This window comes from Xenopus tropicalis, chromosome 1, assembly GCF_000004195.4.
Source record: "Xenopus tropicalis strain Nigerian chromosome 1, UCB_Xtro_10.0, whole genome shotgun sequence".
Taxonomy (NCBI): domain Eukaryota; kingdom Metazoa; phylum Chordata; class Amphibia; order Anura; family Pipidae; genus Xenopus; species Xenopus tropicalis.
The window spans coordinates 88,468,494-88,591,550 of NC_030677.2; the positions used below are offsets into that span (position 1 = coordinate 88,468,494).

Here is a 123,057-nt window from a genome sequence, read left to right on the forward strand (position 1 = left end):
GCTTCCATTAAAAACATATTGCAAAAATTGAACTGAAACCCCCCAGCTTGACGCGTTTCATGGCTCAAGGCCACTTCATCAGAAGCTATAAGCGGGGTATCACACCCACCAGTTCCTTATATACCATTCAGTGACTCACACCCACACCTACTTTAACCCCATGTATGCCAAATAATTACATACCATATCTTATTCATTAAACCATGTATCCTAAAGGTATGGTCCAAGCCACACCCTCAGGATACAACCTAAGGTTCAAACATAGTTATATAGATGAATAAATAGGAAAGAAAAATAAGTAACAACAAAAAATAAGTAACAAAAATAGTTTTAGAAAAAGAGACAAATACAATTATGTGTGACATCACCCCCTTCAGTATTCATGAGGATGTCAATCCCGAACTGTGCCATATCCATATACAATGTTATAGTGCGCAACCCATAAAAATGTATGTATATAGATTTAAAAACAAATTGTATCCTAAACACATGCTGGAAAAGAGCCATATAGTGCATCAAACCAGGGTTTCTATCCATGTTATATAATATGCATACAAAAATGTCAGGGATAACTTGTAGTCAGTACTAATGTGATGCTAATGGACTAACAGTAACAGGAAACTTCCCATTCCCTGTTTAGACCACCATACAACTGGGTATGGGAAGGGAATGGGAAGTTTCCTGTTACTGTTAGTCCATTAGCATCACATTAGCATCACATTAGTACTGACTACAAGTTATCCCTGACATTATTGTATGCATATTATATAACATGGATAGAAACCCTGGTTTGATGCACTATATGGCTCTTTTCCAGCATGTGTTTAGGATACAATTTGTTTTTAAATCTATATACATACATTTTTATGGGTTGCGCACTATAACATTGTATATGGATATGGCACAGTTCGGGATTGACATCCTCATGAATACTGAAGGGGGTGATGTCACACATAATTGTATTTGTCTCTTTTTCTAAAAATATTTTTGTTACTTATTTTTTGTTGTTACTTATTTTTCTTTCCTATTTATTCATCTATATAACTATGTTTGAACCTTAGGTTGTATCCTGAGGGTGTGGCTTGGACCATACCTTTAGGATACATGGTTTAATGAATAAGATATGGTATGTAATTATTTGGCATACATGGGGTTAAAGTAGGTGTGGGTGTGAGTCACTGAATGGTATATAAGGAACTGGTGGGTGTGATACCCCGCTTATAGCTTCTGATGAAGTGGCCTTGAGCCATGAAACGCGTCAAGCTGGGGGGTTTCAGTTCAATTTTTGCAATATGTTTTTAATGGAAGCTAGAAATAAAAGATTTTATTTTTACTAAACATAGTTGTCTTGGCGTGCTCCATCCCACTATACCTTTTTGTTATCTTTTGTCAAGCCTGGATCGGGGGCGTTTTGGATGTGCCAGCACGGGACACTATGAACGCGGAATCTACCCGGTGAGTGCTCCCTGTTTTTGTGCTTGTAATTGTAGGTGACATACCTGCCCTGACCATGCTTGGAGGACCATGTGTCAGTAGTCATATGGACCTTTGCCCCAACACTAAATGACAGAGATGCAGTGACTTGGCTCTGCACATGCTGGTACAGGTGTGGTATTCCCTTCTGGGAAAAGAAATTGCGGCTGGGTACCTTCCACTGCGGTGTCCCAATTGCTACAAATTTGTGGAAGGCCTCAGAGTCCACCAGCTGGTATGGTAAAAGCTTTCGGGCTAAGAGTGTAGACAAGCCAGCTGTCAGACGCCGGGCAAGGGGGTGACTCGGAGCCATTGGTTTCTTACGCTCAAACATGGCCCTCACAGAAACTTGGCTGGGGGCAGATGAGCAGGAACTGGTGGTCAAGGTGGAAGGTGGAGTGGAGGGTGGTTGAGACGGGTCAAGAACAGCAGAGGTAGAGCAGTAAGATGCTGGACCAGAAGGAGGGTGGCTTTGAGTTTGGCTGCTGCCTTTGAGGTGTTGCTCCCATAGTGCTTTGTGTTTGGCGTTCATGTGCCTTCGCATAGCAGTTGTACCTATGTGGGTGTTGGGCTTCCCAAGACTCAGTTTCTGACTGCACTCATTGCAAACTACAGCGCTTTTGTCAGAGGCGCACACATTAAAAAAATGCCACACTGCTAAGCCTTTTGATGTGGGCTTTCTAGCGGTAACAGTAGAAGTTGGCGGGTGCGTTGGCTGGCTGACCACAGGTGCCGATTCATGTTGTTGCCCTACTGTTCCCTGCGAGCTGTCCCTGCTTCTTCTAAGTCTTATTCTCCTCCTGCCTCTCTGACTCTCCGTCTCTCCATCTGAACTATCCTCCTCTTGCTCTCTTCTTGTGGGCACCCACAAAATATCAATCTCCTCATCATCATTCTCCTCAGATGCATCAATTTCTTCTGACAGCTCACAGAAGGCAGCAGCAGCGGGGACCTCATCACACCTTATGTCCATCTCTGTTGTGTTGCCTGCCTGAATTATGATATCTGGTGTAATGGCCTCATCTCCTTCATCTTCTTCTGGCAATAATGGTTGCGCATCACTCAGTTCAACAAACTCATGTGAAAACAACTCCTCTGACTCATCCAGTGAAGAAGGGGAGGCGGTGGTGGAGGAAGTGGTACGTGAGGTGCCCATAGCAGAGGAGGATGAGGATGTTGTGGCAAAGTTAGAAACGGTAGAGGATGGGGTGTGCTGTGTAAGCCAGTCAACTACCTCTTCAGCATTTTTGGAGTTCAGGGTAAGTGCCTTCGGAACACTGGTCGATTTCCTAGGGCCACAGGATATCATAGCAGCACGGCCCCTAGTGCCTTTGCGTGGCGGCCTGCCTTTGCCTGGCATTTTTTTTATTTTTACAAAACAACAACAACTTGGGTGATGTTTCTGGACACGGAATTATTATTGTTATTTAGACAGGATGTGAAAAAGCTCACACAGCTAGGTGGCACTTGGTTGAAGAAGACACTGGCAACAAGGCCTGCAATGGCAACGTATACAGTAGTGGATATATTATTGCTGGTCGAAAAACGTCACTCAGGTGATGTTTCTGGACACGGAATTATTATTGTTATTTAGACAGAATGTGAAAAAGCTCACACAGCTAGGTGGCACTTGGTTGAAGAAGACACTGGCAACAAGGCCTGCAATGGCAACGTATACAGTAGTAGATATATTATTGCTGGTGGAAAAACGTCACTCAGGTGATGTTTCTGGACACGGAATTATTATTGTTATTTTTAGACAGAATGTCTAAATAAATATCTAAATCTAATATATATATATATATATATATATATATATATATATATATATATATATATAATATAGAAAATAATTATCTGTGGCCAGCACACCCTTCAATGTTTCATCAAAAAATTTTTTATTGTAGATATATTGTTAAAACCAACGTTTCGGTCCTTATTAGGACCTTTCTCAAGGATGGAGAAAGGTCCTTGAGAAAGGTCCTAATAAGGACCGAAACGTTGGTTTTAACAATATATCTACAATAAAAAAATTTTTGATGAAACATTGAAGGGTGTGCTGGCCACAGATAATTATTTTCTATACAGACATAATTTTGGCTATGCACCCCGCAGAATATTGAGCCTTGGAGTGCGGACACCATTTGGATTGATATATATATATCTAATATCTAATTATCTAAATATCTAAATAATAAGATAAATAAAAAAAAATAATAATAAAACAAAAGTGATCTCTGGTTGGTGCTGGTGGTGAACTACTAGGAGCAGCACACCAGTCCCCAACACAGCTAGCCATGAATATGGCTAGAGTAACAGTAATCAGAAAATAAAAGCAGTCCTTACAAGGACTATTGGGTTACAGCACTACAGCAGATGAGATCAGCAGGACAGCTGCCCACAGCAGCTACATACAGAGCAGTAGAAAGTAGATTACTAGTCAGCAAAGCTACCTAAACTGTCCCTCAAATCCCTGCACAGCTCTCTCCCTACGCTAACACACACAGGCAGAATGTAAAATGGGTGCTGGGCTTCGGTTTATATATGGAAGGGAGTGGTCCAAGGGGGGGGGTGGCCCAGGAGGGAGAGCTGCCTGATTGGCTGCCATGTATCTGCTGGCTCTGGGGTGAGAGGTCAAAATTTGGCGCCAGCTAAGGCGAACCTTATTATTTTGTTTCTCTGTAAGCATTCTATTTTCTTCATTTCTTATCTTTTTGAAGGACAAACTGTCAAATGTGACTATTGTTGTACAACCTATATTTAAATCATTTGTCATTATTCATCCTACATGTTTATTGCAAAACTTCAATATAATAAAGGTACAATGAAAAAAACTGTGAGAAAAAAAAATAAGCATTTCTTTAGTAAGTGTGCAATTATTTTCACTGTAAATAAAAACAGTATTGTTTGAGATGTTGTTTTGTGGTTCTTTTTTATGGCGTTAAAGATTGTAGGTACTTACAGGCAAAGTAATGGTTAACAATTTCTCCCCGTACTTGATTGCCTCTGTCATCAGCACACTGGACAGGATGTATAGGATTAGTTGGGTCATCCAGGTCCTTAGCCACAATCACAGGTAAGCCATGCCGGTTAGCTATATTGTGCAGTACAGCGCAGGCTACAACTATCTGGGCAACTTTAGTGGGGCTGTACATCAAACTTCCTCCCGACTTGTCCAGGCAGCAGAAGCAGCTTTTAAAAACCCCAAATGTTCTCTCAATCACAGACCGCGCTCTGACATATGCTTCATTAAAAGCACATTCGGCCCTTGTACGCAGCCTGGGAATGGGGGTCATCAGCCTGTAAATCCAAATGGGGTGACTTATGTTAATCATGTATAATCTCTGTAATGTGCTGTGGAATATGTTGATGCAATATAACTTAAACATAATAATAGCACTTTGCATCTGAATGTTAGATAAGATAGCAAAAATCAAACTGTTAAAAAAATATATTATTCAATATTATTATTCAAAATAACAGATGCCATACATGAATATATTCACACAAAAGCAATATATAGAGTTACAGAGTCAACACCACATAGTTATTACAGTTACTTTTAACTGGAGATGAAAACCTATGCCACAAGAAGGAGTGATACTTCATGGAAACAGATGTTCAGATAGATTTTTACTGACCTACTTTACCAAGTGCAATTTAATCTCACAGGAGGAATGCAGTCTGCAATTGCTGGGCATAGTCCAACTTAATAGCAGCACCTCTAGGTAACAGAGCTTCACCTGATCCTTGAGAAAAAAGTAATTTGCACATTCATTAAACTTTGATCCAGGCCACAAAAATCCTAGGCAATGCTAACACTTTGATCCAGGCTGCAGACTTTCAACCAAGTCTTTGCTGTGACAAGTTCATAGGTTTAGGCTCCACTTTAGCACACATGTATTCTGTCATTTTTGCATACTTGGTAGCATGAATTTAATTAATTTTATTTATAGACGGTGGTTTGAATTTGTGATTTATGTGCCAACTTATACTTAATCAGCATGGGTTCTTTGTGACTTAAGTTTAACAGATCTTTAACCAACCTTACCATTAAAGGAGAACTAAACCCTAAAAATGAATATGGCTAGAAATGCCATATTTATGTTGGGTTGAAAAACCCAACATAATGTTCTTCGACTTACTCTTCCATATTTTCTTATTCTTAACGCCCCCCCATTTTTGTAAATCACATAGTAATTAAAGTTAATTAGGTGTCAACTGTTTTCACAAATTAATTTAATTAAAAAGCATAATATGTTGGATTGCTGAAACTTTTAAGAATAGTATCCACCATAAGGCACATTATTTATACATTTTTCAGAGACAAAAAAAATATGTATAGAAAAATGGTATCCACCATTAGGCACATTGTTTTTAATATTTTTTAGTGAAAGAATATAATGGAATGGTATCCACCATTATGCACATTAAAGGTTCCAAAAAAGGTTCCATAGCAAGATACATCATATTCGTAATTCAAACCCCCTTGTTGTCTTGTGTGTAAATAAAAGATCCACTTTTATGAGGAGGTGAGCAGGAACCTTGATGCTGGAATGGCAGTTTTGCTAAAGCGTTTGATACAGTACCTCACAGAAGGTTAATGATCAAATTGAGGAATATTGGCCTAGAACATAATATTTGTAATTGGATAGAGAACTGGCTGAAGGATAGAGTACAAAGAGTGGTGGTAAATGGAACATTTTCTAATTGGGCCAGTGTGGTTAGTGGAGTACCGCAGGGGTCAGTCCTTGGTCCTTTGCTTTTTAACTTGTTTATTAATGACCTGGAGGTGGGCATAGAGAGTACTGTTTCTATTTTTGCTGATGACACTAAATTGTGCAAAACTATAAGTTCCATGCAGGATGCTGCCGCTTTGCAGAGCAATTTGACAAAATTGGAAAACTGGGCAGCAAACTGGAAAATGAGGTTCAATGTTGACAAGTGCAAGGTTATGCACTTTGGTAGAAATAATATAAACGCAAACTATCTACTGAATGGTAGTGTGTTGGGGGCATCCTTCATGGAAAAGGAGAAGGATCTAGGGGTTTTTGTAGATCACAAGTTGTCCAATTCCAGGCAGTGTCATTCTGTGACTACTACAGCAAATAAAGTGCTGTCTTGTATAAAAAAAGGGCATTGACTCAAGGGATGAGAACATATTTTTGCCTCTTTATAGGTCCCTGGTAAGGCCTCACCTTGAGTATGCAGTGCAGTTTTGGGCTCCAGTCCTTAAGAAGGATATTAATGAGCTGGAGAGAGTGCAGAGACGTGCAACTAAACTGGTAAAGGGGATGGAAGATTTAAGCTATGAGGTTAGACTGTCGAGGTTGGGGTTGTTTTCTCTGGAAAAGAGGCGCTTGCGAGGGGACATGATTATTTTGTACAAGTACATTAGAGGGGATTATAGGCAGTTGGGGGATGTTCTTTTTTCCCATAAAAACAATCAGCGCACTAGAGGTCACCCCTATAGATTAGAGGAACAGAGCTTCCATTTGAAGCAGCGTAAGTGGTTTTTCACGGTGAGGGCAGTGAGGCTGTGGAATGCCCTTCCTAGTGATGTGGTAATGGCAGACTCTGTTAATGCCTTTAAGAGGGGCCTGGATGAGTTTTTGAACAAGCAGAATATTCTGCTTTTGTGATTGTGATACTAATATCTACAGTTAGTATTACTGGTTGTATATATATAGTTTATGTATGTGAGTGTATAGATTGGTTAGTATAGGTTGTGTGCTGGGTTTACTCGGATGGGTTGAACTTGATGGACAATGGTCTTTTTTCAACCCTATGTAACTATGTAACTTAGTTTCTTTTTTTAAATGGGCATTGACAATATTACCTCCTCGGGGGTCTGGTATGATCATATCTATATCGGTAACTACTAAACATTCTAATAAATGTCTGGCCACTGTTGTTTTACAATATCTATGATGTTGAGAATATGTTCACAAATACTTTATTTTAATTTTCTACTGGTTTGACCTATATATATATTTTTTTTACAAGTTTTGTTAGTAACAAAACTTGAAGTAAATGTTTTTTTTTTTGGAGATAAAATTACAAGTAATACATTGTCTTGAACCACATCTATACAGTGGCTTGCAAAAGTATTCGTCTCCCTTGAACTTTTCCACATTTTGTCACATTACAGCCACAAACATGAATCAATTTTATTGGAATTCCACGTGAAAGACCAATACAAAGTGGTGTACACGTGAGAAGTGGAACGAAAATCATGATTCCAAACATTCTTTGCAAATAAAAAACTGCAAAGTGGGGTGTGCGTAATTATTCAGCCCCCTTTGGTCTGAGTGCAGTCAGTTGCCCATAGACATTGCCTGATGAGTGCTAATATTCTCTTAGACAACCTCTGAGGCTGTCACAGAGCAGCTTTATTTGTACTGACAATAGATTACACACAGGTGCACTCTATTTAGAGTGTACCTGTGTGTAATCTAATGTCAGTACAAATACAGCTCAGAGATTGTCTAATGTCAGTACAAATACAGTTCAGAGGTTGTCTAAGAGAATATTGGGAGCAACAACACCATGAAGTCCAAAGAACACACCAGACAGGTCAGGGATAAAGTTATTGAGAAATTTAAAGCAAGCTTAGGCTATAAAAAGATTTCCAAAGCCTTGAACATCCCACAGAGCACTGTTCAAGCGATCATTCAGAAATGGAAGGAGTATGGCACAACTGTAAACCTACCAACACAAGGCCGTCCACCTAAACTCACAGGCCGAACAAGGAGAGTGCTGATCAGAAATGCAGCCAAGAGGCCCATGGTAACTCTGGACGAGCTGCAGAGATCTACAGCTCAGGTGGGGGAATCTGTCCATAGGACAACTATTAGTCGTGCACTGCACAAAGTTGGCCTTTATGGAAGAGTGGCAAGAAGAAAGCCATTGTTAACAGAAAACCATAAGAAGCCCAGTTTGCAGTTTGCCACAAGCCATGTGGGGGACACAGCAAACATGTGGAAGAAGGTGCTCTGCTCAGATGAGACCAAAATGCAAAATGCTATGTGTGGCGGAAAACTAACACTGCACATCACTCTGAACACACCATCCCCACTGTCAAATATGGTGGTGGCAGCATCATGCTCTGGGGGTGCTTCTCTTCAGCAGGGACAGGGAAGCTGGTCAGAGTTGATGGGAAGATGGATGGAGCCAAATACAGGGCAATCTTGGAAGAAAACCTCTTGGAGTCTGCAAAAGACTTGAGACTGGGGCGGAGGTTCACCTTCCAGCAGGACAACGACCCTAAACATAAAGCCAGGGCAACAATGGAATGGTTTAAAACAAAACATATCCATGTGTTAGAATGGCCCAGTCAAAGTCCAGATCTAAATCCAATCGAGAATCTGTGGCAAGATCTGAAAACTGCTGTTCACAAATGCTGTCCATCTAATCTGACTGAGCTGGAGCTGTTTTGCAAAGAAGAATGGGAAAGGATTTCAGTCTCTAGATGTGCAAAGCTGGTAGAGACATACCCTAAAAGACTGGCAGCTGTAATTGCAGCAAAAGGTGGTTCTACAAAGTATTGACTCGGGGCTGAATAATTACGCACACCCCATTTTGCAGTTATTTATTTGTAAAAAATGTTTGGAATCATGTATGATTTTCGTTCCACTTCTCACGTGTACACCACTTTGTATTGGTCTTTCACGTGGAATTCCAATAAAATTGATTCATGTTTGTGGCTGTAATGTGACAAAATGTGGAATAGTTCAAGGGGGCCGAATACTTTTGCAAACCACTGTATATACCCTTTGTAGATAACCATGTCTTAGTTTCTTTGTTTGGATGAGGCTGGAAGACAATAAATTGCCTAAAGTTTCTTCTACTCACATATTTGTAACCTTTGTCCAAAATATTTCTAAAGATAGAATCTGTTTTTAGAATGGTTAAATTTTTATCAACAATTCTCTTTTTTTTAAAAAAAAAAATTCAGGTAGTTTTTATTGAGTGTACATCAAGTAATACAATAGTTGAGATAAACATTGTCAGACATGAAATATATAGCAAGTTTACATGGTCTATGAGAGCATTCCAAAAAATAAAATGATAAGTCCTGGAGTACAATATTACAGTTTCTGGTTGTATTTGCTTACAAGTGAGAACATATAGATATGTGTACTTACATAGTAACATAGTAACATAGTAACATAGTAAGTTGGGTTGAAAAAAGACATACGTCCATCAAGTTCAACCATAATGCCTATATATAACCTGCCTAACTACTGCCTATATATAACCTGCCTAACCAGAGGAAGGCAAAAAACCCCATCTGAAGCCTCTCTAATTTGCCACAGAGGGGAAAAAATTCCTTCCTGACTCCAAGATGGCAATCGGACCAGTCCCTGGATCAACTAGTACTAAGAGCTATCTCCCATAACCCTGTATTCCCTCACTTGCTAAGAATCCATCCAGCCCCTTCTTAAAGTTATATAATGTATCAGCCAGCACGACTGATTCGGGGAGGGAATTCCAGAACCTCACAGCTCTCACTGTAAAAAATCCTTTCCGAATGTTTAAATGGAACCTCCCTTCTTCTAAACGGAGTGGGTGCCCTCGTGTCCGTTGGAAGGACCTACTGGTAAATAAAACATTAGAAAGGTTATTATATGATCCCTTTATATATTTATACATAGTTATCATGTCACCTCTTAAGCGCCTCTTCTCCAGTGTAAACAGACCCAACTTGGCCAGTCTTTCTTCATAACTGAAACTTTCCATACCCTTTACCAGCTTAGTTGCCCTTCTCTGGACCCTCTCTAACTCAGTAATGTCCCGTTTGAGCACTGGAGACCAAAACTGAACAGCATATTCTAGATGGGGCCTTACCAGCGCTCTGTAAAGGGGAAGAATAACCCCCTCCTCCCGTGAATCTATACCCCTTTTAATACAGCTCAAAACCTTGTTTGCCCTTGCAGCTGCTGCCTGGCATTGCTTGCTACAGCCAAGTTTATTATCTACAAGGACTCCAAGGTCCTTCTCCATTATGGATTTGCCTAGTGCAGTCCCATTAAGGGTATACGGGGCTTGCATATTTTTACATCCCAGGTGCATGACCTTACATTTATCCACATTAAATCTCATCTGCCACTTAGCTGCCCAGATTGCCAGTTGGTCAAGATCCTGCTGCAGGGATGTCACATCCTGGATAGAATTGACTGGTCTGCAGAGTTTTGTGTCATCTGCAAACACTGATACATTACTCATAATACCCTCCCCTAAGTCATTTATGAACAAATTAAACAAAAGTGGACCCAGTACAGAACCCTGAGGGACCCCACTAAGGACCTTATTCCAAGTAGAGAATGTACCATTAACAACCACCCTCTGTACCCGATCCTGTAGCCAGTTTTCTATCCATGTGCAAACGGCTTCACTAAGACCAATAGACCTTAGCTTAGAAAGCAGTCGTTACTTTATTGGTTGATTAATGTAGTAGGGAGAGGATGCTTATCCAACATTGGTCCCAAATTTTATGAAATTTGTTTAGGATTCCTCTTTTGAGGTACAGTATATTAATTGTTATAATTTACAAGTCTCGGCCATTACATTTTCCCAGTTATGTACATCTGGGGGAACTCTTCTTTTCCAATGCTGTGTTATGATTTTTTTTGGCTAGGAAAAGTGCTTCATTGATATTGGTTGGTGACTGTTGTACCTAGAATATTTAATAAGCAGGCCTTTGGGGTCCTAGGGAGGGAAGTCTGCAGAGTGGAGTCGAGCTCATTTAATATGGCAGACCAGTATGGTTTAATGTGAACACATTGCCAAAGTATGTGTACCAATGAGCCATTCTCTATATTACATCTAGTGCAAGTATCCGGTATGGTTGGGTAAATGGAATGTAACCAGATTGGGGTGCAATATGCTTTATGTAAGACATAGGGGCACATTTACTAATCCATGAAAAAATCTGATATAGAATCTTCATAGACATTTATTTTGGAAGTTTTCTAATGGTTTTGCTCTACTTTCTTGGAGAAGTACTGCGTAGAGAGTGGAGATTAGTCCTTTGGTAGAGGGTTTATTAATATAGGATAGCAGGCGGTTCCTGCATATTACTATAGGATCTCTTTTATGGGCAAATTGCAGAAGTTTTTTAATACTAATATATTGTAACCATTGATTGTTTGCTATTTCCCTGGTTTGTCTTAGTACACTAAAAGGTACCATGCCATTGTCCATCCACACGTCATCTATGGTCTCGACTCCCTTGTCGAGCCATAGTTTCATATGTTCCATACCTGCTAGTGAAGGGTAATTTAAATTAAACCAGATGGGAGTATGTGGGTCTGTGCACTTATCTAGGACTATTTGTGAGGCTACCCTCCAGATGTAGCATATATTTGCTAAAACCAGATTAGCTGGGTTATTTTGGGGTTAAATGGGTTTGCACAGTAACCATCCTATGGGTAGAGATGTAGCGAACTGTTCGCCGGCGAACATCGGGTGTTCGCAAGTCCGCAAATTCGCAAACTTTTGGCGATGTTCGCCATTTGGGTTTGCCTTAGCTGGCGCCAAATTTTGACCTCTCACCCCAGAGTCAGCAGATACATGGCAGCCAATCAGGCAGCTCTCCCTCCTGGACCACCCCCCCCAACCCTGGACCACTCCCTTCCATATATAAACCGAAGCCCAGCAGCCATTTTACATTCTGCCTGTGTGTGTTTGAAGAGATAGTGTAGGGAGAGAAGCTGTGCAGGGATTTGAGGGAGAGTTTAGGTAGCTTTGCTGGGTCTGACTAGTGAATGTGATCTGCTTTCTACTGCTCTGTATTAGCAGCACATAGGGAGAGATTTGTGCAGGGATTTGAGGGAGAGTTTAGGTAGCTTTGCTGAGTCTGACTAGTGAATGTGATCTGCTTTCTACTGCTCTGTATTAGCAGCACATAGGGAGAGATTTGTGCAGGGATTTGAGGGAGAGTTTAGGTAGCTTTGCTGAGTCTGACTAGTGAATGTGATCTGCTTTCTACTGCTCTGTATTAGCAGCACATAGGGAGAGATTTGTGCAGGGATTTGAGGGAGAGTTTAGGTAGCTTTGCTGAGTCTGACTAGTGAATGTGATCTGCTTTCTACTGCTCTGTATTAGCAGCACATAGGGAGAGATTTGTGCAGGGATTTGAGGGAGAGTTTAGGTAGCTTTGCTGAGTCTGACTAGTGAATGTGATCTGCTTTCTACTGCTCTGTATTAGCAGCACATAGGGAGAGAGCTGTGTCCAAGTGTGCAGGGATTTGAGGGAGAGTTTAGGTAGCTATTAGTCTAGCTGTGTTGGGGACTGGTGTGCTGCTCCTAGTAGTTCACCACCAGCACCAACCAGAGATCACTTTTGTTTTATTATTATTTTTTTTTCATTTATCTTATTAGATATTAGATATATATTAGATATAGATATTTAGATATGTATTAAGACATTCTGTCTAAAAATAACAATAGTAATTCCGTGTCCAGAAACATCACGCGAGTGACGTTTTTCCACCGGCAATACTACATCCACTACTGTATACTTTGCCATTGCAGGCCTTGTTGTTGCCACTGTCTTTTTCAACCAAGTGCCACCTAGCTGTGTGAGCTTTTGCACATTCTGTCTAAAAATAACAATAGTAATTCCGTGTTCAGAAACATCACGCGAGTGACGTTTTTCCACCGGCAATACTACATCCACTACTGTATACTTTGCCATTGCAGGCCTTGTTGTTGCCACTGTCTTTTTCAACCAAGTGCCACCTAGCTGTGTGAGCTTTTGCACATTCTGTCTAAAAATAACAATAGTAATTCCGTGTCCAGAAACATCACCTGAGTGATGTTTTTCCACCGGCAATACTACATCCACTACTGTATACTTTGCCATTGCAGGCCTTGTTGTTGCCACTGTCTTTTTCAACCAAGTGCCACCTAGCTGTGTGAGCTTTTGCACATTCTGTCTAAAAATAACAATAGTAATTCTGTGTCCAGAAACATCACGCGAGTGACGTTTTTCCACCGGCAATACTACATCCACTACTGTATACTTTGCCATTGCAGGCCTTGTTGTTGCCACTGTCTTTTTCAACCAAGTGCCACCTAGCTGTGTGAGCTTTTGCACATTCTGTCTAAAAATAACAATAGTAATTCCGTGTCCAGAAACATCACCTGAGTGACGTTTTTCCACCGGCAATACTACATCCACTACTGTATACTTTGCCATTGCAGGCCTTGTTGTTGCCACTGTCTTTTTCAACCAAGTGCCACCTAGCTGTGTGAGCTTTTGCACATTCTGTCTAAAAATAACAATAGTAATTCCGTGTCCAGAAACATCACGCGAGTGACGTTTTTCCACCGGCAATACTACATCCACTACTGTATACTTTGCCATTGCAGGCCTTGTTGTTGCCACTGTCTTTTTCAACCAAGTGCCACCTAGCTTTCTACTGCTCTGTATTAGCAGCACATAGGGAGAGATTTGTGCAGGGATTTGAGGGAGAGTTTAGGTAGCTTTGCTGAGTCTGACTAGTGAATGTGATCTGCTTTCTACTGCTCTGTATTAGCAGCACATAGGGAGAGATTTGTGCAGGGATTTGAGGGAGAGTTTAGGTAGCTTTACTGAGTCTGACTAGTGAATGTGATCTGCTTTCTACTGCTCTGTATTAGCAGCACATAGGGAGAGATTTGTGCAGGGATTTGAGGGAGAGTTTAGGTAGCTTTGCTGAGTCTGACTAGTGAATGTGATCTGCTTTCTACTACTCTGTATTAGCAGCACATAGGGAGAGATTTGTGCAGGGATTTGAGGGAGAGTTTAGGTAGCTTTGCGGAGTCTGACTAGTGAATGTGATCTGCTTTCTACTGCTCTGTATTAGCAGCACATAGGGAGAGAGCTGTGTCCAAGTGTGCAGGGATTTGAGGGAGAGTTTAGGTAGCTATTAGTCTAGCTGTGTTGGGGACAGGTGTGCTGCTCCTAGTAGTTCACCACCAGCACCAACCAGAGATCACTTTTGTTTTATTATTATTTTTTTTTTATTTATCTTATTAGATATTAGATATATATATATTAGATATAGATATTTAGATATTTATTAAGACATTCTGTCTAAAAATAACAATAGTAATTCCGTGTCCAGAAACATCACGCGAGTGACGTTTTTCCACCGGCAATACTACATCCACTACTGTATACTTTGCCATTGCAGGCCTTGTTGTTGCCACTGTCTTTTTCAACCAAGTGCCACCTAGCTGTGTGAGCTTTTGCACATTCTGTCTAAAAATAACAATAGTAATTCCGTGTCCAGAAACATCACCCAAGTTGTTGTTGTTGTTTTGTAAAAATAAAAAAAATGCCAGGCAAAGGCAGGCCACCACGCAGAGGCACTAGGGGCCGTGCTGCTATGATATCCTGTGGCCCTAGGAAATTGCCCAGTTTTCCGAAGGCACTTACCCTGAACTCCCAAAATGCTGAAGAGGTAGTTGACTGGCTTACACAGCACACCCCATCCTCTACTGTTTCTAACTTTGCCACAACATCCTCATCCTCCTCTGCTATGGGCACCCCACGTACCACTTCCTCCACCACCGCCGCCCCTTCTTCACTGGAGTCAGAGGAGTTATTTACTCATGAGTTTGTTGAACTGAGTGATGCGCAACCATTATTGCCAGAAGAAGATGAAGGAGATGAGGACGTTACACCAGATATCATAATTCAGGCAGGCAACACAACAGAGATGGACATAAGGTGTGATGATGTCCCCGCTGCTGCTGTCTTCTGTGAGCTGTCAGAAGAAATTGATGCATCTGAGGAGAATGATGGATGAGGAGATTGATATTTTGTGGGTGCCCACAAGAAGAGAGCAAGAGGAGGATAGTTCAGATGGAGAGACGGAGAGTCAGAGAGGCAGGAGGAGAATAAGACTTAGAAGAAGCAGGGACAGCTCCCAGGGAACAGTAGGGCAACAACATGAATTGGCACCTGTGGTCAGCCAGCCAACACACCCGCCAACTTCTACTGTTACTGCTAGAAAGCCCACATCAAAAGGCTCAGCAGCCAAACGCTAAGCCACCCTCCTTCTGCTCCAGCATCTTACTGCTCTACCTCTGCTGTCCTTGACCCGTCTCAACCACCCTCCACTCCGCCTTCCACCTTGACCACCAGTTCCTGCTCATCTGCCCCCAGCCAAGTTTCTGTGAGGGCCATGTTTGAGCGTAAGAAACCAATGCCTCCGAGTCATCCCCTTGCCCGGCGTCTGACAGCTGGATTGTCTGCACTCTTAGCCCGCCAGCTTTTACCATACCAGCTGGTGGACTCTGAGGCTTTCCACCAATTTGTAGCAATTGGGACACCGCAGTGGAAGGTACCCAGCCGCAATTTTTTTTCACAGAAGGGAATACCACACCTGTACCAGCATGTGGAGAGCCAAGTCACCGCATCTCTGTCATTTAGTGTTGGGGCAAAGGTCCATATGACTACTGACACATGGTCCTCCAAGCATGGTCAGGGCAGGTATGTCACCTACACTGCCCACTGGGTGAACCTGGTGATGGCTGGGAAGCAGGGAATGCGTGGTTCAACAACAGTGGAGTTGGTGTCACCACCACGGGTTGCATGTGGGTCTGCCACCACCTCTACTCCTCCTTTGCTCTCTAACTCGTCTTCTAAGTCGTCTTCTAAGTCGTCTTCTAACTTGGCTTCTTCCTCGGCTTCTTCCTCCTCTGCTGCTGTGTCCTCCTCCATACCTGTGCACCCCCAGCTCCACATAGGCTATTCGACGTGCCAGGTACGCCATTGTCATGCTGTCTTGGGCATGACATGCCTGGAAAGCAGAAACCATACCAGGTCTGCACTCACAGGCCGATCGGTGGCTGACCCCACAACAACTGAAAATCGGAAAAGTGGTGTGTGACAACGGAAGCAATCTGTTGGCAGCACTGAGACTGGGCAATTTAACACATGTGCCCTGCATGGCACATGTTTTAAATTTGATAGTCCAACGGTTTGTCTCGAAGTACCCAGGATTGCAGGACATTCTCAGGCAGTCCAGGAAGGTGTCTGGCCATTTCAGACGTTCCTACACAGCCATGGCACGCCTTGCTGACATTCAGCGGCGGCACAAGTTGCCAGTTAGGCGTTTAATTTGCGACAGCCAGACTCGCTGGTATTCCACGCTAATGATGTTTGAACGTCTGCTGCAACAACAAAGAGCCGTCAATGAATACCTATTTGAACTGGGTGGTAGGACTGGATCTGCAGAGCTGGGGATTTTTTTCCCCCGTTACTGGGTGCTTATGCGCGACGCCTGCAGGCTGATGCGCCCTTTTGACGAGGTCACAAATATGGTTAGTCGCACTGAAGGCACCATCAGCGACCTAATACCCTTTGCTTTTTTTCTTGAGCGTGCCGTGCGATGAGTGACAGATGACGCTGTAGACCAGCGTGACCAAGAGCATGATTTCTGGGCGGAATCACCAGAATGTTCCCAGGCACCTGCTGCAACGCAGGGAGAGGTGTCAGAAGTGGAGTCAGAGGAGGAAGGTGGCTTTGTGGAGGCAGAAGACCAACAGGAGCAGGCTTCCCGGGGGGCTTGTGGTCACCTTTTGGAGAGCCCTGGTCTTGTACGTGGCTGGGGGGAGGAGACGGTGGTGGATGAGGACGTAGTCCTTGATAACGAGGAAGGGGAGATGGATACCTCTGCATCCCACCTTGTGAGAATGGGGTCTTTCATGCTGTCATGCCTGTTGAAGGACCCCCGTATCAAGAGGCTTAAGGAGAAGGACCTGTACTGGGTGGCAACGCTACTAGACCCTCGTTACAAGCATAAATTGGCAGAAATGTTACCAATGTACCACAAGTCCGAAAGGATGCTGCATTTCCAAACCAGCCTGCAAAACATGTTGTACAATGCTTTTAAGGGTGATGTCACTCCACATTCCAGGGGCAGAGGTGCCGGTAATCCTCCCACGAGCACACCTGCAAGGACAATGCACTTTGGCCACTCTGTAACATCAGACATGCAAAGTTTTTTCAGTCCAAGGCAGCGCCAGGACCCTTCTGGATCCACCCTCCGAGAACGCCTCGACCGGCAGGTAGAGGACTACCTTGCATTAACTGCAGATATTGACACTCTGAGGAGCGATGAACCCCTGGACTACTGGGTGCGCAGGCTTGATCTGTGGCCAGAGCTGTCACAATTTGCCATAAATCTCTTGTCTTGCCCTGCCTCAAGTGTCCTCTCAGAAAGGACCTTCAGTGCAGCAGGAGGGATTGTAACTGAGAAGAGAACTCGCCTAGGTCACAAAAGTGTTGATTACTTGACCTTTATTAAAATGAATGAGGCATGGATCTCGGAGGGTTACTGCACGCCGGAAGACTTGTTCTGATTGCCCATGCAGCTGTCCTTCTCTGCATGCCGCTTGACACCACACACAGCTGTCCTTTAGCGTCCTCCTCCACCACCGTACAAACTAGGGTGCAAATCCTACTGGCTTAATTTTAAGCCAAACTTTTTGGACAGGTAAATCCTGAATTTTTCTGTCTTCTGTGCTTGGCACTCTATCTTAGTTCTTTGAAAGGGTTTGCCTGGGGCATGGTTGTGATACCATTTATCTAACATATTTTCTCTGTCTTCTGTGCTTGGCACGCTATCTTCATTTTTTTAAAGGGTTTGCCTGGGGATTGGTTATGATACCATCTATCTTTGATGTTTTTTCTGTCTTCTGTGCTTGGCACGCTATCTTCATTTTTTTAAAGGGTTTGCCTGGGGATTGGTTATGATACCATCTATCTTTGATGTTTTTTCTGTCTTCTGTGCTTGGCACGCTATCTTCATTTTTTTAAAGGGTTTGCCTGGGGATTAGTTATGATACCATCTATCTTTGATGTTTTTTCTGTCTTCTGTGCTTGGCACGCTATCCTCATTTTTTTAAAGGGTTTGCCTGGGGATTGGTTATGATACCATCTATCTTTGATGTTTTTTCTGTCTTCTGTGCTTGGCACGCTATCTTCATTTTTTTAAAGGGTTTGCCTGGGGATTGGTTATGATACCATCTATTTTTGATGTTTTTTCTGTCTTCTGTGCTTGGCACCCTATCTTAGTTCTTTAAAAGGGTTTGCCTGGGGCATGGTTATGATACCATCTATCTAACATATTTTTTCTGTGCTTCAGTGGCTGCAACAAAAAAACCATAATTTTTCAGGAATGTTTTTCAGGGTTCTGCAACAGCGGCAAAATCGTATCTTTTATGGTCACCACAGGTGATCAAAAAGGTAGGACAAAACTGGGCCCACACTGCAGAATCAGTGTTTTTTGGTTCACGTCACTGTACATTGAATTACCTCTGCCTGACCGTGCACGTGCGCACAAGCACGGTGACTGCTAAACACACCACTACAGAAATATTCCCACCGACAGGACGAACGTCCTGGAGGTGACAAGCAACTAGTAAAAACTATTATTCGCTCACTTGACGGTATCATTAAAGCTTTTTGCGTTTTTTTTCGTTGCAGTAAACGCTGCGTTTTGTCTTTGCGTGTGAACCGGCCGTAACCTTTACACGACTTGATTGGCATGTAGACGCCGGACTTTTTAAAGCAGTTTATTACATAAGTTTAGGAATGTAGTGTGATTTCTGCCCTTTACAGCACAAAACGCAACGCTGTGTCAACAACGTAATTTTCAGAGAAATTTTTGCCCTTGATCCCCCTCCTGCATGCCACTGTCCAGGTCGTGGCACCCTTTAAACAACTTTAAAATCAGTTTTCTGGCCAGAAATGGCTTTTCTAGGTTTTAAAGTTCGCCTTCCCATTGAAGTCTATGGGGTTCGCAAAGTTCCCGAACGTAAGCACTTTTTGCCGAAAGTTCGCGAACGGGTTCGCGAACTTTTTTTGGCGAGGTTCGCTACATCTCTACCTATGGGGTGCGTTGGGAGACCTGTAAGTTGAGCCCAGATATTTTTTAGGGTGAGCTGGTTGGAGTGTTCCAGCCAGGCAACCAGGTGGGATAGCTGTGCAGCTATATAGTATAGATACATATCTGGGAAAGAAACCCCTACGTTTGACTTGGAGTGCATGAGGGTGTCTAGATTAAGCCTACATCTGGAGTCGGCCCAAATGAGTTGGCGAAATAAAGTATTCAATTTCAAAAAAGTTGGTTTCGGTATCCAGATTGGAGATTGTTGCAAAATGTAAAGCAGTTTTGGTAATATCAACATCTTTATCTGGTGTATTCTACCCATTGGGCCTAGCGGTAATGAGGACCATGATCTGATTTTCATTTGTAGCCAATCTATTATTGGGTTCAAGTTAAGTGATGTATAGTTAGTTATGGGTATTGCAATAGTCACTCCTAAGTATGTCAATTTCGGCACAAATTTGAAGGTGAAGGTAGAAAGGTCCTCACTAGATCCTGGCGGATCGATTAACAATGCCATAGACTTAGAGTTATTTGCGATTAGACCTGAGTTTCGCCTAAACCTATGAATGGTTTCCATAATGCTTTGGATTGTATCCCCTCTGTCTCCTATATATAGCAAAGTATCATCAGCATATAGTTGGATACGCTCTTAGATATGGACAATCTTTATGCCTATCATTGTTGGGTGGGATCGTATATGTTGAGCAAATGGCTCCATGGCCAAGGCAAATAGTAAGGGGGAGAGGGGACAGCCCTGCCTGGTGCTTCTTTCTAGTATGAATGGTAAAGTTAATTCTCCGTTGATGTGGATAGAGGCGTTAGGGGATTTGTATAGTAGTTTAACCAGATTAAAACATTTTAGAAAAATACCAAATTGTCTCATTACTGACCAGAGATAGGGCCATTCTACATTATCAAATGCCCTAGCTATGTCTAGTGCTACTACCATTCTTTGTCCTAAGTTAGAGTGTGTATGTGTTAGGTTAGTATACAGTGGCTTGCAAAAATATTCGGCCCCCTTGAACTTTTCCACATTTTGTCACATTACAGCCACAAACATGAATCAATTTTATTGGAATTCCACGTGAAAGACCAATACAAAGTGGTGTACACGTGAGAAGTGGAACGAAAATCATACATGATTCCAAACGTTTTTTACAAATAAATAACTGCAAAGTGGGGTGTGCATAATTATTCAGCCCCCTGAGTCAATACTTTGTAGAACCACCTTTAGCTGCAATTACAGCTGCCAGTCTTTTAGGGTATGTCTCTACCAGCTTTGCACATCTAGAGACTGAAATCCTTGCCCATTCTTCTTTGCAAAACACCTCCAGCTCAGTCAGATTAGATGGACAGCGTTTGCGAACAGCAGTTTTCAGATCTTGCCACAGATTCTCGATTGGATTTAGATCTGGACTTTGACTGGGCCATTCTAACACATGGATATGTTTTGTTTTAAACCATTCCATTGTTGCCCTGGCTTTATGTTTAGGGTCGTTGTCCTGCTGGAAGTTGAACCTCTGCCCCAGTTTCAAGTCTTTTGCAGATTCCAAGAGGTTTTCTTCCAAGATTGCCCTGTATTTGGCTCCATCCATCTTCCCATCAACTCTGACCAGCTTCCCTGTCCCTGCTGAAGAGAAGCACCCCCAGAGCATGATGCTGCCACCACCATATTAGACAGTGGGGATGGTGTGTGCAGTGTTAGTTTTCCGCCACACATAGCGTTTTGCATTTTGGCCAAAAAGTTCCATTTTGGTCTCATCTGACCAGAGCACCTTCTTCCACATGTTTGCTGTGTCCCCCACATCGCTTGTGGGACTTCTTATGGTTTTCTGTTAACAATGGCTTTCTTCTTGCCACTCTTCCATAAAGGCCAACTTTGTGCAGTGCACGACTAATAGTTGTCCTATGGACAGATTCCCCCACCTGAGCTGTAGATCTCTGCAGCTCGTCCAGAGTCACCATGGGCCTCTTGGCTGCATTTCTGATCAGCGCTCTCCTTGTTCTGCCTGTGAGTTTAGGTGAACGGCCTTGTGTTGGTAGGTTTACAGTTGTGCCATACTCCTTCCATTTCTGAATGATCGCTTGAACAGTGCTCCGTGGGATGTTCAAGGCTTTGGAAATCTTTTTGTAGCCTAAGCCTGCTTTAAATTTCTCAATAACTTTATCCCTGACCTGTCTGGTGTGTTCTTTGGACTTCATGGTGTTGTTGCTCCCAATATTCTCTTAAACAACCTCTGAGAGCAGCTGTATTTGTACTGACATTAGATTACACACAGGTGCATTCTATTTAGTAATTAGCACTCATCAGGCAATGTCTATGGGCAACTGACTGCACTCAGACCAAAGGGGGCTGAATAATTATGCACACCCCACTTTGCAGTTATTTATTTGTAAAAAATGTTTGGAATCATGTATGATTTTCATTCCACTTCTCACGTGTACACCACATTGTATTGGTCTTTCACGTGGAATTCCAATAAAATTGATTCATGTTTTGTTGCTGTAATGTGACAAAATGTGGAAAAGTTCAAGCGGGCCGAATACGTTTGCAAGCCACTGTATAAGTGCCTTATATTCAGTGCAGTGGTTTTACCTGTTTGATCTTTGTGTACTAGTTGTAGAACAACTTTTCCAAGTCTATTTGAGAGAACTTTTGCTAGAATTTCGATATCTGAGGTAAGCAATGAAATAGGTCTGTAGGCATCACTATGTTTAGGATCTTTTCCTGGTTTGGGGAGTAAAATTATTGTAGCATTGTATAAGGATGGAGGTAAGATACCTGTTGTGAGTGCTTTGTTGTATAGCTTAGTTAGGTGGGGCGTAAGTTCCTTGTGGAATCTTTGGTATATGTCTATGGGTAAGCCGTCTGAACCAGCTGCCTTATGTGGGGGAAATAACTTAATGGCTTCATATATTTCAGTCTCAGTTATATCCTGTATTAGTGTATTGTTGGGTAATGTCCTCTGTGGTGTTGTGTAGTTTTGAGGTGTAGTGAGTGCTATAGAAATTGTGGAGGATTTCTTGGATTTGGTCGGTTTGTGTAGTCAATTGTCCCTGTGCATTGTATAGTTCAGTTATTATGGGGGGGATTTGTGTGTTTTAGCTAGGTATGCTAACAATTTATCTGCTCTTTCACTCTGCTCAAAAAAGTTTGCTCTGTTGAATAAGAGGCCACGTCTAGCTTTTTGTTGTAAGAGATTGTTATATGCTGTTTCTAGCTGTCTTAGAGACTGCAGGTTATGTGGAGTGGGATTTAGTTGGATTTGTGTGGTCAAATCCTGAATTTGTTGTTCTATCTCGGCCTCTTCTCTTGTGGAAGCTTTCTCTTAATGGCTGTGATTTCTGAGTGCAATAAACCCCTGAGGTAAGCCTTAAAGGCTTCCCAAGTTATTTCAATATTATTGTCAGTCAGGTTGATTTATAAAAATTCTGTGATGCTAGACTGAGAGGCCTTTATCATTGTCTATAATATTTAACCAGACTGGATTGAAGGACCAGGGTTTGTTGTGTCTTTGTGAGGGGTGTCCATGTTTCCATAGTAGCTGTAGTGGAGCGTGATCTGAGATACCTCTTGCGAGATATGTGATTGGTTGAATGTTAAGAAGTAGTTCCTTAGATATAAATGCCATGTATATTCCATATGAGAGGTTGAGAAACTTGAAAAGCCCACCGGCTTATAAAGGGGTGGGTATGTCTCCAGACTTCAGTTAATCCTAGATTAGTCACGTGTGTGTAGAGATTGGAGGGCTTGATTTAGTGAGATACATTTTGTTTACGTAATCTGTCTAGTTGTTCATCTTGGATGGTGTTAAAATCTCCAGTGGCTATTACAAGTGCATGTGGGTGGGTTTGCAATGAATTTAGCCAACTGTATTATACAAGTGTCAATGTAGGGGGGTGGTATATAGATATTGGCCAATATTGTTTCTTTCATATTGAGGTAGCAGTGTATAAAAAGAAAATGCCCTTGGGGGTCTGATTGGAGGGTAAGCAGTTTGAAGTTTGTTGACTTTTTAATTAGGGTAGTTACACTTCCTGTGTATATAGAGAAGGAAGAGTGAAATGAACAACCTACCCAAGGTCTTTTAAGCGCTAGGGTTTTATTAACAACCGCAAAAAATCCTCTGCACTCACCCATTATCAATATGTAGAAATAGGACATTAGGATATTTCTGTGCATTCAGCTACTAAGAAATGCCTTCCCTCCCCACCCCAAAAAGAGGGATTGTTTGTCCGTACATTGCAATATACTTCAAGCTGGCCAACTACGTCAAAGTCATCCCTTCTGGCCAGTCCTACACTGACTGACCTATATAAGTAATTTAAGATTAGTACTGAGCAAAGGGACTAAGTTTTACCTGCAACATGCTTGCTTATAAGGTTAAAACTCCCAAATGGTTGCCCTTTTATTGGTTCCATTGGGATCACATATTGATAATGGGTGAGTGCAGAGGATTTTTTGCGGTTGTTTATATGTATTTTGTGGTCACAGCCTCATTGCACCCCCGCCTAATGGTTTACAATTTAGTGGTTGAGCACAACTTTCCCTTTTTCTTGTGTTATTGTTTATACAGGAGCAGTGGCCAGCTCCATGTTGTAGCCCCCACTATTCCCAGCTACAGTCAGGTGATCCCAATGGAGCCAATAAAAGGGCCACACCATATGGGAGTTTTAACCTTATAAGCAAGCATGTTGCAGGTAAAACTTAGTCCCTTTGCTCAGTACTAATCTTAAATTACTTATATAGGTCAGTCAGTGTAGGACTGGCCAGAAGGGATGACTTTGACGTAGTTGGCCAGCTTGAAGTATATTGCAATGTACGGACAAACAATCCCTCTTTTTGGGGTGGGGAGGGAAGGCATTTCTTAGTAGCTGAATGCACAGAAATGTCCTAATGTCCTATTTCTACATATTGATAATGGGTGAGTGCAGAGGATTTTTTGCGGTTGTTTATATGTATTTTGTGGTCACAGCCTCATTGCACCCCCGCCTAATGGTTTACAATTTAGTGGTTGAGCACAACTTTCCCTTTTTCTTGTGTTATTGCTAGGGTTTTATTGCCCACTAAGTGGGTTTCTTGGAGCATAATTACTCCTGGTGTCTGGTTTTTTAATGTAGTCTAGGACTAATTTTCTCTTAAACCGATCATGAAGTCCTCAAACATTCCATGATAGAATAGAGAGAGGTCTAGCCATCATCTGTAAAGGTGGTAATGAGTTTGCTTTTTGTACTAGGGATATATAGCTTCCAGCTCTTTGGGAAAATACAGCCTTTGATCAGTCGCGTCTACAGTAACAGTCATAGGTTGTCTGAGTCCCTTTACTGTCTGTTAAGTTGTCAATTGTTAACCCTTTCCCTGCCAAGCACGTAGGTACTACGATGTTTTAAAAAAGGCAGTTTCCTGCCGACACCGTAGTACCTACGTTTTCTTTCCCTATGTCATTCTCTCTGCATCGGCGGCAAAAGCCGCCGGTGCAGAGAGACAGATGTGACCCAAACCCCTTCGGCAACGAGCGGAGGGGGTTGGAGGGGATGGTCCTGCGATGCGATTGTCGCAGGACCATCCTACAAGCAGCAGATGCGATCGCATCGCATCTGCTGCTTGTACTGCTTCCCCTCAGAGCCGCCTCCCACCTACTTCCTTCTGACGAGTGCAGCATGGAGGAGCAGGGAACCGATCTGATCTTCAGGACAGGTAAGTGTGAGATTATTTTTGTTTATACACACTTTTACACACACTTACATACATTTATATACATTTATACACACATACAACACAATTTAGCACAGGTTGTTTTGGTTTTTTTTCCCCACTTTGCACACTTATATACACTTATATACACTCATATACACTCATATACACACTGTCACACAACTTTTACATGTGCACATGTATACACAAACTCACAAAAACTTTTTAAAAAATTTTTTATTTTTTTTTCATTTTACTTCTTTTTTTTTTTTTTTATTTCCCCCTGTTTATTCTGACAGCGTGACTATTGGATCAGATATTCTGACCACTAATTATGCTGTCGTGTGACTTATTTTGTTGTTTCATTGATTTGCACATTTTTATCCCTATATTAGTATTCCTGATCTGTTTTAGCATAGCTTTGCCATGTGTAACTTTGGTGTACAAAAATAACTTTTCTTATTTTGAATTCATAAGAATGTGTATTTTCCAAAAATATATGGTTTTCTGGGGGTCCCTGTGTAGTTTGGGGGTCTTACTGCATATAATAGGCTGTCAAGGGGCTCTGTGTGCAACAGCTGAGCTGGCAGGCGAGAAATCCTTATGCGCTATTTTCATTTTGCGGTCAGTACATACCACAGACTTTGGTATATCTATGCATATTGGGCATCAATCTGTTCAGTAGGCCTCTGGTGTTCCTATTTGGGGTGATCTGCCTTTGTACGCAAGAAATTGTGTGAGATAAATGCGGCAAACTGCAACATTTTTATGCGATTTTCTCAAATGTCATAAAAACCACTAACTTTAGGAAAGCTTTGCAGATGGGTACTTTGGTGTAGAAAGGACTCTTTACCCTTGTTGGATTTGTCAGAATGTGTACTTTCCAAAAATATATGGTTTTCTGGGGGTCCCTACGTAGTTTGGGGGTCTTACTGCATATAATGGGCTGTCAGGGGGCTCTGTGTGCAAAAGCTGAGCTGGCAGGCGAGAAATCCGCTATTTTCATTTTGGGGTCAGTACATACCGCAGACTTTGGTATATCTATCTATCTGTTCAGTAGACCTCTGGGGTTCATATTTAGGGTGTTTTGTCTTGGTACCTAATGTGTAACAAGAAAAGGGGGATACATATGCTCATAAGTAAGAGGGTATAAATCAAATCTCACCCATAGTATAGTTGGGCCCAGGTGCTCATGCCCCAGACCTTCAGCCAGAGGGAGCCATCATGGATACATCGAAAACAAAAATAGGCAGGCACTCCGGGATTTCAAGTATAAAGAATTTTTGCAGAAGTTCACAGGAAAAGTAGTAAAATCAAAGTATATTTATTTAAAGCTAACACATGTAACAGCAAGCCTTACGCGTTTCGTACCTTTCGGTACTTAATCATAGGCTGAATGAACAATTGCTCACAAAGAATATTTAAAGCATGAGAGGCCAATGATCATTTAGATGTAATTAGCCAATCACAACACAAGATTAATTAAGTAAAAACAATTGGCAACCATTTAAAGAAATAGCATGTGTTAGTAGCAGTATATATCCCTTTAGTATATAGTAGGATAAGTAATCTCAAAAAGTGTCTGTATGTTATTTATTTATCATTGTTTACTTTTTATATTATTATTTTGTTATATGTATATAGTTCAATTTATTTTATTATCCTACTTAGATCTTAATTTGACAGATAGTATATTTATGAAAAAGTTTATTTATAGGAAACATGCTGATTTTTGAGTTTCCTATATTTTTTCTAAGTAAAATGCATAACAGCAAATAAAGTTATATATATTAGAATGCAATTTAAACATAACACGATACATCATATTCAAAATTCAAGCCTTGCGGCTGTCTAGTATTGAGAAAGAAAGATTTTCTTTCTCAATACTAGACAGCCGCAAGGCTTGAATTTTGAATATGATGTATCGTGTTATGTTTAAATTGCATTCTAATATATATAACTTTATTTGCTGTTATGCATTTTACTTAGAAAAAATATAGGAAACTCAAAAATCAGCATGTTTCCTATAAATAAACTTTTTCATAAATATACTATCTGTCAAATTAAGATCTAAGTAGGATAATAAAATAAATTGAACTATATACATATAACAAAATAATAATATAAAAAGTAAACAATGATAAATAAATAACATACAGACACTTTTTGAGATTACTTATCCTACTATATACTAAAGGGATATATACTGCTACTAACACATGCTATTTCTTTAAATGGTTGCCAATTGTTTTTACTTAATTAATCTTGTGTTGTGATTGGCTAATTACATCTAAATGATCATTGGCCTCTCATGCTTTAAATATTCTTTGTGAGCAATTGTTCATTCAGCCTATGATTAAGTACCGAAAGGTACGAAACGCGTAAGGCTTGCTGTTACATGTGTTAGCTTTAAATAAATATACTTTGATTTTACTACTTTTCCTGTGAACTTCTGCAAAAATTCTTTATACTTGAAATCCCGGAGTGCCTGCCTATTTTTGTTTTCGATGTATCCATGGTACCTAATGTGTACTTTACAAAAATATATGACTTTCTGGGGTGAATGTACTTTTTACTAGCTTTATCCCACATGTAATGATGTAAATGACGGAAATGACAGTACATATGGGTATATGTTCACATTCGGGCCCCTACATGCCACATACTTAGGTAAACCTATACATATTGGGCATCAAACTGTTCAGTAGACCTCTGGGGTTCATATTTAGGGTGTTTTGTCTTGGTACCTAATGACCTGTAGAAAATAAGATGCTGCATAGTGGAAGTTTTGAGGTGATTTTTGGAAATGCCATAAAAATCGTCAAACTTAGGAAAGCTTTATGGCTTGGTACTGTGGAGTAGAAAGACATGGGTACCCATTTTAGATTCGGGGGAATGTGTACTTTCCAAAAATATATGACTTTCTGGGGTGAATGTACTTTTTACTAGCTTTATCCCACATATAATGATGTAAATGTATTGATTTTGCAAAAGCTGAAATGATAGATCATATGGGGGGTATGTTCTCATTGGGGCCCCTACATGCCACATACTTAGGTAAACCTATACATATTGGGCATCAAACTGTTCAGTGGGCCCCTGGCGTTCATATTTAGGGTGTTTTATCTTGGTACCTAATGCTATGTGGGAGATAAGATGCTTGAAACTGGAAGCTTTGGGTGGATTTTTGGAAATGTTATCAAAATTGCCAACTTTAGGAAAGCTTTGCGGCTTGGTACTGTGGAGTAGAAAGACATGGGTACCCATTTTAGATTCGGGGGAATGTGTACTTTCCAAAAATATATGGCTTTCTGGGGTGAATGTACTTTTTACTAGCATTATCCCACATGTAATGATGTAAATGTTGATTTTGCAGAAGCTGAAATGACAGAAATGACAGTACATATGGGTATATGTTCACATTGGGGCCCCTACATGCCACATACTTAGCTAAACCTATACATATTGGGCATCAAACTGTTCAGTTGACCCATGGCATTCATATTTAGGGTGTTTTATTTGGTTACTTTATGACCTTTAGGAGTTAAGATACTATAGACTGGAAGCTTTGAAGCGATTTAAAAAAAATTTCACAAATTTTGATAAAAACCAATAACTTTAGGAAAGCATTGCGACTTGATAGTTTGGAGTAGACAGACAGTTGTGCCTATTCTGGATTCCCCAGAATGTCTTCTTTCTAAAAATGTAAAATTTTCTGGGATAAACTTTCTGTTAGCGGATTTTTTGGCCTTAAAATCTAAAGTATGCAGCTTTCTGGAGCAGTGCTTTGGAAATTTGGTCGTGTACTGCTGGGAGTTTGTGACCTATACAAGTGAGAAATCTCCATAAAACTATATATATTTGGTATTGGCACGTTCAGGAGACATGGGACTTTCCAAATCAGGTGTATTTTCATGCATAAAATAATTTTTGTTTCTGGTATGTGTATTTATATTATGGAAAATATAATTTTTTTTCATTTTTTAGACATTTAGAAGCCTATATCTTGTTACAAAATTGGAATTACACAAAAATTCTACCATATTTTAAAAGCTTAGGTTGTCCTGAAAAAAACAATATATTGTTTTCCTGGGTAAACTAAAAGTTCCCCCAAGGAAAGGCCCCTAAAATGAAACAGTGCAAAATGTTCAAAAACTGTCTGGCAGTAGAAGTTCCGCTTTGTTCAAAACGTCTGGCAGTGAAAGGGTTAAAGGTTTCCATTAGGAAAAGTATATATAAATGATTGTATCCAAGCATATCCATGTATCTTGTCCGTGGCTCAAAAGGGTGAAGCTTAACTTGTTCAGCCCATTATGGTCCGTCTTCCACAGTATTCGTAGTAGTTGTTCCTTTGGGGGGGTCATATATGGCCTTTATCATCTTTTGTATGGTGAAGGAGAGGTAGACCTTAATACTTGGTCTTGTTATTGCAGGTTTGTGGTATCCAGCCAGACCGTGGCTTCTTGTGGCATGGTAAAAAAGTATGTGGTATAGCATAGAGCAGTGCTGTCCAACTTCTGTGGTACAGAGGGCTGGAATTTTTCCGACCTACGTGGTGGAGGGCCAATAATGGAAGCCAGTTTTGACCACTCCCCTTTTTAAAACCGCACCCACTTGAAACCAGAAGTCACATGACCATACCCATATTAATGGTTGTAATACAGCAAAAACCTGCCATACTCTGCCTGCCCTACCCTGCCTGTGTGTGCCATACTCTGCCTGCCCTATGCTGCCTGTGTGTGCCATACTCTGCTTGCCCTATGCTGCCTGTGTGTATGGCACACACAGGCAGCATACAGTGACACAATGCTGGCACTGCTCCTACAGCACAATAACTATATATTATTGGGATGCAATGGGCTCTTTTTATAGTAAAGGTATTAGAGAGATTCAATACCTGAAACGCGCCGCTTATCCACTTCTCCAAAAAGGCCTCTGGGTTGGAGCCCTCCACCTGTTCTGGAAAACCCACTAGACGGATATTGTTGCGTCTTAGCCGGTTTTCCAAATCATCAGCTTTTGTTTGCCATTGCGTGACTGCCTGTTGGAGGTTTTGTAGTTGTGGTGGGAGAGGGTTATAGAGATTTTTCTAGCGAGCTTATCCCTTGCTCTGCCTCCACCGTTCGCTCCCGCAGCTTTTGAATGTCTTGCTTCAGCATGGAGAATTCTACTTTCAATTCCTCTGTTTTGGCTGTAATAAGCGTGGTACATACATCTCTAGTAGCTTTGATTTCAACCAGCAGATCGGTTAAAGAAGTTTCCTCAACCCTGGCTGGACTACCGGGAATCGATGGGCCTGGTGAAGGCGAGTGTGGTGCGTCAGAGCCATTTGTGTAGGCCTATCTTCCCTGGCAAATCTCTCTAGTCGCACAGCTGCCTCTGTTGCTTTCTTTTGTGCTTTGTTTGGCCGCATTTTGTAGCGCTGAAGAAAAGGGGTCCGACTGTTCACATTAGCATCCATGATGTTTATGTTTGCGTGGCCCCAGGGATTTATATCAGGCCCGAGCAGCAGAGCCCTAGAAAGTTGCGACCGCTCACATCAAGCTGGTAGCCATGCCCACTATCAACAATTCTCTTTATTTCATAATATTGTGGACTATAGTTAAGTATACATGACAGGGCTGTGGGGCCACCTTTTCTTCCTTTACTTCACAAGGACTAATTTCAGTTGTATTTTCTTTTTCTATCTCAATTTTAGAGGTACTAAACAAAGCAGTATTGTCATGATTAGTTTTATATCTTTTAAAAAGATTTGTTCTCTTAGTAGCTGCTGCTTTCTGAAAAGCTTTCGAATGAACACTCCGAGCGTTTGTGTCTTGGTAAATTTCCCCCTAAGTCTAATAAATAGATCTTTAGATTTTAGTACGAAATCTTCCTCTTTAGAGCATATGCACCTTAACCGCAAGTATTAACTATACAGTACGTTGTGTATTAAGTGTTGAGGGTGACAAGATTTTGGCAGAACAGTCTTTACAGAATAGTAAACAGTGTTAAACAGTGTTAGTGATGTGTCCGTTTTCTGTGAATAAAGTGATGTCCAAATAATTAAGAACATTTTCATTAATTTCAAAGGTAAATTTCAAATTGTAATAATTTTAAAAGATTTAAAATTGATCATAACAATACTGCTTTGTCTAGTACCTCTAAAACTGAGAGAGAGAAAGAAAATACAACTGAAATTAGTCCTCATGAAGTAAAAGTAAGAAAAGATGGCCTACAGTCCTGTCATGTATACTTCCATACTTACATAGTAACATAGTAAGTTGGGTTGAAAATAGACATACGTCCATCACGTTCAACCATAATGCCTATATATAACTTGCCTAACTACTAGTTGATCCAGAGGAAGGCAAAAAAACCCCATCTGAAGCCTCTCTAATAGGAAAAAATTCCTTCCTGACTCCAAGATGGCAATCGGACCAGTCCCTGGATCAACTTGTACTAAGAGTCTCCCATAACCCTGTATTCCTTCACTTGCTAAGAATCCATCCAGCCCCTTCTTAAAGTTATATAATGTATCAGCCAGCACGACTGATTCGGGGAGGCAATTCCAGAACTTCACAGCTCTCACAGTAAAAAATCCTTTCCGAATATTTAAATGGAACCTCCCTTCTTCTAAACGGAGTGGGTGCCCTCATGTTCGTTGGAAGGACCTACTGGTAAATAAAACATTAGAAAGGTTATTATATTCTCCCCTTATATATTTATACATAGTTATCATGTTACCTCTTAAGCACCTCTTCTCCAGTGTAAACAGACCCAACTTGGCCAGTCTTTCTTCATAACTGAGACTTTCCATACCCTTTACCAACTTAGTTGCCCTTCTCTGGAGCCTCTCTAACTCGATAATGTCCCGTTTGAGCACTGGAGACCAAAACTGAACAGCATATTCTAGATGGGGCCTTACCAGTGCTCTGTAAAGGGGAAGAATAACTCCCTCCTCCCGTGAATCTATACCCCTTTTAACTCTTTTACTGCCAAGCACGTATGGCATACGTGCTGGCAGTAAAAGGGCTTAAACGCCAACGACGTGTCTCATACGTCGTTGGCGTTTAAGCGCTGCCCTCTGCAGCGGCGGCATGTGCCGCCGCTGCAGAGGGCTTCTAACAATGACAGCCCCCCTGGGCAATGTGCCAGGGGGGCTGTCATCAGGGTCCTGCGAGCCGATCGCTCGCAGGACCCTCCAGGAAGCAGCAGATGCGATCGCATCGCATCTGCTGCTTCCTGCTTCCTCCCTCTCCCCCAGCGCCGGCCCAAATGAGGAAGGAGGCGATCGGTCTTCAGGAACAGGTAAGGACTTTTTTTTTTATTGCATTTACACACTTTTACACACTTATACACACATTTACATACATTTATACACACTTACATACATTTACACACACTTACAGCACACATTTTAGCATTTTTTATTTTTTTTTTTTAATTTTTTTTTTTTTCATTTTTCACACTTTTATACACTTATTTACACTCATATACACACTTACACACTATCACACAACTTTTACACATGTACACACATGTATACACAAACACTTTGGTTTTTTTTTGTTTTGCTTTTTTTTTTTTTTTTTTTCATTTTACCACTTTGTTTTTATTTTCTTTTACCTAAAAACTGTTTATTTTGACAGCGTAACTATTGGATCAGATATTCTGGCCACTAATTACACTGTCATGTAACTTATTTTGTTGTTTCACTGATTTGCACAATTTTTGTGGTTTTATCACATTTTATCCCTATATAAGTGTTCCTGATCTGTTTTTAGCGTAGCTTTGCCAGGTGTAACTTTGGTGTACAAAAATAACTTTACCTATTTTGAATTCATCAGAATGTGTACTTTCCAAAAATATATGGTTTTCTGGGGGTCACTGTATAGTTAGGGGGGGTTACTGCACATAATACACTGACAGGGGGCTCTGTGTGCAAAAGCTGAGCTGGCAGGCGAGAAATCCTTATGCGCTATTTTCATTTTGGGTTCAGTACATACCGCAGACTTTGGTATATCTATGCATATTGGGCATCAATCTGTTCAGTAGACCTCTGGTGTTCCTATTTGGGGTGACTTGCCTTTGAACGCAAGAAATTGTGTGAGATAAATGCGGCAAATTGCAAAATTTTTAGGCGATTTTCTGAAATCTCATAAAAACCGATAACTTTAGGAAAGCTTTGCGGCTTGGTACTTTGGTGTAGAAAGGACTCTTTACCCTTGTTGGATTTGTCAGAATGTGTACTTTCCAAAAATATATGGTTTTGTGGGGGTCTCTGTATAGTTAGGGGAAGTTTTGGCACATAATACACTGACAGGGGGCTCTGTGTGCAAAAGCTGAGCTGGCAGGCGAGAAATCCTTATGCGCTATTTTCATTTAGGGTTCAGTACATACCGCAGACTTTGGTATATCTATGCATATTGGGCATCAAACTGTTCAGTAGGCCTCTGGTGTTCCTATTTGGGGTGACTTGCCTTTGTACGCAATAAATTGTGTGAGATAAATGCGACAAATTGCAACATTTTTAGGCGATTTTCTGAAATGTCATAAAAACCAATAACTTTAGGAAAGCTCTGCAGATTGGTACTTTGGTGTAGAAAGGACTCTTTACCCTTGTTGGATTTGTCAGAATGTGTACTTTCCAAAAATATATGGTTTTGTGGGGGTCACTGTATGGTTAGGGGAAGTTTTGGCACATAATACACTGACAGGGGGCTCTGTGTGCAAAAGCTGAGCTGGCAGGCGAGAAATCCTTATGCGCTATTTTCATTTAGGGTTCAGTACATACCGCAGACTTTGGTATATCTATGCATATTGGGCATCAAACTGTTCAGTAGACCTCTGGTGTTCCTTTTTGGGGTGATTTGTCTTTATCTGATCTTTATCAAGAAATTGTGAGAGATAAATGCGGCAAATTGCAACATTTTTATGCGATTTTCGAAAATGTCATATAAATCTGCAAACTTAGGAAAGCTTTACAGCTTGGTACTTTGTAGCAATAAGAAATATTTACCCATTATAGATTCGGGGGGATGTGTATTTTCCAAAAATATATGGCTTTCTGGGGTGAATGTACTTTTTTTGTAGCATTATCCCACATAAAGGATGTAAATGTGTTGATTTTGCAGGAGCTGAAATGATAGATCATATGGGGGTATGTTCCCATTGGGGCCCCTACATGCCACATACTTAGGTAAACCTATACATATTGGGCATCAAACTGTTCAGTGGACCCCTGGCGTTCAAATTTAGGGTGTTTTATCTTGGTACCTAACACTATGTGGGAGATAAGATGCTGCAAAGTGGAAGCTTTGAGGGGATTTTTGGAAATGTCATCAAAATTGCTAACTTTAGAAAAGCTGTGCGGCTTGGTACTTTGGAGTAGAAAGACATGGGTACCCATTTTAGATTCGGGGGAATGTGTACTTTCCAAAAATATATGGCTTTCTGGGGTGAGCGTACTTTTTTGTAGCTTTATCTCACATATAATGATGTAAATGTGTTGATTTTGCAGGAGCTGAAATGACAGAAATGACAGTATATATGGGGGTATGTTCACATTCGGGCCCCTACATGCCACATACTTGGGTAAACCTATACATATTGGGCATCAAACTGTTCAGTGGACCCCTGGTGTTCAAATTCAGGGTGTTTTATCTTGGTACCTAATGCTATGTGGGAGATAAGATGCTTCAAAGTGGAAGCTTTGAGGGGATTTTTGGAAATGTCATCAAAATTGCTAACTTTAGAAAAGCTGTGCGGCTTGGTACTTTGGAGTAGAAAGACATGGGTACCCATTTTAGATTCGGGGGAATGTGTACTTTCCAAAAATATATGACTTTCTGGGGTGAGCGTACTTTTTACTAGCTTCATCCCACATATAATGATGTAAATGTGTTGATTTTGCAGAAGCTGAAATGACAGAAATGACAGTTCATATGGGGTATGTTCACATTGGGGCCCCTACATGCCACATACTTAGGTAAACCTATACATATTGGGCATCAAACTGTTCAGTGGACCCCAGGCATTCATATTTAGGGTGTTTTATTTGGTTACTTTATGACCTGTAGGAGATAAGATACTATAGACTAGAAGCTTTGAAGCGATTTTTAAAAAAAATCACAAATTTTGATAAAAACCAATAACTTTAGGAAAGCATTGCGACTTGATAGTTTGGAGTAGACAGACAGTTGTGCCTATTCTGTATTCCCCAGAATCTGTTCTTTCCAAAAATGTACAATTTTCTGGGATAAACCTTCTGTTAGTGGAATTTTGGCCTTAAAATCCAAAGTATGCAGTTTTTTTGGAGCAGTGCTTTGGGAATTTGGTAGTGTACTGCTGGGAGTTTTTGACCTATACAAGTGAGAAATCTCCATAAAACTATATATATTTGGTATTGGCACGTTCAGGAGACATGGGACTTTCCAAATCAGTTGTATATTCGTGCATAAAATAATTTTTGTTTCTAGTATGTGTGATTATATTATGGAAAATTTGATTTTTTTTGCATTTTTAGACATTTAGAAGCCTATATCTTGTTACAGAATTGGAATTACACAAAAATTCTACCATATTTTGAAAGCTTAGGTTGTTCTGAAAAAAACGATATATTGTTTTCCTTGGTAAACTAAAAGTCCCCCCGAGGAAAGGCCCCTAAAGTGAAACAGTGCAAAATGTTCAAAAACTGTCTGGCAATACAAGTTCCGCTTTGACCAAAATGGCTGGCAGTAAAAGGGTTAATACAGCTCAAAACCTTGTTTGCCCTTGCAGCTGCTGCCTGGCATTGCTTGCTACAGCCAAGTTTATTATCTACAAGGACTCCAAGGTCCTTCTCCATTATGGATTTGCCTAGTGCAGTTCCATTAAAGGTTAACGGGTCTTGCATATTTTTACATGACCTTACATTTATCCACATTAAATCTCATCTGCCACTTAGCTGCCCAGATTGCCATTTGGTCAAGATCCTGCTGCAAGGATGCCACATCCTGGATAGAATTGACTGGTCTGCAGAGTTTTGTGTCATCTGCAAACACTGATACATTACTTATAATACCCTCCCCTAAGTCATTTATGAACAGATTAAACAAAAGTGGACCCAGTACAGAACCCTGAGGGACCCCACTGAGAACCTTACTCCAAGTAGAGAATGTACCATTAACAACCACCCTCTGTACCCGATCCTATAGCCAGTTTTCTATCCATGTGCAAACGACTTCACTAAGACCAATAGACCTTAGCTTAGTAAGCAGTTGTTTGTGGGGAACGGTATCAAATGCTTTGGCAAAATCCAAATAGATTATATCTACTGCATCCCCACTGTCCAGCTTCTTACTTACCTCATCATAAAAAGCAAATAAATTGGTCTGACAAGACCTGTCCTTCATAAAGCCATGCTGATTACTGCTCATAATGGCATTCTCCAGTACATAATTTTGTATGTGATCCCTTAACAAGCTTTCAAATAACTTGCCCACCACGGATGTCAGACTTACAGGCCTATAATTGCCAGGCTGAGATCTTACTCCCTTTTTAAATATAGGAATGACATTTGCCTTCTTCCAATCCCTAGGTACCATACCTGATGAAAGCGAGTCTGAGAATATCAGAAACAAGGGCCATTGTAATTCTGCCCCTAGCTCTCTCAGTACCCGAGGATGTATTCCATCTGGCCCAGGTGCCTTGTTTACATTTATCGTGTGTAACCCTTTAAGCACCATATCTTGTGCCAACCACTGTGTAGTTGGAGCTGAGGCAACAGTGCAGCTATTGGGTGGGACTTGGCCCACTGGCTCCTCTACTGTATACACAGAAGAAAAGAACTGGTTAAGCACATCTGCCTTTTCTGTATCCGCTGTAACCATATTGTTACTATAACTCAATGGGGCCACACCCTCAACCTGCATCTTTTTACTATTAATATACTTAAAAAACTTTTTGGGGTTAGTCTTGGCCTCGGCCGCGATGCGCTCCTCATTTTCTATCTTTGCCTTCCGGATTGCTGTTTTACAACACTTGTTATAGTGTTTATATTCATTAAACGCAGCTACTGTCTCCTCTGACTTATATTTCTTAAAAGCTTTCCTTTTTTTCCCTATTAACTTCTTTACCTCAGAGTTAAGCCACATAGGGTGATTCTTAACACTTCTACTTTTTCTTATTAATGGAATAAATTGAGAACAGTAATGATTTAATATCATTTTAAATGACAACCATTTCTGCTCTGTGTTTTTATCAGAAAACATAATGCCCCAATCTATGCCCTGAAGCGCTGCCCTTAAGGAGCTAAAATTTGCCTTCCTAAAATTCAGTGTCTTTGTTGCCCCCGTGTAAATTTACTGTCCTGGCAGTACTATTGCTCTAGTCAATATCAGGGTAATTAAAATCCCCCATTATTATCACTTGCCCCAAACTAGCAGCCTTTTCTATTTGTAACAGGAGCTGGGCCTCCTCCTCTTTGCTTACATTAGGGGGTCTATAGCATACCCCTACAATTAGTTTGGTAGATTCTTTACTATCTGTGAGAAGCTCAACCCATAAGGATTCGGCTCCCTCTGTTACCCCCATCACTTCCTCCTTAATATTTGCTTTTAATTCTTGCTTAATGAACAGACACACTCCTCCTCCTTTTCTATTGCCCCTGTCCCTCCGAAACAATGTATAACCCCCAATATTAACTGCAAGCCAGTACTTACCTATAGTCCACAATATAACCAAATAGAGAGAATTGTTGATAAAAATGTAACCATTCTAAAAAAAAATTCTATCTTTAGAAATATTTTGGACAAAGGTTACAAATATGTGAGTAGAAGAACAGAAACTTTAGGCAATATATTGTCTTCCAGCCTCATCCAAACAAAGAAACTAAGATATGGTTACCTACAAAGGGTATGTATGGATGTGGTTCAAGACAATGTATTACTTGTAATTTTATCTCCAAAACAAAAACATTTAATTCTTCAGTTACTAACAAAACTTATCAAATTGAACATTATATAAACTGCAGTACTTAATGTTATTTATTTGTTGACTGAAAAAATGTAAAAAACAACATATAGTTTAAACCAGTAGAAAATTAAAAGAACTTATTCATGAACATATTGTCAACATCACATATTAATTGTAAAAAACAGTGGCCAGACATTTCTCCGAATGTTCTAACAGGTCTCTATCCCATTTAATAGTCACCGGTATAGATAGGATCATACCAATGCCCTTATAAAAAAAGAATCTAAGTGGATCTTCTATTTACACACAAGACAACCAGAGGGTTTGAATTACGAATATGATGTATCTTGCTATGTCTAGAAAAAATTTTGGAACCTTTAAAGGAGAAGGAAAGGCTAATAAAGAGTTAATCTCAAGCTGCAGGCTTCAGTTCTCTCAAAAGTGCCCTTAAGTCTTCCCATATTTCACCTGTTCAGATGATCAGAAGCCAAACAGGAAGAAAAAATGCTGAGCTGTTTTTAATAAAGTTCCCATAATGCCTCACTCCTGCACCGAGACCCAGACCGGTGTACATGCTCAGTTAGACTATGAAGAAGCTTCCTGCTGATTGGCTCAGATCCATATTCCTAAGGGGGGTGGGGTGAGTTCTTAGCATTCTTGTGAGAGGGGGGTGCAGGAGAGGAGAGAGGGCTGTGTGTCTCTGGCAGAGGAAAACAGACACAAGAAATCTTTTGACAGAGAACTTCTGTGAGTGCTTATGGCTGTATTTACATAGACCTTTCTGATAAAGCTCACTGATAAAGCTCACTTAGTTTTTACCTTTCTTTCTCCTTTAATGTGCCTAATGGTAGATACCATTCCATTATATTCTATCACTAAAAAATATTAAAAACATTGTGCCCAATGGTGGATACTATTTTTCTGTACATATTTTTTCTGTCTTTGAGAAATGTATAAATAATGCGCCTATTGGTGGATACCATTCTATAAAGTTTCAGCAATCATATTATGCTTTTTAATTATTCCACAGTTGACACCTAATTAACTTTAAATACTTGTAAACTGTGATTGGCCAACCACCTTTGAGTGTGACTGGCTATTTTTGCTTTAAATATTGTGTGTTGATAACAAGTTGTCTAATTCCAGGCAGTGTCATTCTGTGGCTACTAAAGCAAATAAAGTGCTGTCTTGTATAAAAAAGGGCATTGACTCAAGGGATGAGAACATAATTTTGCCCCTTTATAGGTCCCTGGTAAGGCCTCACCTTGAGTATGCAGTGCAGTTTTGGGCTCCAGTCCTTAAGAGGGATATTAATGAGCTGGAGAGAGTGCAGAGACGTGCAACTAAACTGGTTAAGGGGATGGAAGATTTAAACTATGAGGTGAGACTGTCGAGGTTGAGGTTGTTTTCTCTGGAAAAGAGGCGATTGTGGGGGGATATGATTACTCTGTACAAGTACATTAGAGGGGATTATAGGCAGATGGGGGATGTTCTTTTTTCCCGTAAAAACTATCAACGCACCAGAGGTCACCTTTAGATTAGAGGAACGGAGCTTCCATTTGAAGCAGCGTAAGTGGTTTTTCACGGTGAGGGCAGTGAGGTTGTGGAATGCCCTTCCTAGAGATGTGGTAATGGCAGATTCTGTTAATGCCTTTAAGAGGGGCCTAGATGAGTTCTTGAACAATCCGAATATCCAAGGCTATTGCGATACTAATATCTACAGTTAGTACTAGTGGTTGTATTTATAGTTTATGTATGTGAGTGTATAGATTGGTAGGTGTGGGTTAGGTGTGCTGGGTTTACTTGGATGAGTTGAACTTAATGGACACTGGTCTTTTTTCAACCCCATGTAACTATGTGTTCTCAAAATGTAATTTAGCCTATGATTAAGTACCCTCTTAGGTACGAAACGCGTAAGGCTTTTTTGGCATCTTGTGTATGGATTAAATAAACTTGATATGTTTTTACCCTAAATACAACTTTTTTGGGAATCCAGAGTGCCTGTCTGGGTTTTTCTAAATCTCTAATCCTCATATTGGCTTCTTAAGCTGAAGATCTGGGGCATGAGCACCTGGACCTATCATAACCAAGGGTAAGACTTCTACTTCATCACTATAGCAGGCTTTCTTGTGTATTATGCAATTTTAACTAGCAATCTGTGGCAGATGAGATTTAATGTAGATAAATGTATGGTCATACACCTGGGATGTAGAAATATGCAAGCCACTTATACCCTTGCACTTGGCAAATCCATAATGGAGAAGGACCTTGGAGTCCTTGTAGATAACAAACTTGGCTGTAGAGCTTATAACCCTGTTTTTCCTCACTTGCTAAGGGTAGGCAGAGTATGGCACACACAGGAAGCTAAGGGCAGGCAGAGATGGCACCACAAAACTTGTACAGCACTGCATTACATAGCTTCTAGAAGGGATTGGATGGCTTTTAGCAAAAGAGGAAAAACAGGGTTATGGGATATCTCCCATAACCCTGTTTTTCCTCTTTTGCTATCGCACTTAGTACAAGTTGATCCAGGAGTCTGCAGCAAATTAGAGAGGCATGGGATTTTTTTGCCCTCCTCTGGATCAACTAGCAGTTAGGCAGGTCATATTTAGGCATTATGGTTGAACTTGATGGACGAATGTCATTTTTCAACCTAACTTACTATGCTACAATGTTAAATAAAAACATTCAGGCAAGTTAATTGGTTCTTGATTAAGTTGTGAGAACGTGATAGAGTCGTGATGGGGCAGGGACTAATGTAAATAATGTATAATCTCTGTGAAACAATGAGAAAATGTGACAGGGCTATATAAATAACAGATATTTAACAACAATTAAAACTATGGTGGTGGGTGACAATGACAGTTTCGGTATGAGCTTGTATCAGTTTCAAAAAGAAAAATAAATCCAAAGAAACAAGTACTTGGGTAATTGTTTATTGCAACCAGAATAACTTGATAAAGGGACAATGATTCCATTGGCCATGCCTTATACAGACTGTGCTAAGATTTCAAATGAAGGCTATCATAACAACAGAAAAGAAAACAATAAGGAACACACATGCTTTAAAAACAGATAGTTACTTGTAACATATTATTTATGTAGTTAATGAGAAAAGTTGATAACACTTTCCCATAAACAAAAAGAATCTATTGTTTTCAGCTTGCTATTAGATAACTTATTGTAATGGTGTCAATGGCTTAAAATTCAAAATAGGTAGATATTTGTAATTTTTGGTGAGAACACGGCTAAACTTTGTGTTTAAATGTCAACTCGCATGAATGTAATAGTCATTGACTGACAGCTTACCATGACATTACTGCAAGATTCTATAATAGAATTTTCTATGACTAATTATAATCAAATTTCACAAGCACCAGCAATATTCTTAGTACAGAGACGGTGAATAAAGTTAACAGGAAAGCCCAAAATTGTGCAAAATCATGTATTTAGATATGGCATTGTAACTGACAATATATTTTATCGAGGTTTCTTCCAATATTATCGGTGCGTGTATGGCCAGCTTAAAGGAGAAGGAAAGGCTAAGTCACTTGGGGGCGCTAAAATGTTAAGCACCCCCAAGTGACTTTAATCGCTAGGAGAAAACAGCACCAGCCCGGGGTACCTGGAGCGATGCGCTTCCTCCTTCCGCCTCCGTTTCGCTAAGACTAACACAATAAGCGCATGAACAGTAGAGTGAAAAGCCGACTTCTCTGTTAAAGTTCGGCTTTTCACTCTACTGTGCGTGCTCACAAAGCAGGAAGAATGAATGGCTGCAGATACCCCGGGCTGTTCTTTCCGTCTCTCTACAGGGGCACCAGCCCCGGGGTAAAAGGTATGCAATTCAAGTCACTTGGGGGTGCCTAACATTTTGGCACCCCCAAGTGACTTTTCCTTTCCTTCTCCTTTAAAGGAAAGGGGGGGGGAGATCAATTAGCAAGAAAAAAAGCAGAGATGATAACAGTGCAGGACATATTTGGAAATGATCTAAATAGAGCTCCACGGGTAGGTTTAAGGGTGAAGACACACAGAGCTACATAGAAGCAGCTACTTGTCACAGCTACTAAACGCCAGAAAATACCCTGCCATAGACAATAGATAATACTGAGAATTGCCTCTGCTAAAACACACGTAGAGACTGTTATCAGTAAATGATCAGCATTATCCATTTTAGTAGCCACGACAAGTAGCTGCTACTAGTAGCTCTGTGTGTCTTCGCCCTAAGCGGCACAGCTTACAGTAGTTGTACAAGCATAAAACAATGACATTGACAACACTATAATGTTAAACAATTTCTCTACTTTTTTTTTTTTTTGCTGTTTTTGGGCATTTTTTTTTTCTTCAAATGTGTTTAATTTCAGTATTTTTTTTTTTTTTTTTTTTTTTTTTAGTGATGAAGCTTAGTTTAGCAGCATGAGAAAACAGGCAGAGATGTAGCCCTCTACTGTAGCCTGTTAAGGCATGGCCTGTGTGACATTATAACCCTATTGCTGGAGAGGTCCATATTGGAAGTTACTCCACCAGCACAGAGTCAAAGGAATCTGGTCTGGTACTTGCTTCTGCCAAGTAAAGTGCTGACTTTACATGACTGACACAGCTTGTAATTGTGGGCATGGGGACAGACTGCCCTCTGACCTGGATAGGCCACTACTACATGCCACTATCTCCATGCCCACAACATCTGCAGAGCTATCTTCATTGTATAGCCTCTTGATTCCATCATAGAAGTCATCCACTTCCATCTGCTCTACCTTCCTCTTGGTGGAGGCCTGTTTGCAGACAGCTGGAGCTGCCAGACTTTGGTAGAGGACAGACGCTCCCTTTATCAGAGCTCCTGATATGCAATTGCCCTGTGGATGGAATCCTGGTTCCTTTACAGTGGAAGGGTGGATATAAGCTCCTCTGTTGTAGGACACCAGGGTACGCTTGAGGGGACTGTAGATGTATACAGCATTGGGGGGCAAGGGAGGCTGCAGAAGAGAAAGGTGATGTGCTGCTACTTCCCGGCAATAAAACAGCTGAGCACTATCCATCTGTGTGAGACCAACACAAACACAGTAGAAGAAGATTAGTACTTAGTAGACATAGGGCATGACAACATCAAGGTAAATAAAACAGAAATATAACACATCAACAAGCTCATATGTAAAACCCTGCTTCATCTAAATAAACCATTTTCATAAAAATATACTTTTTTAGTAGTATGTGCAATACAATAGGGTACTCCTAAATAGAAAATTGCCATTTTAAGAATTAAGGGCTGCCTCCTGGGATCATAGGATTTACAATGCACACAAACAAGCCAAGTTACACATACATGCTAGGTCACATCAGCCAATTAATGGACAGAATTCTGCCTTTTGCTTCCACACTTCTTCCTGTTACAGTTAGAGCTGCATTATTTCAGGTCCTGTGATCTCTGAGAGAGCACACAAATAGATCACTAAATGGTGGATTAAAAGGGCAATATTTGCTGATATATATATATTCCAGTATGGCAAGATTTTTTAATAGGCCACTTAATATGATATAAACTATCTGTTAAGTATTCATCCTTGGGGTATAGTTTTCCTTTAAGGAGGAGCAATTACAAGAGGAGTTTGCAATGCAAAGATACAATTGCCAGCCTAATATTACCTATAGTTTTCTGTAGCAAGGTAGGTTTTGTGGAATCTGTCATACAGGCAAACCTTGCATACCTTAAATCTTCTAAAATAACCTTTGAACATTTTGCCACCAGGTCCTGAGCATTCTAGATAACAGATTCCATAACTGCATATGGGCAAGTAGTGATGGTTACCTGTGCCAATTGGAGCAGTTTTATGGTAACAGCAAGCCAATCAGGAAGCAGCTTTTCCATTTCTAGACTAAGGAGTGCCAGTGCCAACATGGAGCCCTTAAACTGTAGCAGCTGGTGAAATGCCATACATTGCAAAAGTTGCCTCGTCAAGAGAGCTACATGCTGAGATGGGTTCAGTTCAGGTATTCTGTCAAACAACTCAGGGCTGGCATTCAAAGTCATGGCATGGAACTGAAAAAAAAAAAAAAAAAAAGAAAATGTGACATAGGGGTGACATTACATAAAAAGATAACAGCAATCTTAATCTATTTTTGAAGGGACTGGGAGTGTGGTGTTATTTTTTTACATCACTTTGAAACTAGGGGGCCTGAACTAAAGGTAATACAAATGCATAATGACAATGAAAAAAGTACACTTGGCCATAAACAAGTTGATACTGGGCCTTCATGAGGGCCTGCATGGCTGAAAATTTGCTACATCACAGGCAGGTTAAAAATCCCCTTAGTGAGGAACACATAATTTATCAAATCAGCCTAATGTGGCCCAGTGCATCTGTCGGCAAATTACCCAAATATCTGCTGGAGCATATCTCAGCATGCTTTAACCTCACTGTCCTTTTGTTTTGTAGTTGGTAGGCAGAATTTTAAATTCCAGGTTAAAGAAAAAAAAAATACAGAAATATTATATATATCACATATATAACTCACAAATAGGTGTTGTGTGGTTTACATGTTTATTACCAATAATCCCAGACAAATTATTTACTGTACATACGTTCTTGGACCCTATCCATGGTCCAAACTGGAAATGATACAAAACCACAATGTCTAACCTGACTTTCAGCTGCTATTAAATTTCTAGAAACCCTCAACAGCTTTTGAGTGTTCAACCATGCTAGAAGAAATATTTCTGCAACCGTTGGTGGGTTGTCCCTCTGGTAGTTTGCAGTATTCATTAACAGGTATTTATTAAGGGTAAACATATTCTGTAGCGCTGTACAATAAATGGGTGCATACGCTGAACATACAGATTTACATACAAAACAGCTAATTATCGATACAAGGTAAAGAGGGTCCAGCCCAAATAAGCTTACTATCAGTACTTTACTACATTTCTTTCCTTCATATACTCTGCATATGGAATATAGGGACCATTCTTTGTGCAATCTCGGTAAACTCTTATTTGTGTGCTACCTGTACTAAGAGTGCTTTTCACCTGCAAAGAAGTTCACTTAAGAAAGCTTAATACTCTCACATCAGATCTGGACCATAAGCCATACTTAATTTAGAAACACATCAGTGTATTTACAATGTGAAGAAAATCCAGAGGCGTAGCTGTGTGAAGATCCCAGTTAAGTTTATCTAGAATTATCCTCTCCATTCTGAGAACCTCAGCTGGAGAGCAGCCACACGAGCTGCCTTGGGTCAGGACTCTGAGCACCGGGATCCGCTGTGAGATAAAGAAGCTAATTTCAGTAGATCACTCAAACACAATACAGAACTTTAAAGACAGAACTGAAACATAAAGAAACCATATACTTTATGTTGGTGAAGACAAAAATGTAAACCTACAGCAAATCTGATTGTAGTCTCACCTGTTGCGGTAAGAGGCAACTACTATTGATATGTGTATATCATAGTATATTTATGTATGAATAACTGACAATTTTGAAACAGCAGTTTAAAAAAACCAAAACCAAACCTAAATTCCACCATAAGTATATTACAGGAGGGCTCTGGGCCAATCCTGCCATGAAGCAAGGTGAGAACCTTGTCTCAGGCGGCACTAATTGGCCGGTTACCAATGGCAGCAAAAAGCCTCTGGTAACTTTAAAAGCCAAATTGCTTTTAATTTAAAGGGAAATTTGGCTCTACACTAGTGATGCGCTGGGGGTGGCATCAGGGCTGCTGCTCAGAATCGCTGCTGGGAGGGCTTGACTGAAATTGTTACTGGGGTACTGTCCCATTTAATGTGCTAATAACACTACATTTGAAGCAATAAGTGGTCATCTAGACATTGTTATATGGTGAATACAATATAAATGTGGTAATGCCCCCAAAATCCTGGGAAGCTTTCTCTTTTTATTTACAGTTATAGCATTTGGTATAAGCCTGGAAAACAACTCAGCCTGAAAAACAACAAGCCTTATATACATTTGGATTTTTTTTTTTTTTTTTTTTTTAAAGCAGTGGTTCTGTAATGTTGATCCATGAAATATGACTATGCAGAAGAACCCCCATTTTAAGTTTTTCAGGGGACCAGAAAAATATATAAATATATTGGTGGGACCACAAAAAACTGTGTAAAATGAGGGAAACCTTAAAAACAGAATGTAAAATTTAGGTTTCACTCTAATTTTAAAAACATGGTATGGGCACAAATTATATATCTACTGATCATTTGGCTAATCATTTTTATATGGTACTTTGGCATTAGAAAGAAGTGGCTGTGGCAAAACAGATTTACCTCGTCTTCCTCAATGGTTTTGGCAGCAAGAAAGAAACAGCTTATTGCAATGCACCTTAAGTATTTTGGACGAGCCTGGTGGTTGAGAAACAAAAATGTGAAAAAAAACAGAAGGCGACAACTGAAAGGAAAACTATACCCCCAGAATAATCCAAAACCAACTCATATAGGTTAAGTGACCTATTAAAGAATCTTGCCAAACTGGAATATTGTAAATATTTCCCTTTTACATCCTTTCCCTTGATTCAGCATTAAGTGATGGTCTGTGTGTTCCTTCAGAGATCACATGACCAGAAATAATGCAGTTCTGTAACAGGAAGAAGTATGGAAGCAAAAGACAGAACTCTGTCCATTAATTGGCTACCAGGAGGCGGCCCTTAATTCTTAAAATGGCAATTTTCTATTTAGGCGTACCCAATAGCAATATTATGAAAATATTTTTTTTACATGAAGCAGGGTTTTACATATGAGCTTGATTATGCAATTCATTTTTATAGAGACCTACATTGTTTGGGGTATAGTTTTCCTTTAATGTTGCCATTTGCTCACTAAGATGTTACTTAAGAAAATACTATGATAAAAATAAAATGGTATAGAGAATTACAACAGGGCAAGACAGGCGTACAAGTATGGGAAGGCATCCTTCCTAATTTCCTACATCTTGTCACTGTGCCCTAAATGTGATCTGAGGCCAGTGACACATGAGGAGATTAGTTGTCCTGCAATAAACCTCCTCCAGCCGTGGCAACTTATCGCCTCTGAATGTTTACTGGCAGTAATGTAAATTGCAAGGCAACTTCAGGCTACTTTGAAAAGCCGAAGCGACATGTTTTCCTACTGCCAATTTACTACCGGTAAGAAAGCATTCACAGGAGATTAATCGCAGGGTGACTAATCTCCCTGTGTGGTCCCCTCTGAGAGTCTCCCATCTGCCAAACTGCCCCATCTACCACCTTGTATGGGGTGCGCTCTTGTAAGAATGCAGCTATGCAGAACTTTTCTGGACACTCTTATGTACCACACTGAAATCTACTGCCCATCTGATTGATGTCCAAAGCTGGGCCAAAGTTCCCCAAATGCCACAGCTGACATTATTTAATTTTCTATAATAATAATACAGTACCTTGTACATGATGGTAACTGATGCATAAATCCATAATGGTAGAAAGACAATATTGCATGTACTGTTTGTAAACATAAAAAGAAGCATTTTTCAACATACTTGAATTAGACATTTTCTTTCTTTAATAAATTATTCTGTGCATATGACTTCACTGTATGTCTCCTTTCCCTCCTGAAGCTGCTTAAAGGTGACCTGTCACCCTAAGAAATAATTCCAGATTGTTTTCAATTGTGTTTGTCAAGCAAAGTAAACTTCACTTACACCATATAAATTAGTTTAATCTTATTTTCTTCATCCATGGAATTCACAGGAATTGCAGCAAGCAGACAGGCACCATTTTGTGGACACTGTTATTAAGGGAAGCTTTGCATCCTGTCAAAATCTTATTTCTGTGCCAATATGGGGGGACCTGATGCCCATGTCCATGCACTGGTTACAAAATTACATTGTGAGAAGGGAGGGGTGATGTGAGGAGTGCAGCAACATCTAAGAAGTTCTGAATTGAAAGTGAAAGTAACTGCCAGCCCCACCTCCATGCCTAAGGCATAGAGGCGGGGCAAGCAATATATGATTGACAGTTGGGATTTTTAAATGTTTTTATAATGGGTATGGATGTGTTAATAAAAAAAAAAAGAGTTTGGGGTTCATATTAAATTTGAAAGAGGCTTTTATTATATAGATTTTTATGCCTGGGTGACAGGTCCACTTTAAAGGAATCATTTCCCGGCTGGCCAGGCTCATAAGAAAACTCTCGGTGCTGCTCTGCATTTCGAAGGGCAGGGAAGAAGAGCAAGGTTGTTTCTGACTGAGATGAGCTAGATAACCTAGATAACTAGATAAATAAACAAATGAAACAACCCCACTGTGTTTCCCTGCCCTTCGGAATGCAGAGAAGTCCTGATTGTTTTCTTGCGAGTCTGGCTGGCCAGCCGGGAAAGGATTCTTGTAAGCAGCTTCAGGAGGGAGAGGAGACGCACAGTGAAGTCAGATGCACTGAATTGGTTATTTTAAAAAACGGTACAAAATTTTTAATTGAAGTACATTGCAAATATAGTTCTTTTAAGGTTTACAATTAGTACGTGCATTGTTTTTTTTACTTTCATCGCCTTAGGATTGTTTTTCCACTATTATGGATTTATTTACCATGTCTATGTAATACAGACACTTTAACTGTGATGTTCCACTATTACATAACATTACATTAAATGTTCAGTATTTTATACATGTAAATGACTGCAATAAATAATTGATCACTTGTAACTGACAGTAACAAAACTCCAGAGTATAAGCATTTGCACCAAAACAACAGTCCTGAAAAAGAGAGGTTGCCTAGCAGTTTTTGCAAAATATGACTTCAATATGAAATTCTAGCATCTGTATGACATATATGCATACCTTTACTGCAGCCAAAAAACGATCCAAAATACTGATGGCCAGAGCATGTGTTTCTGGGTAAACACGGAACTGATACTTCAGTTCAGCCAGCCATAGGATCACTTCATCCCGCTGTTCTGGAGAAATACCTACATCCTGTGAAAGCAAAACGCATATTGTTAGTTTGTGCCAAAGGAATAGATATTACTGCCAAATAAAGAATAAAGGTCTACCTTTTCTGCATTAAAGAGGAAGATTACATTTACATAAAATGAAAGCATGCTGTACATGTGTCTCTTTTAAGAAGCCTTTCAATAGGTCTTCATTATTTTATTTATTTTTTAAATGATTAATTTTTCTACTACCTATTTCCAGCTTGCAGCTGAAACTGTTATCAGGATGGCTGCTGTGAAAATCAAACTAAACATTTATTTTGACCTAAACTACCCCCTTTTATGTGCCCTACCCTAATGAAGACCCACAATACCAACTGAAAACAATGAAGCCATGCCCTCTTCTTCCAGATGCCACAAGAGGCCAGCGACTGGCTAGATACTTAGGGACCTCAATCACCCAGAGCCAGTCCCAATCGCCAAAACTAACAGCTACGAAAGGGTAACAAATGTAACTTGCCAGTATGACAGGTGAGACTGCCTATTCGTAACATACCAGGGCCAAACTCTTGAACTTCATACCACTGACATTTCCATACACTGGACACATACAATACAATCTTTTTGCCAAAACTATTGGGAGGAAGTGCTCTCACTATGGCTACGTCACCACTGCTACTTGACAGCACGTAACACTTTGTGTGACATTAGGAGTACTACTCTGTACTAATGTAACTCTAGACAATGCCATTATATTAAGAGCTCCCACCACGCTATGGGCGGACACACAGCAACCCTATACTTAGGGGTTATGATCTCCATAACCTTAAAACCTGTGGTGCAAAGTCATGCTGGAAACCACCCTGGACTTGTGAACATCGGCACAAGGGAACCCTGTGCCATCTCATTGTTTTACATTAAACATGAGCTATTCACTCTCCATGAGCACGTTTCACAAAAGGGATCAATATTTGCCAAGTTAGGTCAGGTCGGATGGGTCTTTTTGGGGTGGTGTTTCCTTATAGTTTTGTTGCCATTTGTTATATGTTTTGGTTCACTGGCGTAATATCACATGACACTGGTACATCCAGTATAAGCCCTTTGCCCTTCTCTCTGCTAATATTAATAAGATGAAGGGTTTACTTAAGTTACTTTCTTGGAATATCAGAGGCCTAAACTCCAAATTCAGATGGGCACTGGTATTTGATTATGTTAAAATGGTTGTCATTTAAAATAATATTAAATCATTACTGTTCTCAATTCATTCCATTAATAAGAAAAAGTAGAAGTGTTAAGAATCACCCTATGTGGCTTAACTCTGAGGTAAAGAAGTTAATAGGGAAAAAAAGGAAAGCTTTTAAGAAATATAAGTCAGAGGGGACAGTAGATGCGTTTAATGATTATAAACACTATAACAAGTGTTGTAAAACAGCAATCCGGAAGGCAAAGATAGAAAATGAGGAGCGCATCGCGGCCGAGGCCAAGACTAACCCCAAAAAGTTTTTTAAGTATATTAATAGTAAAAAGATGCAGGTTGAGGGTGTGGCCCCATTGAGTTATAATAACAATATGGTTACAGCGGATACAGAAAAGGCAGATGTGCTTAACCAGTTCTTTTCTTCTGTGTATACAGTAGAGGAACCAGTGGGCCAAGTCCCACCCAATAGCTACACTGTTGCCTCAGCTCCAACTACACAGTGGTTGGCACAGGATATGGTGCTTAAAGGGTTACACACGATAAATGTAAACAAGGCACCTGGGCCAGATGGAATACACCCTCGGGTACTGAGAGAGCTAGGGGCAGAATTGCAGTGGCCCTTGTTTCTGATATTCTCAGACTCTCTTTCATCAGGTATGGTACCTAGGGATTGGAAGAAGGCGAATGTCACTCCCATATTTAAAAAGGGAGTAAGATCTCAGCCTGGCAATTATAGGCCTGTAAGTTTGACATCCGTGGTGGGCAAGTTATTTGAAGGCTTGTTAAGAGATCACATTCAAAATTATGTAGTGGAGAATGCCATTATGAGCAGTAATCAGCATGGCTTTATGAAGGACAGGTCATGTCAGACCAATTTAATTGCTTTTTATGATGAGGTAAGTAAGAAGCTGGACAGTGGGGATGCAGTAGATATAATCTATTTGGATTTTGCCAAAGCATTTGATACCGTTCCCCACAAACGACTGCTTTCTAAGCTAAGGTCTATTGGTCTTAGTGAAGTCGTTTGCACATGGATAGAAAACTGGCTACAGGATCGGGTACAGAGGGTGGTTGTTAATGGCACATTCTCTACTTGGAATAAGGTTCTCAGTGGGGTCCCTCAGGGTTCTGTACTGGGTCCACTTTTGTTTAATTTGTTCATAAATGACTTAGGGGAGGGTATTATGAGTAATGTATCAGTGTTTGCAGATGACACAAAACTCTGCAGACCAGTCAATTCTATCCAGGATGTGACATCCCTGCAGCAGGATCTTGACCAACTGGCAATCTGGGCAGCTAAGTGGCAGATGAGATTTAATGTGGATAAATGTAAGGTCATGCACCTGGGATGTAAAAATATGCAAGCCCCGTATACCCTTAATGGGACTGCACTAGGCAAATCCATAATGGAGAAGGACCTTGGAGTCCTTGTAGATAATAAACTTGGCTGTAGCAAGCAATGCCAGGCAGCAGCTGCAAGGGCAAACAAGGTTTTGAGCTGTATTAAAAGGGGTGTAGATTCACGGGAGGAGGGGGTTATTCTTCCCCTTTACAGAGCGCTGGTAAGGCCCCATCTAGAATATGCTGTTCAGTTTTGGTCTCCAGTGCTCAAACGGGACATTATTGAGTTAGAGAGGGTCCAGAGAACGGCAACTAAGCTGGTAAAGGGTATGGAAAGTCTCAGTTATGAAGAAAGACTGGCCAAGTTGGGTCTGTTTACACTGGAGAAGAGGCGCTTAAGAGGTGACATGATAACTATGTATAAATATATAAAGGGATCATATAATAACCTTTCTAATGTTTTATTTACCAGTAGGTCCTTCCAACAGACACGAGGGCACCCACTTCGTTTAGAAGAAGGGAGGTTCCATTTAAATATTCGGAAAGGATTTTTTACAGTGAGAGCTGTGAAGTTCTGGAATTCCCTCCCCGAATCAGTCGTGCTGGCTGATACATTATATAGCTTTAAGAAGGGGCTGGATGGATTCTTAGCAAGTGAGGGAATACAGGGTTATGGGAGATAGCTCTTAGTACTAGTTGATCCAGGGACTGGTCCGATTGCCATCTTGGAGTCAGGAAGGAATTTTTTCCCCTCTGCGGCAAATTAGAGAGGCTTCAGATGGGGTTTTTTTGCCTTCCTCTGGATCAACTAGTAGTTAGGCAGGTTATATATAGGCATTATGGTTGAACTTGATGGACGTATGTCTTTTTTCAACCCAACTTACTATGTTACTATGTAACACTCCCCAGTCATACCACATCTCAAACTGGGGGCTGTGGAGGAACATATATCACTTTACGCTGAAGCACCAGGGGAGTCCAAATACAGTAAGTATTTGGACTCCCCTGGTGCTTCAGTACAGACAGTCCTACACATAGTTAAGCATTTTGGGTACTTCTCCAGCCTGAGAATCAACTGGGACAAATCCAGTGTATTCCCTATAGACCCAAAAATATAGAACATTGAGCCTAAAATTTTCCCTCCTACTCCATTGCAATGAGTTAATATGTTTTAATACCTGGGCATCCAGGAGCTGAGAGACTTTATTTCCAACAATTTAGACCCCATTCTCAAAACCATGAGAAAAACTGCTGGTATGGGCCAATCTCCTTCTATCTATCTGGGGCAGAATCAACCTGTTAAAGATGATATTCCTTCCTAAATTCCTCTATATTTTCCACAACTCACCTATTTTCATCCCACCCAAATTATTTGCCTCTCTAGATAAAACACAGACTGCCTTTTTGTGGGCCAACTAACCTCACAGATTCTCCAGAGCCAAGCTTAGAGCACCAATCACAGAGGGCGGCCTAGGTCTTCCACACTGGCAATTCTACTTCCTAGCTGCACAGGTTTACTATGTCCAATGGTGTTCTTTCCTGATCCCACCAACCCCAACATTTCACTACAGGCAACCTTAGCTAGCTCAATGGAGTCACTGAAATATATCCCATTTTGAAAACTATTAGATATCCAAACTAATCACCCAATCATTGTGACACCTTACAAAGCATGGCAAAAGATTCTACACTTACATATATACTGAAGGCTCCAATCCTATCCACAGGCTTGCTATTATGGGGAAACTCCTACCTACCCAATTTCCAACAAATAGCCCCATACCGAGTGTGGCCTTGCTGGGGTATACATACATTGGGAGATATGATAAATGCTAGGGCCCTGCTACCCAGGAACCAGATTAGACACACAGATACTGGAGAGCTGTTAGCCTGGTTCTCATACATACAACTCCAACAGGTCTTCCGACACCATATCCAAAGAACCATTGTCGCCTGTCGCTTACTAACTTGAAACCACCCTTCGAAACCCCTCCTCCAAAAAGCTGATCACCACACTATACTCCCTGCTTCTCCCTACCCTCCAATCTCCCTTTCTCACAGCTCAAAAAGCTTGGCGTCAAGACCTACCGGAGCTTGATAATGAAGATTGGGATGAAGCAACAGACAGGGCCTACGATTATCTGAACTCTACAAGAGACAAACTAATCCAACTCAAAACCATTCATAGGCTTCACCGGACCCCCCTACGTTTATATTGCATGGGAATCCCTAAATGTGGTGCCCCCTAGGCCAACTATTTTCATTTAATGTGGTTATGTCCACATATATGCCACTTTTGGGACCAGGTTCTAGACGACATCCCCGACAATTGCCAGCTGGCTCAATTTGCTTAAAGCCCTTCTACCACTCATACAACTTACTTACACAGCAAGGGGATGCCCTCAAAAATATGACAAGGTATGGGGACGATCGGTTTATGCTATAGAATAGCACCATATGATCTTGTCCTTGGGAATGTGAACCTCCACCGGGAATCCTAAACTCCTCCCCCCTCAGCAAACAGAAGTTTGAACAGTAGCCTGTTACTGATTAATTAAACAAATGTACTGTGTATATCCTAAACATGAAAACGCCTCTAGAACCAAAGTCATAATGTTTATTGTTGTTTTATGTTATAAATGCATAAATAAAAAATCTTTGAAAACATTGAAGCCATGGACTAAAATATACTGTTTCCAAAAATACCCATGTGAACCGGGCCTAACGTTTGGCACATTTCTTGTGATGGCTAGAATTCCTTTGTCCAGTGAACCTTAATTATTATCTTCTCAGTTGAGGTTAGCATTCAAAAGTAATGTGTGTTGCACAACTGGAATTTGTATGTAAAAGAAAAGCGAATCCAGAAGTTTGGCAGTAGAAGTTAAAATATGTCCCTTTTGGGGCGTGGGCAGGATATGAACGGAGACAGACGCACAGAAAGATTGCTCCCGCTATAATTCCATTCTGAGGAATTTAGCCGTGATTCCAAGCCCAAAATCCTGAAACCACACAACACAGTATACAACCTAAACCCCCGCGATGCCTCCAAAGAATCCTCCCAAAGCCAAATCTGACGACGTACAAAAGTTTTTCTCTAAAACGCTGGTCCAAGATGGCGGCGGTGAGAGTGAAAACACAATTTCTGAACCCCAGACGCACCCGCCGCAACTACCAACCGAACCCGCCAAACCTACACTACAAACTCTTATGTCAGCAATAGTCGATTCCAAAGCTGCCTTATACACAACTGCCACTGTTATGACAGGTCGAGCTGCGGGTCGACCTATCACTCCTACGGCAAGACATGCAAAGGGAATGGACATCCAAAGCAGAACCATCGAAGACAACCTTTCTCCACTACAAAGGCAAGTGCAACAACTACAGCAGAAACAGGCTAACTTAATAGCCCACGTGGGCGATCTAGAGAACAGACAATTGAGGTCCAACCTGCGCATAATAGGCCTCCCAGAGGGAATAGAAGGCCAAAATGTGGCTACATTCATCGAATCCTGGTTAAAGGACACACTAGGATCAGAAATCTTCTCCCCATACTTTGCAGTGGAAAGAGCCCACAGAGTACCTGCCCGCAAACCACCACCATCACGGCCCATGCTCCTCAAACTCCTAAATTTCAAGGACAGAGACGCGGCCCTAAAAGCAGCAAGATTAACCTTTTTAGTGCCATAGGACGTAGATTCTACGTCCTAGGCACTAAAGGACCAAAGTGCCATAGAACGTAGAATCTACGTCCTATGGCACTATCAGGTTTACAAGCGCTGCGCTCGCTTTTAAAGCAGCGCAGCGCTTGTAAAGCCTGCACAACCCCCTAGGCAACGAGCATATAAGGACATACTTACAGATCCGGTCCCCCAGCGCCGCCGATCCGGTCCCTCAGCCAATGACAGCAGTGGACACGCATTGATGACGTGTCCACTGCTGTCCCTTTAAATGTCGCCGCCCCCGCGTCGCCTCTTCACTCCTGCTGTGCACGTGTGACTGCTGGAGCCCCCCAGCTGCCTTCCTGCTGCCTTCCTGCTGGATTGGTCGCCCTGATTGCCTGCCTGCATTGTGTGAGCTGAACTACAACTCTCTAACCACTGTTTATTTTGCTTATTTTATCTCAACTGTCTAAAAAATTTTTTATTTTTTTTTCCATTTCTTCTTCTATCTTTGTCATTATTACACTTTTGCACACATACACACTTATTTACAACTTTGCCAAGCACACACATACACTTACACACACACTTACACTTAGGAAAAAAAAAAAAAAAAACTTTCTTTCTTTTCTTTTCTTTCTTTCTTTGCTTTCTTTGGCAGTCTTTTTTTTTACTAAAACTTTATTTCTGATCTTGCTCTATAATTATCTGATTTATTTGGTTGCATTTTAGTGTTTTTTTGGCATTTTCATAATTGATTTCTGTTTTTATTGCACTGTAACTTTTGTATTGCTATTGGGTGCTGAACTTGCAGTGACGTTGGTGGAGCCAGGGCTCTGGCCACCGATTTCATTGCAATTATTGTTCTTCTGTTGGTTTAGGTGGTTTTATTGGGTTTTACTGATTTTATGGTGTTTTATCTTTGCATTGTTCTTTATTGTGTGTTTAGTGCCCCAAAAAAGGTTGCTTTTGCAGTGACATAGGTGGATCCAGGGCTCTGACCACCAATTTCATTGCAATTATTGTTCTTCTGTTGGTTTAGGTGGTTTTATTGGGTTTTACTGATTTTATGGTGTTTTATCTTTGCATTGTTCTTTATTGTGTGTTTAGTGCCCCAAAAAAGGTTGCTTTTGCAGTGACATTGGTGGATCCAGGGCTCTGACCACCGATTTCATTGCAATTATTGTTCTTCTGTTGGTTTAGGTGGTTTTATTGGGTTTTACTGATTTTATGGTGTTTTATCTTTGCATTGTTCTTTATTGTGTGTTTAGTGCCCCAAAAAAGGTTGCTTTTGCAGTGACATAGGTGGATCCAGGGCTCTGACCACCAATTTCATTGCAATTATTGTTCTTCTGTTGGTTTAGGTGGTTTTATTGGGTTTTACTGATTTTATGGTGTTTTATCTTTGCATTGTTCTTTATTGTGTGTTTAGTGCCCCAAAAAAGGTTGCTTTTGCAGTGACATAGGTGGATCCAGGGCTCTGACCACCGATTTCATTGCAATTATTGTTCTTCTGTTGGTTTAGGTGGTTTTATTGGGTTTTACTGATTTTATGGTGTTTTATCTTTGCATTGTTCTTTATTGTGTGTTTAGTGCCCCAAAAAAGGTTGCTTTTGCAGTGACATTGGTGGATCCAGGGCTCTGACCACCGATTTCATTGCAATTATTGTTCTTCTGTTGGTTTAGGTGGTTTTATTCGGTTTTACTGATTTTATGGTGTTTTATCTTTGCATTGTTCTTTATTGTGTGTTTAGTGCCCCAAAAAAGGTTGCTTTTGCAGTGACATAGGTGGATCCAGGGCTCTGACCACCAATTTCATTGCAATTATTGTTCTTCTGTTGGTTTAGGTGGTTTTATTGGGTTTTACTGATTTTATGGTGTTTTATCTTTGCATTGTTCTTTATTGTGTGTTTAGTGCCCCAAAAAAGGTTGCTTTTGCAGTGACATTGGTGGATCCAGGGCTCTGACCACCGATTTCATTGCAATTATTGTTCTTCTGTTGGTTTAGGTGGTTTTATTGGGTTTTACTGATTTTATGGTGTTTTATCTTTGCATTGTTCTTTATTGTGTGTTTAGTGCCCCAAAAAAGGTTGCTTTTGCAGTGACATAGGTGGATCCAGGGCTCTGACCACCAATTTCATTGCAATTATTGTTCTTCTGTTGGTTTAGGTGGTTTTATTGGGTTTTACTGATTTTATGGTGTTTTATCTTTGCATTGTTCTTTATTGTGTGTTTAGTGCCCCAAAAAAGGTTGCTTTTGCAGTGACATAGGTGGATCCAGGGCTCTGACCACCAATTTCATTGCAATTATTGTTCTTCTGTTGGTTTAGGTGGTTTTATTGGGTTTTACTGATTTTATGGTGTTTTATCTTTGCATTGTTCTTTATTGTGTGTTTAGTGCCCCAAAAAAGGTTGCTTTTGCAGTGACATTAGTGGATCCAGGGCTCTGACCACCGATTTCATTGCAATTATTGTTCTTTGATTGCTTTTAGTGGTTTTATTCCATTTGATTTCAGTTGTTCTAGAAAGGTCCAGAGGTGCTAAGTTCAGATTGTTCTGGTAGTTTCTATTGCCAAAGGTTAACTCCTGGTCATCTCTTGCTGGCTTGAGTTTATCAAAAGGTTACAGTGAGTTTTTTTTTTCTAGCTTCTCCTATTACAAGTGTTCTCCTATTACATTATTACATCATTACAAGTGTTGTCTTGCTTTTTTTTTTTTTTTTTTTGCTTGCTTGTTTTGACTTTGCCTGCTGATTGCTAGATTTGTAGTTGTCTGTATATTTCTGGCACAATGGCCAAACGGTTTTACAGCACAGAGGAAGCTGCTAGGTATTGCATGGACTCCAGCTCAGAGGAATTTAGCGATTCTGGGTCTGAGTATGTGCCATCTGACCACTCTACTGAGGAATCAGAGATAGAGGATAGTGACACGGTTAGCGCAGAGTTTAGTAGTGGTGGCACGCTTACTGCTGAAGAGGCAGAGGCTAGTGGTAGTGCCCAAGATGTACCCATGGATGTAGAAGAGGGTGAGGGTAGCACTGATGCAGCAGTTGGAGAGCCTGCGTGGGGGCCTCCCTGTAATTATGTCCCTGAAATTCCCCCTTTCACTGCAGTCCCTGGCCTCAGTGTGGACACCACTAATTTTGAAATTATAGATTTTTTTAATCTCTATATTACAGAGGCCATCCTACAGGACATGGTCCGTTACACAAATTTGTATGCTGAGCAGTATCTTGCCAGCAACCCTTTACCGGGTTTTTCAAGAGCCCAGGCATGGTATCCCACAAATATAAACGAAATAAAAAGATTCCTGGCTCTTACATTGGCAATGGGACTCGTAGAACGTAATTCTTTAGCTTCCTACTGGAATACCAATACAGTCCTTTCCATCCCTCTTTTTTCAGCCGTTATGGCAAGAAACCGTTATCAAATTTTATTGCGGTTTCTTCACTTTAACGACAACACAACGGCTGTTGCCCCTAATGAGCCCGGTTATGACAGGCTTTATAAATTGAGGCCCCTTATAGATAGCCTGTCTCAGCGCTTCGCAGAGGTTTACACCCCCTCCCAAAATGTCTGTGTAGATGAGTCCCTTTTGCTCTTCAAAGGGCGCCTAAAATTTCGCCAATATATCCCTAGTAAGCGTTCTCGCTATGGGATTAAATTTTACAAACTCTGTGAAAGCAGCACGGGCTACACTAGTTATTTCATGCTGTATGAGGGAAAGGACACTAATTTGGACCCCCCCGGTTGTCCCACTGACTTGACTACCAGTGGTAAAATTGTTTGGGAGCTCATAACTCCACTGCTGGGCCGAGGTTACCACTTATACGTGGATAACTTTTACACAGGCATCCCTTTATTTAGAGCCCTAAATTCTTTGGACACCCCAGCCTGCGGCACAGTCAACCGTAACCGCAAAGGACTGCCCAGGGAATTGCTGGATAAGAAACTGAAGCGTGGAGAAGTACATGCTCTAAGAAGCAATGAGCTCTTGGCCATAAAATATTCAGACACCAAAGTTGTTCTTATGCTTACTACTATCCACGATGAGACCATGATTGTCCAACACAGAAGTGGCGATAGGCCCTCAAAAACAAAGCCCCTGTGTAGTAAAGAATATAGTAAGCATATGGGTGGTGTTGATAAATCCGACCAAATACAAAATTATTATAATGCCACCCGAAAAACCAGGGCCTGGTACAAAAAAGCAGCAATTTATATGATCCAAATGGCCCTTTATAATTCTTATGTCGTTTACAAGGCGGCAGTACCAGGCCCCAGATTGTCTTATTATAATTATTTGCTGCAGTTGCTCCCTGCCTTGTTGTTTGGTGATGTAGAGGAGGTTCCTGACATGCCAGGTAATGACAATGTTGCCCGAATGGTGGGTAAGCATTTTATAGCACAAATTCCACCAACACCTAATAAAAGATATGCCCAGAGAAAATGTAAGGTTTGCCGTTCCAAGGGTGTTAGGCGAGATGTCCGGTATTATTGTCCCAAGTGTCCTAGCAAGCCTGCTTTGTGTTTCCACCCATGTTTTGAAGTGTACCATACTGTGGTACACTATGAGAGGACTTGAATTTTGTGTTTTTATAGGTAGGTTATGGTTCTCTGGGTTTGTTGGTGGAATAAGGATTTAGCATATCAGAATAGTGGACTTGGCATGTTCTAGGTTTTTATGCACAAGGTTGCAGGCCTCCAAACTTAGCTGTGCTGGCAAAGTGACGCTGTTTTTTATTTATTGAGTTTATCTATTCTGGCAGGTCCGTACTTTACTTATAACTAGGTTATAGATATATGTGATGAAAAGTTTGGTAAGGTGTGTCATATTATTGGCAAAAGTTTTTTTTTTTTAGTAAAGTAGGGTTTTATGGTATGTGATTTTGTTTTTTGCACAGGTTGTCAGAAAAACAGTGTGTGCTTGTAGCTTGTGGTTGTTTAGACTTGTTCTTGGGCATTCAGATTTTTGTGTTTGAGCTATGGTTATTCAGGCTAGTTGCAGTGTTTCTTTGGTTATGGGGTAGGACTTGTATTGTGCTGTTGGTATAGCGAACTGAGGTGCTGGGTGACTGACAGGGCGCATGATAAAACTTGTGGTGTGTGATGAATCAATGAGATGTTTTTATCTCTAAAGCTGATGCCACAAGTCCTTTTACTGGCACCTCAAAAGCATGCCTGTCAGCGCAGTTATCTGTGCATAGTTTTGTATATTACTTTGTATTTCTGGGCAGCATTTAACTACTGTAAGTGTAGGCCTTAAGTTTTTTGCAAAGGTTCTTGAGCACAGGATGACAGATACATTACGGTTTTTTGTGCTTGTAGTACAAATTGAATATCTACTGTATGTTCTGGTTAGGTTACACAAGTTGCAGTGGCTCTCTAAATATAAAAACTTTGTGTAATACTGGTGTGCCACTGGTGACTGCTGCACGGCACGTAATTGTGCACATAATTTTATCTCTGATGCTAATGCCCCAAGCTTTATTGTTGGCACCTTTAGTGCAACTTCTAAGGACACTTGCATCATTTATGGGCCAAATTACTATGGATTTTTTTGGCAAATATCCTTCTAAATGTGGTGCAGATTTTGTCATTTCTAAAGTAGTGTAGGAAGAAGCAAAAAACTGGTATCATAACACCACAGGAAAGATGGAACTCAAATCAAAGATGCTCCGCTAAACTGAAATAGGTGAGTAAAGTACAATTTAGGGGTTTATTTGGGGGGGGGGGGTTAAAGTAAAAAAACTGCAAGGGGTGCATAGAGTGCAGCCCCAATATTATGCATTTTCAGGTTTGGCGGCCATGTACTTATGTGCAACCAGACATATGGGGTGTAATTTTATTCAGGGTAACTTGCTAATTGATACTGAAATATATAGTTTGTGGGGGTTATTTTACAGGTAGGGGGGTTAACACTGAAAAACTGCAGGAAGTGCACATAGAGCGCAGCCCCCAAAATTTCAACTGAAATTGCCCTTATGCATTGCCCCTGTTTTGGGGCATTTGGTGGCCACGTCTTTATGTGCACCCATACATATGGGGTATCGTTTTATTCAGGGGAACTTGCAGATTGATGTTTAGTAAGTTTTTGGTAGTTGCCATGGAGATTTTGGGGAGAAATCTAGGTTTGTATCTGTTTTTTTCTTGATTTCTGACCAAAGCGCTGACTTCTGCAAGGGACTGCGGCCACAATTTTCCATGTAGAAAGAGGAGAGTGGTGTCTCTGAATAGCTGAATGTGTGCACTTTTCAGAAATATATAGTTTGTGGGGGTTATTTTACAGGTAGGGGGGTTAACACTGAAAAACTGCAGAAAGTGCACATAGAGCGCAGCCCCCAAAATTTCAACTGAAATTGCCCTTATGCATTGCCCCTGTTTTGGGGCATTTGGTGGCAACGTCTTTATGTGCACCCATACATATGGGGTATCGTTTTATTCAGGGGAACTTGCAGATTGATGTTTAGTAAGTTTTTAGTAGTTGCCATGGAGATTTTGGGGAGAAATCTAGGTTTGTATCTGTTTTTTTCTTGATTTCTGACCAAAGCGCTGACTTCTGCAAGGGACTGCGGCCACAATTTTCCATGTAGAAAGAGGAGAGTGGTGTTTCTGAATAGCTGAAGGTGTGCACTTTTCAGAAATATATAGTTTGTGGGGGTTATTTTACAGGTAGGGGGGGTTAACACTGAAAAACTGCAGGAAGTGCACATAGAGTGCAGCCCCCAAAATTTCAACTGAAATTGCCCTTATGCATTGCCCCTGTTTTGGGGCATTTGGTGGCCACGTCTTTATGTGCACCCATACATATGGGGTATCGTTTTATTCAGGGGAACTTGCAGATTGATGTTTAGTAAGTTTTTAGTAGTTGCCATGGAGATTTTGGGGAGAAATCTAGGTTTGTATCTGTTTTTTTCTTGATTTCTGACCAAAGCGCTGACTTCTGCAAGGGACTGCGGCCACAATTTTCCATGTAGAAAGAGGAGAGTGGTGTCTCTGAATAGCTGAAGGTGTGCACTTTTCAGAAATATATAGATTGTGGGGGTTATTTCACAGGTAGGGGGGGTTAACACTGAAAAACTGCAGAAAGTGCACATAGAGCACAGCCCCCAAAATTTCAACTGAAATTGCCCTTATGCATTGCCCCTGTTTTGGGGCATTTGGTGGCCACGTCTTTATGTGCACCCATACATATGGGGTATCGTTTTATTCAGGGGAACTTGCAGATTGATGTTTAGTAAGTTTTTAGTAGTTGCCATGGAGATTTTGGGGAGAAATCTAGGTTTGTATCTGTTTTTTTCTTGATTTCTGACCAAAGCGCTGACTTCTGCAAGGGACTGCGGCCACAATTTTCCATGTAGAAAGAGGAGAGTGGTGTCTCTGAATAGCTGAAGGTGTGCACTTTTCAGAAATATATAGATTGTGGGGGTTATTTCACAGGTAGGGGGGGTTAACACTGAAAAACTGCAGGAAGTGCACATAGAGCGCAGCCCCCAAAATTTCAACTGAAATTGCCCTTATGCATTGCCCCTGTTTTGGGGCATTTGGTGGCCACGTCTTTATGTGCACCCATACATATGGGGTATCGTTTTATTCAGGGGAACTTGCAGATTGATGTTTAGTAAGTTTTTAGTAGTTGCCATGGAGATTTTGGGGAGAAATCTAGGTTTGTATCTGTTTTTTTCTTGATTTCTGACCAAAGCGCTGACTTCTGCAAGGGACTGCGGCCACAATTTTCCATGTAGAAAGAGGAGAGTGGTGTCTCTGAATAGCTGAAGGTGTGCACTTTTCAGAAATATATAGATTGTGGGGGTTATTTCACAGGTAGGGGGGGTTAACACTGAAAATATTGCCCTTGTGCATTGCCCCTGCTTTGGAGTGTTTGATGCCCATGTCTTTATGTGCACCCATACATATGGGGCATCATTTTATTCAGGAGAAGTTTGTCTTTCAAATTTGCCTTTGTTAGAAAATTTTTATGAGATTTTTTTTTGTCAAATCCACATTTGATCATGCGTCCAAGTTTACGTTTTAGAAAAAAAAAAAAATGTCAAAAAAAGTTCCAAATTTCACAATGCACTGACAAAAGGTATTTGGCTTTTGAGTGAAAACAACATTGCACCTAGAAACCTGAAGGTCTGTAGTTTCTAAAGATACCAAACATGAGGGGATATTCTAGATTTACATATAAGTTATGCTGCATCAACTGTTACAAGCGCTTTTCCGCTTTGTTCTGGTGTGATATTGTACTAAGTATTGCTTTAGTTTGGGGGTTACTTCTGGACAGGAACTGTGGGGTACCACCACATATTTGGTATCGTTGGACTTGGGAGTATCAGGGCTTTTACAAACAACAAAAAAAAGTGTGTAAAATTAACTTTTCTATGGAAAAAAAATTCAAAATATACAGAAATTTTTCATAATTTTATTTTTTTTTACATATTTCACCCAAAATACACATCATATCTCCAGAAAAATTATAAAATTTGGTATGTATGTCGAAGCCCAATTAGTGACGAAAAAAACAATATATAATTTCCCTAGTTTCATGGAGGTTTTCCTACCAAAAAACATTTTTAAAGTGAATGAGTACAAAATGCTTAAAAAACGTCTGGCACTGGGGGGAACTGAAATGACGAATTCGGCTGGCACTTAAAGGGTTAAAGGGAGACATATAATATGCAACAACGCCAAAGTATCGCTATTCCCAGACTTCTCTACTGCGATCACCTTTACTGAAGCCAAACAGCGCCTCCGGAACAGCAACATCAAATACGCCATGCTATTTCCAGCTAAACTGTGGGTGATCGACGGAGACAACACACTATTCTTTGACCACCCTGAGTCGGCTATACAATAGCTAGAAAATAAGCCAAGGGCCCAAGGACCACTGAGATCCCCCCAGAGGCCTCGTAATGAAGTCCTGCCAGAGATGGAAAGACCAAAAAGCAAAAGATTAACCAAACAACAAAACAGAGACTAAGACAAATGGACCTCCATCCTACCTGGGACTAATCATTTACCTCCAAGCCACGGCGAGGAAGCCTAAGTATAATGCAGCGAACATACGCTAGTTAAGGCAAAGTTCCCAATATGCTTTACCGAACATCCTAAAGTAGCGGTGAAAGTACAACCTAAAACCAGTTTACTGCTCACTACCAATATGCACACAATTAGGGGAAAAGTCTACTCAGTTTTAAAGGTGGGCTACGCTTTAACAGAGTCGTCAGAACTATAGATTATGGACCAAACAGTACACAGACTGGTCAACAAATACCAAAGTTGTTATACAATGACAAGTAACTCTCTATTCTCCTGGAATGTCAGGAAAGCCCTGGGTTGCCCACCACTTTCATGCTCCATTCTGTTCTCATGCAAGAGGGGTAGCAACCTTAATCCAAAAAAATTTAATGTATGAAACTTTGCATGTATGCCTAGACACATGGAATAGAATTGATTTTGCATTGTGTTACATGATAACACAATGCAAAATCAACTCTATTCCAAGTACGATTGTTAACCTATAGGTCAAGCCCCCTCTTCTAAACTTTGGAGACTTTGCCCCCTCTGGCTGGCAAACACTATATTGAGAGAGATGAATGCTAGACATAAAGAATACTGGGAGAACAATATTGTTACTGCCTCCATCTCCACCTGCTGGGAAACCTCCAAGGCCGTAACAAGTGGAAACTTATCTAAAGCTATAACAGCAGCCCGCAACACAACCAAACAAATATGTAAAGAAGCTGAAAACCAGTATCACCTAGCGGAACAGGCTTATGCAAAAAACCCAACTACCGAGACCCACACCAACCTAACCAAGGCCCAACAACAGCTAGAACTTACATACACTACCCTAATGAATAAAAAGCTATTATATGCAGCTCAACAGGTATTTGATCAGGGGGGGAAAAAAACGGTAAAACCCTTGCATACCTAGCAGCCTCCACTAACTCTGTCACAGTCATTCCCAGAGTGGTATCTGAAGGAGGGAATGTGGTTACTAAACCCCCCAAAAAATGCAATTCAAAAATACTACGCTACACTATACGAATCCAAAACCACGCAGAGAGCCCAAGCCACTGCCGAATACCTAGCCAAGTTACCAATTCCAAAATTTGATAGACAGCAAAGAGCCTACTTAGACAACCCCATCACAAAACAAGAAATTATGGAAGCCATACAATCACTTTCATCAAACAAAACCCCCGGACTGGATGGTCTGCCACCAGAATGGTACCGATCAGTAGCAGATGACTTAGCCCCCCAGCTCCTCTATATGTATGAGGATGCCTTTACCACCTCCCTCTGTTTATTCAGCTATAATCATACTTATTCTCAAACCCAGGAAGAACCCCGAGCAATGTAGCTCATACCGCCCCATATCGTTAATGAATACAGATGGGAAAATACTCGCCAAAATTCTAGCAAATAGACTCATCAAAACCATCACCTCAATAATCCACCCAGACCAATCCGGCTTCATGCCTAATAAATCTACCACATGCAACCTCAGGAGACTATATAGTAACTTACAAATTGCCCATGAGAACAGCAGATCCAGAAACCCTTAAAGCATTCAGGTGCGGTCCCAATTTCCTAGCATGGATAATGACCAAATAAGAGTAAACAACCTGATCTCACCACCCTTTAACTTACATAGGGGAACACGCAAAGGGTGCCCCCTCTCCCCACTTCTATTTGCTATGGCAATAGAGCTGCTGGTGATAGCCATCAGACACTCCACCAATATAAATGGGTTAAGGTTCCAAAACCGAAGAATGCATAGCCCTATACGCGGATGATATCCTACTATTTTTGGCCGACCCACATAACTCACTACAGGAAATCCTAAAAATTGTACAAGAATTTGGTTCATACTCTGGACTACGGATAAATTGGGACAAATCTCAGATAATGCCAGTTGACACATTACCAATCACAGACAGGCCAACGTCTAACCAGCTGACTTGGGCAGATGAAATCAAATATCTTGGCATCACTATATTCCCATCATGCTCCCTATTCCAGGAGCAAAACCTAGAACCATTATTTACAAACTTCACCTCCACAACTGCCACCTGGCAAGGCCTTCCCCTTACATTATGGGGAAGAATATATTTATTTAAATGATATTTCTCCCCAAATTCTTATATTTCTTCCAAAACTCACCTACTACAATTCCCAAAAAGTTCTTTAACAAAATTAACGGAAGCATCTATTCCTTTTTGTGGGCGGGCAAACAACCAAGGTTCTCCTGGAAATCACTTACTGCACAACATGTCACTAATGGCCTCCATCCTGGGCTCACTGGAGTCATTGACATACCAATCCTGGCAAACCGCCAGAAAGCTAACCAAATCAACCCCACACCTACTAGCCCCCCACACACAGATATGGGGCAACTCTCACTTCACGCATCTTCGATACTTGGATGACTTCATATATTGTCCCAGATTGGGATTCAAAACTCTGAGACAAATTCTCCATAATGATACGCTAAAGCCACTACAACAACTCCCAGAACAACTGCCAGGCCAGAGATTTGAGCAATTTAGGTATATGCAACTTAGACACGCATTTAAAGCTCAATTTGGAACACACCAAATAACATACCAGGACTACCCCATCGACTCCATACTTAGAAATCCTAACCCTAAGCAACTAGTATCTAACCTATATAGTGCACTACAGGGCACCATCAAACCCCCCTTTCACAGAGCACTCACTAAATGGCACCAGTCTACCCCAACAATTACTGAAGAACAATGGGAAGAAGCTACAGACTCAGCATATAGTTACATAGTTACATAAGGTTGAAAAAAGACCAGTGTCCATCAAGTTCAACCCATCCAAGTAAACCCAGCACACCTAACCCACATCTACCAATCTATACACTCACATACATAAACTATAAATACAACCACTAGTACTAACTGTAGATATTAGTATCACAATAGCCTTGGATATTTTGATTGTTCAAGAACTCATCTAGGCCCCTCTTAAAGGCATTAACAGAATCTGCCATTACCACATCTCTAGGAAGGGCATTCCACAACCTCACTGCCCTCACCGTGAAAAACCACCTACGCTGCTTCAAATGGAAGCTCCATATAATTTTTTAATATCTACCAGGGACAGGTTAATAAACTTTAACATTTTACATCAATTCTACTATACCCCAGCCAAACTGAACAAAATCTACCCTGACAGAACATCAGCGTGCCCCAGATGTCAGGCCAACCAAGCCGACTTTTATCACATTATGTGGTCCTGTCCCCAAATCCAGAAATAATGGAAAGGAATTATGAAGTGCTTAAACAATAATCTAGCTATACCACACATCATAGCAATTGAATTCTGTCTATTTGGCGTTATGGACGAAATAATACCACTTAACAAGAGTCGCATGTGCAGATCACAATTATTTTATGCCAAAAAAAACATAATCCTGCATTGGTTAAAACCTACCACCCCCACTGTCTCCCAATGGCTCAACCTAGTGAATAAAATGGTACCAATGATCAAACTTACGTACAAAGCCAGGGGGATCCCAGATAAGTTTGACAGAGTTTGGGGTCCATGGGTAGATATCTATCCCATATCCTAAGTGTAACCGACTAGGGTATATATCACAAGCATGGGGGAAAATGCTTCTTCATTAGTATAAATTCACAAATAACGACCAACAACACATAGGGGCACATTTACTAATCCATGAACGCTCCGAGCATTCATTCAATTGGTCCGATCGTATTTTTCGCGCAACTTTTTCTTAACTATTTCATGATAAATTCGTATTTTTCGCAAAACATACGAACATTACAGAATTCATTAACGCTTTGGTTACGCTTTTTTCGGGAATTTAATTTCGGCAGGTACAGTAGTATGTAAGGCTTCAAAAGGCCGAAATGTTCGTTGTTGAATGGGAAAAGTGTCAAAACAAGTGAATAACCATTGTCAGCCTGTCCTTTTACTACGCACCTTTTAAGGCCTGCAAGGGACAAACAGATACAAATAGATAAGGTACAGAAGAATGTGGATCAAAGTGACTTGATATTAGGGTAAGTTACTGAAGTGTGAAGTGAATGGAATTCCATGTGATTAACTGGCCCAGTGTCTCTACAGATGTTGGTATTTCTGGCTGGGTGCAGGCAGTTCTTAATCTATATAATTTGCCATAAATCCAAGGCCCAGGTTCAGTCCCTTCTCCAGAAAGTTGAAAGTTTTCATTAATTTATACTCCCAAACCTTCCTTTCATTCTCTGTTTTAAAGTTTCCCTTAAGGACCAAGATTCTTAAATCGTTTATGGAGTGGTGAGGGCTGTTAAAATGGTTCCCTACTGGTGTGTCCAGTTTTTTATTTGTTATGGTAAAGTGGTGGTGTGTATTCCTCTTTCTCAGGCTTTGCCCAGTCTCTCCTATATACAGTCCTCCTGGTGGGCATCTAGAGCACTGTATTAAGTACACCACGTTGGAGGAAGAACAGTTGTACTGGCCATGGATGCTGTATTCCTCTAATGTGTCCGGAATCTGTATTTTGTCTGAATTACAGACGTGTGGGCAGGTTTTGCATTGTTTTTTGCCACACGGATAGGTTCCATTTTTATTGGGTTGTATTAAGGCACTTCTTGTTATTAGTTTTTTTAGGTTTGGGGGCTGCTTGAATGCCAGAAGTGGTGGGTCTGGGAATATGTTTTGGAGCCTCTCATCCTTATGGAGTGTGCACTCTAGATCTTTAGCTATTTTTCTGATTTTTAGTTGGGGATTGTATGTGACTACTAGAGAAATTCTATTTGTTTCTGTTTTTTGTTTATATTGCAGAAGTTGACTTCTGGGAATTCTGGTGGCTGTATAGATGTTTTGATCCACAATTCTTGGGTTGTAGCCCCTGTTAATAAAGTCTGCTTTAAGTGTTTTTAGGTGGTGGTCCCTTTCAGTAGTGTCAGAACATACCCGATTATATCGTAGAGCCTGGCTGTAGATGGTGGAGTGTTTGGTGTGGTCAGGGTGAAAGCTATCATGCATTAGATAAGATGGTTTATCCGTGGTTAATCCGGCTTTCGATAAATGGTGGTTTGTATACTATTCTCCCTGATAAGAATGGTTGTATCTAAAAAGTGAATGTGAGTATGGGAGTAGTTCAGCTTTAAATTGATAGTTGGGTGAAAGTCATGAAATTGTTTGTGAAATTGAATGAGTTCTTGTTCAGTACCGGTCCAGATTATGAATATGTCATCTATATAGCGGAGGTATGTCAGAGGCTTGGTGTTACAGGTAGAGAGAAAGTCCTCTTCTAGTTTTGCCATGAAAAGATTGGCATATTGGGGTGCAAAGCGTGTACCTATACTGGTTTCCATCTTCTGTAGATATATTTCCTGCCCGAATAGGAAGTGATTGTGTGTCAAGGTGAACTCAATCAGTTGTGTAACCGCATGAGATGGTAGGCCCTCCTTTTCCAGAAATTCTTTGTAGGCGGCTATACCATCTGTATGTGGAATGTTTGTATAGAGTTATTCCACATCCATTGTTGCCAACAAGGTGCCGTCTGGGAGTGGCCCTATACCTGCAAGTTTGTTAAGCAGATCAGTTGTGTCTTGTAAATAGCTTGGTGTACTCCTTACAACAGGTTTCAAGATCTGCTCAACCCAGCCTGATATGCCCTCCGTCAGAGTGCCAGAGTACTATAGGCCGTCCAGGGTTGCCTTCTTTGTGTATTTTGGGAAGCATATAGAAAGTTCCCATTTTGGGAGTCTATGGTATTACATCAAACAGATCCGAGTGTGTGGCTGGGAGCGTCTTGATTAAGTTTCTGAGTTCATTCTTATAGGCCACTGTGGGGTCAGTATCTAGTTTAGTATAGTGGTTTGGGTTCGATAGCTGTCTGTGAGCCTCCGTAATGTAGTCTGAAGTAATGACTACTGCACCCCCTTTGTCAGCTGGTTTGATGATAATGTCTTTGTTGTTTTTGAGGCATTTAACAGCATTCCTTTCCTGGATACTCAGATTGTCGTTCTGTTTCTTTGCCTTGGCCAGGATGGTTGATTTAACCCTGTCTCTAAATGAATCTATATATTGATCCAGTTTGGGATTAAGGCCTGCAGGAGGTGTCCACTTGACTTTCTTTTTTGTAATTTGTTCCTGTTGCATGGAGGTGTCAGAACCTGTGTGTGGCCTTTCATGAAAGTATTCCTTAAGGAGCAGCTTTCTAAAGAATTCCTCCATATCCTTGCAGAGTTCGATTTTATCCATTGTTCTTGTGGGACAGTATGTTAGCCCCTTTGATAGTACTGTAATTTCCTCTTTAGTAGGAATGTAGTCAGACAAATTCATAACACAGTGTTTTTGTGCATTGGTCGGATCCGCATAGCACTGCCTTTGGAGTCTAAGCCGTTGCAGTTTTTTCTTTTTGTTCGTTACCAGTAGTGTTTGTAGCTTTTTGTAGTACAGCTGCAGTGCATGTTTAGTATGTTCAGTATCTGTACCTGTTAAAAGATCTCTGAGGGTGGTGATTTCTTGATTTATAATCCTTTGTTTGTTGTAAAACACTTTGATAAGGTGTTTTCGTAGTCTCTCCGAAGTCCTGGTGCAAAGTTGATGAGCAAAGCGGGTGTTGCAGGTACTTCGAACAGGGTTCCTTAAGGCTAGGCCTTTGGGTATAAGATTTTCCTTTTTGCAGGTTTTGAGGAAGAAGATGTCACTATCCAGATGAGCCAATTTTTTCAGTAGGGTCTTGAGCTTCATTTGTTTAGGGAAAAAAATAGTCATTTACAGGCTGTCCTTAGCTTTTCAGATAAAGAAACAGGAAAGAGTTAAAGACTGCACAGCTTGCTCATTAAAGACTGCCAAAGGTATAAAACCCCTCCCCCATAACTCACTTCCGTTTGTAACAACATGGAACACAATATATTGTCGGTATGAGCCAGCCCACCTTCAGCAGGATACTGAGGCAAGTGCTCAGGACACTTCTACTGCACTCGCAAAGGCTCGTTTCCTTTCCCTCAACCGAGGCAGAGTGGACAAGGGTAAAGCAGGACTTTTACCTCATTGGCAAATTGTCTGGGAGCCATTGATTGCACTCATATTCTGCTCACAACACCTCTGTTTAACCAGGAGCGATACCTTAACAGAAAGTGCTCCCTTTCCATCAATGTCCAAGTGGTGTGCGATTCCCACCAGCAGATCTTGAGTGTGAGATCTGATTTTCCTGGAAGTGTCCACGATGCCCATATCCTGCGTCAGTCAGCCCTCTATGACCGCTTCATTCAAGGAGAAATGCCGCAGGGCTGGCTGGTGGGTAAGTACTTTTTAACCATTTTTTTTTACATCAACTTCCACAACTCCCATTAACGGAACCGTCTTGAAGGACTGTATGTGACTGCTAGTGACAGTTAATTGGTCATGGTGATACACACCCAATAGTCATATGTGCATACAGATGGCCGAATATTATTTGCATTAGAATTTCACTATTTAATCATGTCAGTTGTAAATAGTAACAAAATTTATATCCAAATTATTTGCCACTTTACTTACCCTTGTTTTACTAAGCATCTTGGGAATGGTAGTGTTTGGAAAGCATTTGTTTGAACTTGTCTCTTTCTAATAGACCAATTAACTCCTCACACCTGAGCATGTGTAATAGGTTGGATTTTGGTGAATGGGAGGCAGCCTTGTTACCTTGGAATCTGTCACATACATGTGTATGTAACTTTTGAATCAAAGGGTGGATGTGCTTCCACTCATATTTTTTCCTTTATTCAAGGAGACGCAGGATATGGGGTTCTGCCTTGGCTGATGACCCCTGTTCATTTTCCCCGCACACTTGCCCAATGTAGGTACAACCGTGCCCATCGGAAGACACGCAATGTGATTGAGCGCCTGTTTGGGGTGCTCAAGTCGTGCTTCTGATGCCTCTCAGTCACTGGGGGAGCTCTTCTTTATTCTCCCATTAAGGTTTCAGAGATCATTGTTGTCTGCGCCATGTTGCACAATGTTACAATGGAGCATCGGCTACACGCAGACATCAGTGATGTTCTGGAACCTGAGATTGAGGGGCCCAACCACAGGGGAGAAGAGTGCGCGATCAGCTCATTGCCTCACACTTTTGTTGTAAGTTGAGCATATCATTTGCTTGATAATATGCCTCATTAAATGTGTTTAACTTGCTCTTGAAAGTGTGTTAACCAGAAGAAAATGAATGATGCCAACAAAAATATGTATGTTTAACTACTGTTTATTTTTGTAGTAAATGCTGGCACTGTATGAACATAAGTTACTTTGGCCAGTGCCCGGCCCTAATCCCTATGAAGTTGACCACCTCTTGTGCTTGGACCAAGAGCGCTGTTGTAAGGGGACCCACAAATACTATATAATAATAAAATGTTGTTCAAGGCTAAACAAAAACACAATTGTTTTGGGTTAATTGAATAATTTTAGGAAATTTCCCTCACTTGGCTTACAGTGGGAGAAGACTGCGCGCTGCTGAGACTGCTGTTTGCTGCTGAGACTCAGAAGAATGCGACTCTTGGCCAGCTGTGTGAAATCCCATTGCCTGTGTTCCTCTCAATCAATGGCCCCTTACTGACTGGACCAATAACTTTACCTTTACACCTTCTTGCCGTTCAGAACTAAAATTGATCTAGAAAATGATGATGATCAAGCAAAATAAAGTAAACAAAAACCATTTTGAATTTGTCTTTTTAATGACAAAATCATAATATTAAATCAATACTTAAACCCTTTTACTGCCAGCCATTTTGGTCAAAGCAGAACTTGTATTGCCAGACAGTTTTTGAACATTTTGCACTGTTTCACTTTAGGGGCCTTTCCTCGGGGGGACTTTTAGTTTACCCAAGAAAACAATATATCGTTTTTTTCAGAACAACCTAAGCTTTCAAAATATGGTAGAATTTTTGTGTAATTCCAATTCTGTAACAAGATATAGGCTTCTAAATGTCTAAAAATGAAAAAAAAATCAAATTTTCCATAATATATACACACATACTAGAAACAAAAATTATTTTATGACGAATATACAACTGATTTGGAAAGTCCCATGTCTCCTGAACATGCCAATACCAAATATATATAGTTTTATGGAGATTTCTCACTTGTATAGGTCAAAAACTCCCAGCAGTACACTACCAAATTTCCAAAGCACTGCTTCAGAAAGCTGCATACTTTAGATTTTAAGGACAAAAATTCCACTAACAGAAGGTTTATCCAAAGAAAATTATATATTTTTGGAAACAACAGATTCTTTGAATCCACAACTGGCACAACTGTCTGTCTACTCCAAACTATCAAGTCGCAATGCTTTCCTTATTTCCTTAAAACCTTATTGGTTTTTATCAAAATTTATGAAATTTTTAAAAAATCGCTTCAAAGCTTCCAGTCTATAGCATCTGATCTCCTACAGGTCATAAAGTAACCAAATAAAACACCCTAAATATGAATGCCAGGGGTCCACTGAACAGTTTGATGCCCAATATGTATAGGTTTACCTAATTATTTGGCATTTAGGGGCCCAAATGTGAACATACCCCCATATGATCAATCATTTCTGTTATTTCGGCTCCAGCAAAATCAACACATTTACATAATTATATGTGGGATAAAGCTAGTAAAAAGTACGCTCACCCCAGAAAGTCATATATTTTTGGAAAGTACACATTCCCCTGAATCTAAAATGGGTACCTGTGTCTTTCTAATCCAAAGTACCAAGCCGCACAGCTTTTCTAAAATTAGCAATTTTGATCACATTTCCAAAAATCTCTTCACTTTGCAGCATCTTATCTCCCACAAAGCATTAGGTACCAAGCTAAAACACCCTGAATTTTAACACCAGGGGTCTGCTGAATAGTTTGATGCCCAATATGTATAGGTTTACCTAAGTATGTGGCATGTAGGGGCCCCAATATGAACATACCCCCATATGATCAATCATTTCTGTTATTTCAGCTCCAGCAAAATCAACACATTTAAAGCTTCCACTTTGCAGCATCTTATCTCCCACATAGCATTAGGTACCAAGATAAAACACCCTAAATTTGAACGCTAGGGGGCCACTGAACAGTTTGGTGCCCAATAGGTATAGGTTTACCTAAATATTTGGCATGTAGGGGCCCCAATGGGAACATATCCCCATATGATCTATAATTTCAGCTCCCGCAAAATCAACACATTTACATCCTTTATGTGGGATAATGCTACAAAAAAGTACACTCACCCCAGAAAGCCATATATTTTTGGAAAGTACACATTCCCCCGAATCTATAATGGGTAAACATTTCTCTTTGCTCCAAAGTACCAAGCTGTAAAGCTTTCCTAAGTTTGCATTTTTCAGAAAGTCTGATATTTCAGAAAATCGCATAAAAATGTTGCAATTTGCTGCATTTATCTCACACAATTTATTGCATACAAAGGCAAGTCACCCCAAATAGGAACACCAGAGGTCTACTGAACAGTTTGATGCCCAATATGTATAGATATACCAAAGTCTGCGGTATGTATATGCATTTCTCGCCTGCCAAATCAGCTTTTTCATACAGAGCCCCCTGTCAGCGTATTATGTGCCGTAACACCCCCTAACTATACAGAGACCCCCAGAAAACAATATATTTTTGGAAAGTACACATTCTGATGAATTCAAAATAGGTAAAGTTATTTTTGTTACACATTGCAAAGCTATGCTAAAAACAGATTAGGAACACTTATACAGGGATAAAAATGCGATAAAACTACAAAAATTGTGCAATCAGTGAAACAACAAGTCACACAACAGTGTAATTAGTGGTCAGAATATCTGATCCAATAGTCATGCTGTCAAAATAAACAGTTTTTAGTTAAAAAAAAACTGCTATATTGTGTGCTGTAAGTGTGTGTAAATGTATTAAAGTGTGTATAAATGTATGTAAGTGTGTGTGTAAGTGTGTAAGTGCAAAAAAAAAACACACCTTACCTGTCCTGAAGCACTGATCGCTTGCCTCTGTCCTCCAGGCTGCAGGATCTCAGTTGGGGGGAAGCAGCAGTCGCGTCTGCTGCTTCTAGGATGGTCCTGCGATGATAGCGTCGCAGGACCCACATGACAGCCCCCCTGGCTCGTTGCCCAGGGGGCTGTCATCACTAGAAACTCTCTGCAGCGGCGGCACATGCCACCGCTGCAGAGAGAATCCTTCATCTGCTGATGACGTATGGGACATGTCATTGGCAGTTAAGCCCTTTTTCTGCCACGACGTATCCCATACGCCATTGGTAGTAAAAAGGTTAAACATCCAGCAAGGTGTATAGCTGTTTTTCAAAACAAACATTTGAACATTTCCACAAGAAATATAAATAGTTACTATAGGTCTAGGGGGCATTAGAAACATGGTTTCAACATGCTTTTTAGGTTATAACAGCCATGCTTGACCCCTAAAGGACCAAGGCTAAGAAAAGGGTAACGTGCAAAGCACTTATTGCATGACACTTGTTGAGCCCCTACAGCCAGGCAATAGAAACATTATGTTAACAAAAATAGAAGACATGATAAACAAGATTTAACATTTATCACATTTGTAAACATATCTGGTTCGCTTTTGAAAAGAAGTCACAGATACATGAGGTAAGTGCTGGCCTCTTGACTTAGGCCCTTACATAGTAGTACACCATTCAGTTACCCTTGTAGGCATTAGTGGCTTGCATTTTGTAAAGCAAAGGAAAAGGAGGACCTTGTAAAGCTGCCCACTGGGAACAATATACCAGGAGGAGGAGGAGGAATTTACCCAGCTGGCTGAATGCCTAGGGCTGGTCTCTTGACTTAGGCTTTTGACAGACACACAGCATTAGTGCATAGTAGACCATTCAATTACCCTAGTAGGCATTAGTGAATTGCATTTTGGAAAGCAAAGGGAAAGGAGGACTTTGTAAAGCTGCCCACTGGGAACAATATACCAGGAGGAGACAGCATATAAACCTTACTTTCAATGAACTGCATAGTAATGACATACAGAACCTGAAAAGCATATAGTTGTTTCCTCTGCACATTTGACTGCACAGCAGAGAATAAGGAGCTTAAAGAGATACCCCTTTTAGTCAGTGATACAACATGGGAGAAGGAGGCATGTTCCTTTGGTATGTCAGTACAACACAAATGTGCTTTTTTTTTAAGGACGTTAGCATTGCATAATTAGTGTGTGTTTAAGTAGGCCAATTCACAGGCATGGCCAAATTTGTATTTGGGGAAATGCCCAATATTCATGTTAGAGCAAATGCACTTTGATGTTATAAGTGCTTCCCAGATGGTATTGGGGAAGGCACCATGAGGTATTATTATGTTGCCCCTCAGTGAGGAAAATTCGGCTTTGGTTGAGGAAGATTGTGAACAATTGGACTACTTGTTTGGTGCTTAGTCCTGTCAGGTCATGTAGAGTATAGTGTGAGTCCTGAAGAGATGCATGAATAAGTTCACGGCCAGAGAGCAATTTGGTGTAGAGGTCTGGCTTCAATAGGCTGCAAGGAGAAAGTAGGGACACAGATCAGAGACCTACTTGCGCTTTTTACCAGGCCCAAAGGCAGGGTCAGACCCTCTTCTGTAGCCTCTGCCACGCCCCCTTGCCCTGAGCTCAGGACTTGGAGGTGGTGGTTAAGGGGCAAAAGAGGGCCCAGGCAGTGGACCCTTCAGCAGACCTGGCAGAGGCTGGCGCATGCAGTGCATGCCCCAGAACTGCCAGCAGAGCATTTCCGGAAATGCTCATCACTTGCTAGGCGCTCCTCGTACTGTTGTCTAGCTAGAGCCATTTGTTCTCCAGCTAGAGCTGCCTGCTCTTGGCGGTGGGTCTGTAGCTCAACCCTCAACCCCCCTTCTTGACTCAAGGTGACATGTTGGCTAAGCATGCGAGCCAACAGCGCCTTTGAGAAAGTGGCTACGTTGCGCACCAAGAACAGGCTGGCAAGATCCGGGCCACCCATCCAAACTCTCCACAGATGGATGTTCCAGTCCTTGTCCTCGGTCCTGGCCACTCTCCCCGGCAGCAGCAACAGTCGCCGCAGCATCTAGAATAAGAGTATAAACAAATAAGTAAATAATGTTTTTGAATTTAAAAACAGTTTATTCAGAGAAGAACATTTTCAATAACATGGTGCAGACTGATAAAAATGTGAGTATCGAACTTAATACAGACAAAAAACACCCACATTCTGTTCATTCCAAACAGATTTTAAAAAAGTTTATTTATCAATAACTCACCCTTTAAGAAATATGCTTAGACAAAATACCATAGGAATGAATAGAGTGTCAATGAGTTTTTAGTTATGAAGTTGTAGCCTCACATTTTGAAACATCTGCCCCTTAAAGGGGTCCAGTTATGTCAATTCATGATTAAAAAGTCACCTATATTGTTGAAATATATGTGAATCCAAACCAACTGCTACTGCAATAACCACAATAATTGGAAAGCATTATCCTACATGTACTCCAAAAAAAGCATGGTTGTCAAATGTTCTTTTCAAATTGCATTCAGGATTGAGAAGAGTGGGCGTGCCTTACCATCTACTATGTCATCTGAACACCCATAGCTCGACCTCCCACCCCCCATGCTGAGTTAGAGAAGTCAGACTGGCATGTCTGGAAAAGGGGTGGCTCAGCTTTAAGTTAACTTTTGGCATGTTACAGAATAGCCAATTATAACCAATATTTCATTTGGTCTTATTTATTTGTTAGTCTTTAATTATTTTCGTTCTTTTACAAACTCTTTGCAGTTTTTAAATGGGGGTCACTGACCCCATCAATAAAAATTACCTTAACACATTATTTAAACCAAAATTATATATTTTTAAAAGTTAATCATTTTCACAGTGCTGATTTTCTCTACATACTATCAACAGAAACTTAAGAGGTTATTTCTAAGGACAGTTCCCCTTTAAAGGGCACCTGTCACCCTAAAATATTTCCCCCACCAGAGGTTCAGGTTAATAGAGCCACACTCCAGGTAGAGGAAAAAAAGCACTAGGCCAGCTGCACAGTCTGCCTTCACAAGTGTGTGAGATGTTGGAGGCTGATTTACATTCACCGATCTTACATCAGGTGCATAGTAAGTGAGTGAGGAGTTAGTTTACTATGCGCTTGTGCGGCCAGCAACATGACCGCCCGGACCAGGAGGGTAGCCCAGTGTTGGCAGGAGGATTTTTGTGTTCCAAATATTTTTTGGACACAACCACAGTGTGGGCTCTATTAGCTCTATTGGCCCACACCTCTGGGGGGGGGGGGGGGGTGGGGGACAATATAGGGGTGATAGATGCCTTTAATATATAAGAATCACAAACTGGGGGCAACACAAACCAAGGTCCTGGCCTTGTCAGAACCACAACACTCCATTACCACCTCTGCTAATGCAACTCTTCACTTAATCAGCTATGTCTATAAAGCCCTCACAACTGCCACTGCTAGCCTTGCACTAACCACTCAGGTTATCGTAATATTTTATTGACAACACCAGGGGTGCAAGAGAGGTTACTTACGCCTGGGGGGTGACACAGGTGGCGGTGACAAGGATGGGGGGGGGAAGATCCAGCTTGGTATTCTAAAAAATATAAATAGTGCATAGACATAAGAATACACTGCAGAAAATGATAAATTTGCAGTTTTGTTAAACAACTAGGCAAATAATATTTACCTGGAGACTGAACGGGGTCCGGTTAATCTGCCCCACCGACATCCTGGGGCTGCTCCTCTGCCTCTGGCGGCATCTGCTGCAATGTCTTTCGCCTCTCCTGCGCTGTGGGACTTTGGCGCTGTGCTTCAGTTCAGTTCACAGAAGGCAAAAAAAATGCTCAACAAGTTTTGAGCACAAAGTACAAAGCCACACAAACATTCTGGATTTAGCAGAGATTCAAAAACAACACAAAAACCATTAAAAAGCTACAGATAAATCACTTGCCATCATTAAAATGAGGCCTAACAGCTGCAGTTCATGGAATCTATTTGAGGGGCATGTGGGGGAACTGGGGTACTTATTAAGACTTTCATGTGGAACCCAAGCTGCAAATGAACAAATATTTGGAACATGAAATAAAGGGTTTCTTGAAAAAATCCTCACTCAGGTATACTGGGGTCTGGTTTGGCAGATTTTTTTTAGCAAAACCAGGTAAAGTCAGTTCTAAAACCAGGCAAAAAAAGCCATTTTGAAAGTAGCCCAAAAATAGCCCAATATGTGCAATTAAAAAAAAAATTATATATATATATATATATATATATATATATATATGGGAAAACCTGCCCTTTTAAAGCCTATAATCACTACCCAATGCCCTTTGCCCCCTCTCCAGTTACTGGGATGGCTGACAATTCCCTTCCCTCTGTGCCCAGTCCAGCTGGGAAGTCACTACAGAAATAGATTCAGAATGTTGCATTAACCCCAGATATGATATACATATGGGTGCGTTGAACTACAACACTCAGCAGCCCCAAGAGAGTTATAGCTTAAGGACCAACTGCAGATCTGCCCCCACATCCCAGTAGAAAGTAACAGTAGAATCACACACCCTATAGAGCAGGGAGCAGGGTGTAGAACTGCCCCCACATCACAGCAGAAAGTAACAGTACAATCACATACCCTATAGAGCAGGGAGCAGGGTGTAGAACAGACAGGTTGAGCCTGAACTACATTACCCAGCATGCACTGTGACAGGCACACTAGGGGAAAAAAATGTGACTCGTTTCCAAACTACAAACCCGCCAAAGCTCAAAAAAATAGCCCAAAACTGTACCTTAGCGAGTTTGTCCTTTGGAAAACCCCCAGGCCTTTAAATTAGTACACCAGTTTGGAGGACAAACTGCCAACACTGAACATAATTATATTACAGCTCTGTATTACTGTTGCGCTCAAAGGCTAAAAGCAATGTTAAAGGGGTAATTGACCCCCATTTGAAAGTTGCAAAGATAGAAGGCGGCAAATTATTTTTTGTAGTTTTAGAATTATTTGCTTTCTTCTAACTCTGCAGCTGTGGTTCACTTTGAAGCTAATTTTTATTATGTAATAGAATGGCTAATTCTAAGCAACTTTTCAATTGGTTGTCATTATTTATTTGTTGTAGTTTTTGAATAATGACGACCAATTGAAAAGTTGCTTAGAATTAGCCATTCTATAACATAATAAAAATTAGCTTCAAGGTAAACCACCCTTTTAAATATGGGCCTTCAGCATAAAATAAGTGCTTTAAAATTCAAAATAAAAACTTACATCTCCTATCTGAGTCCACGAATTCGCCTGGCAGCCCTCCAAAGACCTCTACACCAACTACTTGCAGAAAGCGGCATTCATAGGGCTTGAACTGGATGTTGAGGGCAGACCCCATACCCGCCTTCTGCGCCCTTGCTCTCTCGACCACAAACCTCTTCTTCATGCACCTCTTCAGGTCGCTGAAGTGCTTATACACCGTGTGGTGATCACAGTGTTTGCCGCCTACAAGCGCTCACAAAATCTGCTACCCGCTGCCACAGTTCTCTTCTTCTGGCAGCGGTGAGCTGACAGGACCTGGCACCAAACAGATCCCATCCCAGTCCCATCGTCTCACTACTTCCTCGACCATCGCCGATTTTTCCTCACTGGTGAATCTTGGGCCTGCTCTGTGGCTGGGCCCAGCCTCCTCCACCGCCTCCTCCTCCTCAATTCCACAGAGGGTTGCTGCTGCTGCCCCTCCTCCCTAGCCACCCCCCTGCCCTGTCCAGCCCTTACTAAACTCCCCCCTGCCCTCTAACTGTCTCCCCTCCCTCTAGCTGCCCCCCCTGCACTAACTGTCCCCCCTCCTTCTAGCTGCCTCCCTGCACTAACTGCCCCCCCTGCACTAATTGCCCCCCCATCCCCCTAGCTGCCCCTGCGCTAACCCAGGCCTCTTGGGTCTCCTCTCCCTCCCCCTCCCAAGGGTCTGGTGCCTTTTCCCTAACCTCCCATCTACTTTCCTCCCCCTGGGGTTCCCTAACTAATTCCTCCCCATGGGGCTCAAGACTTGCCTGAGTCTCAGCCACCTCCTCCTCCTCTTGGCCCCACTCAGGCAAGTCCTGGGCCCCCCCCATCCGAACCCTCCTCCTCCCAACCCACCCCCCCACCTACTGCCTCCCCGGCAGCCCCCCACCACTCCTCCCACTCCCTCTCCTGCTCCTCCCTACCCCTACTGTGGGCCATGGCACAGCAATAGCAACAGCAAAACTGATCAGCAGCAGCACTTTGCCTCCTCTCCCTTTGCTTTCCAATAACGAAATAAAGGAAAATCGTGGCTTTCAGAACACCAATACGAAATTATTGTGACTTTCGGAACGCTGTTTTCCCGCCATTTACGATCGTTCAATACAAAATCTTCGTGACTTTCGGATCGCCAATACAATATTATCGCGACTAATGCGATTTTTTCGTAAGCATTTTCGTGATATTTGCGATCTTCAGAAATTATCGTATCCAAACCGAATTTTCCCATTTGGGATTTGAATTCATGTCATAAACCTTGTTTAATGTATTGTATTTTGCAATTTATGTTTGATTATATACTGTACTGATATCCTCTGTACACTGACGATTCTACATGCTGATCAGATAACGCCTGTTACTGAATGTTACTTGTTTGTTTGTTTAATAAAATAAATAAATACTTAAAAAAAAAAATGTCCCTTTTGGGCATCAGTTAATATTACTTTATATCACAATATGTGATTATGTGTCAGCAGTTGGTCCAAAGGCCACATTTGATTACCATTTTAAAGTCATCCTTTCATGAAATACCTGTTTTTTTCATGCACAGGAATGCTGGGAGAGACAGAAGATCAATAATAGATGACTTATTACATTTAAGTATACTGAATATGTAGAGACATGGGAGGGGATGGGTAAGGGAATGAGTGCATTTCAGAAATCTGTTTGATAAACTAATCCTTAATGGCTGTTTTAGAATTCGGCAACAATAGGTAAAAGACAGATTAACATAAAAATAAAAACTATTATTGCTGCCAAGAGTATTAATTATATCTTAGCAGAGCACCACTGCTATCTTAACATTGTAAGTTAGGTTGAAAAAAAGACACACGTCCATCAAATTCAACCTTTAGTCCTTTAGTTGGCTCAGATATAGATATTGGGAAAGGTAATTAGAAGACATCAGTAATGTCATATTTTTTTAACCTAGTGACCCCTGACATGCTTTGCAGTGACACCCTTCAACTCTAGTTTAGAAAGTTAAAACTGGGTTTTTGCAATCACCACCCATGGCTCATAAAAATGTAATGAAATGTTCAAAGACTATTATAATTTTTGGGGCGTGATGATGATTCCCATAACAGCCAGAATGAAAATAAGAAACAATCATTAAATTATTATTGGAGAAGTGGTAAGAGGTAGAAATTAGACAACTTATTCTTTAAACAGATGGAAAGTATTTTAATACGAAGCCAAGGCTACAATTTGGGATATTTACCTGCAAATAATTATTACAATGAAATATCAACATCCGCTTACTGTTGCAAAAGGAAAAACACAATGGAGATGTACATGATGTACAATTGGTAAATGGCTGATATCCATGAAAAAAATGTAGCCTGCCTTGTGCAGACACTTAGTGCCCCCAGACAGCCACTCAAAAATACCAATAAGATTCTTTATAGGTGTAACACACTCCTTTCACTGCAGTCAAGGCCCCTTGATTGGACTGGGCCCCTAGCCTTGTAAGCTATAGCTACCAGTATTGTTATTTATCTTGGCACCAAGATACCATAAAAAGGCATATGCCAATCCTAAAATTATACAGTTGCCAATTATTTACTCTAACTATGGAATCAGGATGAAAACCAGTTGCAGGGGTATTTCTGTGGTGGTAGCCAACTATGGCAGTAGTCCTGCCGGTGGTAAAATATATGCATTGCGCATTGCATCAGATTTATTATTCAGAATGCTTGGAACCTGGAGATAAGGGTTCTTCCTCAATTTGGATTACCATACCTTTAGTCTAGTAAAAAAGCATTGGCTCCGGGTGCAGACAAAGGGAAAGGCTAATGCGAGTGTAAGGACTTATTCTAGGCCTGCATTTATCCACAGGATAAAAATCAGTCCCATTTGGCATTAGTCTAAAGTTACTTTATAACAGTTGCCCTTAAAATGTACATAAGCAGGAGGGCTGCAAAACAAAAATCGAAAAAAAAATTAAAACACAGAACTAATACAAACTAGCATTCTACATTATACTTAAAGGTTATTGCAAGTTTTCCAGAAATACCTGTGTTATTTACCGTCCCAGTGGCTAATATGGCAAGTCACTACAAAGTTCAACAAGAATTCAATAAGCTATCCCATGGCCTTCTGCTTTTATAGGGTCATGGAATTCCAAGATGACTTATCTTGTCTTTTATTTTATGATGGGACTAAACTACTGTCTATTATCAGGGCTTCCTAAAATGTAGCCACAACCTGTAGCTGAATTAGGTTTTTTGTATAACATCATCTTAAATTCTGCATATTGGATAGTTCTGCTTTAAAGGAGAAAGAAAGGTAAAAACTAAGTAAGCTTTATCAGAAAGTTCTATGTAAATACAGCCACAAGCACTCACAGAAACGCTGCACTGACTTCTCTGTCAAAAGATTTCTTGTGTCTGTAATTCATGTGCCAGAGACATGCAGCTCTCTGCTCTCTCCACTCTCCTGCTCCCCCCTCCCTCAAGAATGCTAAGAACTCACTCCCCCCCTTAGGAATGTGGATCTGAGCCAATCAGCAGGAAGCTGACTCAAAGGGGCTGATTCACTAAAGGTCGATAAGCGGTATCACACAGTTTTTTTAAGTTAAAATTGACACGATAAATAACGACCGATTCGTCAAAGTAATTTTGCATGCATTAAATCTGCAATGTGTTAATTTTAACACAGGTGTTATTTCACACGTAGAAATAATACTAACGTATTATTCACAAACACATATGAAATTAAACACGCTAAATATCGCATTAGTCTGTGCGAATATTAACACCTACTTGGGGCAGGCGGTTCGTGAGCTTTTGGCAACACAACATGGACTTTGCATTGGGTTTTTTTCAAGTATGTGTTGGCCCTAGAGTGATGCATCCTCCAGTTTTCAGGGAAATGGTCATTTTCAGAAAAGTAGTTTTATGAACATAATGGTTATGTACGTTAAATCGAGCATTAAATCGTGCGCTAATATAGTTAGCGGCGAAATATATCGTGTGCAGCGGGAATTAACGCACGCACGGAAAATAACACAAGAAAAACGTTCATCGTGACTTAAATAATGCAAACAACATTGCGTCTAAATTAACGCAAGTCTCCTTTTAGTAAATTGTGCGTTAAGTCACGAAAAATAAGAAGCAATAACATTTTTAATATGTGCTATAAATAGCGCTCCTTTTAATGACCTTTAGTGAATCAGCCCCATAGTCTTACAAACTGAGCATGTACACTTGGTCTGGGTCTCGGTGCAGGAGTGAGGCATTATGGGAACTTTCTTTACACAGCTCAGTGTTTTTTCTTCCTGTTTGGCTTCTGATCATCTGAACAGGTGAAATATGGGGAGACTTAAGGGCACTATTGAGACAACTGAAGGTATGCCTGCAGCTTGAGATTAACTTTTTATTAGCCTTTCCTTCTCCTTTAAGATAAACTGCCTGGTAGCACCAAACTGGGCTCCTTTTCACTGGGTGCACATCATGCTGTGTTCATCTCACAGTATACCTCCCAACATTTGAAAAGTACATATTGATCCTCAGCATCTCTAACCCCCACTGTGAATCTACTCATAAGCCAAAGTGCATAGTGCATATCAGCTGTAGCACCAGTGCCCCAATATGACTGCAGGCTGATTTGCACATGATTATAAATGCTCCCATGTATAAAATGAGATGCAACTGTCTGCCCAGGCAATTGCCCTGACTGGGGAAGGTGGCATTTCTAAACCATTTTAAATTCAGAAAATCTCCACCACTGCATGAACTCACAATGTGTAGTATATAAAAAAAAAATTACGCCTTTATACTCACACACAGCTTCAACACTTCTCAACTGCCCATATTACTATTCCCTATGTACTCCCCCCCCCAGCTTTTTGACTACCCCCCTCTAGGGTCAATCTTCCATCTGTGTCCTGCCATTCCTATTTAGCGTTTATGCCTTCTCACTCTACTTTCAGGTGTAAATCTTTCTTCAAGCAACTGCTTTTTTAGCATTCTATCAAGCCTCCTTTCCTTGGCTTTGTTCCCTCCTACATCCTCCTCCCTGAGCATTCCTAAGGGCAGGGGTACTGTCGCGCTGTGACAAATCTCCGTTGTCGCGGGTGACTAATCTACCCGCAATGCCATGTTATACGTGGTGCCTTGAGAGGAAACATTGGGCAAATAAGGGAAATCGCGGCACCGCGTATGCCATCCCATCAGCGATTTACATTCTAGCCAGTGGGATGGCATTGCGGGGAGATAAGTCGCCGTCAATGAAGATTTGTCATGCGGCAACTAATCTCCCCGTGTGTCACTGTCCTAAACGTAGCGCCCAAAATAAAAAATTCACAGTGCTTGAAGAAAGATTTACATTGTTGACTGAGGAGGCATAAACACTAAAAAGCAATAGTTGGAACAGAAGGAGAATTGAACATGGCAAGAGACGAGCGTGCACAATAAAGGTCCCCTACTCTCTGCTCTATTCATCTCTTGAGAGGGAGGACCACTTTACCACATAATACAGTGGAAATTTAACTGTATAGAACAGTGATCCCCAACCAGTGGCTCATGAGCAACATGTTGCTCTCAATGCCCCCAAACAAAAAATTTTTTTGAATTCCTGACTTTGTGGCAAATTTTGGTTGAATAAAATCAAGATTTACTACCAAATAAAGCCTCCTGTGAGCTGATAGTGTGCACAGAGGCTACCTAATAGCCAATGTTTGCCATTATTTGGCACCTCCATGAACTTTTATGGTGCTTGTTTTGCTCTCAAAGTCATTTAACATTTGACTGTGGCTCACGAGTAAGAAAGGTTGGGAACCCCTGGTATACAGCAATCACTGTATCATCATCATCAGTTTTTCTATTGTCTGTGAACTATATGTGTACAGTATATTAAGCTTCAGCCTAACAAACAAAAATCCTGTTTAAAGGAATACTGTCATGGCAAAACACGCCACAGCCATGGGACCTGTGCTCTGATAAACTTCAGTCACACTTTACTGCTGAGCTGCAAGTTGGATTGATATCACCCCTCTTCCAGCAGCTGATAAGCAGAACAATGGGAAGGTAGCAAGATAGCAGCTCCCAGTAGATATAAGAATAGCAATAGTAAGAAATCCAAGTCCAGCTTGCAACTCCTCCAGTAACAATAGGTTATCTGAAAGCAGTTCTAATGTGTAGTGATGGCTCCTTCTGAACGATCAGAATTAGGCACAATGCACTGAAATGGCTGCCTACACACACATTTTAAATGGTAGAGTGAATTGCTATGTTAACAGTGTAATTTAGTAATAAAAAGTACACCATTTAATCATGACAGTATCCCTTTAATAAGGATTGCATCAATTGTTGTAAAAACCATAAGGGTATACAAAAACATGCAAAAAAAGGTATGAAGTCTGATGGCTGAGGATTGTTCCTGCTGAACCCTTGGCACAGAACTTGTTGCACCTCTGACAGTTTGTGTTATCTGATGGTCAACATGTAAAGAATAACAAGGTAAATGTCTATAAATATGAAGGTGTATATTAACGAACACAAATGCTTTGCAATTAGGGGGCGTGTCCAAGATGGCGCTGTAGCAAGACCTACTTCTGAGCAGCTCCCGCTACCTTCTGCAATTATCCTGCTAAATCCTAACGTGAACACCTAATCTTACCAACGGAGGTGCCTCTCTAACAATTGTAGATAAGGATACACGTGAAATATGGGCAGAAATGGGAACAAAGCAAAGGGTGAGCCGACAAACCGAATGGAGCAGTACTTGCGCACTCCCCAACATGGTGCCGACTGCGCTGCAGGGCCTCCAGAGTTGCAGGCAGAAACGCCAGCTGCCGCAACTGAACAACTCGATGATGAGCTGGGGAGCCAACAATGTTGCAAGAATTAGCAGCTATAAATAACAACGCGGCAACGCTCAATAGTAGCATGGCCACTTTATTTGAACAAGTTGATAGGATTAAGGTCGATATCTCCCTACTGCGACAAGACTTACAAAATGTCTGGGAGAGGGTGCGGGAACTAGAGAATCGGGTTGGGACCCTTGAAGACATGACCAGGCCAATGTCTAACGAGGTGCAGAATCACCTTAAAGAACTCAGGCAGACACAGGCCCATGTGGAAGACCTGGAAAATCGCCACAGGAGAAACAATATACGCATTGTGGGCCTACCAGAAAAAGAGGAAGGAGAACACCCAGAAACGTATGTAGAGCAATTTCTCATCAAGCATTTTGGTGCAAACACCTTCTCCCCTTAATTGGTAATAGAAAGAGCCCATAGAGTCCCAACACGCCCGCTACCTCCCGGTGCACCCCACAGGCATCTCCTGCCAAAACTGCTTAACTTCCATGACAGAGATGCAGCACTGGCAGCCAACAGACGCAAAGGCCCAGCCACAGTAAACAACTCTACCATCTCCATATACCCAGACTTCTCTCCTTCTGAGAGAGCCTGAGAGATGAACAACTTGTCTACGCCATGTTATACCCAGCAAGACTCAGAGTTCAGGATGGCCAACACACACTCTTCTTCACTACCCCAGCAGCAGCGGACCAATGGCTGGAGCAAAGAGGCCGCAGAAGGGGACCACCCAATAGCCCACCACGCCAGGACCTAGGTCCCTCACGATGATCCAGAAAACTGGCCTAAGGAATAGAGTTAAAGCTACAGCCACACCACAGATGCTGCCCAGCATATCCCTCCACTCAAAGTACACCTGATGCACGATGCAACTGGCAATAGCACCCACAACAAATCTCCTTGATGCTAACTCACTAAAGACCATCAAGGGGGGACCCCCTAGCTGCAACGGCATCTACCTTAAGCACATCAAGTTGCTCTTGTTAGCTCAAGTTGAGCTTTGTTACAGGTTACCATGACACTCATGGACTCACCCAAAGTGGGACACTGTGTCACTCAGTTTTTGGGACAAAGCCCACCCATGTTTGAGGGGATGGGCAGGGGTGGGGGGATTGTTTTCAGGAATATGTTCTTAACCTACTCTAATTCCCTATCCATATACTTTCTTCTTTACTTCCTCTACTTCCTTCTGCTCGCATTGCTTAATGAAAGATTGTTAATTATGCTTTTATTACTTAACAATGTCTCCCAACTTAACTAAGCTGGTATCATGGAATGTCAGGGGGATGAACTCGAAGTACAAGAGAGCAGCTATATTTAACTAAAAAAGACCCGCCCTCAATAGTATGCCTCCAAGTCACCCACCTAGAGGGGCAGAGGATACTAGCAGTTTCCATATTAGTACGGAAGGGCCTCTCTTTTGTGTGTCTAGCTGTCAAAAGAGATCCACAGGGGAGATTTCTTGCCATGCACTGCAGAATACATGAAGTCACTTTAACATTATGCTCCTTGTATGTTCCTCCCCCTCTCACCCTGGGTACACTAAATGCTATGATGAACAAACTACTACAGTTTCTTTGACTTTGGAGACTTTGATAAGGTTATGAACCCCCAGCTAGATAGAATACCCATAGGGCAGGCCTCACATTCCACTCTCTCTTGGTGGTCAGAAGCCGTGAGTCTAAAAGACATATGGAGACTTAAATACCCATGGGATAAGGCCCATTCATGCCACTCAGTGGCTCACAAAACACTTACCCGCATAGACCTAGCCTTGGTATCTTAAGATTTCACTCCACTTGTGGTAGGGGCTGTGTACTTAAACACAACAAAAGACCTTATACGCACACCCTTAACTCTCCTCAAAAGTTTGCGCTCGGTGCTCACTGCAGGGGGATCGGCACCCTCCCAAAGAATCCAAATAGAAAAATGCAATGGCACTCAAGAGCTACAACTGGGACTAGCCCTTTAGATACTTTATTACGGAAGTGCAACGTTTCGGGGCAAAACAACCCCTTTGTCAAGCTTGACAAAGGGGTTGTTTTGCCCCGAAACGTTGCACTTCCGTAATAAAGTATCTAAGGGGCTGTGTACTTACCAAGAGTGCTTTCAGATCACTCCCCCTTTCAACTAACCCTAGACACCCAAGCCCCTGCACAATCTAACATCTGACGCCTCAGCCCAATCTGTCTTAAAATACCTGATATTCTCGAAGCCAGCAATGAAGCTACTGTACAATATTGGGAGGAGAATGCTAACTCTACCCCCCCCCCCCCGATGTTCTCTGGGATGCCTCCAAAGCAGTTAAAAATTGATACAAGCTATTAAACGCCACCGCAAACAATGCCAAGAGGAAGTTGATCTCCTCGAGGCTAAATTGCTACAGATGCAGAGTGACTACGCAGCCCAACCCACAAATAATATATATCAGGCAATTCAATCTGCTGAGCAGGGTCTCACACTGAAACAAGTGGAACTTACAAAAAAGCAACTTGTCTATACCCAACTAAGAATATTTGACCAGGGAGAGAAAAATAGCAAACTCCTAGCTAGGCTAGCTAAATTCCCAACAGAGACAGTAACAGTATCAAGATTAACAACAGATGATGGCAGAAATATTACTAACCCAACGGCTATGACCACTGAATTTGCCACGTACTATGCCAACTTATATGCCTCCAGAAGGGGAGCCACAACTGATCAAATCCGGGGATACCTTTCCACAATCCCCTTTCCCACAGTAGACACCCACCAGTCCAATTACCTTAACGCACCCATAACTAAAAGCGAACTACTACAGGCCCTGCAAGCCTTACCCCCTCAAAAAACACCAGGCCCTAATGGGTACCCTGCGGAGTGGTACAAAGCTCACGGGGAACATATACGAGACAGGGATGCCCCCTATCTCCCCTTCTCTTTGCCCTGGTGGTCGAACCACTAGTTTGTTTCTTACTTTCAGGAAAGCAACAAACTACAAAGGGCTCAAACTGGGGGAAGTAAGGGAAAAAATGTTGTTGTATGCAGACAATGTACTCCTGTTTCTCCAAAACACAGGACCCTCTCTGCAAACAGCAATGGAGCTAATACAGACCTATGGCAGATACTCTGGAGGAAGTCAGTCACTTTGCCAACTGACCAACCTGCAACCCCCATCAGACCTCCACATCATGACTTACAGCTAGCGGACTCATTTAAATACTTGTGTATCCAGATACACAAGGATCTAGAGCCCATAATCCAACAGTATGCCAGAACTGTAAACGTGTGGCAGCGACTCCCACTTACACTCTGGGGGAGGGTGACCCTATTTAAAATGATATTCCTCCCAAAATTTTTATATGTATTTCGCAATACTCCAATATACTAACCCAAAAAATTCTTCTTACGAATAGACAAAATTACCACTACCTTCATTTGGAACAATAAAGCCCCACTAATTGCTAAAGAGACCCTATGTGCCCCCCAAGAAAGAGGAGGTTTGGAACTACCCAAGCTCCAAATGTACTATATCACCTCCCAAGTGGCATACACCCACTGGTGGCTTGTCCCGAGTGCGGAAAACCCAAACATGGCATTACAAGCCACAATATTGGGCTTGGTTGAAACTATGGAAAATGCCCCATACCGAACACAAGGAGATATACAGCACACTACCCCTATTATAAAACTTACTCATAGGCTGTGGCTTATGGCACTGCATAAATTAGGTATTTTTAACTAAACCCACCACTGCTTTCACCTAGGCTCACCCTTTGGAATCACAACATAGTAACATAGTAAGTTGGGTTGAAAAAAAACGTACGTCCATCATGTTCAACCACAATGCCTATATATAACCTGCCTACCTACAAGTTGATCCAGAGGAAGGCAAAAAAACCCCATCTGAAGCCTCTCTAATTTGCTGCAGAGGGGAAAAAATTCCTTCCTGACTCCAAGATGGCAATCGGACTAGTCCCTGGATCAATTTGTACTAAGAGCTATCTCCCATAACCCTGTATTACCTCACTTGCTAAGAATCCATCCAGCCCCTTCTTAAAGCTATATAATGTATCAGCCAGTACAACTGATTCAGGGAGGGAATTCCACAACTTTACAGCTCTCACAGTAAAAAATCCTTTCCGAATATTTAAATGGAACCTCCCTTCTTCTAAACGGAGTGGGTGCCCTCGTGTCCGTTGGAAGGACCTACTGGTAAATAAAACATTAGAAAGGTTATTATATGATCCCCTTATATATTTATACATAGTTATCATGTCACCTCTTAAGCGCCTCTTCTCCAGTGTAAACAGACCCAACTTGGCCAGTCTTTCTTCATAACTGACACTTTCCATACCCTTTACCAGCTTAGTTGCCCTTCTCTGGACCCTCTCTAACTCAATAATGTCCCGTTTGAGCACTGGAGACCAAAACTGAACAGCATATTCTAGATGGGGCCTTACCAGCGCTCTGTAAAGGGGAAGAATAACCCCCTCCTCCCGTGAATCTATACCCCTTTTAATACAGCTCAAAACCTTGTTTGCCCTTGCAGCTGCTGCCTGGCATTGCTTGCTACAGCCAAGTTTATTATCTACAAGGACTCCAAGGTCCTTCTCCATTATGGATTTGCCTAGTGCAGTCCCATTAAGGGTATACAGGGCTTGCATATTTTTACATCCCAGGTGCATGACCTTACATTTATCCACATTAAATCTCATCTGCCACTTAGCTGCCCAGATTGCCAGTTGGTCAAGATCCTGCTGCAGGGATGTCACATCCTGGATAGAATTGACTGTTCTGCAGAGTTTTGTGTCATCTGCAAACACTGATACATTACTCATAATACCCTCCCCCAAGTCATTTATGAACAAGTTAAACAAAAGTGGACCCAGTACAGAACCCTGAGGGACCCCACTGTGAACCTTATTCCAAGTAGAGAACGTACCATTAACAACCACCCTCTGTACCTGATCCTGTAGCCAGTTTTCAATCCATGTGCAAACGACTTCACTAAGACCAATAGACCTTAGTTTAGAAAGCAGTCGTTTGTGGGGAACGGTATCAAATGCTTTGGCAAAATCTAAATAGATTATTGTCACGATTACGCCACTTCAGACGCACGTGACTTTAGGCATGCCACTTCAGACGCACGTGACTTTAGGCGTGGCTGTCTAGAGGGTCCCCTGCTCAGTCTCACACACCTGACACACAGGTCAGACTAGCATCACAGCACCCCAAAGACCAACCAACGCTCAAAAACTCATACACAACTTGCTGCCACCACTCTCATACTTCTTACACTGGCGATGAGAGATGCCAAGCACACTGGTAGAGAAAGGGTTAATGTAAAGAACCAACACACACACTCTCCTTACCAGCAGTCACAGGGTTAATCAGCACACAGCATACAGAGGGCTAAGGCACACAACACAGTTACACACTCGGAGGTTAGGTACGTTTTAGAGCATCAAGGACAAACTTATTAAATTTTATATTTAATATTATAAAAAGTATAACAGTGCAAGTTTAAAACAAGATGTTACAAAAAAGGACATACGGTAAAACAAGTACAAACAGTTTTAAAATAAAAGGGAAAAATATAGAAGTCCTATACTATACCAAGTAAAGTCCTTCTAGTCCTGGAGGCAAGGGGAAACCACAGGATAAACTTCCAATAGAAATTGGTCCTCCACAGAATATCAAAGTATAGTCAGAAGAGCTGACTATTTATCCCAGTTTGCAGGGGATCTGGACACTCCCCCCTCCCTCAGGAATGCAAGGGGCGGGGCCATTAGCAGGACACAGTGTGAGTTTTATGGCCTCCTGTGTATGGACTGAGTGTATGGGACTGGTCCAATGATACCAATGTCCATAACTTCTTGTGGGAACATAATAGAAAGATGAAATTAGATTCATCAATTCTAAATGATCCCACCGGTCCCATACAGACTAAACATGACTACTGTGTGACCTGCCCCTGCCCAGATACTCCTATCTAACAAACCGAGTGCCCAAATCTAGTCATGTTTGGACTTGTATGAACGGCCGTAGTAAATTACACATATACTCAGGTTTTGGTACCTCTAGTATAAATGGTATGGGTTCTGGGACAATAAATGTTTGTGAGGTTGGGTTATGGTGTGACCTCCACATCACCTATGATGGGTCAGTGTGAACTCTAATTCACCCCCATGTGGGCTTTCACTCCCCCACATGGCATGGCTCTTATCAGCCAGGGATTAGAGCTGGGCATTCCAGGATGTGAGGCCTTTACACATGGCTGGTTCCAGACCCTAGTGACCAGAGGCCTGTTATACATCTGTTTCTGGCACATTTCTGGGAGATTTTGGGATATCTTGGCCTGCTTGATTAACCCTTTACAGGCCTATATCATGACAATTATATCTACTGCATCCCCACTGTCCAGCTTCTTACTTACAAAAAAAGCAAATGGCACTCAGGACTACAAACAAGGGTAAAACCCTTTTAAAAGTTTTATTGCGGAGGTGCAACGTTTCGGGGCAATGTGACCCCTTTATCAAGCTTGATAAAGGGGTCACATTCCCCCGAAACGTTGCACCTCCACAATAAAACTTTTAAAAGGGTTTTACCCTTGTTTGTAGTCCTGAGTGCCATTTGCTTTTTTTGTTGCTACAGTGTATTTGGAGGGTGCCGATCCCTCTAGCAGTGTGCACCGGACATAAGAATTTTTTGGAGTGTTAGGATGTGCGGATAAGGTCTCTGTGGTCCAGCTTCTTACTTACCTCATCATAAAAAGCAATTAAATTGGTCTGACATGACCTGTCCTTCATAAAGCCATGCTGATTACTGCTCATAATGGTATTCTCCAGTACATAATTTAGTATGTGATCCCTTAACAAGCTTTCAAATAACTTGCCCACCACGGATGTCAAACTTACAGGCCTATAATTGCCAGGCTGAGATCTTACTCCCTTTTTAAATATAGGAATAACATTCGCCTTCTTCCAATCCCTAGGTACCATACCTGATGAAAGAGAGTCTGAGAATATCAGAAACAAGGGCCACTGTAATTCTGCCCCTAGCTCTCTCAGTACCCGAGGGTGTATTCCATCTGGCCCAGGTGCCTTGTTTACATTTATCGTGTGTAACCCTTTAAGCACCATATCCTGTGCCAACCACTGTGAAGTTGGAGCTGAGGCAACAGTGCAGCTATTGGGTGGGACTTGGCCCACTGGCTCCTCTACTGTATACACAGAAGAAAATAACTGGTTAAGCACATCTGCCTTTTCTGTATCCGCTGTAACCATATTGTTACTATAACTCAATGGGGCCACACCCTCAACCTGCATCTTTTTACTATTATTATACTTAAAAAACTTTTTGGGGTTAGTCTTGGCCTCGGGCGCGATGCGCTCCTCATTTTCTATCTTTGCCTTCCGGATTGCTGTTTTACAACACTTGTTACAGTGTTTATATTCATTAAACGCAGCTACTGTGCCCTCTGACTTATATTTCTTAAAAGCTTTCCTTTTTCTCCCTATTAACTTCTTTACCTCAGAGTTAAGCCACATAGGGTGATTCTTAACACTTATTAATGGAATGAATTGAGAACAGTAATGATTTAATATCATTTTAAATGACAACCATTTCTGCTCTGTGTTTTTATCAGAAAACATAATGCCCCAAACTATGCCCTGAAGCGCTGCCCTTAAGGAGCTAAAATTTGCCTTCCTAAAATTCATTGTCTTTGTTGCCCCCGTGTAAATTTGTTTCCTGCACCAAACATCAAATGAAATAACATTATGGTCACTATTACCCAGGGGTTCAACCACTTGCACATTTGCTATACGTTCTGGGTCATTAGAGATCACTAGATCTAGTATAGCATGGTTCCTGGTTGGCTCCTCAACAACCTGCGACATAAAGTTGTCATGCAGCAAGTTTATAAACTTGTTCCCAGTTACTGTCCTGGCAGTACTATGGCTCCAGTCAATATCAGGATAATTAAAATCCCCCATTATTATCACTTGCCCCAAACTAGCAGCCTTTTCTATTTGCAACAGGAGCTGGGCCTCCTCCTCCTCACTTACATTAGGGGGTCTATAGCATACGCCTACAATTAGTTTGGTAGATTCTTTACTATCTGTGAGAAGCTCAACCCATAAGGATTCAGCTCCCTCTGTTACCCCCATCACTTCCTCTTTAATATTTGCTTTTAGTTCCTGCTTAACGAACAGACACACCCCTCCTGCTTTTCTATTGCCCCTGTCCCTCCGAAACAATGTATAACCCCCAATATTAACAGCCCAGTCATGAGACTCATTCAACCAAGTTTCAGCAACACCAATCACGTCATATTTCCGCTCCAGTGCCAGTACCTCCAGCTCTCCCATTTTACCAGTCAGACTCCTTGCATTGGTAAACATACATTTAATACTGGTACCAGCGTGAGAATGACGTGTAAACAACTTAAGGGCCTCCCTGCCATTATCAGTATCCCGAAGCAAGTCTCCTCCCCCATTTTCCCTTACTATGCCCGCTACCTCATCTATCCTGTCTACCACCGAATTTCCCGCTGCACCCTCCCCCCCCACTCCTAGTTTAAAATCTCCTCCAGCCCTCTAGCCATCTTTTCCCCCAAAGCAGCTGCCCCATCATCATTGAGGTGCAGCCCATCCCTGGCAAAGAGCCTGTAGCCGATTGAGAAATCAGCCCAGTTCTCGAGAAACCCAAAGCCCTCCTCCCTGCACCAATCTCTCAGCCACGCATTAATCTCCCTAAGCTCCCGCTGCCTTCTTAACGTTGCTCGTGGCACAGGTAATATCTCTGAGAAAATTACCTTGGAAGTCCTCGCCCTCAACTTCTCGCCTAGCTTTTTAAAATCGTTTTTGAGGACTTTCCCCCCTCCTCTAACTTTGTCATTGGTACCTATGTGTACCAAGACCGCCGGGTCTTCCCCAGCCCCTCCCAACAATTTGTCCACTCGTTCCACCACATGCCGAACCCTAGCACCAGGCAAGCAACACACAGTTCGGCATGTAGGGTCTTTGCGACAAATTACCCTATCCACCTTTCTAATAATTGAATCCCCTACAACTATAGCCTGCCTTCCCTTCCTAGCACTACTCCCCCCACCTGTATTAGAGGTGCCGGCTCCCAGGGTGCTCTGAGAGTCAGCCCAGCTCCATACATGCCAGCTCAGAGCTGTCTTCCCCAGCATCTTCACCTAAAGCGGCAAATCTATTGGTTTGTACAAGCAGTGAACCAGCCCCCCTACCCCTGCGTCCCCTACTTCCCCTCTTTACTGTCACAAATTTGTCTCCCTCATTAACCTCCACTGTCCCTTCTCCACCCCCCACTACACCTGCCCCTGCCAGTGGTTGCTCAGTGAGCCTCCTGTTCTCCCACATGTTTGCAGCTGCCCTCAGTGCTGCTAGTTCCCCCCTTAGATTCTGCACCTCAGATTCCAAGAGGAAAACCCACCTGCATCTCTCACGTGAATGCTGCATGGAACTGCTGCTCCAGGACCACATACATGCGACAAGATGCACACTGAGTAACACCAGCAATCATACTGCAACTCATATTGCGACTGGGTACTTACAGTCTCCCGAGTGCAATCCCTTGTATAGTGCCTTTTAAGTTTCAAACACCTTTTTGTTTTTAACGCTTACTAAACACTTAATTTACATGCAATACTTTAGATTACATGCAACACTCGCTTAGCAGCTCCCACACTCGCTGTGCAGTCAGAAACTTATAGAGGTTCAAACCAACAACAACCTCATTCACCTTACTCAACTGCCCCAATTTCAGATCTGGCCCCTAGCAGGTATAAAAAGGCTCAGGGACATACTGATCTTAGAAACAGACCTTTACTGACTAATATTAAACTGTACCAACTGAGGGAGGCATTTGTAGACCAATTTCGGGAAGCATCCCTAGTTTACGAGAATTATCCCATAGAAAATGTACTGACTCAAGAGTGCCCCCCCAAGCTGGTCTCTCGACTCTACTCTTTACTGATCTGGGTCTCACAGGCCCCCTTCCACAGAACCTACCTCAAATGGAGGTCACTGTTAGATGACCTAACAGCCGAGCAATGGGAGGAGGCGCCTGAGAACTTTTGATATCCTCAAGAGCCTACTTGAGGCTGGCATGTAGGCTGGCAGGACAATCATGGCCATTATCTGTGTACCGTGGCTATTGGTCAGTTCAATGATCAGACATTTAGGGGCAGATTTATCAAAGTGTGAAATTAGAGATGGCCATTTTTTACCAATTTATTTATCAAATGGTGAACTCTAACATTCAAACACTGATAAATGTTTCTGAAAATCCCACTGAGAGAGTGGGGAAGTTTTTCTGCAATCAGCTCTAATTTCACACTTAAATCTGCCCCTAAAAATTTGTATGTATGTATGATTTGTTGAATGCAGCCAAAGCCCTCATCCCCAGGGCCTGGAAAAATACAAACCCCCATCTAATACAGAATGGAAATACTTAGTTGAAGAAACAAGAGAGTAAGAAGAAATAGCCCACTTAATTCACAACAAGGTATCAATAAATCGGGCAACATGGCCACCATGGATAGAATTCAATAGGTTAATATATAATATAAATTAACAGTTAATATATGATATAAATGAACAGTTGTGATAAAATGGAGATATGAAAACCAGTTGTGAGTGTGAGAAGGTCACTGAAAGAGAGAGATGTAACTAACTATACCAACAAAATGATATTGATTATATGAGCAGGAATAAGAAATTACTTGTTATATACCCTGTAAGATACGAAAGAGTTTGTCACTGTATTTGCAATGCTTCCTCCCCCTTTTTCTTATGTACCCCCCCAATTTGAATGTTTTAAAATGTATGTATGTATTTATAAAGTGCTACTTATGTACGCAGAACTGTACAGTAGAATACAGTAGAATAATAAATGAATACAACAGGTGATTATTAAAATAATAGATAAATACAATATATGAAAATAAATACAAATAAATACAAGGTACAGTTGCAATAAGAATCAAAGAGTCAAGTAGATGGCGGTCCCTGAGCCATAGAGCTTACAGGGCAGGGATGTGCAATCTAAATCTGCAAATGCACCATATCTGACAGCATGTGCTAAATTGGCAGATGATGAATAAAGAAGCACCACAGTTCCTCTGTACCATGTACTGTCACTCATACAATATTCATCCGATAATGGAAGACAGTTTTTGCCACTCCATTTTTAAACCACATCCATATTAACACTAACATTTTTAAGACCATATCCAACAAGTAGTTGGTGCTCACTGCAGGGATATCACCCATCACTCTTATGTAAAAAAAAAAGTTTATTAACAAATATTGATTAATGGAGGGCACTCTATTATCAAATTAATATTTTTTTGGTGCACAAAAAGTACCCCCATACAGGGTAACTAAATCAATGCCTTTTACATAAATATGGGCTTGCACACAAAAAATACAAGAGCAAAGTGGTATTGTTAATAAATATTTTCTTTTTATATAGCAACTTTCAAAATAGTTACAAAGCCAAATGTAATCAATACATGTAAAAATCTTTTAACATCATCATACAATACATACTACCAAAATTCTGCACAAGGAGAAAAAGGATCACAGGTTAGGGAATACAAATGAGAATTACCCCAATGTTTCGGCACAGAAGCTTTTCTCAAGGGGGAATACTTTGCTGTTGTATTATTTGTGTGCCAGCCCATATTTATGTAAAAAAAATAATAATAAATTCATTAAGTCATAATTAAGCCATATGCCTCATTCCCCCCTGTAGATAAAACAGGAACCCCAACATATAATTATACAATTTAGGACAGGGTATGGCACACAGAGGCATTGTATAGCAGGGAGAGTATGGCACACACAGGCAGCCCAGATTTGTGGTGTGAACAACCTAAAGACTTGCTGGTGTGAACAACGGATGGGAATATAGGTGTGAACAATACAGGGGCTTACAGGCAGGCCCACATTTGTGGTGATGCCAGAAAGGTCCGTGCCTAGGGCGGCAAACACTTAGGGGCCCCACCGAAGCACTGCCATACAGGATTGGCCAGTGCACTGCTAGGCATAGACCATACCACACATGATTACCACATTGGCCTATAATAATAGTGTATTAATAGTAATAGAGTACATCTGCTTTTTATTTAATTACAAAAGTATTATTATTATTCACATGTACATAAAAGAGGTGACAATAATAATATACATTGCTTAATATACTTACCTGGTTGATCTGGGTTTTTTGCGCATACACCTTCCATATCTGGGCTTCCCTAGAGACTGCCCTTTCTAAAAGAAAGTACAGTCTCTGGCTCTCCAGGGGCCCTGAAAACTTCATGGTACCCCTTGGATACACCTGCCACCCAACCAGATACAGCTACCTGAAAAACAAAACATATGTTGAACCTATAAACAGAAGTACATTGTGTGCTAGCGATGTATCATCTAACTATTGTTGAAAGTATCTGTGTGGGAAAATAGGAAGATAATTCCTTTGATAGTCAAAAATGAAATATTGAAACCAGCAGCTAGCCTCTTCACATGTCTTTTAAATCTGCAAGAATGTCACTTGAAACTGCATATCCACTACTATTAAGCATACTGAGTTTTAGTAGATATTAGTAGTCCAGTCCAAAGGTCCTCCTATAAATAATGCAAATAATGTGAACTCTAAATGAGTAAAAGTGTAAGCAGGAATCAAGTAAGGTGCAGTATGTGCAAAACTGATAAAACCCACTAAATGGCTGTAACATATAGTTACATAGGGTTGAAAAAAAGACCAGAGTCCATCAAGTTCAACCCTTCCAAGTAAATGCAGCACACACAAACCTACACTGACCTATCTATACACTCACATAAACTATATACACCAACATCAATTCTAACTGAAGATTTTAGTATCACAACAGCCTCACAACAACAGTATCACAACAACAAATGCTTGTTCAAGAACTCATCCAGGCCCCTCTTAAAGGCATTAACAGAATCTACCATTACAACATCACTAGGAAGGGCATTTCACAACCTCACTGCCTTCACCATGAAAAACCATTCACGCTGCTTCAAATGAAAGCTCTGTTCCTCTAACCCAGGGATCACCAACCTTTTTATTTTTCCAGCGTTTGAGCCACACTCAAATGTAAAAAAGGGCTGTGCTCTCTCTGTCTCTCTCATATATATATATATATATATATATATATATATATATATATATATATATATATATAAAGTCCAGGAGGATCAGGCACTCACGTATCAGAAGTAAGGATGCCTGGGTGCAGAATTATAATAGAGATAATACAAAAAGGTACCCCGCACTCACAGGACTTATAAGAAAATAAACAATTTTTATTGGTCAAAAAACTAACGTTTCGGCTGCTGTGCCAGCCGAAACGTTAGTTTTTTGACCAATAAAAATTGTTTATTTTCTTATAAGTCCTGTGAGTGCGGGGTACCTTTTTGTATTATATATATATATATATATATATGAGAGAGAGAGTGTACAGTATACAAAGCAGTCACTCACGTCACAGAAATCCAGCTGGCTTGGGTGCAGTTCAGAATGAATCCACAACTTCACAACAATGGATCCATACTCTTGGGTTTATGGTGAAAACAATGGTTTGTTTATTTGGTGGAGACTAATGTTTTGGCTAATCCACTAGCCTTTGTCAAAGTGCAAACAACAATACATACCCTTTTCTTAGATTAGTTGCTGCGAGTGAGTTCCAGTCTTTTCCTAACAAGCAAGTTTCTAGAGATTTCAACAAGGGAGCAAATTAGCACTTCAGCACAAGTCAGCACTTCATAATTCCCAGCGTTTCCAATGAAAATTTTAAAACAATAGCAGCACCTTCCCACCCAATGAGTTTTCCTTTTAGCGGTTCCAATAGTTTTGAATGTATCATCGCTCGAAAAAGGGTCTAGTAGCAATTCAGAGCGATATGCAATGCAAAGTAGTATTCTCGGTTTAGATACTGGAGATTCATATTGTTCTTTTTTTTAAAAATTACAGCAACTAATCTCTCAGTGAGACATCAGCCTAAAAATGTGTAGTGCCAGGAAAGATGTGAAATTATGTCAACAAACGTCACTGAAGTGAGACAATGTAAATAAAACCATCACACTCCATTGTTTGATGTGTAAAACCAATCATAGTGCATTTTTAGAGGTGCTAAAAGGTGATCACACATCTCAATATTGATCTAATTCAGAGAATACTACTCACAACTGTAACAGAATAGTAGCAAATAAGTATCACTTAATGATGCAGCAGTAACTGTTACATTATAGCTACAAAGATACAAAGGAGCACCTGCTAAGTAGGGAGCAGGGATAAGAAAGATGGAGGAACCCCTTTGTAGTCTGTAGAGTTGTGGTGACAAATAGTCGACCCGCACCCTTACCTTCACTGAGGAGGTGGAACAGGGCAGGCATGCGCCTATGAATAGACGCAGTTAAACCTGGAAGTGGGGTGTCAGCTAGGTCACAGGTGGGGAGGGAGGCATAACCCATAACCCGCTTTTGATGTTGAGTAGGACGTGGGCCGGACCGTACATCACTACAGTAGAGTTGCAATGTCCTTAGCTGCAAACAAAAATCTTTATAGTTTTTAATTGGTAGCATTATAGAATGCCAGATAGCCTAATTATGCTGTCATTGTAGAAGCATCTACTCAGCAGTAAAAGACACTCCAGTATACCGCTAGTCGTGCCCAGTATTGCTCCAGCAATTGACTCTCAGCTACTGTACCAGTATTTGCATACAGAGGTAGCGCCCATACTGTGTTAGTAATGGTCCCCATTAGTCAGGGGGTAGTGCCAAAACCTACCAATTGTTTTATTATGGCATGCATTATAAAAACTTTCATAATCAGGAATAAGTGCTGGATTCTAGGACCGGTCTGTCACCTGTGGTATGTATCAAGCAGGGATATAAACTAGCAGCCCCAAGTTATTACCCATGTCTGAGGCCTCAGTAGTACACAGAGACATCAACACAATCTCGTCCAATTAAATATGCTAATACTTCAGTAACATAGTAACATAGATATTTAGCGTACTGTTAAGGATAACCAACTAAACCAAAAAAACAATTATACCTACAGTAAAGAAATAGCTAAAGGTACCAAGCAATATGCCAACCATTACAATAAAGAATAGTGTAGAACCGAAAAGTGTGAGGAAAAGCAAAATTTTATATACCGATAAAGGGCATACAGTTGTGTACATATATTGATCCAATTAAAAAATTAAAGGTAGCTCCTTCTTTAGTTATGTCCTCAAGTTCAATTTCATGTCCAATAAATAGAAGAGCTAAGTATATATAATACAAAAAAGAGGATTCTGCAGTAATAAAGACTCCTAATACCTTGTCAAAAATTACATATTGGGATGGAGAATGATGGTAGGACATGGACATCATCACACAGAGCTTAGAAAAAAAGATGTATAGGAGATTAGTTAATTTAAACCATAGGGACTGATGTTATTAAGTATATGGATCCACTTAAGTTCACGTTGTAAGAGGAGCCTCTCACGATTACCCCTTCATGGGGGATTTGGGATATGGTCAATGATCATGCACCTTAGACTGGATAAAGTATGTTCGTTTTGTAAAAAATGTAATGCAACAGGGATATCTGCTTTGCCAGATGAGAGTGCTGTGCAAATTGTACAGCGATGGTTTGCCATCTTGTCATGGAAGTTACATAGTTACATAGGGTTGAAAAAAGACCAGTGTCCATCAAGTTCAACCCATCCAAGTAAACCCAGCACACCTAACCCACACCTACCAATCTATACACTCACATACATAAACTATAAATACAACCACTAGTACTAACTGTAGATATTAGTATCACAATAGCCTTGGATATTTTGATTGTTCAAGAACTCATCTAGGCCCCTCTTAAAGGCATTAACAGAATCTGCCATTACCACATCTCTAGGAAGGGCATTCCACAACCTCACTGCCCTCACCGTGAAAAACCACCTACGCTGCTTCAAATGGAAGCTCCGTTCCTCTAATCTAAAGGGGTGACCTCTGGTGCGTTGATTGTTTTTATGGGAAAAAGAACATCCCCATCTGCCTATAATCCCCTCTAATGTACTTGTACAGAGTAATTATGTCCCCTCGCAAGCGCCTCTTTTCCAGAGAAAACAACCTCAACCTCGACAGTCTCACCTCATAGTTTAAATCTTCCATCCCCTTAACCAGTTTAGTTGCACGTCTCTGCACTCTCTCCAGCTCATTAATATCCCTCTTAAGGACTGGAGCCCAAAACTGCACTGCATACTCAAGGTGAGGCCTTACCAGGGACCTATAAAGGGGCGAAATTATGTTCTCATCCCTTGAGTCAATGCCCTTTTTTATATAAGACAGCACTTTATTTGCTTTAGTAGCCACAGAATGACACTGTCTGGAATTAGACAACTTGTTATCAACAAAAACCCCTAGATCCTTCTCCATTAAGGATACCCCCAACACACTACCATTCAGTAGATAGTTCGCATTTATATTATTTCTACGAAAATGCATAACTTTGCACTTATCAAAATTGAACCTCATTTTCCAGTCTGCTGCCCAGTTTTCTAATTTTGTCAAATCGCTCTGCAAAGCGGCAGCATCCTGCATGGAACTTATAGTTTTGCACAATTTAGTGTCGTCAGCAAAAATAGAAACAGTACTCTCTATGCCCTCCTCCAGGTCATTAATAAACAAGTTAAAAAGCAAAGGACCAAGGACTGACCCCTGCGGTACTCCACTAACCACTTTGGTCCAATTAGAAAATGTTCCATTTACAACCACTCTTTGTACTCTATCCTTCAGCCAGTTCTCTATCCAATTACAAATATTATGTTCTAGGCCAATATTCCTTAATTTGATCATTAACCTTCTGTGAGGTACTGTATCAAATGCTTTAGCAAAGTCCAAGTAGATGACTGCCATTCCAGCATCGAGGTTCCTACTCACCTCCTCATAAAAGGCGACTAAATTAGTCTGGCAAGATCTGTTACGCATAAAACCATGCTGGCACAAACTAATAGTATTGTGAACTGCAATGTATTCAAGTACCCTATCCCTTATTACCCCTTCCAAAAGTTTTCCTACTACTGATGTCAGACTAACAGGCCTATAGTTTTCAGGCTGAGAACGGGATCCCTTTTTAAATAACGGCACCACATTAGCAATCCACCAGTCTCTCGGCACCATGCCAGACCTCAATGAATCCTGAAAAATTAAGTGAAGAGGTTTGGCAATCACAGCACTCAGCTCATTTAATACCCTGGGATGAATCCCATCCGGCCCTGGACCTTTGTTTACCTTTACATGTTCAAGTCTCTTTTGAATTTCCTCCCTAGTGACCCATGCGTCAGTAGCTAAATTACTAGAACTGGGCATATTAAAAGGGAAGCCTTCATTATCTGGCTCCTCAGATGTATAGACAGATGAAAAATAAGAGTTCAAAATTTCTGCTTTTTCCCCGTTCTCATCAACCAAATTACCCCCCCCCCCCCCCCGTGATAATAAGGTTCCCACCCCTTCTTGCTTCATTTTTTTACTATTCACATAATTAAAAAATAATTTTGGATTCTTTTTACTCCTAGCTGCAATATCTCTTTCCATTTCTATTTTAGCTTGCTTGATAGCTTTTTTGCATGCTTTATTTGCTTCCTTGTACCTGATGAAAGTTTCTGCTGTCCCAGCTAACTTGAATGCCCTAAAAGCACGTCTTTTCTTACCAACCTCAACACTAACACCTTTATTCAGCCATAGAGGTTTTTCTTTGCGATGCCTCTCCTTGCTTACAAGGGGGATATACTGTTGTGTATACCTGCAAAGCAATGTTTTAAAGATGTTCCATTTTCCTTCTGTGTCTAACCCCATGAAAAGCCTTTCCCAGTTGACACATTGCAGAGATGCCCTTATACTGGCAAAGTCTGCATGTTCAAAATTGAGCGTTTTAGTTACTCCCTTATAGAGCTGTCTCTGCAGCATTATCTCAAAGGAGACCATGTTGTGATCACTGTTCCCCAAATGCTCACCCACACAAATGTTAGCGATGAGTTCATTATTATTAGAAATCACCAGGTCCAAAATAGAGTCATTCCTAGTAGGTTCTTGAACCACCTGAAATAAAAAGTTGTCATTTAGCATATTTACAAACCTACTAGCTTTTTCTGACTTAGCCACCCCATTACACCAGTCAATGTCCGGATAATTAAAGTCACCCATAATAACAACTTGACCCAGTTTTGAAGCCTCCTCCATTTGCAACAATAGCTGGGCCTCATCCCCCTCATCTATACAGGGTGGTTTATAGAATACACCAATGACCATTTTCTTTGTGACCTTCAGCCCTACTGAAATTTCTACCCAAAGAGATTTGACGTTTTCATTGGTAATGTCTTTATTACATGGCTTTAAATCTGACTTTACGTAAAGACAAACCCCATCCACCCTTTTTAATCTCTCTGTCCCTCCTAAAAAGTGTATAACCATTTAAATTCACAGCCCAGTCGCATTTATCATCCCACCAGGTCTCAGTGATACCTATTAAATCATAATTTTCAATACATGCAATAGCTTGCAGCTCCCCTAATTTACCCGACAAGCTACGCGCATTAGCCAGCATGCAGCGGAGATTACTACTTCTCCCTCTGATGTTTACATTAGCTAACGGAGAGTTAGAGCTAAGGCAAATATGAGACTGTTTTCCTTGTAACGGAAGCTCCTTATCTGATAAACTATATGCCCCCCTCACTCCTCCCCCACAACCCTTTGCTAGTCCCCCTGCCCCGTCTACACTAATTTTCCCATAGAACTCTAGCTCACCCACCCCCCCCTTGTCTAGTTTAAACACTCCTCCAACCTCTTAACCATTCTCTCCCCTAGCACAGCAGACCCCCTTCCATTGAGGTGCAATCCGTCACGGCTGTATAGCTTGTACCCCAAGGAAAGTCAGCCCAGTGCTCTAGGAACCCAAACCCTTCCTTCCTACACCAAGACTTTAGCCACGCATTTAGCTCCCTAAGCTCCCGCTGTCTCCCTAAACTTGCACGTGGCACCGGCAAAATTTCTGAAAAAATGACCTTGGAGGACCTTTGCTTAATCTTAGAGCCTAGATCCCTGAACTCACTCTTTAAGGTCCCCTACCTACCGTTCATTTTGTCGTTAGTACCGATATGTACCAAGACAGCCGGGTCATGCCCAGACCCTCCCAATAATGTGTCGACCCGATCAACCACATGCCGAACCCTGGCACCAGGAAGACAGCAAACTGTCCGGTTGAAGCGATCCACTTGACAGATTACCCTGTCCACTTTCCTAATGATCGAATCCCCTATAACCACCATCTGTTTAGGCCTAGCTCTGCTCTCCTCCCCACCACTACTAGAGAAACTGGTCTCCCGGCTGTTAGAGAGATCAGCCTCATCTAGAACCGCCAGTCCAGAGTTCACACTCCCATCTTCTTCACACAATCTGGCAAATCTGTTGGGATGCGCAAACCCTGGAGCAGCCTCCCTTTTCCTTTTCTCCACACTAGATTTTCTAACTGTCACCCAGCTTACTGCCCTATGATCCTTTTGCTGCTCCCTTCCCCCAATACTATCTGACCCCGCTAGTTCTTGTTCAGTTAGCAAGAGACTCCTTTCAAGATTGTTGATTGAACGCAGTGTTGCAACGTGTTCCTCTAGTGCTCTAACGCGAGCCTCTAAAGCAGGGGGCTCAAACTCAATTTACCTGGGGGCTGCAGGAGGCAAAGTCAGGATGAGGCATAAGGGATTTCACAAAAAATTGGCTTTCAAGGGATAATGCAAGGCACGGCGGGCGGGAGCTGCTGATTGCGGAAATGACGTTATGCCATCATAACAGTTATTATGGGAAGACGTTCTGTGTGCACAATTAGCTCCTTAGCAGCTAATTGTGCACACAGAACGTCTTCCCATAATAACTGTTATGATGGCATAACGTCATTTCTGCAATCAGCAGCTCCCGCCCGCCGTGCCTTGCATTATCCCTTGAATCGCAATGAAAATCGCGATCCATTCATTGCTTTTGAGAAGGCGTTGGTGCGGGCCACAAAATATTGTACCGAGGGCCGCAAATGGCCCCCGGGCCGCGAGTTTGAGACCCCTGCTCTAAAGTGGCAATTCGCTCACATCCACAACAGAGGTATGCACTTTGGAACTGTTGTTCCACAACTGCATACATGTGGCAGGCTGTGCACTGTGTCAGACCTTCAATGTTGCTACCACTCATTCTCCCAGTTACAAGAACAGTTAAACAAAAATAGGTGAAAGGACCTGTAGTAAATACCTTGTTTTACCTTGTTTTTAACTCCCTTAGTGTTTAACTCCTGAGTTTATAACTCCACTTAAGAGCCCCACTTCAAGAGCAAACACTTACAGAGCACCTACCACCAGAGCAAGCTCCACTGTAGTGCCAGTGGTTCTATTTAAACAGTCTGTAAAGGTCAACTAATCAAACCACACCCACCTCAAACTGAGGGTAATTACAAAGGAATGTAACCTGTTGTATGCCTATGGATCCCACAAACTTTGTAAATTAGCACCAAAAACAACAATTACTTTTACTTTTGATAAAAAAATAAATAAATAAAACCCAACAGTTAAAAAAAAACACAATGGTTTTGATAAAGTTAATAAAGAATACTTATCCCTTTTTTGTTGAAATGAAAGCAAGTTGATTCAACCAGCCACCAGCCTGTTAGTAAGTTGGTAGTGGTCATTTCAATGTTTATATACCCACATGGGCATTTGATAAAATAGATGGTATACTTTGAAGGGCATGTGACTCAGTGTTAAATTAAGATGGTTTTTCCTTAGTGAGGGGCCCACAATCATCTGTCTGCAGGTTGTGCAGTCCATGCATCTGTAGCAACCCATTTTTGGAGTACCCAACCATGTATGTTGTTGTGTGTCTGCTTGATAACAATGTTGCAGATTCATTTTAACAAGTAGGTGTCCTCAGGTTACAGCCTTTCTTCAAAACCAGTTTAGTTTCCATAAAAATGGGGGTAAGGTCTTGTCCTTTTGTATAACTGACCAAAGGTCCCTCACAGTGTTGCCTATACAAAAAGAGTCAGGAGTATAGGTGGTTAAGAAAGTCAGTCTCATACACTTGGGAAGGTTGGATAGCTTCCTCCAGCAGGGTATTTTGTGACAATCTTAATACCCTATCTCTTGACCTTGCCAGTTCATGTGAAGGATAGCCCCTTTGAATAAATAGAGAAATTTTATTTCCTTTCCCTAATTTCTATTTCCAAGTCACTCTTCACTGCAGCATTCACCAACATTGGGTAATCCCCGCCCCTCTAGGTCACTGGACAGGAAAGTGTTAACACAACATATAAGCATCCCCCCCCAAGCAACTGAAAGGAGGGAAGTTGGTGAAATAAAATTTCTCTATTTCGCAAGTCACCATGGCAACACTTCACCAACATTGGGAATTCCCGCAGCTAAAAAAGAAGGGAGGGACAACAGAGGCTGCTTAATCAATTTATGCCAGAACGTTCAGTGAACGACTGTCTGGAGAATTTTCCTCCCAAATCTCGCCTCCTGGGACTGCAACACGTCCAGCTTGTAGTGTCAAATAAAGGTAGACGCAGAAGACCATCTCGCTGCCTTGCAGATCGCTTCTGGCAGAGCCCTGGCTTCTGCTGCCCAGGATGTAGCCATTGCCCTGGTAGAAGGTGCTCTAAGATCCCTTGGGACCTCCCTGCCAGGCAACTGATACGCCAACACAATATAGGAGACAATCCACCGACTGACCGTCACCTTAGATGGGGCCGAGCCCATTCTTGGACCCCTTGGATTCACAAACAACTTATTTGTTTTCTGCCATGAACTTGTCCGTTCTAAGTAAAGTGATATCGCTCGAACTAAGTCCAAAGTATGCCAAAGCCTCTCTTGTTCAGATTTGGGATTTGAACAAAATGAGGGTAAAACCACCTCTAGCTCAGAATGAAACTGGGAAATCACCTTTGGTAGAAGTCTGAAGACTGGCCTTATGACCACTTTGTCTTCAAACACCACAGTATGAGGTTCTTTAGCTGAGAGGGAGCATAACTCCCCAACTCGACAGGCAGATGTTATGGCCACCAAAAACAACCTTTAATTTTGCATGCCAGTCCGAGGCTTTCTCCAGTGGTTCAAATGGAGTTGACATCAAAGTCTTTAAGACTAAGGGAAAATCCCAGGGAGGAACTCTGGGTTTAAAATATGGATGGTCCCTTGTTTATCAATGCTAATAAGACTGACACCTAGCCCCGCAATGTGCTATTGCTGAAGCCTTTCTTGTATCCAGAGAACAGGAACTTGAAGCACTAAGCTTGAATCAGGATGTCGTGGGTCTAAACCTCTCTCCAGGGTGAAATGCGCAAAACAATTCCACACTATATAGTATTGGGCAGAGGTAGAGGTCTTGATTTTAGCAGTAAGGCCAATAATTCTTCCTGGCAACCTCTTCTTAACAACCCCTGCCTTTCAACTTCCAAGCCATCAAGGATAGATGACATACCTCCTCGCAATAAACTGGGCCCTGCGACAGCAGATTCTGCCACGGAGGAAGCTTCAATGGTGTCCCTACTGCCAATTGCTGAGGCAACGGATACCATGGATGTCTCGGCCAATGGGGAACCACGGCTACAACTAGAGCCTTCTCCCGGTCTATTTTCCTCAATACTCTCCATATCATGCGAAATGGAGGAAATACAGTGGCTTGCAAAAGTATTCAGCCCCCTTGAACTTTTCCACATTTTGTCACATTACAGCCACAAACATGAATCAATTTTATTGGAATTCCACGTGAAAGACCAATACAAAGTGGTGTACACGTGAGAAGTGGAACGAAAATCATACATGATTCCAAACATTTTTTACAAATAAATAACTGCAAAGTGGGGTGTGCATAATTATTCAGCCCCCTTTGGTCTGAGTGCAGTCAGTTGCCCATAGACATTGCCTGATGAGTGCTAATGACTAAATAGAGTGCACCTGTGTGTAATCTAATGTCAGTACAAATACAGCTGCTCTGTGACGGCCTCAGAGGTTGTCTAAGAGAATATTGGGAGCAACAACACCATGAAGTCCAAAGAACACACCAGACAGGTCAGGGATAAATTTATTGAGAAATTTAAAGCAGGCTTAGGCTACAAAAAGATTTCCAAAGCCTTGAACATCCCACGGAGCACTGTTCAAGCGATCATTCAGAAATGGAAGGAGTATGGCACAACTGTAAACCTACCAAGACAAGGCCGTCCACCTAAACGCACAGGCTGAACAAGGAGAGCGCTGATCAGAAATGCAGCCAAGAGGCCCATGGTGACTCTGGATGAGCTGCAGAGATCTACAGCTCAGGTGGGGGAATCTGTCCATAGGACAACTATTAGTCGTGCACTGCACAAAGTTGGCCTTTATGGAAGAGTGGCAAGAAGAAAGCCATTGTTAACAGAAAACCATAAAAAGTCCCGTTTGCAGTTTGCCACAAGCCATGTGGGGGACACAGCAAACATGTGGGAGAAGGTGCTCTGGTCAGATGAGACCAAAATGGAACTTTTTGGCCAAAATGCAAAACGCTACGTGTGGCGGAAAACTAACACTGCACATCACTCTGAACACACCATCCCCACTGTCAAATATGGTGGTGGCAGCATCATGCTCTGGGGGGGCTTCTCTTCAGCAGGGACAGGGAAGCTGGTCAGAGTTGATGGGAAGATGGATGGAGCCAAATACAGGGCCAATCTTGGAAGAAAACCTCTTGGAGTCTGCAAAAGACTTGAGACTGGGGCGGAGGTTCACCTTCCAGCAGGACAACAACCCTAAACATAAAGCCAGGGCAACAATGGAATGGTTTAAAAAAAAAAACATATCCATGTGTTAGAATGGCCTAGTCAAAGTCCAGATCGAAATCCAATCCAGAATCTGTGGCAAGATCTGAAAACTGCTGTTCACAAACGCTGTCCATCTAATCTGACTGAGCTGGAGCTGTTTTGCAAAGAAGAATGGCCAAGGATTTCAGTCTCTAGATGTGCAAAGCTGGTAGAGACATACCCTAAAAGACTGGCAGCTGTAATTGCAGCAAAAGGTGGTTCTACAAAGTATTGACTCAGGGGGCTGAATAATTACGCACACCCCACTTTGCAGTTATTTGTAAAAAATATTTGGAATCATGTATGATTTTCATTCCACTTCTCACGTGTACACCACTTTGTATTGGTCTTTCACGTGGAATTCCAATAAAACTGATTCATGTGATTCATGTTTGTGGCTGTAATGTGACAAAATGTGGAAAAGTTCAAGGGGGCCGAATACTTTTGCAAGCCACTGTACATAGGCGAACATCCTGCTCCAATCTTGAAGCAAAGCATCTACTCACATTAAGAACGGGCAAGGGTTGCTTGAAAAGAATTTCTGACACTTGTGGTTCTGAGCTGATGCCATGAGATCTATTTCAGGACCTCAAATTTTTGAACAATTAACTGGAATACTGCCGGATTTAGACTCCATTCGTTTGGATCTAATGTATTGCGACTGAGGAAGTCGGCCTGAAGATTCTGTACTCCTGGTACGTGCGAGGCGGTCAAACCTGACAAATTCTGCTCTGCCCAAATCCTTATTGGAGACATCTCCCTCATCAGACTTGGACTTCTGGTCCCTCCTTGCCTCTGGATATAGGCTACAGCTGTAGCATTGTCTGACCTGACGTTTACCCACTTTTGGGATATTTTCTGGGAAAAAGCTAATAACGCTTGATTTATTGTATTTAACTCCAGGACATTGGAGGAAACACCGCAACGGTCCCACTGACCTTGAGCGGTATGGTTGCCTAGGACTATCCCCCAACCTGATTCCGAGGCATCCGTGGTGATGACTAACCACTCTGGTTCTGCAAGAGGAAGTCCCTGTGACAGATTCTCTGGGACAAGCCACCAATTCAGACTGTGTTTAACTTCTTCCGGCAAATGGAGATACTGACTCAATCTCAGGGGACTGAGAGCTCCTGACCGAACCAGGAAATTTTGAAGAGGCCTCATATGCCATCTTGCCCATTTCACCATCTGTATGACAGAGGACATCAGGCCGAGCACCGACATACACATTTTCACAGACACCCTGGACCAATGCCCCAGGCACTGTACTTGTTCCATTATCTTCTGGATTTTGTCCAGTGGAAGGCAGACTAAGTTGTCTAACATATTGAGATGTGCTCCCAGGAACACCAAGTTCTGTGTTGGAGAAAGACAACTTTTATGCCAATTTATGACCCAGCCAAACTGCTGCAGTCTGCATATGGCTCTGTTTCTGTTCCTGATTGCCTCTGCTTCTGTCCTCGCCACCAAGTATATCGTGTATCGTCCAAGTAGTGGTAAACTGCGATCCCCTCCTCTCTTAAGATTGAAACAATTGTCACTAGTACCTTGGAGAAGGTTCTGGGCGAAGTGGACAGACCAAAGGGTAGACACATGAACTGTACATGATGCTGCCCCACCGCAAACCGTAGAAACTTCCTGTCTGCTTCGTGCACGGGGACATGGAAATAGGAATCTTTTAAGTCGAGGTTTAATAACCACGCTTTTGGAGGAACTGCGAGGATTATGTAAGCCAAGGACTCCATCTTGAACCATCTGCAATAGATGAACTGGTTCAACGGTCTGAGATCCAGAACCGGTCTCAAGGCTCCTGAGGACTTCCGTACCAGAAAAAGCTTTGAGTAAAACCCACATCTCCTGGACGAGTGAGGAACTTCCTCCACTGCCCCTGATTCTCTGAGCGCATCTACATATTCTTGAAAAAATTACTTCTGCTTGCGGGATTTTTGGAGGTATAGATTTCCGAAAAACGTTCCATCTGGGTCTTTCTTGGAATTCTAGCTGATACCCTACTCGGACAACCTTTAAGACCCAGGAATCTCTTACTGCTGAGGCCCAGACTCCATGAAAAAGCTGCAACCTTGCGTCTATCCTCAAAGTCTGGACCGGCTGAACTTCATTGCGACTTTCCTGAGGTTGGAGTGAAGGTCGAGCTCTTTCTGGCTGTCTGTCTTCCTTCACCCCGCCTGGACCTCCAGTATGACTGTTTGGCATACGACTTCTCAGACCTGGAGAAGCCATCCAAGGCTTCAGCCACAGTGCTCGTCTTGAGGCCACCGAAAAGGCCATGGATCTCGCCGACAATTTAACTAAATCCAATGAAGCGTCTGCGATAAACTCCGTTGCCAACTTCATCTCAGAGAGCATCTCTTTCAGATTGGAGGTAATTGCAGTCTCCAGATTATCTAGCCAGACCTTCATAGTCCTGGAGGTTGAAGTTAAAGCCACTGCCGGTCTGCAGGCTGCCCCCGCTGCCACAAATGAATTCTTTAGATTAAATTCCAAACGTTTCTCCATTGGATCTTTAAATGCTGCAGCATCATCCATGGGAAGAGTAGTCTTTTTTGCTAAACGAACTACCGCAGCATCCACCTTGGGAGGGCTGTTGCACATTTTGGAAAATGCCTCATCCACCGGATATCTCTTCTCAAACTTCCCCTGTACCAACACCTTTTTCTCTGTCACCTTCCACTCTGCGGTGATTAACTCCTTGATGGACTCATGAACTCCTCCGTTAAGGTTAAAGCCTTCCTCAAAGCTTTAACTAGGCTGTCTATAGCTGCAGAATCCAATGTGGTCTCTTCTTCTGACAAAACTTCACCTTCCTCCGATATGAAAGACTGACCCTCTCTCAGGTCATACAACTCTTCCTCCAATACTTCCGACAAAGAGTCATAAATAGAATCTCTCCCTCTCTTTGATCTTTTTGCAGTCAGGGAAGAAGAAGCTTCTTGAATCCCTTGCACCACTGCTTGCTTTATAAGGGAAACAAGTGCATCAATTTGTGGTATTCCAGCTTCCTGAGCTTCCCCCAATGGTTGCTGTGTATCTGCAGACCTTCTAGCTTGAGCAGATTCTTTGTGAGTTTCACGGTTGGCAGGGAGGCTGAAATAAAAATATTAGCATTAATCTCCTGCTTAGGTACTTTCCCAGCCAAAACCCCGGAGCATTTCTTACCGGGGACCCTTAGGCTTGCGACCCCTTCCCAGAGATAGGCTGTTCCATCATAGTAGCTGCAAAAAGAAGGAAATCCATAAACATCATGCTTCCCAAATGTAACAAACGTGGGTACAGTAAAGTAGACTTACATAAGCTTGCAAGTCGTTGAGATTCAGTCAGACGCTCACCATTCAGTCAGACGCTCACCAGACGCTTCACGCCAAAATGCAAAAATAGGCGCCTAGTATGACGCCAGAGGCGCGCACCGCATTCAGCGCGCCAACATCCGCCTCATTTCCGTGTTGTGGAACGCACGCGAGCTTGTACTTCCGCGTTCCGGCGGCGCAACCACGCGGCATAAGTTTACCCGCTGACACCATGGCAACCAGCACAGTTGCGGCTTCCTCCGGTACCGAATCATACTGGCGCAACCCAGAATCTCTACAGACTGCGCAAAACAACGGTCCATTGCCGCGGTCGGTCTTCCTTCAAAGCAGCTGCCCTTTCTCCCGGGAGACTTCAACACGCTCTCTGGTAAGGAGCGCCTCACCAGTGACCTGGACAGGAAAAAGACTAGGTGCTGTGGGAGGGGGGGATGCTTATATGCTGTGTTAACACTTTCCTGTCCAGTGACCTAGAGGGGTGGGGATTACCCAATGTTGGTGAAGTGCTGCCATGGTGACTTGGGAAACCAGGTCATCCAGTTGGACAATAAATTGGTCCCTGTTGGTGTTATTTCTAACCATGTCCATCATCTGGAAATATGGAATACTCTTAAGTAAATGTGGTGGGTGTCAGGAACTCCTGTGCAGTAGTGTGTTCCTGCAGAATTAGGCTATTTGCCATTCTTTAATACTACGAATTAAAAACTATAAAGATTTTAGTTTGCAGCTAATGACCATAGAAACTCTACTGACTATGAAGGGGCTCTGACCTTTTGTCTAAACTTCCTTGGTCTATCCTTTCCTCCCTCTTTCTTATCTGTGCTCCCCACGTAGCAGGTGTTCCCTTGTAGCTATAATGTAACAGATACTGCATCATTAAGTGATACTTATTTATTGTTACAGTTATTAGTATTATTCTCGGAATTAGGCCAATATTGATATGCCTGATTACCTTTTAGGGCCGTGGCAGACGGGAAGATTAGTTGCCGCGCAACAAATCTCCCATGTCGCTGGCGACTAATCTCCCCGATATGCCATCCCACAGGCTACAATGTAAATTGCTGGTGGCATGGCATACGCGCCACTTTCCTTCGCAAGGCAACTTCGGCAAACCGTTGCGCCACATATGCCATCCCACCGGCGATTTACATTCTAGTCGGTGGGATGGTATATCGGGAAAATTAGTCCCCCGCAACAAGGGAGATTTGTTGCACAGCGACTAATCTCCCTGTTTGCCATGGCCCTTAGCACCTCTAAGAATGCACTATGATAGTTTTTACACATCAAACAATGGAGTGTGATGTTTTTGTTTACACTATCTCACTTCAATGACATTTTTACATTTTACACCATTCCCGCCACTACATGTTTTCAAGACAAGTGTATGTAGTTTTTTGTACTTTGACAAAAGCTAGTGGATTAGCCGAAACGTTACAACCATTGTTTTCACCATAAGCAAATTTATAAGCAGACTTCATAAGCATTGTATCATTGTTTTGTAGTTCTTTTTATTAACATAACCAGGCCAATGAATAAACTGACAACTTTTGACCTGAAGGAATGCTAAATTATTTGTATCTTTAGAAAAGGAATTGATGTGGGGAGCTGGAACAACAGACTGCAGTGTTAAGGTGGTCATGCATTGGCAGATTTAATCTGCTGATTTGGCCCCTACAGGCTGATGCAGCAGCATCTGCCTGTGTATGGATCCCTCCAATCGGCCTGCCCAACCTATACTTCAAAATTAAAAATCCTGTTGGGGAAAGGACCGCATTTGCTTGTTGATGCAGTCCTTGCTTCAATGGCTTGCATCCCTAATGTTCTGATCCAATCAAATGGCCTGACATTGGCATATCAGCAAAAGATCTGCTTGTCTGGCAACCTCACCAATAAATGGCCTGCTAGGGTAAACCACAGAACTAAATACAGTATGTAGTAGAATTAAGTCTAAAAACAACTAGACTTTTCTGAGTTTTTCTTGAAAACGTTTCACCACTCATCCGAGTGGCTTCTTCAGTTCAAATGACTGGTAGGGAATTAAATCCTTGATGGTAGTTCAGACACAGACATCACAATGGTTCCATTGAATTTATTCAGTTAGGTGTTACCTGAAACTGAGAATCATGGTACCATTGTGACTGGATCATACCTTCTTACACCTGTCAGTTTCAGCTAACACCTAAGATAATAATTACTAAACTAAAAACTATATAATCTGAAGCAGGCTCTTTTTTGTAACACAGTGTTACTCCTCAGCAGTACTGGTAATGTGGTTTTCAATACATTGATTCACTTGCAATAGGTGTGCTGTTTATTGTTTGGTAGGCAATATTTCTCCATTGGCACAGAGATAGTTTTTTTCCTGTGACATGGGCCTAATTGGCCATCTACCTCAAACAGATTAAAAGCATTCCACTTTTTTGTTAAATGTCTTGTTTTTATCTAGGCAGAAGGCTGCAAAATGCAGAAAGAGACTTTGCTGTTACCTATGACCCATATTCACAAATAACCGACTGTTTTTCTTGAGCAATAAAATACATATGCCACAGAGACAGGCAAATTGTTGTTCCCTGCTGCTCATCACTGCATAATACCTGTACAAAACACAATGATGAATATATCATGCTTAAGTGCAATCTTACTGCAGCAGTACAATGAATGAAATACTTTACATTGTAGAAGGTCTTACATGACCTTCTGTCTTAGGGGCAGATTTACTAAGACACCAACGCTCCAAGCGTATTTTCAGTCGTTTGTGCGAAAAAATCGGAAAGGTTTTCCAGCTATTTACAATTGTTTGGTACGAAAATTTTGTGACTTTCAGATCGCCAATACGATATTATTGTGACTAATACGTTTTTTTGTAAGCATTTTAGTGATATTTGCGATGTTCAGAAATTTTCGTATCCAATCCTAATTTATCCCATTCGGGATTCGAACTTGTGATTTCATGAATCTGCCCCTTAGTTAGGGGTAATCTAGACCTGGCATGGATTTCGGGGAGTGGATTACAAACAGCTCTTTTTATCACTCAGTAGCTGATAGACAGGAAGAAAATGACTTATTGCTGCATATTCACTGTTAACTGTTCGCTTAAATATGCAATTACAACAAAGAGCTGGCAACCTACATCTGATTAGTAAGTAACACAGTTACATCTAAAACTGTATTATAAACTGTACTGTACTATAAAGGACATATGTGAATTCATAGGGGAAAATCCAACCAATGCCATACCCAAAATGTCATAATTGTTGCAAACTGCTGTTCAAAACAATCACACATATATTGATGTAATGTTTAGTTATAGTATCAATCATAATTATAATTTAGTATATTCAGTGTTATTAAAGAACAATACTTAAACGTGAGACAACAATGTATGGAAGACAACTAAGGTTAGTCCTTTGTAACAACAAACATTTACACAAATGTACATGGCTCACCTCCCCTGCAAAGCTGAAGGTTTCACGGTTGCATTTGGAGATCATGAGATCCATTAAAAATATCAAATAAAAAATAATATATTTTACAAAACAGAGCCCCCCATGTATTTATAGGGTTTGTCCTCCTTGCTTCGGGAAGCAGAAGGAATTCATGATTTCTGCTTCTACCAATAAGGTGTTTCTCGTTCTTATTCTGTAGTAAGAATGTTTAAATTGGGGGGGGAGACGCGGAAGATGCGGGGTAATAACGGTAGGATAAGGAATCTTGTTTAAAAAAAAAAAAAAAAAAAAAAAAAAAAAGAGAGAGAGAGAGAGAAAAAGAGGAAGGTAGAACTACTTTACTTCCTAGGGGGGTGGGGAGGGAAAGAAGGACCGGTAGGCGGAGGAAGGATATCTAGTCGATCTGCAAAAGATGGGGGTGTGTCCGTCAGCAAGCACAAAGGCTGAAGGAGAACCCGTGGTGTTGTTACGCAGACGTGGGTTTACGAATTTTATTGAGTGATACAGTTGGAGTATATACAGATATGGTGTTGTTAAAGATGTCATGGAGTAAAATCAAAGAGCTGGAAGCGTTTGTTCACAATAACACGGAACGTAAGGGAGCAATTGCTGCAGTGATTTGTGTTGCATGTAACTGTCGTAAAGAAATTACACTGTAGTGTGGTATAATTCCAAAGTTTGGTTATCCTGTTTGGTATTCAGAATAAACCCTGCTCTTTCAAGTTCATAGAGTCCTTTCCACCAGCCTAATAAATAGCTTATGGCATCTCGAAATCCCCTCTGGCATTTGTTCAGAGACTGCAAGTCCAACTGTAAACTCTCGTCTGTTTTTGACTTTGAGAACCTTGATCCACACATGCACTAAAAATATTGGTGTAAATGCTTAACAATTGTTAATGCACACTTCTATAGTTGTCCAAGGTCTTTGGTGTTTGAAAGCATTTTTTATATAAAGAATGAAAAAGTAAGAAGCACTAGTATTGTTTTGCATTGATTAAAACAAAACTTTTTCTCTGACGTGGGCGCCATCTGCATATGGTGTTACTAAATTATGTATATTCTGGCTTCCTCCCTCCAAGTCCGTGAGAGGTAGTCATCTGGGACTGCCTGAGGGGGCCCATGCTAACACTTTTTTTTTTTAGCTGTGGCCTCTCAGGTTTCTCCACTCCTGGTAGGCAAGACAATATCACAGTATTTGGACCACAGATATGGTGCTTGAAAAACATACAGGTGGGTTAAGTGGCTTGTGATGAGTATAATGATTGTATGCATGGTAATCACAAAACAAAAACTGTAGTACCGTGTTAGCCAGTGTCAAAAATAATAATAAAAAAAAACAACAAAATACAAATACAAGAGTATTGTAGAAATGATACCTATATTGGCTAACAATAAAAATACATTGCAAGCTTTCAGAGCTCTAAGGCCCCTTCATCAGGCAAAATACAAATGAGAACTGAAATGGCACAACATTTATACTGATAGATCAGAGAGAAGTGTTCACAAGCAATAAATTAGGAAGTTACAGATAGATAGAGATAACTTGTGAAGATAGTGAAAGTAATTAAGGTTTATTAGGGTGGGTTGTAAATAGTCCAGGGGTCTGGATTCAGTCAGATCAGATAGTGTGACATGAAACCTGACCCCAAATTAAGGCCCTGTCTTAATGTGTTAAATAACTCCATACATTTGAATTCATAGATCTTCCTTTCTCGTTCAGATCCAAAGTTCCCTTTTAGAATTAACACCTTCATGTCCTGAAGCCTGTGCTCCTGATTGCAGAAGTGTTGTCCCACTGGTGTATCACATGCTTTGGTTTTGATCTTATGTCTGTGATGGTTCATCCTTGTGCGCAGTTTTTGCCCTGTTTCTCCAATGTACATTCCTCCTGTAGGGCACTTAGTACATATGATCAAGTACACAACATTGGAGGAAGCACATGAATAGCAGTCCCGAATGGTGTAGACTTTTTGTGTATTCGGTATTGCAATTTGATCTTTGCACAGGATGTATTTGCAAGTCTCACATCTTTTGCTGTTGCAGGGAAATGTCCCTGCTTTAGTTGTTTGGGGAAGAGCACTTCTAACAATCATTTTCCTCAGACTGGGAGGTTGTCTATAGGACAGAAGGGGTAGTTCAGGGAATATCTCCTTTAGTCTGGTATCTGTATGGAGCATGGGCTGCAGGTCCCTGGCTATTTTTCTTATAATGTTCAGCTGTGGGTTGTAGGTGACTACAATTGGTACCCTGTTGATTTCTATTTTTTGTTTGTAATCCAAGAGTGTGTCTCTGGGTATTTGAGTTGCTCTATGGATCTGATCATCAATAACCTGTGGATGGTAGCCCTGATTAACAAAAGTTTTCCGTAAGGAATGGAGATGTTTATTTCTTTCATCAGGATTTGAGCAAATCCGGTTGTATCTAAGAGCCTGGCTAAAAACAATTGATTTTTTAATGTGATGTGGATGGAAACTATCCCACCTAAGATATGCTGGACGGCCTGTTGGTTTTTGGTATAGGGATGTCTGTATGATTCCATTCTTGATGTAGATAGTGGTATCCAGGAAATTGATGTGTGAAGAGGAGTGGTTGAGGGTAAGGTTAATCGTGGGATGAAATTGGTTGAATCTTTGGTGGAATGTCAATAGCTCCTTTTCTGATGCTGTAAGTATGTCATCTATATACCGTAAATAGGTCAACGGTCTGGTGTTGCAGGAAGCCAGGAAATTTTCTTCTAACTGGGCCATAAACAAGTTTGCATACTGAGGTGCCATTTTGCTTCCCATAGTGCTATAGTGACATACTTATAATATGGACAGCATCAGAAAAGGAGCTATTGACATTCCACCAAAGATTCAACCAATTTCATCCCACGATTAACCTTACCCTCAACCACTCCTCTTCACACATCAATTTCCTGGATACCACTATCTACATCAAGAATGGAATCATACAGACATCCCTATACCAAAAACCAACAGGCCGTCCAGCATATCTTAGGTGGGATAGTTTCCATCCACATCACATTAAAAAATCAATTGTTTTTAGCCAGGCTCTTAGATACAACCGGATTTGCTCAAATCCTGATGAAAGAAATAAACATCTCCATTCCTTACGGAAAACTTTTGTTAATCAGGGCTACCATCCACAGGTTATTGATGATCAGATCCATAGAGCAACTCAAATACCCAGAGACACACTCTTGGATTACAAACAAAAAATAGAAATCAACAGGGTACCAATTGTAGTCACCTACAACCCACAGCTGAACATTATAAGAAAAATAGCCAGGGACCTGCAGCCCATGCTCCATACAGATACCAGACTAAAGGAGATATTCCCTGAACTACCCCTTCTGTCCTATAGACAACCTCCCAGTCTGAGGAAAATGATTGTTAGAAGTGCTCTTCCCCAAACAACTAAAGCAGGGACATTTCCCTGCAACAGCAAAAGATGTGAGACTTGCAAATACATCCTGTGCAAAGATCAAATTGCAATACCGAATACACAAAAAGTCTACACCATTCGGGACTGCTATTCATGTGCTTCCTCCAATGTTGTGTACTTGATCATATGTACTAAGTGCCCTACAGGAGGAATGTACATTGGAGAAACAGGGCAAAAACTGCGCACAAGGATGAACCATCACAGACATAAGATCAAAACCAAAGCATGTGATACACCAGTGGGACAACACTTCTGCAATCAGGAGCACAGGCTTCAGGACATGAAGGTGTTAATTCTAAAAGGGAACTTTGGATCTGAACGAGAAAGGAAGATCTATGAATTCAAATGTATGGAGTTATTTAACACATTAAGACAGGGCCTTAATTTGGGGTCAGGTTTCATGTCACACTATCTGATCTGACTGAATCCAGACCCCTGGACTATTTACAACCCACCCTAATAAACCTTAATTACTTTCACTATCTTCACAAGTTATCTCTATCTATCTGTAACTTCCTAATGTATTGCTTGTGAACACTTCTCTCTGATCTATCAGTATAAATGTTGTGCCATTTCAGTTCTCATTTGTATTTTGCCTGATGAAGGGGCCTTAGAGCTCTGAAAGCTTGCAATGTATTTTTATTGTTAGCCAATATAGGTATCATTTCTACAATACTCTTGTATTTGTATTTTGTTGTTTTTTTTATTATTATTTATGCATGGTAAAGAATTTTATCTGTAACCTCTATGGGGGTGGGTCTGATGAACAAAATCCAAGCAGGTCATTCTCAATCTTAAAATGGCCATACATGCACCGATGATATCGTACAAAACCTCGTTTCATATGATATTCGGTGCGTGTATGGCAACTCGGCGAGGCAACCAATATCACAGAAGGCTGCAGATATTGACTCGATGATCAGGCGGGTTAAAAGATTTTGATCGGGTGCCATTAAAGGCGCCTAAGCAAAATCTACTTTCTGGGCTGAATCGGCAGAAGGAGGTAGAAATCCTATTGTCCTATCGTTGGTCGCACGAATGATTGAAAATTGCCATGTGTGTGGCCACCTTTAGAGTAAATTACTGCTCTATTGGGAGGGTACCAAATCACACAGTATCTATGCCCTTGCCTATCAGCAGCTTGGTTTCTATAGTAAACGACTGATCTTTTAACACTTTCCCTGCCAAGCACATAGCTTCTACGTGCTGGCATAAAAAGTCGCTATATGCCAAGCACGTAGAAGCTACGTTTCCCGCCGATTAATCCGAGTGCAGAGACGTGCTGCCAGGCTCACAACCCCTTAGGCAACAAGCTTACCGGCGCTGCTCCTCCTCAGCCCCCTCCGATCGCCCCTGTGTGACCCCCAAGTCGCAGCGACGTCATCAAGACGTGCCTGCTGCTTGGGGTATTTAAATCCCCCCCTGGCGCCGCCCCCTTCACTTGTGCAGCATCGTGGAGCCTGCCTGCATCCCCCTGCGGTCCTCCAGCGCTGAGATCTGCCTGCCTGCCTGCCTGCCTGCCTTTGAGATCTGCCTTGCCTGCCCCCAGGTACCAATTTTGAACATTTACACATCACACTTATTGTAATTTTTTTGCTGTATTTAATTTTTTTTGCTGTATTTACTTTTTTTTTTTTTTTGCACAGGCATACACTTAGACACACATATACACACCTATACACACACTCACACACTCCTTTTGCAAGTGTGCACACATTACTTTGCCTTTATTTTTCATTTTTAGCCTTTACACACTAATCACTGTTTCATCAGTTTTGTTTTGTATTATTGATTTTATTTGTTTCATTGCTTTTTCAGTTCTGCATTGTGCTTTA

General features: G+C 41.4%; 1 protein-coding gene across 5 annotated transcripts; it reads right to left on the reverse strand.

Moving 5' to 3' along the window:
* Nucleotides 1-40,918: 40,918 nt before the first annotated feature.
* ccni (cyclin I) lies at nucleotides 40,919-117,924 on the reverse strand. 5 transcript variants are annotated; one of them, XM_031897691.1, is made up of 9 exons: nucleotides 78,726-78,917; nucleotides 78,571-78,632; nucleotides 76,990-77,106; nucleotides 48,783-48,917; nucleotides 46,265-46,339; nucleotides 45,107-45,247; nucleotides 43,799-44,029; nucleotides 42,532-43,031; nucleotides 40,919-42,499 (listed from the first exon to the last, which is right to left on the reverse strand). In XM_031897691.1, exons 3-8 carry the CDS (start codon nucleotides 77,104-77,106, stop codon nucleotides 42,579-42,581), a joined length of 1,152 nt encoding a protein of 383 aa, XP_031753551.1. In that variant the 5' UTR covers nucleotides 78,571-78,632; nucleotides 78,726-78,917; the 3' UTR covers nucleotides 40,919-42,499; nucleotides 42,532-42,578. The 5 variants fall into 5 exon arrangements, with proteins under 5 accessions (XP_031753551.1, XP_012814707.1, NP_001005690.1 ...); XM_012959260.3 differs by adding an exon at nucleotides 80,292-80,665 and having other exon boundaries at nucleotides 42,388-43,031; nucleotides 78,726-78,848; XM_012959253.2 differs by having other exon boundaries at nucleotides 40,919-43,031.
* Nucleotides 117,925-123,057: the final 5,133 nt, after the last annotated feature.

Bases quoted from the DNA above. Each gene is read 5' to 3' on its own strand.
- ccni (XM_031897691.1), bottom strand. From the start codon at position 77,106: ATGCTGCGGCGACTGTTGCTGCTGCCGGGGAGAGTGGCCAGGACCGAG. The intron at 46,340-48,782 runs GTATGCATATAT...CTCAACCACCAG, and splicing joins GTTTTTTGGCTGCAGTAAAG to GCTCGTCCAAAATACTTAAG. The intron at 44,030-45,106 runs GTAAATACACTG...TTTTTTTTTCAG, and splicing joins CTCTGGATTTTCTTCACATT to TTCCATGCCATGACTTTGAA.